Source organism: Megalops cyprinoides, chromosome 1, assembly GCF_013368585.1.
Source record: "Megalops cyprinoides isolate fMegCyp1 chromosome 1, fMegCyp1.pri, whole genome shotgun sequence".
NCBI classification, from domain to species: domain Eukaryota; kingdom Metazoa; phylum Chordata; class Actinopteri; order Elopiformes; family Megalopidae; genus Megalops; species Megalops cyprinoides.
In genome coordinates, this window is record NC_050583.1 from 71045142 (window position 1) to 71167037 (window position 121896).

The 121896-nt window shown below is 39.4% G+C and overlaps 1 protein-coding gene across 1 annotated transcript; it reads left to right on the forward strand.

Annotated features, from left to right (window-relative positions):
• The first annotated feature begins 23773 nt into the window (after positions 1 to 23773).
• On the forward strand, positions 23774 to 121275 carry zmp:0000001082 (integrin alpha-D). The gene is made up of 31 exons (XM_036533181.1): positions 23774 to 23855; positions 29825 to 29936; positions 39146 to 39237; positions 39842 to 39909; positions 43556 to 43670; positions 44429 to 44559; positions 46959 to 47101; positions 58705 to 58864; positions 60273 to 60408; positions 71914 to 71987; positions 72579 to 72699; positions 72797 to 72939; positions 77613 to 77753; positions 79773 to 79970; positions 80124 to 80254; positions 80405 to 80559; positions 81425 to 81591; positions 83282 to 83404; positions 85137 to 85207; positions 86703 to 86844; positions 92323 to 92421; positions 95734 to 95813; positions 95978 to 96055; positions 98418 to 98496; positions 98794 to 98901; positions 99859 to 99900; positions 102204 to 102317; positions 117416 to 117529; positions 118088 to 118123; positions 120409 to 120519; positions 120769 to 121275. Exons 1-31 carry the CDS (start codon positions 23807 to 23809, stop codon positions 120952 to 120954), a joined length of 3519 nt encoding a protein of 1172 aa, XP_036389074.1. The 5' UTR covers positions 23774 to 23806; the 3' UTR covers positions 120955 to 121275.
• The last annotated feature ends 621 nt before the right edge of the window (positions 121276 to 121896 follow it).

Genomic DNA, 121896 nt, shown 5'->3' on the forward strand with positions numbered 1-121896 from the left:
GCGAAGTCTTTCTTCTTTATTGACCCCCATTATAAGGAACTGACCGTCATGAATTTAAGATTGAGATCCATAAGAATCAACAACCTACACATTAGGGTACATAAAGTGGTTAAAATGGGCAAATTTTGCAAGACTGCAAATACATTTTCATTGGTTCCACTTAGGTTTCATTCTGTGAACACACTGAAAACATCAGATATAGATTATACAAAACTCCATTGGATAACTGTAAAATAAATAGAAATAATGTGGTTGCAATGTATTAGGCCTACCACAAATTGCAGTTCCTTCAGCACATTCATTTAACAACCTGTGCAAAATTGAGAGATCGGTTGTCTATTATCAAAGACATCCAAATACACCCTTTCTTTCTGACCATTTTAGACCATAATCAACTCCACAAGTGCTGATGCTCCAGATACTCAAGTAGCCCAAAGAAGGCTGGTTTTATTGCTTCCTTAAACAGTACAACATCCTTCTGTCATACAAACTTAATTGTAAAAGGGTATCCTAGTGATGAATTAGGCTTTTAAACATGATAATTTAGGATTAGCTAACATAATGTGCCATTGAAACACAGGAGTGATGGTGTCAGAAATTGGGCCTTTTACACCTACATAGATATTCCATTCAAAATCAGCCATTTTAGGATGTAATAGTCATTTACAACATTAACAATGTCTGCACTATATTTCTGATAAATTTAGGTTAATTGAATAGAAAAAAGTGTGGTTTTCTTTCAAAAACAAGGAAATTTCTCAGTGACTCTAAACATTTGAATGGAGAGTGAGAGTATGAACGCTGTGTTTAAGCATGCACAGTATAACACTCCACATATGATCAAGGCAAATATATCAGTGTTATCAATGACATGCAAATTGAATATTAGCTATTTCTTCGCAATACAAAGAAATTTAATGCTGACAGATATGTTACTTAAGATAAGACAGAACTTTATTGATCCCACAGCGGGGAAATTCACATGTCACAGCAGCATTAAGACAGAGGTAGAAAAGAAGTCAAGAATCAATAAAAATACCGAACTTAAATGAAGTAAGTAAATGAAGTGAGTAAATATGAACTTAAATCGGTAATGAATTAATAATTAATAGTTGCTGATAAATTCTGATAAATTGAGAATCAGCAGCACCTGAGGTAAAACAGTTCACGTTCTTCAAAAGAAAGGGGCGTGAGATATGCGGTTTTGATGGAAACTTCTGACACCCAATTGGATACTGCTAGTGACCAAATTAAGCATCTTTCCATTGGTCTTCTGGATGGAAAATTCTTACAGTAGACACAGCTGATTAGGAGCGTTCAATGTACGGAGGGATACAAGTCTCGCAATTTCTTTGGCACATTTCTCTTAATTATCAGAATAAAAATCTCTACACCACCTTGTCACTTGTGCAACAGTGACAGCAAATTCTCACTGGTTTGAACAGATTACAAATGATTTGTCAAATTCATGCAAATATACAACCCTATGATCAAAATATAGGCCTGCTGATGAAGTAGCCTATAACTCAAGTGATGCTGTAGGCTAATATGCTTTTCCCCCCGAATGTAAACCCATTTTTAACCACTTTATGTAATCTAATGTGCAGGTTGTTGATTCTTATGGAGAAAGTTCAGTGTAAATTTTCAATCTCAATATTAAATTAATGACAGTCAGTTCCTTATAATGGGGGTCAATGAAGAAGAAAGACTTCACGTAAGATAGTTACCCCTTTCATTGGATTTCGGTTTTGATTTTTTGATATGTGATGGTGTTTATGACAAGAGACGTGTGAGAGAAATTTGGTCTTCTTTTATCGATGTTTAGTTACATTAAGCCACGTTAAGCGTTTTTCACATTAAGCATTTTAGAATGTCCTTCTGCCTTAGTGCGGTATCACCGTGAATGTATCATCTAGATCATGTTGATGTGAGGCACCAAAATCCTAAAGCTAACCTAACACATCTGATTTAACTGTGAAGAAGGTACTAAAAAGGCGTGAACCTAATTAAAATTTGGCAAATGGTTGATTCAATTATTTTCTCTTTTCAAAGGGCTGTTGGGAGAGTGAGGACAGAGGAGTGAGGAGGTGCACTGCACTTTTCTTAATAAAGTAACGCATGAACGATACTACTGGCCTCTCTTCATTGAAGCAATACATTTTACATTTTAGTGTAGTTTTAAATGTAGTAGGTTAAATGTACAATTGTATTTAGGGGTTTACTGTAAAATAAGGTAACCCAAACATACAAATATGGTAGCCCATATATATGTACCCGTTGTGGCCCATAAGAGCACTAGATAAGACCTAGCTGGGTCCCATCATCAACCCATGTAGGCAGACTCCTGTAGGAAAAGTGGTTTTCTCCAAATGGGAGAAACCTGGGTTACCCATATGGGCCATATATGGAGCCCATCAAGGGCCCATCATCAACCCATCTGGGCTAACCTATGTGGGGCCTCCATGGAAACCGAGGACAAAATTGGCTGGGTAGCCCAGATGCAACCCACTTGGGCCCCACATGGGTGTGCTGGCTGGGACCTGTCATTTCCCATAACAACCACCAAAAATGGAGAAGGTGGCGGTGGAGAAGTTAATTGTGCTAGTTTCTGAGCACAGTGAACTGTACAACACGACAGTTAAACTGTATCATAACGTTTATCATAAAGAGGCCGTTTGGAGTCAAATTGGACGGATCCTAGGAGTTTCTGGTGTTTGTGTTTACTGCTTGTCGTTAGCAAAACTAGCCTGTTAGCTAATGTTAGCCCTGCAACAATGTATAGCCAGCTAGATCGCCAGATGATGCAACAGCTGTTGTTATGGCAACAAAAGACATTCTCAACTGCTTTTTGGAGCAAATGCTGCCAGCGTTTTTTTCTACCTGAAAAAATGCTCAGGCCAGTGTTTTTCATCAAAAAACATGCTACGTGTGAACACAGCCTTAGCCTAAATAAGCCTGACAACATTCATGTCAGCCATGACTGGTTTTGCTGCTGTAACGTGTAACCTGCTACCTTCAGTCAAACATCCAAATTACGTTTAGCGTAACGGTAGTTGAGTGGTGTAAGCTAAGCTGTTGACAAACTTGATTGCAGGTTTATTTATGAAACAGTGTGGCAGTTCTGGCGAGTAAACAAGCAACGGTTCTATTATTTCTCCCACTTGTAAAAATTCTCTGGCGACATCGCTTACAGCAGCTTATAACGCTGTACATTGCTAAATTAGATTACCCACAAAGCCAGCTAATGCCATGTTTATTAGTGGAAGACCGCTAACGTTGATGAGCAGTTGAACTATAGAGTTAATATATTCTGCCTAAATGAAGAAATGGTAATATACAGTACGTATCCGTGACTCGCATGTCTGTAGTTACAGTTGGTGCATTGGAAATTATTAACCCTTTCGCGCATACAGTCACACCAGTGTGATTAGCTGTTTAGCACATATGCTAAAACTAGTGCGATTAGAACACTAGATTGGAGAAATTACAGCTAAATTTAGCTTTGAGGAAACAGCGATTTAACTCTAAAAATATAGCAATGCTAACTGAAAACTATGAGAAGCTAATGAAAACATGACGAACCATGTATCACGTGCGCTACATAGCATAAAAAATAACTTATGTGCAAAAAGGTTAAACCAGAGGGGACACGTAAAAAAACGTAAGCTGAACAAGTATCTAAAATGGCTTCTTAGCCAAAGTTATACCGCGATACATTGTGCGCACCTAAAAATATAAATATAAAATAATATTGCAAGTAGATGAGCAAAATAATAGGCTATTTAATATTGTTTTTAATTCCTGTAATAATGTCACAGAAGCGATCTGATTCCTTTTGCATCGTCACAGTCAATGGCGGATGTAGTCCAAGCCTGCTATACTGAGAACTAGCGATTCTGGAAACACGTAGTCACCAGGTCTTCATAGTCAGTGAATCTTTGGAGTCCGAACGAACTGGTGAACTGAGGACTCACAGTGTTCATTTGAGTCCGAACGAACTGGTGAACTGAGGAACTTAATGTCAAGTTCATCAGGTCAGTAGGTGGAGTTTAGAGTCTTCGTAGTCACCGGATCTTTTGCGTTGTCCCACATCGTCAGCTGTGCCGAGATGGCCAGTGGGAGGTGCTTCAAGAGTTTTAGCATTTCAGCCATTGGCTAGTTGTTGTCATGAATGTACTGCTGATACAGTTTTGTGATAGGCTGCTTCGTGGACAGACCGCATATCTAATATCCACTGGAGGGAGAATTATAGCTACTATGCTAGCTAATCAGCGCGCATGTTTGCAAAGAGGAAGGAACAAATCTTTTAGACTAGTGATTCAGTTCAGTACACTCAGTTCACCTCAAAGATTCGTTCAAAAGGATTTGTTCATTCACGAACTGCACATCACTAGTTGCAACACTTTTTGCATTCCCTTCAGTTTCTCAGAGACTGTTTGTATCGGAAAGACAAAATGTTAATACATTAAACCCACATCTCTCAGCTACCCACCCACACTGCTGTAACATGTGTACATATGATAATATACGTACAATTTATACTTGAATAGACAAAGTCAAATGTTGCATTTGACCCCATAACAGGGGTCGGTAGCAACAGTGCACAGGGGCAGTTGCAACATTCATTAAAATGTAATAAAATCATTATTTAACATCATTTTGCAGTTTCTTTATTTTATTTGTGAACAGACAGGGTCTTTACTAAGTTAAATTGGCTGTATAAAGACAGTGCCTAGTAAAAGGGGAAAAAACAACATATTTTCATGTAACAGGTAACAACCATGTTTTGGTTAATTATTACAATACATTTCAACTACAATTTTTTTAATCAAAATCAAGACACTAAAATTTAATAATACTTCTGTGAACTTCTGTGCAAACTTACTGAACTGAACTGAACCGTGTGTGTGTGTGTGTCTACATGCATGTGATGTATGTGTATGTGACAGAGAGAGGGTAACAGAGAAGAAATCCACATCAAATGAAAGCTTACTGAAGTGACAAGTTAGACTGGCTGTATAAAGAAAAAGACTATAAGGAAAAAACATTTTCAAGTAACAAGTAACAACCACATTTTGTTTAATTATTACAATACATTTGAACTACAAAATATTTCTTAAAACCAAGACACTTAAATGTAATAATACTTTTGTGAACTTCTGTGAAAGCTTACTGAACTGTGTGAGTGTGTGTGTTTAAGTGAATGTTGGAATATATTCTTAAGTGTGCATCTGGATATGCAGGTAAGTGTGTGTGTGTGCGTGTGTGTGTGTGTGTGTGTGTGCATGTGATGTAGCTTATGTGTGTGTGACAGGGAGAGGGTAAGAGAGGAGGAAATTAGTCCACGTCAGACTCGCAGTTGTGGCAAGTATAAATGGCTCCTCCATCAGTGCAGGCCTGGTGAGCCCATGCCTTGCACTGCCAGCACTGTACCTCTCTTGGTTTTGAGTAACTCTCCAAACAAACAATGCAGAAATCCTCTTCTTTCTCTGAGTCAGTGTCATTGTCTGTGTGTTTTGTCTTTCTTTTTTTTCCCCTCCTTGTTTGGTTGTATTTTCATTCAACTTTCTCCTAACTCTCTGGGGCCTCTTTTCCAATTCCAGTGCCTCTTTCTCTGGGGTGTCTGTAAGAATTGCAGTCTTCCACTTTCTCTTCCCTTTTGCGACTTTTCTTGGTCTTGCTTTTGGGTGAGGTCGTAGGGTCTCAGGTGAGAACTCTATTTTGGAAGGTGGCACTGGTACAGTTATGGCAGGTGCGGGCAGCACAGGTGGCAGTAGTTGAGCTGTGGCTGGTGGAGACAGGACAGGTGTGGGCAGCACAGGTGGCAGTGGTTGAGCTGTGGCAGGTGGAGACAGGACAGGTGTGGGCAGCATAGGTGGCAGTGGTTGAGCAGTGGCAGGTGGAGGAGGACGGTCTGTCACCAAAGATGGTGCAAAATCAACATCCTGGGAGACCTCCCGATTAAATGGCCAAGTGCCAGTGCACCTAAAACCTGACTGCACATTGCTAGTGTTGCTGCCAAAGGGAGGGCCAATCTAGCAATGCCAGGAATGTCATATATTGACATTGTAAGGCCTGGGTGGCTCTTCATCCAAGAGTCACAGAAAGAGTTCACAGCCCATTTTAGAGGACTGTAAACACTCCAATCCAATGGCTGTAGCTTGTGAGAGCAGTGGGGTGGGAAAGAAAGCAGGACAATGCCATTGTCTCTGCAGAAATTTATTCCTCTCAAAGACAGATGGGATGAGTGGTTGTCCAGTATAAGCACGACTTTAGCATCCACTGAGGACTTAGTGTGATGTTGGAAGTGTTTTAGGAACACGATAAAGTCCTCCTCCACCATCCACCCAGATGCAGGCTGTTCTAATGCATCCGCATTCATGATGGGCCATCATGAATAAAATGGTCTTTGGTCTTTGAAATGGACACAAGGGAAAACAAAGAGGGGTGGAATCATATTCCCCAGTCCATTAACTGCACAAGCAAGTGTCCCTGTCTCTGCTGATGTGGATGCCCCAACCTGTCTATCACCGCACATGGCAACAATATTTCCTGGGTTTTGGACAGTTGTAACCCGTCTCGTCCATGTTCCACACGTCTTTTGCTTGAAATATGTGCTTATGTAGCACCTTGCCGAGACTGTCAAAAAACTGGGAAACATTATGTCTATTAAAACTTGTGGCTCTTGACAAACTGGTAGATTGTGGGCGTCGTATAGAAAGATAGGGCTCTTCATAAAAGCCATGAAGCAATCACGACTGGCCATGGAGTTCTCATTCCAAGTTTCGGGGTAATTACAGTCATAATGCACAGCCAGCTGGAAAGCAAATTGACGAACCTGAAAAAATAGACAGAAAATGAAAACTTAAACTGGAGTTTTTAATTGCTCTCAATTTCTTTTTACTTCACTCTGTCTCATTCTCCCTACCAGTCTTCTTTCTGCTGTTTTACTTTAATACACACACTTTCTTGTATACCTACACTCTTTGTTTGGTGATGTACCTTCCTCTTGCTTACCTCTTTGGTGCTCAGACCATAGAGAAGATCGGCTGCAGTTTTTAGATATTCTGTGGGGCTCTTTTCTTGTGGTTCAGAAAAGACCCTCCTGGGAGTCCAGTACCCTGCTTTTACCTCCTCTCCTGGATCTAGCTTCTCTCTCCTTTTAATAAATCGGTAGAGGGTTGTGTGACAAATGGCAAAGTCCTTTGCCACAGACCTCACTGTCCTGCCTTCATCCTTTACTACATTTGCTGCTAATGTCAGAACAGGTAGAAGGACACCCCTATCTGTTGTGCGCTTCCTCTCTCGTGGCATACTGAAAAAATACAGAACAGACAAAATGTAGGCTACATTGTGGCCTAGTCTGACTTTTAAAAAGCGATTTACTTGTAAATAAAAAAGGGAGATACCTGACTATTGAAAGGTGTTCTTTATTAATCCATAAAATTGCAATTTTGTTATGTTATGACAAGCTTTTACGTTAATGTTGTGATAAGGGACAGTTGCAACAGCATGCTGGGATGGCTGCAACAACATGTCGCAACTGTCCCTACACTGACAGCCATGATGAAACTTGCTATGCTAGCTTGACGCAATAGCTTTGACACATGCTAGCTATGCCTGTTAGAAGCTAAGAAAACACTGATTAAAATGATATGACTTTACAATTCTTCACGCTAACAGTTTAGACAGTATAACAAAAACTGATGAAAAGTATTTCTTGCAGAGGAAATGGTCACATGTCGCTGCTGTCTTCCAGGAAGGAGGAGGGGCTAACTCAGCATGTGCAGTATGAATATAATCACTGTAGCTCATTTGTTATTGGAGGAATAAGCAATGTTGCAACAGCCCCATGCTGCAACCGTCCCCACTCTCCCCTATGATATTTTTTAAAACTTTTTTTGTATTTTCATACATTTGACTCTTATTTATCAAAACTTTAATATATTTTGTAATTTTGTTCTATTACTATATACTATACTATATACTATCTCGTGCTATTTAAAGCAGGTTTATTTCTAAACTGTATTATGTCATGTTATCTTGGTGAGGACTCAACTACACGTAACAAATGTTACGTGTAGTAACAAATGTTATCTTTGTTTATGTTATGTGTTTCTGAAAAAAAAGAATATCAGTCGATATATCATTATTGGATTTTTCAAAACTCGATTTGAAAAAATTTATCAAAAATTTATCGATTTATCAAAATCGATATTGGTCTTCAAAATCCTATATCGGTCGGGCTCTAGAATGTACAGTAGTGTGGTTAGCAGAACACCACAGAAATCTCTAGGACCATATGTTCTTTTTTCCACATTTTTTCACAGTGAAAAGTTCGGTCCATATGAGAGCTTAAAATAAAATGTAGCACTAAAGTGTAATGCCAGTGCCAAGCTGCATCATTACACACCCCACCCCTTAAGACAGTCACTCCTCTGATTAACAGGATAGAAAATCTGCAATCACATTTTCACTCCCCATCCAGTACTGTACCACAAAATGAAACGGTTGCAGTGGCTTACACTGTGCTTAAATACAAACAATCAACTTTTTATGATGGCACAGCATTTCAATTGCAGTACCTGGCCAAGACATGAAAAAATATGGAAATAATAAACAGGCCTATAATATAATATAATAATGTGTCTCTGAAAAGCTTCTGATATGGTTGGCTGTGTATGTGTTTGTTGACTTTGCTGCTGCCTCTCCTGGTCGACATCCTCCTCTGGTTGATACTGTGAAAGGAAAATTATGAGATTTCAGTTATCAGGTATAGCTCAAAGGCTGCACACAAAATATACTAACACACACACACCTCTATATACTCAGAGTGCAAAGCAGTAGTTTAAATTTACTGACATGGTGACAGATTATTAGTCCAGAAATATTTTTTTAAAACGCTAACGTTATATTTTGATAGCAGATGACACAGACTGAACGGTAAGGACGGTAGCCTACTACTAGCTATGGTTACATTACGTTAGCCTAAACTCGGTAGCCTTTGGCGCTTAGCCATTGCAAACGTCGTATGGAACATAATTGGCTACACAGCAATATGCCATCTGTCTCAAACAAAAATAATGGTAACGTGTATTTCAGAATAAGGATTACAAGTATAACACTTTGGATACGTTGTTAATGTAACGTTAACATGAATTGAAACTCACCTTGACTTCTTTGAGATTGAACATACATCAACGATGCCATTATACATCCATTTCTAATGGATGTAGCCTTTAGCCTGGGGGAGGGGTCATCAGGTGGTTCCCAACCATCATCGGGTGTTTCGACCCAACCACGACATCCTCCAGTTGGTGGGTCGGCAGTGGTGGCCAAGTCACTGCCCCCTTCCTCCAGGCCTCCAGCTAGTGTCCTCCCTCTTATGCCAGAGCTAGCAGGAGGCTCTCTCTGCCGCTTCTCCCAACCTTCAAACAGCCGCTTTTCTCTTCAGTCCTCTTATTCCAACTTTTATCATCAGATTCCATACTGACTGTGCGGGGAATCCTCGACATCCCACTTCGACAGTGAACAGCCATGTTGTCCAGCCTTTGTCCCGGCAGTCTTGAACCAGCTGCTGGTACTTAGCTTTCTTTCTCTCTGCTTCTTCCTCGCAGCCTTCCTCCCACAGGACTGTCAGTTCCACCAACATGGCTTTCTTTCCCTCCTTAGACCACATCACAATATCTGGAGGCAGGGTTGTGGATAGGATCTCCTCTGGGAAGTGGAGTTTTCTGCCAAGGTCTGCCCTCAGTTCCCATCCCTGAGTGGTCTGCAGAAGCTTTTGTTTTGCTCCGCCCAAGACGACTGGCTGCTGCCCCTCCTTGACAAAGTTGATGGTACTCAGCTGTGGCTTTGTCTTGGCTGGCTGGGTGGCCGGATGCTTCCTTCTTCTTTCCTGCTCCAAGATGTCAGCAAGTGTTGACAACACCTTGGCGTCATGGCGCCACCTAAATCTCCCCTGGGTAAGCGCCACCTTGCACCCTGCTAGAATGTGGGCCATGGTTCCCCTCTCTTCACAGAGCCTACACAGGGGGTCTTCCCTCATGCCCCACCTGTGTAGGTTCATCGGGGTTGGGAGAGTGTCATACACCGCTCTAAGCAAGAAGGAAATCCGGAAGGGCTCCAGCCGCCACAGTTCAGGTCATGTGATTTTCCTCTTGGGAAGCTCCCACCTTGTCCAGGAGCCTTGTGTCCCAAGCTCGATGGCTTTAGCTCTTCTGCTCTCCTCCTCAAGGTTTCAGACTTCCCCCTGGATCAGGGTTCTCTTTTCCGCAGGGGTGGACTTTGACCACTCCTTGAAGCGTGATGTTCCTATTTCCTGCCTTCCGACACAGAAGTTGCCAATGATGTCTTTAGTTTTGAGGGAACATTCTGCCTGACTGATCGCAGAGCTGGCAGCCCACTTCCTGCCAGACCTCATCCTTATCCCTGCTTCATGGATGAGCTGGTCTCTAGAGTCCCAGAATGTTAAGGAAAGTCTGCATTTGGCCACCTTAAATTCCTCTACAACAGAGGACAGGGGGAGCTGGAGCTGTCCAGACCTTATGTAGAGCCCGACAGATGTAAAGCTCGGGGGTATTCCCAACCATCTAAGAAGGTGCTTGCTGAATTTCCTTTCCAGTCCTTCAACAGTTGTTATCGGCACTTCATACACAGTGAGAAGCCACATCAGCCTTTGCAGCAGACCATGTTCGTATATCCAGCATTTATATTTCCCAGGCAGACCAGACCTCTCGATTTTCTTCAGCCACTCTTCAGCTTGGTGTACTGTGTTGGAGGTGTTGTTTTTATCCGTCAGGGTGTTGTCATACCATTTTCCGAGGCACTTGATTGGGTTTCCTTTGATGCTTGAGATCACTTCCCCCTGAACGAGGAGCTTGAACCTTTCGGTTAGTTTACCTTTTTGGATCACCAGACACCTTGATTTCTTGGGCTTAAAGGACATTCTCATCCAGGTTGCCATCCTGTCCAGTTCCTCTAACACCCATCTTGCTTGCACGTGGGTTGGTGTTGTTACACGACAAAAAAACACTCCTTTTAAGTTTAACGACAACAAACTTTAATCGCGATCGCCATGTTCTCTTTTCCACGAAAACCCCCACCACTCCCCATACGCTCCTTCACAATAAGAGCCCCCTTTTGCCCTTCAGTACAGGGTGATAAGTGCGATCATATACATATATAGCCTTTGTCCACCTGAATATAACACAACCAGTAATACAGTACAAGGCATACATATGTAATAATGTACTTTTAACATCAGAAAATTAACAGGTGTTGTCACAGTAAGATTGTCCATGAATCCTCTGATCACCGGCTATTGACTTCCTGCTGCAGTCTCTGGTCCTCTCGCCTTTTTGCTGGCAGCTGAAATGATCAGGTTCATCCCCATGATGAAAAGGATGGGGGAAATCGTGCACCCAGTGACAATTCCTTTCTCAACAGGCTGAAACTTTGTTGTGAACCTGGAGGATTGGAATCGTAGTTTGATGTCTGTAAAGTAGTTGGTGATCAGGCCCTGGATGTGCACTGGGATGTAGTAGTGGTGCATAGTAGCTTTGATCAAGTTATGGGGGATGGATCCGTATGCATTTGCGCAGTCAAGCCAGACAACTGTGAGGTTGCCTTTCTTCTCCTTTGCTTGTTGCACCAGATCGCTGAGGGCCCCCGTGTGCTCCAAACATCCAGAAAAACCCTCAATGCCTCCCTTCTGGATGGAGGTATCGATATACCCATTCTGGGTCATATATGCAGTCATCCTTTTAGCCAGTGTGGAGAAAAATATTCTCCCTTCCACACTAAGCAGGGAGATGGTTCGGAATTGACCAATATGTGGCGAATCTTGCTCTTTGGGCACAAAATAACCATCAGCTCTCTGCCAGCTTGTTGGAACAGTGCCCTTGAACTAGATTCCTCTGAAAAGCTTCCACAGCCTTCTGAGGAGCTTCAGACATTTTTCGTATACTTTATAAGGTATACCGCTGGGGCCCGCAGCAGAAGATGATCTGGCATGCTTTACAATCTCCTGAACCTCTCTCCATGAAGGAGGTTCCAAGCTTAGTGTTGTTGTTGGTGGGACTGCATTGCAAAAGTCTTGGTTTTCTGCTAAGGCCACATTCCTCAATGGATCGCTGAGGGTTTCCTTCACAAACTCCTCCACTTCTTCCTTGGAGCTTGTTAGGGTTCCCGACTTAGCCTCTCCCAGCAGGGACTTGGTAATACAGTATTAATTAACAGCAGACACTTTGACCCTACAAGTCTATGATGTGATTGCAGACTGTAATTTATAAAAGTCTTTCCAAACAAGTGTTCTACATCAGCTTCATCTTGTATTTAGAACCGGGAATACTCATGAAATAGTCTGTAAAAATTCCACTTAGATTTTGAGAAATGGAAAAAAACAAAAAAAAGACAGAAAAGTATGATAAAGTCACAAATCAGCAGAGGTAGAAACCCCTGGCTTCAGAAAGTAAAAGTCCTGTCATGTATTTGTCCCACCCATGCACTACACCAGCTGAATTTAGTTAGCACAACTCTTCAGCCAGATAGAGGAGCTAATTAGCAGTGTTGTGCAAGTTCACACTTCACAAGAGCTAGCTCAAAGTTCAGTTCACACAGATTAAAATGAACAAGTTCATGTTCGTAGTTCACAATTTTGAATTTTGAACAAGTTCAGAGTCCCAGTTCATTTCTTCCATTTTTTAAATGAGTTGCTCTGAGCTTATCTTTTTCAGTAGAACCTCCTCCTACCTATCCATCCCCAGCCTCCAATCATTGCCACCCCCCAATGGTTGTGTATACTTGTACATTCATAAGTTATGTATTTTACCAGTGGAAGTGCAAAATCAAATAAAGTAATAAAAAGTTCAAATCATGGAGTAAATTTCTTTGTTACCCTCCCCCACTTGCACTAGCCATTTTGCAAATATTGATTAAGCTAGCCAGTGTTTACAGTACACCATGTACCCTGTCATATAAGGGTATTGTCCCCATACGCTCCTTCACAATAAGAGCCCCCTTTTGCCCTTCAGTACAGGGTGATAAATGCGATCATATACATATATAGCCTTTGTCCACCTGAATATAACACAACCAGTAATACAGTACAAGGCATACATATGTAATAATGTACTTTTAACATCAGAAAATTAACAGGTGTTGTCACGGTAAGATCCATGAATCCTCTGATCACCGGCTATTGACTTCCTGCTGCAGTCTTTGGTCCTCTCGCCTTTTTGCTGGCAGCTGAAATGATCAGGTTCATCCCCATGATGAAAAGGATGGGGGAAATCGTGCACCCAGTGACAATTCCTTTCTCAACAGGCTGAAACTTTGTTGTGAACCTGGAGGATTGGAATCGTAGTTTGATGTCTGTAAAGTAGTTGGTGATCAGGCCCTGGATGTGCACTGGGATGTAGTAGTGGTGCATAGTAGCTTTGATCAAGTTATGGGGGACGGATCCGTATGCATTTGCGCAGTCAAGCCAGACAACTGTGAGGTTGCCTTTCTTCTCCTTTGCTTCTAGCACCAGATGGCTGAGGGCCCCCGTGTGCTCCAAACATCCAGAAAAACACTCAATGGATATAATTCACACTCTGGATATAACCTCCCCAACATAATGATGCCAATCTCCATTAAAAAAAAATAAGCCCCAGGCAATCTTGACTTAGCCCCTGCTCTTTTCAATAGCTAGAAATGCCCCTGTCCTTCGCAGAAATTCTCTCCATTCCATGGTTGAGCAAAGCAGTGGCTTTCAGCCAACAAAAAGGCATCAGGCAATCAGTCCAGAGGACCACGAAAGGATTGCAGCAGAGGTGAGTTTATGTTGTAGAAATCAGCCACAGTCCATGTTACACTGGAGTGTAGTATTTTTTTTTTAATCTTTGTGGAAGGATGTTTGCCAGCTTTTTACCTACTTTGCATAGATGAAATATGTTTATTGGGAACTAAATCGAAAAGCTTGAAATGTAACTACAAGTAGCTGAACAAAAAGTTGAACAGTTGCTTTTTTATCATGCACAAAAAGGCTAGCTAGTTACTTTCTGTTATCATATACGTAAAGGGTAGCTTATCATATAGCTTAGCTATATGATAGGCAAGCAAGCCACTTTTAATCATAACTCACTACAGGCTAGCGAGCTACATTTTAGCATACATGGACAGGTTAGATATACGGTAGGCTTGCTAGCTAGCTATTGTTTTTCATACCCAACTGCAGGCTAGCTAGGTTCTTTTTTTATCATACACGGAAACGTATCCACATTTGTGCTGTCAGTAAATGCAAATTAAGTTTGCATAGGTGTAATCAACAATCGCATTGGTAAAGCCGAGTGATGCATGTATTGTTAAAAGTCCCAGCGCTGTTATACTCAGTATACTGTACTGTATAACAGCACTCATGGAATGCCTCTTGTCCAGTCAAATTACTTGGTCGAACTAACCGTTGTATAATTGGTGTTAACGTCGCTGGCTATAGGTTATTGCGTGTCAGCACATCTGGCGCTTAATTTGGCAGTGTTGGATTTAGCTGTATTTAACTTGTGTAAGCAGTCAAATAAATTGTGTAAAATGAGCAAAAGAAAACAATTAAACATATTCCAGGTATTTGAAATTAAAAAGCAATGTTTTCTAAGCAGTGAAGATTCTGCGGTGAGCACCAGCACCGAGTCTGCTAACGTTAGTGCCACAGAAGCTAGCAGTCAGGTACATGATCCTCCCGCTTTGCAAAGTGACGAGCCCCACCAGGCGGAATCTAACATTGCAGCAGCTACCCCTATCAGTGACTGTTGTCCAAGCCCAGAAGACTCGGATGTTTTGTCACAGCAGTAAATATCCACAGTATGTGGTACCTCAGCCTCTCAAGGTGACATTGGCAGTGTTAAGGCAGATGAACTCAAAAGGGCATCTGACTCTGTCAAACTAAAAGCATTACAGTCTAGATTCAAGCTTCCTAGAGAGTGGATAGCCCCATCTAAGGACATCTGTGGGAAGCAATGCCAAATTCCGGAGGAATTTTTTGATGAGAATCTTTACCCTACTCTGCGTTACAGCAAAAGCGTTGATTGCATTTTTTGTGTAGTTTGCATGATTTTCTCTTTAGGAGACATGATTCTGAGAACGAAGGCACTTAGTGACTGGAGTGATGCAAAGAAAATAGTTGCGAGACACATTGCTCACAGTAGTGTGCAACTGCGCGCTGCTGAATTTCTTAATGTTGCCTTGGGAAAGAGTCAGTCTATCTACTCCAAGTTGGATCGCTCACACCAGAAAGCAATAGAGTGCAATAAACATGGACTCAAAGCAGTCATCGATCTGATTGCTGTTTGCGGACAGCAAAACATACCCATTTGCGGCCACATTGATGAGCATGGTAATTTTCAGGCGCTTCTGAAATATCATGCTCAGGGAGATGAGTTGCTGAAACAGTATGTTGAAAACGCACCAGCTAACGCAAAATACTGTAGTCATCAAATTCCAAACAAGCTGATTGAGATGTGAAAAACAGATTCAAGGCAAAATTCTCCGCAAATGCAGGGATGCCAAGTGGTTTTCCCTATTGGCTGATGAGACGGCTGATATTAGTAACGTTGAGCAAGTGGTCCTTGTAGTTCAGTACATGGACTGTTCTGGCAGCTACTTAGTGCGAGAAGATTTTTGGGATTTCTTTATTCAGCTGACACTACAGGCGAGACGTTAACCCAACTTTTGTTGAACCGATTAAGACAACTGGATCCTGCTCATATGGTTGGACAGGGATATGATGGTGCTGGGAATGTCAGTGGAAAAGTACGAGGTGTTCAGGCGCACATCACAGCACAGTACCCTGCTGCAGTCTACGTGCACTGTAGAAATCATGCGTTAAACCTAGCCATTGTGCATTCCACTAAGATCCCTGTCGTTCGCAACATCCTAAACACTGTTCAAGAAATAGGGAGCTTCATTACAGCCTCCCCAAAGCGCTTAGAGTGCTTATTGAGCAACAGTAGCAGCAAGAAATGCCTCCAAAAGTTCTCTGATGCCCACTGGTCTCAGCATAATATGTGCCTGTCTACTGTTATTGAAAACGATGATGACGTGTTAACGACCTTGGTTGAGCTGAAAACAGACGGAGACACCAAATGCAGTCCCACAGCATCCTCACTCACTCGAGCTATGGAGTCGTTTGAATTCATTGTCTGTTTAGTTATTACTCAGGAGCTGCTTCACTGTCTAACGCCATTGAACCCGAACTGTGAATTACTGATAGCCGCTCAGATGGCTGCAGATGTCGTGACAGTGCTTGAGATAATTATGAGGTAATTCTACATACAGTGAAATGTGGGAGAAAGCATGCTCTGTGGCTGCGAGTGTTGAAATCACCCCAATCATTGCCTCGCATAGCCAAAATACAAACCCAGATGGCTAACACACCTGCTGCAAACCCACAAGAGTACTGGAAAAGAAACATTTTCTTGCCGTTCATTGACCACCTGATCACAGAGGTGAGGGACAGAGGATGGATTGCACTGCCACGTCTTAAAGCCCAGTACCTTCTACCCGACAGATAAAGGAGGAGTATGGGGCGTTGATGCCCAATGCTGACACTGCAGATGTGAAGCTTGAACTATGGAGGCAGCACAATATGCATACACCTGCCATTAGTGACATCTGCCAGGTTTTGAGAATGACTGCAGACTTCTACCCAAACATAAACACTGTCATGAAGATTCTCCTAACGATGCCTGTATCCACTGCCAGTGTTGAGCGCTCCTCCAGCTGTTTATGTCGCTTAAAGACATATAATACGATGACTGACAAACGACTGAGTGGACTTGCACTGATGAACATCCATCATGATATTCGAATTGATGCGGAGGCCATTCTGCAGGAGTTTGATGCAACGGGGAGACGCAGACTGAACTTCAAATAGGTAGGAATACTGTATCATTTTATTGTCTTTTTTATTGGCTTTTTGATTGTTTATTGTAGAAGCTTGGTTTGGTCTTGCAGTTGCATATTGTTGTTACTATCTTTATGCCTAACTGTTCTTATGATGATGCTGCTAAATGAGGGCCGACTTTTAATGCATGTTTGACTGTCCCGACATGTCCCGACTTTTAATGCATGTTACTCTGGGCTATATTATATATATATATATATATATATATATATATATATATATATATATATATATATATAAAATTAGATATATAATTAGATATATAATATATTCATAATAATGAAATAATGTTGCTTCTCTTGGTGCATGTGCAAATCTTCACCTGACCTTCACTTCTCCTGATATCTTGTGTTAGGGATACTCTTAACTTCTCTGCGCAGAGACACACCACTGCATCTCTATTGAGCTGTTTGGATTGTGTTGTAAAATAAAGCCTCATTTAGAAATCAGTTTGGTTCCTTAGTATGAGTTATTCAGAGCTATTGGGCATTAGGAATCTGAAATACATCATCACCCACAAACCTGAAAGGAGAATTTCCTCCACATTTTCTATGAAGATGTGCTCAGACACTTGTATTTAGCATTAGGTAGAGATTTGTTACTTACATCAGATGCATGATGAACTGAGGGAATTTAATTTCAAGATATTTTTAACTTCAGGATTCTTTGCTACAAGACTTAAGCAATACATTTACATTTACATTTATTTATTTAGCAGACGCTTTTATCCAAAGCGACTTACAAAAGTGCATACAGTAAGTACAGCGACAGTACGGGGACAGGATGTGTACAGTTCCACAATGAGACAGTTCTCAGCTGAGTGTAAGGTCTGTTTGAGGACGCAGTACTATCAATAATCTTCAGCATTCACATATTCACATTTTGTCTAGCCCACACCCATGACCATTGCTGAAGCTGAGAGGTGCTTCTCAACCTTAAAAAGAATTAAAATTTTTCTTAGAAACACCATGACCCAGGAGAAGCTGAATGCATTGATCATGCTGTCAATGGAAAAGAGACTGGTGACTGAGATGACTCACCTTAACCAGAAAGTCATTGAGAAATTTGCAGGCCAGAAGGAAGGAGGGCAAAATTTATGTTCAAGTAGTGCTACTGGCCAGAGTTTAGGCAACATTACAGTGTGTTGTGTTGTTTTTAGATTTTTTTTTTTTTTTTTTGCTGAGCTATGAAGTGCTGCTTCAGTTTGTTTGTCCCCCCCTCCCCCCCGCAAAAAAACTGTGCCACCCCAAAAATTTTTATCACCAGCCACCACTGGTACAAACAGGTATTCGGTGTTATTGCAAAGTACATAGCTCTGGAATATGTATACATTGTTAGGGTCCTATGATTTCCGCGATGCGGAAAACACGGATGGAATCACGGAATCGAGGCGTGAACACGGTATTTACTTATAAACGCGGAATTTGCAGATACTGTGTTGACATTTTAAACCTATGAATTTCAAAACGAATAGCCTCTGGTAAGCCAACCAAAAGTTAAGAAACACACAGTTACCTGCAAAATACCTGGTTGATCAATACCCCAACGACTACTATGAGTCTGGCCAACAGCTATTCTATAAGTTTTGTCAACACACAACTGACCATTTAAAATCAAGAGTCCATCTCAAGAACAAGACAAAATCAACAGCGGGCACCTCCCTCCAGGTTTCAGTTGAAGCAAGACATCATCAGCAGATGTAAGACGTGAGTTTGTTGAAGATTTTGTCACAATGTGTGCGGAGACGGACATACCCCTTGAGAAAATGAGGAAGATACGTCCCTTTCTTGTAAAACATTGCAAACAGGGAGGCACACTCCCAGAAAACAAAAGCAGCCTGAGGCAGACTCACCTGCCGCGGGTATTTGACCAACACATGCAAAAAGTGCTGCAAGAGATCCATGGCAAGAAAATCTTTGTTAGTCTCTATTTTGGGAGCAACAATAAAATATGTGTGTATGTAAACTTCTTTTATTCTTTATTTTCTATCATTAATTCAGCAGGTACTGAAGGGAAATACTTTCTGACCGATGCCATCTTCATGGAGAGCTGCAACTTCTCAACATTTTCACAGGCAGTACTGCTGTCTCTTCACACCAATCAGCTGAACTTGAATGACATTCTGGCAGTGGTGACTGATAATGCATTGTACTGCCTTAAAGCCTACAAAGAAGTACTGAAGGGGCTTTAAGGCAGGGGCTTTATGACAGTACGATACATTATCAGTCACCACTAACAGTGCATGCAACCTGCTTGTGTCTTGTCATCAATTTGATGGGAGAGACCTGGCAACACCTAGTGATATCTAGTGATATGGGGTTAAGTCTGCCAAAAAGCCTGCAAGGAAGAGAAGATGGTTGTGCTTCTTGAAAATGAAGGAGGCTGTGCAGCCCAAGGTACCCCCTGAGCCAGGAAATACCAGGTGGAATAGCTGGTTTGAATCAGTTCAGTACCATGCTGAACATGTTCACCTCTACAAAGAGTTCTCAGCTGAGAAATCCTCTGCTCAGGCAGTAAGAAACATCCTTGAGCTGGTTGAAACAGATGACAAACAAGAGGCCCTCCAGGTGAAGCTGACATTCATCTCTTGCCCCTTTTCCACCAACACATTTTGAGGGCTGGATCGGAGCCAGTGCCTAATCTCGAACCAGTTCTCCGCATTTTGACAGCCAAAGAACCAGCTTTTGGCCAGGAAAACTGGCTCGAGAGCGGCACCAACACTTTGCTGGTCTAGAACAAAGAACCACTACATCAGGGGCTGGGGGCGGGATTATCGTGACCAACAAGTCCGACTAAAACTTTGTGACCGCCATTTTTAAAAAACCAGAGAGCTAGTGTAGCGTCTAGTCTGCCTAAAAAGAAGAAAAAGAAGAAAACCCAGTTTTATTTTTCAAACGTTTCGCCTTGTTGCCAGCCAGCTATGTATTTCTTAGCTGTTTAGCGAGCTAAACACATTTCTCACATCAGGCTTGCTAGCTGGCAGTCACCTTACAATACGTTTGACGTTCGTATCATTGATGTTACAAATTAGTAGCTATGCTTGCTTGGATAATGTTAGCTGACCAACAGCTAGCTAGCCAGCTACTGTAACCTTGGTAACAGTAGCTAACGTTAGCATGCTACTTTCTAACATTGCCATTGACTCACCTACCAATGTCACTTAACATTTGGATTCACAAAAGGCTAATATTGTGTAGTGGACAAGTTTGTTTTTTAAAGCACTGTTCTCTTGTTTTTATTGTTGTTGTTTGTTCCTGCTAGCTTGCAGTGGTGGCTGCAAGCTAGCAAAACACTATGCTCGTGAAACACCGCAGATTGTCTGAAATTTGTGTGCTATTGCGAAAGCTACAGCATGAGATTGTTTAATTATAATAATTAAGTGGCAATTAATCCCAAATCTTTCTCTTAAATGTGTCATATTTTAGCTTTCTTGTGTTAAAAAATTCAAATTACTGAACAGAGCTAAATTTAGTCAAATCGATTTAAATTACTGAGAATAAACTTTCAGGTTAAGTTGAGTGCAATGAACAATAACATTTATAGAACACAGACCTCACAAGTGTGTCACATGTGTCATAAGCATTTAATGTAATTTAAATCGATAAATGCCATCCTTGTTAATTAATTTCACATTGTAGCTTTCGCAAGCACACAAACTACAGACAATCTGCAGTGTTCCGCAAGCATAATCATTTACTCCAGCATTTCTCAAACTTCTCCTGGCAGCCCACTGTCCTGCGTATCTTCTATCTATCCTTGCTGCTTGATTAAATCAGGTGTGCTCAGCTAATCAAAAGTGCCACTGATGAGTCAGTCAGGTAGGTAGAGCAAGGATAGACAGAAGATATGCAGGACAGTGGGCCGCCAGGAGTAGGATTGAGAAACACTGATTTACTCTATTCACGCGATTGGTGTTGACTATTCTGTTATTTGTTTTATTGTTAATCAAGGAGGATAAAGGGGAACAGGTTGAAAGTAATGATAGATTTAAAGGTAGTGTTTGGGCTTCCCCTGTTTCCAGCTCATCAGCCACCACTGCTAGCTTGGCACTAGCCTGAAAGCAGAGAAGTATACAGATGTATACAGTAACGTAACGACGTGGCTCTATGGTGGCTCTCTAGCCCGTGGAAAAGCAAACCCATTCTTAGAAGGTTTGCAAATTGAAGCAACTCCGAACTGGCACTAGCATGTAGTTCGCATTGGTGGAAAAGGGGTATCTGAGGGGTGTGGCAAACTGGTCACAGCTCTGACAGTGCTGGAAGGCACCCACTCTCCCCCAGCAGTCTCTGCATATAACATCATGGAGGATCTTGGTTCCTACTTAGTTAATGGAACAGGCAAAACCCATGGGTTTGGGGCCAAAACTGATGGGCTGCTGAACCAAATGAGCATGTGACAGAATAGAAATGTGCTTGATCAACTTCATGAGGGATTTCACATTTGAAAAATTTGCAAAGCACTGGGATGTCCATCCTGCCAAAGAAACTTACAAGATGATCAGTGTTTGATTCCAGACAGGCTCCTGCTATGGAAAGGCAGGTTGAAGCCTATGGCACACTGTGGGCACTGAGGAGCCCATCTCCAGAGCTCAGTGAGGAGTGGGCCGCATGTCAACATTGTGTCAGAAATGAAGGCCTCTCAACTTACCTGGACCTTGCTGACTACTGGAAAGGTACAAGCCAATGATTTCCAGGGGTTGCAGAGATTGCAATGTCCTAAATATATTTCCGAGTCAGTTCAGTTGACTGTGAGAGGAGCTTCAGCAAATATAAGACACTTCTCAACTGAGGAGAGAGAGTCTCTTACTGAGCTCAAAACCAAGTGCCTTATCATCGTGTACTTCAATGGAGATGTATGAAAAAGATGGTAAATGCCCAAGAAAGCAGCACATTTTTAAAAGCAAATTGCACTAACTGAGGGCATTAAGTTACCAGAAAAGACTTTTTTTGTGGTTGTGGTCAATTCTATTTTAAGTTACAATGTGCACTTTTAGTTAGGCCTACAGGCTAGATATGGCTACTTCATTTCCTTTATTCTCTGGTATAAATTTTATTTTTGCCCCAAGGACTTTTGAGAGTGCTGAATGTTTACACTATGCTGAATGTGTCGGCAGTTTAAATAAAAAAGATTAAGTGGCATTTTGCAATTGTTTGTGTCTGTAGTTGACTTTTTTAAGGTAAAAATTGGTTAAAAATAAAAAAAAATCCAAAACAGAACGGAATTAATCCGAAAAAATGGAATTTGGAAAAAAATAAAATGGAATTTGAGAAAAAATAAAACTGATTTCATAGGCCCCTACATTGTATCCAATTACCGCTGTAAGGACTGTAACTGCGTTAATGCATATGGCAATGAGAACACCTACACGCAAAGGACAAACACAACTTGACAAAAACAACAGCCTGTGTCCTGCTATGTGTTCACTCATTTCCCCTGCATGCAGTTGATATGCTACTCTCCAGTCTGCAGTGCAGCGCTTCTCTCACAGCCACGGTATACACAATCTGGCTGTGAGCTAGTACTGGCTAGGTTGCTAATGCTTAAGGGGCTGCCACCTTACACTACTGCGCATGCGCGAGAGGGCTAACAATAGGACGAGGTTCTGTTTACGACCATGGGAGGTCCTAGACGTGTTGCGCTTTCAGTATATTTCACTGCATGCATGCAGAGGAATTGCTGATGCTAGCTAGCTGAACTGACAGTAGCATAATAGATTTGTCTGCCATTTGCTCTGCAACAGTGTAGTCTACTGTAAAACTAATGCACGATGCTAACGCTTTGTCTTACGCAAACACTTAATTTCAGTACAAATTGCAGACAAACACGATCATAACTACAGTGCACACACAATTTACATTGAATAACAATGTACATCACCCCTCTCTCTCTACAGACAATTGTAGTGCAACCAGTTGAACTCAGGCATAGTACTTATGTAGGCACAAACACACACAACAACATAATACTCTGTCCCCAAGAGTTTTGTCTCCCAGTTCTTTACCCCACAGGTATTGGTGCAGTACTGAGGTGGGGGAGATCACCACTACTTCTATATTGTCCCAAATCCTTGGCCTTGTTGGGGTTCTCATTGGTGGCCAATGGATATGGACAGGTCAGAGGGCAAATGGTGACCTGGGGGGTGTCCTTGAGGGTGTGCCTGTGCCTCGGATTACCTGTGGGGGTCCTGCTGATAAGGGGAGCAGCAGGACCCATTTGGGCAGGTTTGAGTTGTAAGTTGTAAACAAAATAAACAAAATAAGGGTCTGTGAGAAGTAGGGGTGGTGTGCACAAAGACAAAGAAATGTGGCCCTTTTCTACAACATCAAAACTATGAAACAACACAAATAGAATTATGCAGTGACCAAAAAAGTGCTGTAAATGAGTCAAAAATATCTTATATTTTAGATTTGTCAAAATAGCCCAAAAAAAATTAAATTAAATTGTTTGGAAAGAAATTCATACAAAGGCCTCAACTTCACGATTTATATTTATCTAAGGAAAAATTCAAGCATTTACTCATAAGTCTTTAGATCAAAATGTCTTTGAATTCACGTTTCCCATTATCTTAATCAGGTATGTTCAAACTTACTGTAGTTAAACAGATTAAAAGTTTTACCCTTATATATGTGCACACATTTCACTTTTCACACAAACCCTCATTTCGGGAGTATGGGAAATGCAAGAGCTGTAACAGAAAAAGGGAAATACCGCACACAAAAACAGCCTCAGCTTTTTCATCTGGAGAAAACGCCCTGTTACGAGAATTATACAGGAAACCTTACACAGGAAGAGTAGCAGGTTTCATACAAACGGTCTGCATGCACCATTGCATTCTGTCATCAAGTCACAGAACTGAAGACAGCTATGTCTCTGATGCCACCATGTTCACTACTTACCATCCTTGCAGCAATGGGTAAGACAGATGCATTCTTGTGCTATCCTCAGGAATTTAAATGTCTGGTCCAGTTTTAGTCTAAATCTTTCAATCAACCCTTGACGCACTCAATACAAACAAACCAGATCCATCGGTATCGGTAAATTTATACACTTCAAAATTCACATTATGTGATCAAGGTAGCTGTTTGCATGTTGTGCATTTCTGTTAAAGTAATTTTAACTGCACAAAATGAGTTTGTGGAAAAATTGTGGCAAAAGAATCTCCTTATTAGGTAATAAGATGGCAACACATCAACTATGTCACATCGATGGCCTTTTCATAAAAATATGGCCCATGATATTTTTTCAGTCTTGCCAGTTTAAATTTAAATTTAAATAATTAGACTAGATTAATGATAAAATTCCAACAAAAAAATATTAATGACCAACTCATTCAATTGTCATTAAGGACCACAAAGAGAATGCAATTTACCTATAAAGGCACCAAACATACATGCTCTGTTTCTCTGCTGTGTTTACTTTTAAAATATGTTCTCATTGATGTTTTCAAACAATACTGCCCTGAACATGTGAAAAACCTAAGCAAGTCTGTAACTAATGAAAGATCCTTACAGTACTCATAGCTTAAGACTGAACAGTGGTATTGAAGTGCTTCAATGGTAGCAATACTGGGACTTAAACTGGCAAAACACGGTCTTTCTCCAAGTAGAACTATAAATGCTCCAATAGCATTTGTATTATATATTATATATGTGTATTGCAGACAGATGTCTGATTGCCATTTTTGTTGGTTATTTTGCCGTTTACTCTTCAACCCATAACATTAACCTTGAGAGCTGAAGGTGGCACGCAATGAAAATTGTACAGTGATTGTATTTGGGTGGCTTTGGTATATCCAAGTAACTACACTACAAGGTTGGTTTTCATTTATGTTCAGGTTTAAATTAATGGCTGTCATGGGGCAGCTGAAACAAGATGTCACACATCACACTTGTGCTGTCTCTCACTGTCCGCCATTTGCTTGCTTATTCTGCTTTTACTTTTGTCTCTGCTGTCAGGTGTCGAGACATTTTTGTAATACGGTTTTTGGAAGCAGAAAATGCAGTATTCACATCTTAACTGATAACTATATTAATCGTTAATTGAAATTTTGCTTTTACACTTCATAGCCCACCTATAATATTATGATTTACTGTTAATGCTGTTTATTTTGTAGCTGTAATTCTTGAGTTATGCTATTTACATCTAGATGATAAATATATGTGTAACATGAAATAATTTTGCTCTGACATTGTAAAAATATTCATATTAATTATTCAAGTTTCACCCTGACTTTTGGAATGTACACATAAAGTTAGACTCACTGCAACATCTTCTGTACACAAAAGCATAGAAGCATGGCAAGTGCACTCCTCCACTTCACTTGGATGCAGCCAATGCTATTTTTCAGAAGTCTCAATGCACCACTGGAGGGCAAGTGCCTAACAGAGGATAGGTGCATCACCTACTTTTGTTATCTGACTGAGCTAAAGATGTCTGCTGAGTCAGTAGATTTTGCTGTTGTGTAATGTGATGAGGGCACTCTGGCTAATGTAACCCAGCCTGCCCTCACACAAACTAATTTGTTTATACAGTTGTATGGTTATATAGTTTTCTTTGTAAATACTGAATTTTATTAATGAGGTACCACATATTGATTAGTAGCATACAACATTGTGGTTAGTCCAGAAGGCTCTCCAAAGCCTGCAAGCAAATAGTCACTGACCTGCACAAGTTGAGTGGGCTGTGAAAGGATTAACTAAAAGCTGCATCTTCGACTGTTCAGTGTAGTGTCTGTTACTCAGAAATTTCAGGCTAGTGGTATAATGCTAAGAAGATGCCGTAGCCCTGGAAAACCACACCTCCCTGCCAAGAATCTGGTAGCTGATGGATTCCCTCAATTTATCAGTCCTTATTGTAGAACAGTTACAGTACATTTGCAACTTTATTAAAGCTGAGCAGATACTTCAAAGAATGTAAAGCAGCTCCCTGAAGCTTATTCAAAACCTCTTCTTGAAATAGTAAAACACAGTAAATAGTTTGAATAGAATATTTTTATTTTAAAAAGGAAAAACACCAGTGTATTCTCTGCAAAATTCTCTCTAACATTAGTGATTAGATCAAAAAAATGACCTTGAAATCTTTTAAGTATGTCTTGATGCCATCTTCATCTGAGGAGTAATTCATGATGTTAAGGTACACTGTCAGCAAGGATGACTTTCAAATTGAGAGCGGAATGGATTTTCTTTGCAGAATAAAAAAAACATAAAACATAATGGTCTATTCCATCATTTTATTCATAAGTGATGATAGAATACAGTCAGATAATCAGTTCTTTACATTGTTTTTATGGAAGACAGTTGTCCTTAGAAAATAATTCTGATAAAGTTGACTGGTTGAAGCTGAACTGCCCTGTCAGTTATTACATGCTTTTCTCCATAAATGCATGCGATTTGGAATTATCCCCCTTTTACAAACACATCTGCCAAATTATGAATGACATCCAGTGTCAACCTTAGATTTAAATTTTGTGCGTTTTTGTAAATTTAAATGTGGGGTTATTGTCTTTCGCATGTGGTTGATTGATAAATTGCAAGTTGTGCAAAAGTAACAAATCTGTATGTGCACAGTACCCAGATACTGTTGTACCCTTTCACTCAAAGGCTGTTCTTGATGTTCCTTCCACGGCTTCCTTTCCTCATCCCCCTCAGCCAAATTATTCTTAAAGGACATTTCACCACCAATTGTATAATTAGTCAGGTAACTGTTCCAATTGTTTAAACACTACTGATAATTGAATGTCTACAGCAACACCTGGAGGTTAGCAATTGAAATACAGGTCTACCATTACTGTGAGGAAAATAGAATTCAAACTGAAATATGGGGTGCCGTTTAGGAAAAGAATAATACATTTAGTTTGTATATATATATTGGTTTAGTTTGCATATATATCGGTTTGATGTGTACATGTATTGGTTTGTCATTTTTGTTTGTATTGGTTTGTCATTCACGCATATATTGGTGTGTTGTTGACCAGTGGCGGCTGTTGAGCTGGAAACAGGGGAGGCTGAAACATTACCTTTAAATCTATCATTACTTTCAACCCGTTCCCCTTTATCCTCCTTGATTAACAATAAAACAAATAATTCAGAGAATAATTGACACCAGTCGTGTAAATGGAGTAAATGATACTCGTGAAACAGCGCAGATTGTCTGAAGTTTGTGTGCTTGCGAAAGCTACAACGTGAGATTGTTTAATTAACAAGGATGGCATTTATCGATTTAAATTACATTAAATGCTCATGACACATCACAGCTTTTGTGAGGTCTGTGTTCTAAACGTTATTGTTCATTGCAATCAACCTAACCTAAAAGTTTATTCTCAGTCATTTTAAATCGACCTAACTAAATTTAGCTCCGTTTTGTAATTTGAATTTTGTAACACAAGAAAGCTATAATGTGAAACATTTAAGAGAAAGCTTTGGGATTACTTGCCACTTAATTGTTCAAATTGCCATCCTTGTTAATTAAACAACCTCATGCTGTAGCTTTCGCAATAGCGCACAAACTACAGACCTGCGCTGTTTCGCGAGCATAATCATTTACTCTATTTACGCATTGGTATCAATTATTCTGTGAATTATATGTTTTATTGTTAATTAAGGAGGATAAAGGGGAACAGGTTGGAAGTAATGATAGATTTAAAGGTAATGTTTCAGCCTCCCCTGTTTCCAGCTCACCAGCCGCCACTGTCGTCGACACATCTATCGGTTTGTCATTTACGCACCTATTGGTTTGAGTGTGATATACTGTATATAGATTTGCTATTTACGCATCCATCGGTTTGACTGTATCTTATATTGGTTTCATTCACTCGTGTATCGGTTTGATGTGCTGACATATTGGTTTCTCATTTTCGTTTGTTTTGGTTTGTCATTCGCGCATATGTTGGTTTGTTGTTTACCCACCTATTGGTTTGAGTATCTCATATATTGGTTTTCCATTTACACAAAATATTAAAAATATTATTTTTCACATTATATAATTGTCATAACTGCATTGTCCCGTACTTAAGAATTTTTTCTTTTTCAAATAATTATCAGACATATGGTTTTCACCGCGTAAGCCTGGACCCCACATTGGCGTCCGTACAGATCATAGGTTTGCTATATGACGTGCGTCTGCGTGGTCGCCATATTGGAGCAATCAAGATCCGCTAGTAAACAAATACTGTGCTTATTGAGAGATGCAGACTTCTCTACAAAATCGACTGTAACTCGCTTAATTCTGAACCGATTTTCATGAAATTTGGTTTGTTATAATCGCGAGAAATTGAATATGATACTGGTTACTTATTGGACTTAAATTCAATTACTGGGGGCGGCTCTAATCAGCTCACGCCAATGTAGGGTCCTGGCTTACACGGTGAGAGCCATATGCCTGATAATTATTTGAAAAAGAAAAAATTCTTAAGCACGGGACAATGTAGTTATGAAAATTATATAATGTGACATTATAGACATTTCTTTAAATGTGTGTACGTATATGAAATAAAACTTTCAGTGAAATTAAGCTGCCTTCATCGTGCCTGACTGTAATGGCAAACCGATATATGCGTGAACAAACCAATACATGCGAACACAAACCGATAGGTGCGTCACTGACAAACCAATGCAGTCATAAATGACAAACCAATACATATGCACATCCATCCAATGTAAATGACACTAAAATCAACAGGTGTGTAAGTAGCAAACCAATACGAACGTAAATGACAAACCAATACATAAGCATGTCAAACCAATACATGAGTGAATGAAACCAATGTAAGAGACAATCAAACCAATAGATGCGTAAATGGCAAACCAATATATGAGACACTCAAACCAATAGGTGGGTAAACAACAGACCAACATATGCACGAATGGCAAACGAATATAAATGTAAATGACAAACCAAAACAAACAAAAATGAGAAACCAATACATCAGCACATCAAAATGATACATGAGTGAAGGAAACCAATATAAGATACTGTACAATCAAACCAATGGATGCGTAAATAGCAAACCTATATACAGTATATCACACTCAAACCAATAGGTGCGTAAATGAGAAATCAATAGATGTGTCAATGACACACAAATATATGCGTGAATGACAAACCAATACAAACAAAAATGACAAACCAATATATGCGTGCATGACAAAACAATACATGTACACATCAAACTGATATATATGCAAACCAAACCAATATATATACACACTAAATGTATTATTTTTTTCCTAAACGGCACCCCATACTGAAATCACAAGTCAAGTGAGCTTATATTGGTGCTGTTGATATTGGTATTGCATTACATTATAATGGAAGACTATGTTTGTGGAGAAACTTGATAGTTGTATTATTTACCATGCCATGTCATACCTGCACCTTTGACATTGTAAAAATGTTGATAAAGGAAATGCTTAGCCAATGGCAGCCAGCCCACTACCTGGCTGAAAATACTAACACTAAGCATTCATCATGCTATGTATATAAGTGAAACACATTTTACTTCTAATTATGTGATTAATCAATAGGCCAGATTTTAGCATGTTAATAATAAATTTCTACCAATCATGATTGAATAACCAACCTAAAATAATACAATCTATATTGTTTCTTTTTAATGGCACTAAATTCTACAAATGGCTAAACGTAACTATAATAAGTGGCTCAGGTGGCAAGGTGTTTGCTTTGACTACCCACTCCACTGTAGTACGCTGTTTGAGTAGTGCAAAAAATATCTGTTGCCATAAAGTGCCATTTCATTTCAGCACTCCTGAAGGAATACAGATACACCTGATCATTCCCAAACAGAGTTGCATGTATGGGGAAAAATAAAAAAAAAGATTTTGACCACTCTTCTACCACTTTCTTCCCTGCCCTGTGTGTAAGTAGTGTTGCTTTCCATGGCTTTCAACATTGATGACATCAATACCAAAATCTACTCAGGGGATGATAAGGGCTTTTTTGGATACAGAGCTCTTCAATACAAATCTGAGAAGAAATGGTGAGTGTCACTCTGCTTTTTCCTTACAACTAATCAATTAGAAAATGATTCTTTACTGCAAAAAGTGTCTCAACTAGATAAGGCATCCAAGTAATACATATGCTTTCATTTTGGTGTGAAGAACTGTTGCTATGTCTCTAATGTTGTTGTTAAAGAGGATAGCAAGTTGCATGTTGTCACAACATTTATTCATTCCCTATTGATGTCTGCAACAGGCCTTTTAATGTCAGCATATTTGCAATGCACTGATACTCTTTTACATTAATGTTTTTTTAGTTGACATCACTTATTTTGATATAAACATCTACATTTTGGCATGACATTTTCATCTTCTTGATATTTAGAATGATATTACATGTAATGTTGTAAATGATCCAATATCAGTTTTATGATTAGATCACTTGATTCTCACAAATGGAGTTTTCAAAGAAACGATTTTGTTCCACTGTTTTTGATCATTATATCCAATACATTGTTATATCAGTACTTCTTATAAGTGAACCACACACTGACCTTTAAAAAGAGGCAATTACAGTACCATTTGTATAAGATGTGCTTGTACTGCTTTCATTGCTTGTGCATCCTTTCTTGGTAACAGAAATAACAGTGGAAATAATACTAAATGAAAGTGGATAAATGATTGGGGTTCACCTGAACATGATTTTCTTTAGCCAGTAAATTTACACTAAATCAGTTTTGTTCTCTCAAAGAGTTTTTTTGTGTGGAGTATCAATTTGGTTGAAACGAACAGCTCACTAGCTTGTTAAATATGTTCTGTAGAGCCTGTGCAAAATTAATGCCTGCTAAGGAATTTAATTCTAAAAATACACTGGTTTCTAGCTACTTAAATTATGGGTATGTAGGGGATATAGACAAATATCTACAACCAAAACCAAGTTATTTACAATGCTTACTACTAGCATCTACGGAATGTATATGGCCCTGGCCATGTGATAAGGAGAGGATTGGGCTCTGTATGACCCCTCACCCTTATCAGGCCATAAAAGAACACCAAGCCATTTATTGATGGGCTTTGTGACACTGCTCTTGGTTTAAGATAAACACAAACATCCTGGCATAGCCATGCATGCAATACCTCTGAGATACTTGGCACCTGAGATCGCCTAGGATCACACACAGCCACTATGGGATCACTGGAGATTCTCAGGTCTTTGTCACGTCCCATCTACATGGGCTCCTATCGTCCAATCAGATCAACTTTTACTGGATTTTATTTGTCAGTTCATTACTTGCACAATTAAAATATACCTATGTGTCAAAAAGTAAGAATTTACTGTCTGAATCAATCAGTGAACTGCATAGTATGTCTGTCATTTGAATGTTTGAATCATATCCTACCATGACTTTGCGCATGTTTCCAAATGACTACCGAATGACTAGTACTTGAAATTAAATCCTCAAAAATAGTTGTTTGACCATTTAAATCCTCAGAAATTTTCTGATCTGCTCAGTGATAAAGTTCCACCGCTTCAGACTGCATCTCGGTTCTACCTCAAATACCTCCCCCTAATGCCTGCTACTTGTATTATTTGCTGTTTATTTTAAGTGTAGTATCGATGTGTTTTGGATTCTGTGATCTAGTGACTGATGTATGGTAGTATGCTTGGCTGGTCTAGTCATGTTGTAAAAGTTAACTGGTGGTAGGGCTTGAATTCTGTTATGCTCATACTCAGTGGTCTGGGAGTGTTGTTAGCCTCGTCTGACGGGCCTGGTAAACTTGGATGGATACACTACTGTTCTTTTGTTTTGGAAGTCACTCTGAATAAGAAGGTTTGCTCAATGAATATAATGTAATGAAAGGGCTACCTATGCATATGTATAAGCTGTTTTTGTTTTACACTTGTAAACTTAAAATGTTTTCATGCACAGGGTCTTCAGATAGATAATGGAAATATTACCATACCACATCATTTATGTTCTTCAGGACTTTTGACATTGCACATTTCTGTCATGCAGGCATTGAATTCAATGTAATACTTAAGCAGCAAATGTCACAGATACAAACCAATGGGGGTTGTTGCTTAAACTTCCTCTTCTTACCCACCCACTGTTTGCTAAAAATAATGTGAAATATTTCACAACAGAAAACGTCCTTTGATAGTTTGTGCTAAAATAAGTTATTCCCCCAAAACATCATACAGTTTTACTATATGTATTTACTATTACTGTGTCATCTTCACTCACTTTCATGTAAACAAAAGTATATTAGATAATTCAGTTGTTAAAGACAGTTTGTTCATGGTGGTGCAATCTGGTGCAATATTTCAGAATTGTGTATCACCTTGCAGACACTAATTTCTTTCAAACTATTGAAGTTTTTGTTTTAGTTCATGGACACCAGTTTAGAGCTTTAGGATATAAATACCATTATTCTACTGCCCTTTTTGCTCCACAGTGCTGCATATTTTGAGAAATCTTCTTTGAGAATGCATCAGTAGGGTGAAGACATTTGTCATTTTCACACCTCAGATATGAACTCAGCACTACTGACTTCCTCAGGAAGTGAATCAGTAGTTCCTCTGACTGAAAATATGCAATCCAAAAATCTACTTCAGGTTATAATGTCTGCAAGCTTTGTGGCTTTAAAGTGTCCTTTTTATGATTTAAACATGTTAGGGATAGGGCCACACACATTCCTCATGCATGCACACACTTTTTGTTAGGTTTTTCTCCACACACCAAGCCTGAATGGAACCCATCTGTAACAGAGTGCATGTCCATTACATGGGCCTTGGCAAATTAAGCAGGTATATTTGGGGCAAACATACCATCTCCCAGGTTGGAGGAAAAGACATTTTAATTCACCGGCTCCTTTGTTTGCCTCTTCCCAAACACACCTAAACCACTGACTCTACAAACCAACAAGGATACAGGTGGAATGTATTAACATGCAGGGTAGCCGACCTGATGATTAAGGATTTCTAAGTCTTGGACAATTTTTTATCAATTGCACCTCTTTTACACCTAGAGTGTAATGTTTGTGGTTTGGGTGGGAACAGGGCCTACCTGCTCATCCAAGGGTCCCAGCAGGATGGACTCCATCAGCTGGACCCAAGGGCTGGGGGCTGATGGGACTTTGGTTGGGAGAGTACAGGCAAATGGGGCTGACCAACATGGGAGGTGACTGTGGGGGAGTTTTCGGTGGTTGCTTTTCAATATTTTATAATTGAGTTGTATTGTGTTGTAAAGAGCAAAAATAGCTATGAAACATTTTAGATGTGGTAGGGTGATGTCAGTCTGCCAGTATCTATTGGGTTATGGCCTTTGTTGAGTTGATTGATTTATTTTATTCTGCTTAGTTTAGTCCAAAATGGCTGATTTCATTTATAGGAGCAACATTTAGTCAGTAGGAGACAGGCTGGCTAAGAGTGCAGTGGTTTTGACAGCAGTGGTTAATTGATGTGTTCTCTTGTTGCCTGCTCAGGTGATTATTGTTTGCATTTTGTTTCTTTGTGTTTTTTCTTTTTTTTTCTTCATTGTTAGTTTATTAGTATTATTTTGTTACTTTCACCAGTCACAGGCTTGGGAAAAATAAACCACCATCACGTCATCCTCAAATTTTTTTCCCTCATAAGTTTTTTTTTTCCCAATTAAGCCCATTCAGCAGGCTCCCTTTAAGCAGTTCAGAGGTTAAGTAGACTACAACAACCTTCTGCTTCCACACCAGGTACGCATAAAAAAGTGAACTGCTGACCGGAAGAGGAGGGTTAGAAAACTAAGTCTGAATATGACAGAGACATTGGTGCCTGGTTTTAATGCAGTCTGGATGAGGAGACCAGTATAGCATACAGCACATCCTTACACTATTTTCAGTCTTTTGTTAAACAGTGTTTGTTTTCGCTGAGATGTCAGTATACAGTGGTTTGTCTGCAGCCCACCATGACCTGAGACTCGCAAGACGCTGGCTTTGTGAAGGTGGGGTTTTGACTATTACCACTGTGCCATCAATTTTAAATAAAAATAAAATAAACAAACCACAGCTGAGGCTTCAATGGCTGTTGAAGTCCAGAAGACAGAGCTGGCCTGCAAAGAGATCCCCAGAGTCTGAAAATTCACCTGTGCTGCCTTGGACTGGAAGGTCTGCCTTGTACCACTTTTGGATTTGTTTGTTTATTTTCCTATACACACACATTGTAGCGGAGCAAGTGGGGGGGAAGAGGGTGCAGCTGCCCCAGGCCCACGGTTCTTCCAGTTACAAAGGGGCCCACCGTGGGCCCAATCTGCATAACTGAACATGCATTTTTGTTGTTTAGTTGAATATTTTGAATAAAGTTTATGTGTCTTGATTGCAGCAAAAAAATAAAAAGTCAGACTGAAGGTGTAATGGTTTCGACCGACCCTTAGCTAAGTTTCTCGCCGCAATATTTATTTTGAATCAGCAGAGACACAATAGAGTTACAGAAAACTTTATTCGCTGTCCAGTATCCTTGTGTAAGTGTACAAACAGAAAAATTACGCCATCTGTTTGAGTCCCAAAGTAGGAACTGGGCGATCGCCGGCTGTCTTGTTTTATTTCCCACCGCCGTCACTGCTGACGGAGCCGCGGTATTTAAAAATGGTCTCACGCAATGAGGTGTGCTGAAATAGCACACCTCATTGTAATCCGCATTTCTCTCTGTTCCGCCCTTCCATCTCCCCTTGTTTCCCCTTGGATCTGTCTATAATAGGCTGTATAAGGGCCCACTACAAGTCCTCGCCCCCTCTGCAATGAGCCATCGGTTCCACCCCTGCACACACGGCACACAATTATATTACTCTAGCCACTTCCTTTCAGTCATTTTCATCTTTTTCGTCAAGCCAGAGAAAGTAGTCACAACACATGTTATGAATAGTGTCTCTATCTTGTACAACTATTCTAACTTTAGATGACAGAAATTTTGAGGTTCTAAACCCCTTGGTCAGTCAGTAATGTTTTCAATAAAATATGGTCTCCTGTGTTGAAAAAAGCTTCTGGATCATCAGAATGTGAGATGCTAACTGTGTAAATGCACTTTTCAAGAGTGACATGTAGAAGTCTAAAAGATGTCTGTCAGTATGCAGGAACCCTGATAGGAAACTACAAGATATATTAAGCTGCCAATAAGCTCTTAATCCAGATCACGTGATGACTAGGTACTGGATATAGTTAAATGTTGTGAAAATTTTGTCAATATACTGTTCAGAAACAGGATCCTGATCAAATACTCCTGAAGAATACCATCCTGATAAATATACTTTGTGGAAAAAAGATCCTTTTTTGGTTGTCTGAGCAGGGACATCTTGCTGTGTGTGTAGAATTATTATAGTGGTGCTGCTTCTGATGATAACTATTATTATTCATTTAGTAAAAGTAATCAATTTTACACAAACAACTCAAATTCTTTTAAAATGTGTATTCTTGTATGTATTATGTATTATTTGCTAAGCATTACTAGTTAGCCATGAACAAGTAACAAAGTACTGATTACTCGTTAATATTCTTATTGTAATTACATAGAACAGATTCTTATATACACACTGAGCTCCGCTGCACCAGGCATCAAAATTTTCATTTTGTTGTGGTTTATCTATTAGAAGGGAGGCTTACTGTATGTGAAATAGTTGCCCTTGCTATTGTAAGAAGAATCCTAATCCCATGTAAACAGTTGTAAAGCACAAACAAGTTGCTATTCATGCTGCAAAAAAAAAACAGTTCAGTGAACAAATGTATACCTTGTGCCAAGTTGGCCAGTTCCATTTACAAAGTCATAACACTTGCAGTCGCAATCAAGTCAGTGGCAGCAAGTGTACTTACCAAGATCCACTGTCCTCAATCTGTCACCTTAAACTCTCAGCCTAAAAGCCTAATGGTCATGGATGGTGTCTGTTGTCCAGTGGTGTTAGATTTGGAAGCTGTTGGTCCTTGTTTTTTTCATTCCAGAGTCCTGAACTCTCACTCTTCCTTTACACAAATTTTGAACCAAACTGTCACTGAGAGATCTGTTTGGAAAGGGACCTGAAGTTAGCTTGTTGGTTCGCTATCTACCTAGCTATCAATTACCATTCTGATCTGACTGAGCTTTGAGCAGCCTGCGTGATCTTGCATAACTGTGACAACTAGTGTACCAATGTCTGTGATGCTGTTAAAATAGACGGTTATGAATGTGCACTGAGGTCATGTTTGTGTATGTTAGCTATTTAAATGACCACCTAGCTAGTTAACGTTAGCTTCTTTACTAGCTGTGTACATGCTTGGAAAGGCAAACTGGGGGACAGATTGTAGCTAGAAAGGGGACCTGGGACTCTGTTGTACCTTGTTTATTTGGGGTAATCCACATTATGCAGAACTATCTGTGGTGGTTGTATTTCATGGCACATGTAAACGTCTTATTTAGAATATGGCCATAACCAGGATAAAGAACATGACCTGGTACTACTGTAGTGAAGTTTGTGAACAAATGAATGTTCACTAGTGAAGTGTTTTCGCATATGTGCAGTCAGTTCTCAGAGACTTATGGAGGAAATTTATTTAAATGATGCAGAAGTACTAGATAAACTTCAAAAACTTAAAACAAATAAGGCAGCAGGCCCTGATGGAATATATCCAAGAGTTCTCAGAGAACTAGCAGAGGTGGTTTACAAGCTTCTGACAGTTATTTTTAAGCAATCCCTTAAAACTGGAGAAATACCAGATGACTGGAAACATGGCAGTGTAGTACCTATCTACAAGAAAGGAGACCGGACTGAACCAGGAAATTATAGGCCTGTCAGCTTAACTTGTATAGCATGCAAAATACTGGAATCCATCATTAGGGATAATTTGGAATTATTTCTGGAACGAAATTGTTTTCTAAATGATAGCCAGCACGGTTTTCGCAGAGGGAGGTTGTGTTTAACAAACCTCCTGGACTTCTTTGAGGAAGCTACAGCATGTCTGGACTCAAACCAAGTTTATGATATTATCTATTTGGACTTTCAAAAGGCATTTGACAAAGTTCCGCACGAGAGACTCATATTGAAAATGACATCTGCGGGAATTACAGGAGCTGTCACCCAGTGGGTTCGAAGTTGGTTGTCTAATAGAAAGCAGACTGTAACTGTGGGAGGAATTGTATCAGAGCAGGGTCCTGTACGAAGTGGAGTCCCGCAGGGATCGGTGTTGGGGCCTTTGCTATTTCTTATATACATAAATGATCTTGATGCAGAGGTTAGTAGTAAAATAGTAAAATTTGCAGATGATACAAAACTAGGGGGTCTAGCCAACAGTCAACTAAGGTAATACAGGAAGACCTAAACAGCATCCAAAAGTGGGCAGATACCTGGCAGATGACATTCAATTTAGATAAATGTAAAGTCTTGCATGTGGGAAATAAGAACCTTAGACAAGACTACTTTATGGGTGGAAAAAACTAGAATGTGCTCAATTTGAAAAGGACTTGGGAGTAATGGTTGACCCAAGCTTAACAGGATCTAGGCAGTGTGTTGTAGCAGTAAAAAAGGCCAACAGGATGCTGGGATATATAGCCAAAAGTATTGAGTATAAATCTAAAGAGGTTATATTGAAATTATACAATGTCTTAGTCAGACCGCACCTGGAATACTGTGTGCAGTTCTGGGCACCACACTATAAAAAAGATATTGAAGTTCTTGAAAAGGTTCAAAGAAGGGCAACTAAATTAGTTCCTGGCATGAAATATAACACCTACCAGGACAAACTCAAGTTACTTACCCTGTTTAGACTAAGCGAGAGGAGGCTTTGGGATGATTTAACAGAGGTTTTTAAATGTATAAAAGGACTCAATAAGGTTAACTGTAATAGATTTTTTAGGGTGAGTTCAGTCTGTAAAACAAGAGGACATAAATGGAAACTAGTTAAGAGTAAGTTCCACACTGATATAAGGAAATATTATTTTACACAAAGAGTTATCAATACATGGAATAGGTTGCCAGGCCATGTAGTTGAGGCAGAGACCCTTGCTGTGTTCAAGTCTAGACTTGATGCAGTTTTGGATACTCTTTAAGTAAGAAATGGCAAGCTTAGTTGGGCCGAATGGTCTGTTCTCGTCTAATGTTCTTATGTTCTTATGTTTAGAACAAATCTTTTTAGTGTACTGTATGTACTGGTTCACCATTCTACAAGATTTGTTCATTTGACACAGGAGTCAGGCAACCGTTGCAATACGCTTTGAGCAACAACTACATCAGCCTGTAGAAATCTAAAAAGGCAAAACAGTGATTGAAGAAGTTTCATTAGGGTTGTCTGATATCCAGGCAGTTTATCAGAACTAACAGACTAATTGAACATAAATGCCCTCGATCACAAAATGAAATGGCACAATGGTACAATGATTTTTTTTCAGTGCCTGCAATTCGTTCATTCATCCAGTTATTTCAGTTCACAGAGTTACTACTGATTCATTCAACTCTTCCAGTTCATTCAATTTTTCAGTACATCTTGTTCAGAGAATCTTGTTCAGTTCTTTCAGTACATATAATTCAGTTAGTTTTCCCTTTCTGACTCCCATCTGTCATCATGCTGTGAAACTTGATACATAGCCTACAAAATCACTTTATTATGGAAAAGTCTAATACTTGAGATTGCAGCATGTAATAAAAACAAGTCTACCCTATAATTTAAAGCTAATTACTAATGAAGCCAGTTTCTTAGTTTATGGTATTATAGAATTAATAGCCTGCTTTATTTTTAGTAGTATACTGTAATTACTAAGATATACTGTATGCTGTAACTACATTTAGGAATTTTACTAAGGAATATATAGTATGTCACTCATTTCATGGTGCCATCTTAGCCTATTTTAAAATGCGAACAATCTAAAGTAAGATTATAGCACTTTGTAGCGGTGAAGCTATTTTTTAAATTAGTCTGTTTATCTTGTTTTATCACGTGGTCAGTGTGTGAGTTTTGTAATAAACTGGCATTGCATATTTGTCAGCTGCTAGGTAGAGAACATTGTCATTATTCCCAATTGTGACGATACCTTCACCACAACCACAAGTACCTAATAATTACATGTGACCCAACTCGGCTTTGCACAGGGAAAATAGCTCTATAAAAACTGTGCCTGCTTGCACATAACACTTAGTCTTTGCATTACATTTGTCTTAATTAGGGCCCGATATCTTGAATTGGCAACTTTTGCAACTTTACAGTTCTGTAAATATTTCTGTCTGGTTTTAATGAAAAGTGTTTCAACTTCTTTAACATATAGGATCATTGTCAGTGCACCATTGGAGGGAAATGGAACTGGAGGGATCTACAAATGCAGTCAGGCCAAAGACTGTGAGCTTTTTCATCTGCAAGGTACCCATAGCTTTGTGTAACTGATTAACAGATGACTGTTCAACTGATTTGGAATTGTAATTTTTTTTCATATGAAAAAATATGAACAAAGTGAACAAGCTTTTTGCTCAGTAGTTACATAAATGCAACTGAATGACAAAAAGGAATACAGAAATATCAAGGACAGGGGCAAATGAATTGAAATTTAAGACTTAGTTTAACACACCTTATTAAAAAACTACTCCATATCAATATCATTCTCTAATAATGGGTAATAATACAGTGTTTTATGTAACTCATGACTAAGCATAGCATGAAACAATAACTTATCTTATTCATGGGTAATTACACCCCTTCAGTGGGGTATGACATATTGATATATAGATAGGCATATACTGAAATACATACAATAGGCTTTATCACGTTACATTAATAATAAAATACTAAAACATTTTCAACACCTGGAGTCATGAGAATGGCTGGAGCTGGAGCCATGAGTATTTTTGCCAAAAATTTCTTCATTGTCTTGCTTTTCTGATTTAGGGTAAGTTGAATTTTAAAAAAGAAAAAGTTAAAAAGTTTGAAATAGAAGGTGATCATAGTAATCTACCTGTTTTTCTTACAGACACATACTCTGCCATGTCAACTGGAATAGCAATGGCAGTCAAGTCGACTTCCACTGCCCAGTTCACTGTAAGATATTCTCTTTTTATTTTTTATTGTTGCACATGCATTATACACATGTCCAATTACATTTTATATAATAATTATAATTATAAACTTAATTATAAACATTTACAGGAAATCAGCAGCATTTTCATGTCACCATACAGTCTCAGTTCTAATATGAAGCCACATCTATTTGACAGCCAAGAAGTGTCTCAAAAGTGTCAAAATCACCAGAGAAACTATACTGAATGTGCATCCAGATCTACAGTGTTGAGGAATTGATGTCCATGTATTTACTGTTAACTGAAATTATTCTTCCAAAAGTACTGCATAAGTACCAAAAGTACTGCATAGTATTCAAGAAGATATACCTATAATGCTACTGTACAAATTAAATTTGCACATTTTGGCTAGGACTAAGTGGAAATTTTATAGGCCTGTGCAAACTGAAAATCACAACAGAACCACAGTATCATGGGCCCTGCAAACAAAAAATGTCTCCCTGACATTCTCAAAACATTCAGAAAATATATTGGACCAACTGGTGATTGATTGCCAGTCTAAGTGGTCCATGGTGGTCTAGACTACTAGCCTGAGCCAGTATCTATATTTAGTATTGTTTTTCCAACTATTATTTAGAAACAACCAATTCTCTCATTGTAATATTTCATCAACAGATGCCTCTCCCCTCTCCCTCATAGTTTACCAATATCTCTGTTGAAACTCTATCTGTTGTATTGTTGAAGCAGACACTTCACCAGGCTTGCCATCCTGTTTCAGGTGGCAGAAAAGCACTACTGCAATGAGGAAAAAGTTGCAAACCGGTACAGCTGTATTTATAAACTCTACAGTAACGTCCTGATACTATCTGCTACAATAGATGCCCCACTTACCATTCAGGACCTCAAACATGCAATGAAATCTCATGTCAAATGGGAAATCACTGGGATTAAACGATCCCCAGATTTTTTTATGAACATTTCTGCCAAATTCTATCACTTCTAAATTTCAGAATGATTAACAATGTTAGAGAAATGTCTAAGTTCCTCCATCCCATGAACACCACATCTATGAAAGTAATATTAAAAATTAAAAAGGGCAAATCATTCTGCTCAAGCTATAGAAACACTGACTTTAAGATCACATGTAAAGCATTAGCTCAGATTTACAGTTATTCCCAAAGTAATCAATCCTACGTAAAAACTTTTTTTCAATCTCAGTTCCATTTTCTCAGATTTTTAAATATTTCAGCTATCAGTACACATGCTTTGAAGAAGCTCAGGCTTCTGTACCTGCGTGGCTTTTGCCACTTTAGCATTTCTAAAGTGATTTTTATAGTGTTCCATTCTAAATCAACAGGTTACAGTAGGTGCCTCCATCTAAATTCTTTTTAAATGTTTCATTTATAATGGTTTGTTTGTTATATTTTTTCTATTTCTTAAATTATTCTTTCTAAATATTTTTTTAAAATTATTGCTATATGCAGATAATTAGCAGATATGATGTCTATTGTATGTAATGTATATTGGAAATAACTTGAATGAATACAACACTAAGATAAGTTTAACTCTTGCACAAATAGTGACATTATTTATTTGGAGGAGACGTATAAGATTATTTCAGATGTAAAAAAATGATTTTCAGGACATCAACGTGATAGTGCCTAGTTTTACTAAAGAATTCCATGCAACAACTCATTTTCAGCTTCCAATGGTGGCATAAACATTACTACATGTGAAACAAGAGAGTCACAGAACACAGAGGGTATCTCTTCAGATTGCAATTACAGAAGCACTGTGTGCCCACTTGATGAAAACAAAATCAGGAGCTACAGTCTGCCAAGGCCTCAACACCCCTTCAAGTTAACCAATCAAATTACTTCTTGGCATCTTACACATCCTATATAATGAGAAACCTTGAGGTGGGCGTTTGGAATATAAACCAGTACAAGGTATTGTCTTACTTTTGATGATCCCCATTTAATACCTTGGTGTTATCTCATCTGATGTAAAGGGGTGAGACAGCATGCCAAACTAATTATGAAAGCAGGGTACAGGCATGGTGGTCATGCCACCTCTCTGGTCATCACAATCCCAAATTATGACAGCTAACTAAAAAAAAACACAAGTTGAAGGGAAAATCTCCCAGGGCCAAAGTATATGCAGGCTTGATGATTATGATTATATGATGATGATGAAATGATTTTAAAATCAAATTCAATAATGGGTTCGGGCATGTAAATTCTGAGGACTGAGGGTGACACAAATTATGACAACTTGTGAAATGCACTAAAGACAAAGACAAAAAAAAAAATCACATTTTGCAGGTAACCGCTTTGAACCTCTCAGTTCACAAAATTCCATTAACTAAAGCAGTCAGCAGGATGGAAATAGCCATAGGCTTTTCATACAGTGTTAACTGCAGATTGTTACCAGCTTTAAGGTGTATAGCTTCACCTACTGTAGTGGAGTTTGGAGCGGGACACACGAGAAAGTCAGAATCTTCCACAGCTGTGTTGAAGAAATACGTTTAATAGGTATTTATGGATTTCTGTATGCCCTAAGAATAATCTAGTCAATAAAATCTGATCCCATATATAACTTTTTATTTTTTATTCCTTTTTTTTCTTTTTTAGAAACTTTATAAAAGTTACTTGCTTGGAAGCTTGCTAGTATCTGAAGTTTATAATCTAACTGCAGACTTCACACAGCAGATCAGAACTATGAATTACGGTACAAACTCACTAGATTAAGTAGTTACGACAAGGATTTTGCATATGGGGTATATATGAAATATTACAATACATATTGTTGGGTTTTATGGTCCCGTACTGTTTCTAAAACTAGCTATAAAACGTGTTATAAATCCATGTTGCTTCATTTTTCAATGGTGTTCTATGCTTGATAGCCATTTTAGTTTTAACTGGAGCGAAGATTTCCAGAGCCATTTTAACACAGCTGCTGAAATCACCCACAAACTCACCTATTGTTAAGCAATTTGGAAGACATACAAAGAATTCAGGCCTAGACATATAACCTGAAAACAAAGCTGCAAAGGCTTTTAGGGTGGTGATCCTGTCAAGCACCCTGGAGTCCTCCCTCAACAGCATTAGGCTTTTCTCTAAGCTGACAAATCATCACTTACAATTGTGACTTAAAATGCATTTATTGCATTGAAACTCAGAGAATGCCACTGATTCTGTCACAAAGATGTACATCTGGTATGAGTCACGCTTGATCATGATTGCTATGCAGGGACCTCATTGTGCCTGGTGGTTCCAGCCCAGAACAAATAGAAACAGTGGGCCTAGCAGCAAAGGCTATTTGCATCCAGTGCTGTGTAGGTAGGCAGGAGAGGGAAAATTTGTTGGGGCTTACACAGGCCAACCAGACCTTTGAAGTACTAAAGTAATAAACTGGTTACTGAGACAGTGATTAAAACAAAAGAAATAAGAAGAAACAAGAAGCAATAAAATATCAGAGATGTGTTCTTCAGAATCAGTGTCCTACTGTGAAGTAATCTTCAAATTTCACTACTTTCTCACTTAAATTACCCTTTGGACAGTACAGATTAGATATTTGTAAAAGTCTAGATGCTGCTGTTTTGGTTATGGTTATGACTGTATGTGACAGAGTGCTGACTGTATCTTGTCCTTCTCATTTGTTTTCAGGCTTGCAGTCCACGGTTGGCTCATGAATGTGACAGCAACTCATACCTAAATGGGATCTGCTATCAGTTCAATAACCAGCTGCAACTGATTGGAAATATCACACCAGCCTTTCAAGGTACTGTAAGACCGATCCAGAAATTAACTCATGTAGTTCATCAGAGTTTAAATAATTTTTCTAGCTCAATCGGTTTTCTTTCATTTTCAGTTCAGCTCAGCTGAATACAATTCATGGGCAAATAGCTAATGTAAAATTGTAATAAAGAGCAGGGTGAATCCAAGTGCAGAGATGACTCAAGACATAAAAGGCTTGGTTCAAAGAAAATAAAGTTTTCTTTAGGCAGGACTCAAAAACAAAACAGGCTTGGTACAAGAGTTCACACACAACAACCATGGCAACACAAGACTGAGCAAATAAGTGGAGAACAAAACACAGTTGGAAGACATTAACTATATGAGACATATAATACAGGAAGTTATGAGGCCATCTGGTGGCCATCTCAGGAAGCAGCAGCCAAATACCTGATAAAAATACTTGCCATTGCAATCATGACTCAACAGCCTGGAAACAGTGTAATGAGTAAATATCTTAATTTGGGCAGTTGGACATTGAGCTGTGATCTCCCACTGCACTCTAAACAATGTAGAATTATTCATTTGAACACAGGACCTATGAGGCTGCAATGCAGTACTACAAATTACCATTACAAGTGATGTCACCACATATAGATGATTACCACAGTGTTTATCATGCTTTCTAAGTATGAATTAAACTCCAAACAGTATGTATCTTTCTACCTTATCTGAAGATGGGAATTCTTTCACAAGTGCCTGTCTTTAAATCCAGAAATAGAAATGGACTTTTTCCCTACCCAGAATGCACCAAGAGAAAAGTTGACCTTGTCTTCCTGTTTGATGGATCAGAAAGTCTGAAAATAGAAGATTTTAAAAAGAACAAAGAATTTATTGCTGACATCATGAAGACGCTTTCAAACACCTCCATACAGGTAAATAACTACACTAAACTATATACATGTGTCATATGTGTGCACTGTAATTAAAATTTTGAATGGCTTCACTCTGAAATTACATCAACGTTGCAAAATGAAATTTAAAAAGTGACTTTCATAGGTTGCTCACCAGTATGAAAGCTATTTGTGCACACATGCCTTTCCGGCAGCCATCTGATGGAAACCCATGTACAGCACCATACCATTTAATGTGCTGCACAGCCCTGTCCATATTTTGCAATACTTAGTTAATATACAAGTAAATACAGTTTTAACTTCACTTATTCCATTACTTCAGTGGCCAATGCTGACAGCCAAATATCACACATGGTTGTGTCATTTTCATTCGTTCATTTGTGGAACTGAGATTTAAACAAATCAGAGTGCTATGGAGACATTCTGTAAAACAAATATAGCAATATCTATTTAAATTGCATTCACAGTTCAGCTGCATTTATTCCAGCTGCAGCCCTGCTTAAATGGTTGTAAATGCCATTTAGGCACTTTTTTAGAGAATATGAGTTGACTCATTGTCCATTGATATTCATTGGTCATCCAGTAAGTAACAAACAAAGGGTACAAGCAGGTAAACATTTTGGTAAAGACATCAAATACCCCAAATATACTTCAGTTTCAAAGTTTTTCTCGCCATGGACAAAAGAGCCACAGAGCTAGTCAGATTAGTCAGAGCAAAGTTTAGAAACTGCTAATTAATCAGAGCAGCCTACAAACAATACACAGCCGCTCCAGTTTCCCCATGATCAAGCAATGTCATACTATCTTCCTAGCTATCCACAGCTGTGATAGCAGTTTAAAGTAGTCACTTGCTGTAAGTACTTTTATCGTCCTTTACCACATTGTAAACTACTATGAGAGTGTTTTCACTATATAGATCATACTTTTGTAGACACTACTGTGATTTAAGGAAGTTAATAAAATAATTAAGATAATAATGTGTAGTTTTAAGAGTAATTAGCATTAGTTTTTGTCATTTAAATATATTTTTTGTCCACCGGGTTGTGACCTTGGTGGCAGGTTACCTTGCTGGCAATATAACTTAGCTTTTTTTGTCAGATGGTTGTTTGTCTTAGAAGGCAAGGGTTTTTGAGTACTTTGTTAATGAAAAATGTGTGAATTAGCCAAAAACAAATCCTTAATATCTGCAGTATTACAATATGAAATATTTCTGTTGAATATCAGTTTTTTCATGAAAAATGCAATTGCTTCCAAATACCACCCCTTCAAAGAAAACAAGCAAAATTTGCTGTACACATGACTGAATTAACTAAGTGAAAAATTGCATGTCACAGACCTTGCTGATGTTTATGCTGACAACATGACCATATGCATTCTGTGATGATCAAGAGCCGTTTCTTTATTTCTCTAAAATTCACAAATTTCACAAAAATCATGAGCAAAACAAAGTTTACAGAAGAAACTAGAAAACTAGTTTTCACCCAAATCATCTTGTTGTTTTCATAATATCATCAGGTTTTTCTCCTCTTGTTTTCTTGCATGTGTTTCAATCTTCAAATGCCAAGAGGTCAACGTAGCCCCATTTTCAAGTCACATATTTCACAGTTCTTGAACTGCAGTACCTCTGTCACCTCAGTTTTTTAGCTTGTTTCCCCTTTATGCAAACCTATTTTGGAACTGCCAATGTGTACTAGATTCCTATGTCCAGGATGTTCTCTGTACTTGTGTAGAAGCGCTTAAAGTAAGACAAATACAGTTCTCATTTCAAGCACATACAGTAGTTACACAGCACACTACAGTGCAGTGGGTGCTCATTGGAGGATGGATGCTACTCCATTGATGTTATCCAAGCAACTCACAAGTTCACAAATCTTATGGTGCCTGACAGAAGTGAGACCAGGAAGCCCTGGCTGACCTACCCACCCCATCCTGGGATTTGATGTATGTAAATATATATGATATATAAAATATGAATGTCAACTGAACTCCTCAGGGCTCAGTTGCACATTTGTATTGAATGGCAGTGGCACCAAGAAACTTGAAATCTTACATTTCAAACTTTTCAGGTTTTTATTTTGTTTAGATTTCTCATTCAGATTTCTCTGCGCTGATGCCTGATTGTTGTTTGATTTAAAGTGTTGAAAAGAATAAGGAAGATGCAGAAAAACAGTCCCACTCCAAAAATCCTGCCCAACCTATTTGTTAACATCGCATGACATTGTTGTCCAAAGTGTAGCACTCAGGCCTTCATTTATTTAAAGAAGGTACAATGCTAAAAATGCAGGTCCAGTATATTAGTATGCATAGAATCAAACACCAATTTATTAAGACTAGGTACGCAGGGGAGGTACTTATCAGTCTAGAGTAAAACATGATGTTGACCAGTTATTTAATAGTAAACTTTTCATTTATTTTTTCAGTTTGCAGCAGTACAGTTTTCGAAGACTTTCCACACAGTTTTCACCTTTACAGACTATCAAAACAACAGGGCATGGGACCTTCTAGACAAAGAACAACACATGAAGAGTCTCACCAACACTCATGGAGCAATTGACCATGTTCTGTGAGTCACTTTTGATGATTCTGAGTTTGATGCTTTTTTGATGATTAACCTACCACATCCCAGTGTCAAACCAATGTACTTTGTAGTTTTTCTGTTGAGTAGGTTGACAGTGGTGTCCATGGAAAATGTATTGGGCAAATGTGTTTCTAATATGTTTTGTGAGTTTAGATAAAATCTGTAAAATGTGGGAAAGGTATGTTAATAGAGGTCACAAACAGTGACTGCATCTTCAAAATGTTTAATGGATTAATCAGTTCACAAACATATTTTTGGGGTAAATCAGTGGGGAAAAAGTAAGGCATGAAGGCTGTGGTATATGATGAATATAGTCAGACATATTAGCTAATATTGTGCTCAATGTTATTTATCCTAAGGTAAGAAAGTTCAGTTGTTGTATACCATAATTACACACATGGCTGGAACATTGAATTTCCAGCCGGGAACTGTTGTTTCTCTTGAGAGGAAAGAGAAGACAAGTGAATTTGATAAGTAATAGGCCTGAGAGTCTAGCTGTTCATTTTGTCTGTTAGTGAGAAAAAAGTAGACGAGCAAAGGTTTCAGACAGGCATGAGCTAGGACAGCTAAGGGGAGGTAGACTTGATAGGAAAGCACGTAATTCCGCCGGAAATAGCGCTAGTTTGAAGTCAGATATGCTGTTATGGTCAGTTAGACAGCATGTAGCACATTTTATAGAACTGATAGTGTCATGGGAGAACTCAGTGGATGAAGCTTATGAAAGGAAAATATGATATGTAGATTTAGCAGCAGAGGTTGAGCGGTGAGGATGGATAGCAAGAGTGCCTCCCATAGAGGTCGATTGTAGAGGTTTTGTAGCACAATCAAGTGCATTTTTTTCCATTTTGATGGTAGGATAAGTGTAAGGACACTAGTGTTTGTGTATTGGTGTGAAGTTAGCATGATTTATTATCAATGAATATCTGGTAGGGATAAGTGTAAGGATCACAGTAAGGATGCTATCATGTGCATATGTGTGCTTCAGTAGCAGAATTGTTGGAATTTGTGCAGGTATTGCCAAAGTTAACATGCTAAATTAGCAGTGTCTATTTCAGCGTGGTCGATTAGAAATATGAAGAGCCCAGCAGGTGTGGGGTAGACAAGCCATTATTAAGAAGATGTATTTGAGTGGAGAGAGGATCAAATGGATGGGTGAGAAAGTATAGAAGAGTGGTCAGTGAGCCATAAGGAAAACCCTGAAAGAATAAGGCTATGGCAGCTTGACTAAGGGTGGGAAGCAGTGGGCCAGCACAGTCATGAGGACACCACTAGAACTGCAGAGTTATCATGCCATGATCTAATGATAGCACTGACAGGTCAGTCCACCAGAGTCTCTATGGACTGTGTCAGTTGTCCAGCCCTCATCCCTCAACTAAAGGATTTACTGAAAAGATAAGTTTTAAGCCTAGACTTGGAGAGTGTGAAAGTGACTGCATCCCTAACATGAGCATGTAGACTGTTTCAAAAGAGAGTAGCGAAATAGTAGAAGGCTCAGACACCTGCAGTACACTGCAGATACTTTTGGAATAACAAAATAGCCAACATCTTGTACATGAAGTTATAAGGGAAAACACCCACAGAGGACTTAAATCTGCCTCCTAAAACCTTTCTAGAAAAGAAAATAGTTCAGGCTCTCAGGTCCACAGCCAAACAAAGATAAATAACTAAGATAAGAAAAATAATAATCTAATTTGCATAATCCTGTTTTATAGCATTCAGGCAATTTAAATATTACATTGTTTCTAATTGGGCTATCTACATTGCAGCAAATGGCAGTCAATTGTAAATCTGGCTTTAATACAAAAAGGGTACGGATTGGTATGAAATGTCTTGGTTTTCTTGACATCTTGACAATCTCTGCTTGATAAACAAATATATATCATGGCGAGTCAGATTAGTTTGAGTCTTGAAATTCCAACAAATTTTTGTAACGTGCTTTGAATAAAGCTCTGGCCAGGCAGGTCTGACAAATGAATAAAATGCAAATACAAAGTTCAATTCAGTTTTATTTATAAAGTGGTTTTTACAACATGAGCTGTCACAAAGCAGCTTTACATCGGTATTTCAGGCCTGATACTTCCTCAGAGCAAGCCAAAGGCAACAGTGACAAGGAAAAACTCCCTGACTAATAGGATGAAACCTTGAGCAGAACCCAGGTTGGGGGGAGCCCATCTGCTTCTGGCTGGTACTAGGTGGACAAATTGAGTGGGAAAGAATTTCCTAAGAAGTTCTTAACAGTACTTAAGAATACTGAAACATGTAGGTAGTAAGACACAGCAATATACAGTGCGTAAAACATAATGAGTATTGTAAATCTTAAATCTTAAAAGTTATACAGCAGAATATGCATGGCATGTAGTCCTCGAGGGTCCAGTTCTTCGTACATGGAGGGCTCCACAGGAATGACAGCGAGGAAGCTGAGCTAGGGGTCCCGAAGTGGTGCTTGAGTCACAGCTCCAGGCAGGAGCCTGGAGCCAGGTAAGGAAAACAAAATTGAAAAATATTGATTAGTGGATGATAAGAATGGCAGGAATGTACAGCAGAGAGGCAGGAGAGGAGGGGCATGGAAAAAGATGCCACTGTGCAACAAGGAAAAACCCTAGCAGACTAACATTATGGCAGCATACCTAGGGGACGTGAGGCAAGGGACTGGTATAATCATGGGGGCAACCCTAAGGCAGTCAACACCAGATCACAGCACAGAGTCCATGCCATGATAAAGTGACAGTAATGACCACTTAGTCCACCAGAGACTCTATGATCCATGCCAGCATCAGGCTATGTCCCTCAGCTGAAGGATTTACTGTATAGATATGTTTTGAGCCTAGACTTAAAGGTCGAGAGAGAGTCTGCTCCCCGAACCTCAGTGGGTAGGCTGTTCCACAGGAGAGGGGCTCGATAGGAAAAGGCTCTACCGCCTATAGTAGTTTTGCCCACTCTTGGAACGATGAGAAGCCTCCAATTTTGGGAAAGAAGGGCTCTTTGTGGAAGGTATAGGTGAAGAAGGTCCTCAAGATAGGGAAGGGCAAGCCCATTTAAAGCCTTAAATGTGAGTAGAAGTATTTTAAAATCAATCCGGTATTTAATGGGTAGCCAAAGGAGAGAAGCTAGAACTGGGGTAATGTGCTCAAAGCATTTTGTTCTAGTTAAGATAGGAGGAGCTGCATTTTGTACCAGCTGAAGGGGCTTTAGTGAGACATTTGCACATCCCAACAAGAGGGCATTGCAGTAGTCCAATCTGGATGTTACAAAAGTGTGGATTAGCTTTTCAGCATCATTAATTGATACAATTTTCCTGATTTTGGCTATATTTCTCAAATGAAAGGAGGCTGTCCTAGAAGTGTTAGTCTTTCAAAAGAGAGTTCAGGATCAATTACGACACCAATGTCTTTGATAGCTGCACTCGAGGTAAGGGAGACACCATCAAGGTCTAGTGTAAAATGAGTGAATTTGCTCCTGATTGACCGGGCTATACTTGGGAAACAGAAACAATGAAAGATGATCTGACTGTCCCATGTGGGGGAGGGGAGTGGCTTTGTAGGCATCAGCCACATTTGTATAGATGTGATTCAAGGTTTTATGTCCCCTTGTGGTGCATGAGATATTTTGGTAAAATCTTGGAAGCACGATACGTAGGTTGCAGTGATTTAAGTCCCCAGCAACAATAAAGGCCCCGTCTGGATGCAATGTCTGCAGCTTGCTAAAAGCGGCACTTAGGTCTTTCATGGCTACTTTAGCCTTTGCATCCGGTGGTACATAAACTGTGGCAGCAATGATGCACGTAAACTCTCGTGGTAGATAAAAGGGTCTGCACTTAATAATCAGGCATTCCAGATCAGCAGAGCAATAAGTTTCAGTGGTGGGAGAGTCGGTGCACCATGATTTATTCACATACATGCATAAACCACTGCCCCTGCTTTTACCTGTCGCTGCTGCAGCTCTGTCAGCCCTGAAGACCGTGCGCCCCTCCAGTTCCACCACGTTGTTTGGGACATCATTGTTTAGCCATGTTTCCTTAAAAAACATGAAGCTGCAGTCCTTAGTTCGTCCAGCTTGTTCGCCAGAGACCATACATTGGCGAGGAAGATGCTGGGTAGCGCTGGCCAGTGCGGATTTAGCCTTAGCTTAGCCTGCAGACCTCTATGCTTCTCCTGTCTTTGTTTACGGTCTCAGCCAAGTGAAGCGCTTCTGTGACTGCGAGGAGGGCAGTCTCAGTGGAGTGGCCGGCTTTGAATCCCAACTGGTTTGGGTCCAGGAGGTTATTCTGGAGGAGATATGGAGAAAGTTGGTTATGGGACTGCTCATTCGAGGGTTTTAGAGAGAAATGGTAGAAGATATACTGGACGGTAGCTTCTGACATCAGCTGGATTTAAAGTTGGTTTCTTTAGCAGTGGCATGACCCGTGCCCTCTTCAGAACAGAGGGAACTATACCAGTAGACAGGGAGCTGTTGATTAAGGAAGAAATAAAGGAAAGAATGTCCTCAGAGATGGACTGAAAGAGAGAAGAAGGGATAGGATGAAGAGGACAGGTAGTAGGATGGTAGGATTTCATTAGTTGTAGAACATCAGAGTCAGTTAGGGGGGAGAAGGAGGAGAAGGTAGTGGGAGTGACAGTGGATGCGGGATCCGAAATGGGAGGAGACGAGGGGAAGGAGTCGCAGATGTCTTTTACTTTCTTCTCAAAGAAGGAGACAAAGTCATCAGCAGAAAGGGGTGAGGGGGGAGGAGGAGGAGTAGGGGAGAGGAGGGAGGAGAATGTAAAGAAGAGTTTGCAAGGGTTAGGGGAGGCGGACTGGATCCTGGAGTGGAAGAAGGCAGGCTTAGTGGAGGATAGGGTAGATGAGAAGGAAATGAGAAGAGAGTGGAAATGCGATAGGTCATCTGGATTTTGATTTCCGCCATCTCCTTTCAGCTGCATGAAGTTTGGCTCTGTCTGCACAAATGCAGTCAGCCAGGGACTGGGAGGGGACAGACAAGCTGGTTTGGTAACAGGGGGACAGAGGGTGTCCAGGGAGGAGGACAGCACAGAGAGAACAGTAGAGGATTTCTCCTCAACAGAAAGAAGTGAGAAGGCTTCAGCAGAAGGGAGAGAAGAGCACACAGCAGAAGAGAAGGCACTTGAGGGGAGGGTGCAAAGGTTGCATCAAGCTGACACTAACGGGGTGGGAGCAGTGAATTTAGAGGAGGATATGAGTGGGAGGGAGAAGAATAGGAAGCAGTGATCAGAGTTGTGGAAAGGTGTGACTGAGATCAGGAGCAGGGCAGCCTCTTGTGAAGACAAGGTCCAGCTGGTTGCCAGGCTTGTGTGTTGGTGGGGACTCCACTAGGGTGAAGTCAAAGGACTGGAGGAGGGGGAGGATACCAGCAGACTGAAGCCATTTCCACATATGAACTCCATACAAAGTGCGGAAAATCAGGTCCGGAAATTGGCCGGAATAGCCCTTTCACAAATGTAGCACACAACAGGAGATTGTCCATGACAGAAGTGTTCTCACCTACAGGAAATACTCCGGTTTGGTTTAGGTGAGGGGTGGCGCCTGGGTAGAGCATGCAGGAGGCAGGACATGACGCAAAAAGTATGCTGCAGAAATCGTAGTGGCTGTATTCGAAACTGCCTACTGCATACTGTGTACTGCGTACTACACAAGTATATACTGTATACTGCATGCTATTTTTTCAGTGTAGTACCCAGTATGCGACCATTAATAATTACATTTGTAGCATGTTACATTGTCGCTTGAAATCATTGCGAGTTTAGAAACGTCCAGATTTCTTTGTGGTATTTTCCAGTTAGACGCCACTTGCATTCTCATGAGTGAAAAGTATTGACGAGATCATCTAAAGTATTCGTGAGTTTAAGTATTTTCAGTTTTTTTCTTTTCAAAGTCCTACCTTTCAGTGGTACGGGTACATAATGTGGCACAGACGAGGAGCAGGCGAACATAGCTATTGTACTTTTGAGTAGCCTATAAAAAAATCAGACGTAGCCATCCAAATGGTGCTACCGGTACATAAAATTTATTATTAATTATACATTTATTATAACAAGAAGGTAAGTTTTTGTTGTTCGCTATGTAATGTTAGGTCACCAGTTCACCTACCTCACTATACCTATCACTATTACTTAGCTACAGCTTAGCTAGCTACTAATCAGATAATAAACTACTAACCAACGTTATTAATCATCGTAAGAGACAAGTTTTGGCAGTATAGCTATCTCTTTAATGACCATTGGACTCAAAATAGCATGTATTTGAACATATCCGCAATGTCAACGAAACAGTGGGTGTTTCTCAAAGTCAAGGAAGGATCCTTAACGGCTGCATTTCAAGGATGCTACGCCATCAAATCCCACCAAAGGACTGTTCCAATGTCGAGGATCCTTTGAATTCTACCAAGGACTGAGTCCCTCATTCAGACAATTTTCAAGGATGCATAGCATGTATCCTCAGCGTCCTTCAAGCACCCACAATCCTATGCTCACGTACAAGAGTCTGTGGCACAGAATTGAAGGTGGAACCTTTTCAATGACGCACACCTGTACACTCGCTAGACTGTTCCATTATCTGTAGCCTAGCCTCAGAAGGACGTGACTTGGAAGGACCCATCCTACCAAGGAAGCATCCTTGACTTTGAGAAACACTCAGTGGAAAGCAATGTATGTGAATGCAGAAAAGAGTACGAGGCAGATGTTTGTATTCTTCTGGTTTCGCGCCAGTCGCCTGATAGAAAGATAGAAACGTCATCAACACGCCCACTTGCTCACGGTGGATTCTCCGGAACGTTACCTGCTCTATTCACACATGGGCTCACTCCGACATGAGCCGGACTTGGGAGCTGGCAGAACTAGGGAGCTGGCAGAACGAAGTCCGTCACATGTCCGGTCCGACTGATTCGGACATTTGTGTTCTCACGTACAGCTCCTCCGGGTAAGGGCTGGATATGTTCCGGCGTCCAATGCATGTGTGAAAGGGGCTTGAGTAGAGTTCAGTGGAAGATTGAAGTCCCCCAGCAGCAGGATGGGAGTGCCGTCCTCAGGGAAGGAGCTGAGGAGGGTGCCCAGTTCATCTAGAAATGACTGTAGAGGGCCTGGTGGATGAGAGAGAACAGTCATATGTAGTTTACAAGGGGAAGAAACAGTAACAGCGTGAAATTCAAAAGAGGTGGGGGAGATGGAAGGGAGGGAGGCAACATGGGAACTCCACGAGGGGGAGATCAGGAAACCAGTTCCTCCACCCCTCCCTGAGGGTCTGGGGGTGTGGGAGAAGGTGAAGGCAGAGGAGAGGGCAGTGGGAGTGGCGATGTTCTCCGGTGTGATCCACGTCTCCGTGAGGGCTAGGAAGTGCAGGGACAGCATGGAAGCCTGAGCAGAGATGAAGTCGGCCTTCTGTACTGCCAACTGGCAGTTCCAGAGGCCACCGGTAATGACAGCAGTTATATTAGCAGAACAAGGTGGATGAATAAGGTTCTACGGGTTACGACTGTGAGGTTGCATAGGTTGCCACCTACGAAGATTGGGAGGGGAGATTCGGACAGGAATGATTAGTGTATGTGTGGGAGAGGGAGAAGACAATACAGAACAATAGGGGTTAGTAGCACAAACTCAGGTAGATATACAGATGGATGAATGAACCAGAAAAAACAACACAACTAGAGCAGAGAGACTGAGAGAAAAACCAACCACAGGGTAGCTAGCGAGCAGACCGCAGCAGTGCCCCTCATCGTCCTTCCTCGGTGCCACATAAGTTTAAAACTGAATCTGAATATACTTCTGAGGGACTCTGAGCTAATTCCTAACACCTCAGTGTTGTCCAAGTTTAGGAGGAGAGAGTTGTGATTCATCCATTTGTTTATATCTTTAATGCCAAGTTTATGAATATCACTGCTAAAAGGAAACATATATAGTGAGAAAAGCAGAGGTGCTTTTAATTGTGGCATACTATGTGGTATACTTTCCTTTTGAGTGTTTGGAGGAGGCATTGTCAACATAGACAAATTGATATTGATCTGATTGAGCTGAAATATGACAGAGCCTGTCCGCTGAGATCGACCAGGTTTTCAAGTCAATGGGCTGTTTCTGTACTGTGATGCGGTCTGAACCCTGACTGAAAAAATATCTAATATATTCTGATATGTTGCTGGAGTGTAGGAATGAGTGAAGGTGTTTACTAACAGCTTTCTCCAATACTTTTTAGAGGAATGGGAGGTTTGAGGTGGACCTGATAATTCATATTATTAGATAATTGCCGGATAATTCACTGAGGTTGTGGTTGATTTTCTTGAGGAGAGGCTTAATAACTGCTGCTTTGAAGAACTGAGGTACATATCCTGATATTAGGGAGACAGTGATAACATTGAATAGTGGTATGCTGATCCCTAGTAGCAGTTCCTTCAAACGCTTTCTAGGTATAGAGTCTAATAAGCAAATTGATTATTTAGAAGAAGCAATTACATTTGTACTGTAAATTGACTAAATTCACTAAAGGAGTTTAGACTCAAGGCAACTCTTGGAGATGAGCCACCATCCATTTGATCTGAGACCAGTGGAACCAGACTTATATCATGGGTTGTGGGAAAACTCTTTCTCTGTCTCTTGTCTCTAATTTTACTGAAAAAGAAATTGACAGTGTAGCATGGTGGTAAATTGACAGCAGCATTACATAGTGGCAAGGAGCAGGGCTCATAACCAAAATGTTGCTGGTTCAGTTCCCCATGGGGGCACTGCTACTGTACCCTTGTGCAAGGTATGTAACCCAGAATTGCCTCAGTAAGCATCAAGCTGTATAAATGGATAATATTTAAAAATTGTCACCTATGTAAGTTGCTCTGGATAAGAGTGTCTGCTAAATTAAACGATTAAACTAAATTTACGATAGGCTGTAAACAAAAACAAAAGCACATGTACGCAAAAAACAAACAAGACACACCCACACTGACAGACAGGATGACAGAAACACTACAAGCAAGACTTCAAGCTGAAGTACTGACATTGAGGGACCTTCATTGTTCAGAAAGGGTCATGGGAGCTCATCAATTTACAGTATGTTCTACCCTGCATGTTCTGTTTTGTTGTTTAATCATTGTTATGTAGAAAATGTAATACCACACTCAACTGCTAGGTGGTAACACATAGAAATGTATGTATTAGAATTAGCTGTAGTTCCTGTAGAAAAACAGGAAGTCACGGTGCTACAATAGTGAATTGCAACTGTTTTATCTCAATTGATTGTCCTTTCATAGCCCTCAGAAAGCAATGGTTGTTTGTTCATTTGAATGTTTAACATTCTATTTTGACGTAATTGATTGTTATTAGTGTTTTTACCGTTTATTAGCATGTTGCTAAATTTGTATTGTTTTCTGTGATGAATATGTTAACTACTGTGTGATATCCTATCAGTAGACTATTTATTTAGAAAGCTGACGTTGAGAGAATGAACCAAATGTAGTAACGTAATAATGTAAAATTTCATTAGTGTGGTTGCCCAAAGGGCAAGAACACTACTGTTCCTGTGTCCCTTATTATTAATTATTATTATTATTATTAATTCTTCATCTAGCTCTAACTGTGCCTAAACCATTCGCGCTACAGGCACCAAAGGCACTAGGCACCAATACTGGCGGCCATATTATTATTATTCTGCCCTAAAATTGTTTGCACAGCAAGAAATACAGATGCTAGAGATACCAAATTTGGTAGATAGGTTCCTATGGTCACCCACTACTCAGGTAAAAAATTACCCCAATTAGCCAGATGGTGGTGCTATAGAGAGCCACAACATGTTTTGGGCTATAACTCTTGAACTGTTTGGTCTAGATTCAGAATTCTTTCCCCCCTGATTCCCTGGCTCCAGATGAACAAAAAAGCCTCTTGGACCAAAATGATGTGCCATATTGGACCTTCCGCCATTTTAATTTTTTTGTAAAACCTTTAAAATCTATCTCCTCCTAGACGATGCGACTGATTTGAACGAAATTTGGTATCGTATAAAGAAAGTTAAAAGATGTGGCTGCAGTAAGCCCATGAAATTGGGGGGCATGGCCTCTATTGTTATAATGAGCTATAACGCCTAAATGCAATGTCCAATCATCACCAAACTTGAGATGCCTCATCTACAGGCCATCAGACTCAAGCCTAGCAAATTTGGTGTAAATCCGTCCATAGGTGGTGCTATAGCAAGCAAATGGTCATAATTCCGAAAGCACTTGCCTGATCAAGTTCAAATTTTGCATGATGCGTCTTGGTCCTAATAAAGTCTACAAGGACAAGTTGATAGCTCAAACAAGATGACCGCCATCAGCCAATCAAATATAAAAAGACCTTAAATTGACTTAAATATGACTATCATCATGAAACTTTGCAGGATTGTTTTGGATGTGTCAAATAGCAATGAGTATGAAAATTACATGGCAAACTCACTTTCCACCACTCCCCCAGTCAATAACTACACTTTGCTACATTCCAGACAGCTACACCCAGATCAACATTCATTGACCCAGACACCTAGACTCAGGTCAACTTTCACTGACCTCAGATGGCAAATATCATTTGGGTTCTTCTAATGGCAAACATTCTTGCGTATAATACATGTATTTCACAATGGTAAGAAATTGACCTGTTTAACATTACCTGCCACATTTACATGAGAACTGATATCTGTAGGACAATAGGCTTAAGGTGATCACGTTCGGTGTAAATCCATGAATGGGTGGCACTATAGCAAAGAAATTGCCATATCACCTAAACCCTAATAGTTAGAATTTTGTATACTGCATCTTGGTCAAAGGTCCTGATAAAGTCTTCAAGGACAAGTTGATGACTCAGAAACAATGGCAGCCATCGGCCATTCAATTTTTGGCTGATCTGCTTGGACCCCATAATCGCCGCTTGCAGCTATATTTCTTATTCCTGTTGTTCATTGGATTCATCTGCTTCCAATGTGTTTTGGAAACCTCATTAAAGGAGCAAGGAGGCTCACTTCCTTACTCATGAATAGAGTTTGGCTTGCTGTTTATCTACATTCAACATTAGAGACAGTTAACACATAGAGGGAACAGTACACAGATGTTAGCTATTATATCACTACATTACGTGATATAATGCCATTACACTCTTGCCCAATGATTCCAATAAAACCGCCTGGAACCTGAGCACTCGTGGTCTGCGTTTGAGTCCGTGCCTGAGCCCTGACAGTAAATTACCATTAGCTGACATTCAATTCATCCTTTTCAACTTGCTAACAGTCCGCTGATTTTGAGTGACTGAAACAACCTCAAGCAGCATGTATACATCTTTCTCTGTGTCATAGGAGGGAAGCTGGCCAGAATTTTACTGTTTTCTATATAAGACAAGCAGAGCACGCATGGGCGTTCTAAAATAGTCCTCCCTCTCATCACAACAATGTAAAATGAGAAATAAATGTGAAATTTAAATCAACAAAAATTCTACTTTGTATATAAAGCATCAAGCATCTTGCTTTCTTTTTTGAGTAATAAAATCTACTCAGAATTGGGTTGCCTAACAAATGAATTTTTTTCATTTTTATGTCTCCAATGAAATTTATAATATGAAATGTCCTTCATGTTTCAGAAATACCATTTTATACAAGAAAACTGCGGGTGCCATTCAAGATGCCACCAAAGTTCTGGTCATCATCACAGATGGATCTCCAACTGACATTGATGTGAAACATGTTGTCAAAAGGATTGATGACAACCACATCATCCGCTATATCATTGGGGTAAAATATGTGAGTAAGAACCGGCTTGTAACATGTGAAGTTATCTAAGAATGACTTACAGCCTATAGAAGTAGACTTGAAAATGAACATGCCCAAGCAAACACAGAAACAAGTGTAATACTAAATGTACATATATTGATTTTACTTTACTTACTTTTTTAAAATTAGAGGACTGCAGTTCAGAACATTTTTCATCATTATATTTTAAGGACTCACATAGTCTTAATTCATCAAAGTATTGGAAAAATTGTGCCCACTGTTAGACTCCCTGCCATACATGTATGTAATATATTTCTAGGTTTTTTGTATGCATGGATGTTGTAGCCCTTGTTACGATAGAGATACATGAACTCCAACATGTAAAGGACTGTGTAAATACTAAAGAGATAAAGAAAATGTCTTGCCAATGTCATCTGTGCAAGAGGAGGATTTACAAAATACTAATTATAGGGATGTCAATAACCCTCATGTTTTCTGGAATAGATTTCCTTTTTGATTAACAACATGACGATATAACAATTGTGAATTGGCTCTGTGCCCTGCTGTTAACATCTCATCCGCACCTGGTATTAAAATGTGTAATTGGATTGTCACCAGATCTGGTGTGATTTAATATTTCTTGCCAGGTATAAACACAGAAAAAAGGCACAGTTATTACATTGTGATCAATTTCACTGATGACCTCTGGAGGTGGACAAGGATACAGCTGGTCTGTGTTATAGCCAAGAATACATGCATCTAGCTAATAAAATTGCATTCTATTGAACAATGTCATCAACAATGTTGTCACTCCACCCAGATATTTAAGTGCATAAATGCTTATCTTTCTATATGAGGTAAGGTTTGCAGCTGTTGAAAAATGTGTTCAAAGGTGTGCATTGAAAGTTCATACAAAAGTTGATACAAAAGTCAAGACAGTCCTGATTATTGAATGACAGTACAATATTTTTCCACCACTGCTGGCTTTTCCCCAGGTCCACGCAGCACTGTGCACTGTGCCGCATCACCACCAGCTGCAGTGGTCATTGCTGCAAACATATGTCTACACTGTTGACTACATTGCCATACATGTCTAAAATGTTTTTGTTTTTTTTTTTCTCTGGATCACATAAACCACATCAGACCACAGTGTACATACAGGGGAGAGATACAGTATATTACACATGTTAACACCAGGTATAGACATGCTTGGTCATGATCGCATGATGATCCAAGTTGCCTGGGTGGATCTGAGAAGAAGAAGAAAAAAAAACGAACTAAATTTTAATTTAACTAGATTTTAATGCCAGGTGTTGAGTATAACCTTTAAGTATAACCTTTATATATTTATACATAAAAAGATCCAATATGTGCATATACTTTTTCTGTTAATTAATGTTTTTGTTCCTATTTAAAAAGCTTGTCTGTTATTTGACAGGATGGCAAGCTTGATCTGAATCGACTTAAATCACTAGCATCAGACCCCAAAGACAACAATACTTTCTACATTGATAACTACAGTGGGCTGAAGGGAATCCTGGATAACCTACAAAAAAAAATCTACAACATTGAAGGTACCTCACTTTATGTGCCTGTCTGTGATGACTGTGATAATTTAGTGCTTCACATCAACTTTCATACAACGATTCCGAGGGATTCAAACAATAAGTTTGAGTATAAATTTCAAATTTCATTTGTTATAGCGCATTTTTACAATTGTGTTGTCACAAAGTGCTGTAAATATAACATAGTTCATTTTCAGAGGGGCTTAAAAAAAGAAAACCCAGACCAATTGGGGAAAAAAAAACTGGAATTATTGCCTGACAGGAAAAAGTGGTCAAGAGAATCTTGGACAATAATGTAAAATATAACATTCGTGAAACACATAAGCGGTATCAGTTCATCACAATGGTTCATCAGAACAGTTCCATTCCATAGCCAATTAGGTAGACAGGGGATCAAAATGTTGGACTCAGGCAGGTTATGATTGGGGACCCTCCTTCTGAGAGTGGATGGTGCAGCAATGGTCCAGGCACCGTCTTTGTTGTAGCTGGATAATATAGCAGTGAGTCGTGCTGTAGAAGTGCCTGTTGCTCAAATGGGAAGAGAGAGAGGGAGGGAGAGAGAGAATGTAATGGTGATGACCAGGGAATTTAGGTGCAGTAAGTCATGATGCAGTGCAACATTAATTATGGCAGCACACAAAGAGGGAAAGAGCATAACATTTAGGACCCATGACAACAAAGGTGATCTAAGATTGTTCTGCCTCATTTAGAGCAGGTGTCAGATAAAAGCAAGGGACTGTCCAACTGTAAATGAGGCAACAGCATAAACAGTTCATAGTACCATAGGTTTCCATTAGCTTCCCCTCAGCATTAAATATGACTGAAAGATGTATTGTAACCGTAAGTTTTCATTCTAGTCTTCTAAATTCATATTGTGCCAAATTCCCAAATATAACTGGTTAGGCTATTTGGCCTATTTAGAGCTCTGTTTGGCAATATGTGAATACCAATGAAGGAAGGTGCTCACTTGACAATCCCAATGATATACTGGCATCTACACACCTCATTGTTTTCTTGTAGCACAATAGTGCATGTTTCCCTGTAGATGTTACAGTGGTAATGGGATCGGTTGTCTCAATTGAATGCTTACCCTGTTTTTAAGGCACTTTGGGTTATAAGCATCATAACTTCATTCCTTGCCTAACTAGTGACTGCTGTGAATACAGCATCTGAGAATTAGGGAAAGACCATGTGACAGCTTGGAAAGAGAGCGCTGAGATGAAGGAATAGACCCCTCTGGGCTGTAAACAGTCTCACTGCACCCAAAAAAGCTACGTCAGATAAAAGAAAGATAGCCCTAGAGTCTGCGAGAGGGGGGGCATAAGAAGACTCACAGGCAGATTACCCGGTTACAGACCACGGAATGGATGAGACTATGAGATGGATTAGTGCATCAGTGGTAGACTCAGTGGTAGAAGGAAAGAAGATTCAGGTCTGTTCTTGTGGCAGGTAGAAACTTAACAACAGCAAAGGGCCTCAGAATACATCAGGAAAGGAGGAAGTGCTTGATAGAGGGAGTGCAGGGACATCGCATTGAGCTGTATTTTTTGCGAGGTCGGTCAAGTCAGTCAACTGAAGTCCAGAGTTTGCAGGATATCACTACCCCTGTTACTGGTGAGGATGGAACAAGCAATTTAAAGGGAGATGGAGGCAGTAGTGAGATCAGACTGCCAGGCAGGGAGAAGAGCATAGAGCTAAGTGGCTGAGGGCAAATGAGAGGAAGGAACGGGAGACAGAGAAGATGAGTGATAGCAATTATCAGTATGGTGCAGATAGATTTGGTGTTACGGAGAGGGGGAGGGTGTAGGTTCGACAGCCAGTTAAATTTAGATGGCGGAGAGTAATAGAGAAATTAGAGAAGGAGAGAAGACAGTTGAGAAAGCGGTGGAGAAAGGTGATGGATGAGGAGAGGGAGTGAATTAGTGTGTTGCAGGAAGAGCTTGGAAGTCGGTTAATAATACTAATGAGAGCAGAACACCTTAGGAGGAATAGAAGGAGCGAACTAGCACTGCATGAAAAACCGGGTTTTCAGCCCCGTGAACACCCGAAGATATCACTAATTCCCGGCAGTTAACGGCTGTTTACAGCCTGTGAAGTTCGCGTTAGCCTGTCTCAGAAATTGTCGAGAACGAATCACTGGAGGGGGGTGCGGTGGTGTGGAGGGCAGCGGCGGAGGTGCGAATAGCTCTAATCAGCATATGAATCGCTGTGAAACCTCCTGGCTAGAGAACTTGCCTCACTCCAGCATTGGATGAAACCACCATTTTGGAAAAAGAAAAATCACTCGGGATTAGTTGGTAGATCTGTCGCTATTGGTCACCCTGGGCTATAATACAGGCTTGGGTAAACCCCTCCCTTACAAAAAATATTATAATAATAATTTAATTTTAAGTTATGTGTATAATTAATAAGCCTATATCAAAAATTCTGCAGTTACTGAAGACGATATATATATATATATATATATATATGCTTTACGTTGTATATATAACATAGATTCATGTTATTGTTATCCTATGGGCTACACTATAATCAAGGACATGAATGAATTTATTGGGGAAAGAAAAAAAAACATTTGCGAGGAACATATTGATTAAAAGTAAGAGTTTTATTGATACATAGGAAAAATAGCAAATGCACAAACACAACTGTGAGAAAACAAACTAGACTAAAGTAGCTTTCAAAGTATCCAGCCACTAGAACAACCTGGGGCATCAGATGCGCCTTAAAATGTCTTTTTTGCCGCCTCAGATTCGTATTTGTCGGCATTCTGTCCGAATGTGGTCCAGTGTGCCGACGTCTGTGATGTGTAGCCATATACTTCCGATTAGCTGTCAGTCTGGTCGTGAGGCGAGCTCAGTCTGTGAGAACAAAATGTAAATGCGTCAGAGAACGTATTTATTTACTTCTATACAGAGTGCATGTAGGCTTTTTTTTTTTTATCTTACCCTTGTTCCGGTTCGTAGCGCCTGCGATTTGCTTCCGAGTTGTGAAGACGACGGACCGCGTCCTATAAAATACAGCAAGACAAAAAGTCATTTTGTGAACAAAATGTACTGGTTCTGCTCAAGCACTCATAGCTTTAGCGACTTTCTCGCTCCGCTGTTTACACGTTATTCTGATCTGCTAGTTACTTTTATCTTAGCAGTCACCGAATATATTCTTAATTTTGGGATTGTGCGCCCATCTTTCCCTCGTAGTCTGCTCCACACTTGGGCAGCAGTTGGATTCCAAAGCAGCCATCCTCCTCTATGGATAGCAATATGGTGTTCACTGCGGTGAATTGCTGATTCACATCCGCAGCAAACTGAGTCAGCAAGTTATTTTTGTGTCTTTTAATGCTTGCAAAAATTACAAAATTCTAGAGCTAATTCGGCTCTAGCCGACGAGAGGTTTTTTTGTGGTTTTTCGGCCCTCTCAGGAGCAAATCTCTAAATAATTAAGCATCCGCGTAGTTTAGCTAGCTAGCCGGGTCGCTTTTTTACCTTTTTCTACTATTTTTCAGCGTATACTACTACTGTAAACGTAGTTTTATTGTATTAGGCTAAGTGGCATTTCTTGCGCTTGATTTCTGCCTTTTGATTGTTGTGAGCCACCTCGGTGCTTTTAGCACTTTTTTAGCTGGTAATTCTGTCTCGGCAGTAAATCTTTATTTCGGGAAAGCGTCTTCAGTTAGGGGAAAAAATGTGGCCAAAACTGTGCAAGAGTTGCCAGATGATCGGATTTCTGGAGGGAGACCTCCAGAATGAGTTCATCTGCGACCGTTGCCGACTTGTTGAGCGCTTGGAGAACAAGATTCTTGATCTCGAGGCCCAACTAGCTGGACTCCACAGTAATCCTGAATTGTTAGAGTTCGTTAGAGGGGTAAATGTAAATATGGATTAAAATATTGGGGGGAAGGGTAAAGGGTTTAAAATGTCGCAGTGTGTTATAGGCCACCAGTCTCAGACAGCAGTGTTAACAGTATGCTCTTTGATAACATTAAACTAGCATGTCAGGAGGGTGAGACAATAGTAATGGGGGACTTCAATTACCCTTCAATTAATTGGGAAGCTGTGTCAGGTCAAGGTAAATGTGAGGAAGAGTTTTTGGATGTTGTAAATGACTGTTTTCTGATACAGTCTGTTACTCAACCCACGGGAGAGAACACAATCCTAGATCTGGTTCTGTGTAATAATCCTGATAGAATCGACAGTATTGAGGTAGGGGAACCACTCGGTACAAGTGACCATAGTTCAATTACATTTGAAGTTTTTTGGCAAGTTAAGTCTGCATTCTCCAATGCTAGAGTATTCAACTTTAGGCAAGCTGACTTTATTAAGATGCGTGGTTATACAAGGAATATAAACTGGGTACCTCTTCTAGGTGTCAAAGAAATGTGGTGCATATTTAAAACGATTATTCTGGATGTACAGCGTAATTTCATTCTGCAAGTGAGAAAAGGAAAGCTGAAAAAGAAGCATCCACAGTGGATGAGTAAATCGCTACGGAACAGTTTGAAACAAAAAAGGAAATTATTTAGAAAATACAAGTTGGAGAGCTCAGATAGTAATAAGATTGAATACAGTAATATGCGAGCTCAAGTTAAGAACAAAAAAAAGGAAGCCAAAAGGTGTTATGAAAGACAAATTGCACTAGATGCAAAGAGCAACTCTAAATGTTTTTTTTTTTTCAATATTATGGTCAAAAAAGGATAGTTAAGGATGAAATAAGAGGTATAAAAAATAAGGATGGGGTTATGGTTTACGATAACAAAGCTATTGCTGATACACTAAACAGTTACTTTGTGGAGAGTTTCACTAGTGAAGTGTTTTTGCATATGCCTTCAGGTGCAGTCAGTTCTCAGAGACTTATAGAGGAAATTGATTTAAATGATGCAGAAGTACTAGATAAACTTCAATACTTAAAACAAATAAGGCAGCAGGCCCTGATGGAATATATCCAAGAGTTCTCAGAAAACTAGCAGAGGTGGTTTACAAGCCTCTGAGAGTTATTTTTAAGTAATCCCTTAAAACTGGAGAAATGCCAGATGACTGGAAACATGGCAGTGTAGTACCTATCTACAAGAAAGGAGACCGGACTGAACCAGGAAATTATAGGCCTGTCAGCTTAACTTGTATAGCATGCAAAATACTGGAATCCATCATTAGGGATAATTTGGAATTATTCTGGTGTTGGTGGGAAATGGTGTTCTAAATGATAGCCAACACGGTTTTCGCAGAGGGAGGTCGTGCTTAACAAACCTGGACTTCTTTGAGGAAGCTATAGCATGTCTGGACTCAAACCAAGCTTATGATATTATCTATTTGGACTTTCAAAAGGCATTTGACAAAGTTCTGCACGAGAGACTCATATTGAAAATGACATCTGCGGGAATTACAGGAGGTTAAGTTGGTTGTCTAATAGAAAGCAGACTGTAACTGTGGGAGGAATTGTATCAGAGCAGGGTCCTGTACGAAGTGGAGTCCCGCAGGGATCGGTGTTGGGGCCTTTGCTATTTCTTATATACATAAATGATCTTGATGCAGAGGTTAGTAGTAAAATAGTAAAATTTGCAGATGATACAAAACTAGGGGGTCTAGCCAACAGTATAGAATCAACTAAGGTAATACGGGAAGACCTAAACAGCATCCAAAAGTGGGCAGATACCTGGCAGATGACATTCAATTTAGATAAATGTAAAGTCTTGCATGTGGGAAATAAGAACCTTAGACAAGACTACTTCATGGATGGAAAAAAACTAGAATGTGCTCAATTTGAAAAGGACTTGGGAGTAATGGTTGACCCAAGCTTAACAGGATCTAGGCAGTGTGCTGTAGCAGTAAAAAAGGCCAACAGGATGCTGGGATATATAGCCAAAACTATTGAGTATAAATCTAAAGAGGTTATATTGAAATTATACAATGCCTTAGTCAGACCGCACCTGGAATACTGTGTGCAGTTCTGGGCACTGCACTATAAAAAAGATACCGAAGCTCTAGTAAAGGTTCAAAGAAGGGCAACTAAATTAGTTCCTGGCATGAAATATAAAAGCTATGAGGAAAGACTCAAGTTACTTAACCTATTTAGACTAAGCGAGAGGAGGCTTAGGGGTGATTTAATTGAGGTATTTAAATTTATAAAAGGAATCAATAAGGTCAACTATTATAGACTCTTTAGGGTGAGTTCAGTCTGTAAAACAAGAGGACATAAATGGAAACTAGTTAAGAGTAAGTTCCGCACTGATATAAGTAAATATTATTTTACACAAAGAGTTATCAATACATGGAATAGGTTTCCAGGTCATGTAGTTGAGGCAGAGACCCTTGCTGTGTTCAAGTCAAGACTTGATGCAGTTTTGGATACTCTTTAATTAAGAAATGGCGAGCTTAGTTGGGCCGAATGGCCTGTTCTCGTCATCATATGTTCTTATGTTCTTAAGCATTAAAAACAATTTTTAGAGCAAATTTCTCGTACTGCAATCAAAAATCAAGTTTGTCTCTTTTGCGCAAAAAGATTTGATTGCAAATCAGTCCTCTTTGTTTGGGTCAAAAAGTTTTACGAGTCGTAAAGCAAGTTGAACTGGAGGTAATGGGCGAGATCTACGCTGATGGATGAGAGAAGAGTTTATATTTGTGGGTTTGAGTTGGATCGACAGCATGGCTACACCCATAGATATAGAAACGTAGATACCTCATTGGCCGCTGCTGTATGTCGCCGCTACGCATCTGCGTGGTCGCCATATTGGAGCGGTCAAGATGCAGCCTGAAGGTGAAGGCATGTTAAGTATTTAGCATAGGCTGACAAAGGACAGGAGAGTTTTATTAGTTTGGTTGGAATTGGATCAAGTGACAAGGTAGATGATTTTGATGACATAATTAATCTCTCCAGTATGGTGTGTTCAATAGGAGAAAAAGACTGCATAGCTTTAGGTGAGATGTCAGGCACTTGCAAAGGTCCCAGGATAAGTGATGGAGATGGTGAATATCTCATCTCTCATTTGTTCAGTGTTTTTATTTAAAACGTTTTCACTGAAATTGTTTCCAGTATAAAGTGTTAGACAAGGTGCAGACTGGGCAATAGTTAATTTAGCAACAACATTAAAGAGAGATCTAGGATTTTATTTCCCTTAATTAAGTCTGAGAAGTATGACGATTGAGCTGAAAAAAAGCATATATTTATGCTGTAAACGTGCTTTTCCATGCCAGAAAGCAAACAATGACAGTAGTCCTTCATGTTATCTGCGGTCAGAAACACAAATAGAAAGAGCATGGGAATTAGCCGTATCGAACATATTGCATGCAACATTTGGGCTTGTGTAGGTAGTACATTATACAAAGGAAGCATTATTTTTGGTTGACTTAAAACAAAGACATTGAATACAAAAAAGACAATGAATATAAGAAAGAAAAACTTTGGTAACTTATGTATAAACAAATTATATTTCTTTCTGATGCTTGGTGGTTAGCTAGGTTTGACTATCTGTAGCATTTGTGTATTTGCAACATTTGTGAGTTCACCATACAACGTTGATTCACACGAGTAAATTAGTATCAAACAGATTTTGTGTGCTACAGTTTGTCTCCTGACATTTTGTAGACTGTACTTGCAGAAATTGTTAACAAGTAACTGGCATTTAAATTGCAAAAAGAAAACAAATTATTGCTTTATTGGTCTTATTTGTAAAGATCAATCATTGTGTGAATGTAGTGGTAAGCAATAAAAAAGCAACAAACAAATGAAAACGGCACAAGACAGACCCCTAACCCCTGGCACTGGAATACACCTAGTTCATTGTTTCTCCTCATTCAGTTTTAGGTTAGTTTTTAATGATTATTATTTTATTCAAACTGTGTTGCAGTCCAGACACTGTTCCTGTGATCCCTGGTGTTGAATGTGACGCAGTGGATAGGTGCCGTGGAATGGTGGTAGAGTCCAATCATGTGTGTGACTCCAGCCAGCAATCCTATACATGTTTTCCTCATCAAAAATTTTAAAGTTTTAATTTTTTTCTTTTTTTTACGCATGAGGTCACCAACTAAGAACCATGTCATTCCACATTCTGAATGGATTTTCAAAAAGAAAACAGTATAGTCATAGTAACTTGAGCAGATGTAAATGTTCATGGGCTGGGATAAACTCTTTAATGAGAAGAATGTATAACAAAGGTGTTCCCTCTTTGCTGGCCAGTCAGAACATTATCTTTGAAAGATTTTTGCCCCAGCTTGAGGATGTACCATTATTTACACACCTCTCACTGTGCAGAACTCATACAGGTTCACCATGTTTGGTGTGTTACAGCAGAGATGTGTGAAATACATACTTTAAATTAATTAAAAAAAAATTTTTTGCAATGAAATTCCCAAATGCCATTTCACAAACTGAAAAACTAACGAGAAATATTCAGACAATTTAGCCAGTGAATACATTGTTGTCATCTAGTAGCATACATGCGATAATGCTGAACTTGTTCATGCCCAGATGTGTAAAAATACTCATGCTACAAGACAGAGCAAAGGAAAGGCTTGTTCTGAAGAGGTAGGAGTATTGGTTTCATTTACATTTTAGAAAAAATGACAAAAACAACATTACACTATATAATTCCAGTAGACTTTAAAGTTAAAACACCCACTGGCACAAGAAGCTAAGCAGGAGTTTTGGTAGTGGTGTCTTAAGTACTCTTTACCTGCATTGTTCTTGTGCCCCTTATTATAATTATAGCTCTAACTGTGCCTAAACCATTCACTCTACAGACACCAAACCAATGTCAAATCAATCAGTTCATTCACCATTGGTGTGCTACTACTTTTATAAATTAATAGTTTCGTAGTTTTAATGATATTTAAAAAAAAGCTCTAATTTTTCCCCGTTCAAAAAGATAGGATTTTAGAGTAAGTAACAGAGTTTTAGAGTTAGTAACAGAAGAGTGCAGGCTGAAGGCTGAATTTACAAAGTTCTCTCTACACTCTAAGTTAAATGATGACGTTCCCGCTCGCATTTACATATCGTCAACGCTGCCAATCAGACACAGATATTGTGAAGCTTCTCCTGCTGCAATGGAGAGATGTGCTGTGAACTTGCTCCTCTGTGCACTTTCAGCGGTTACGTCACTCTGTGAGTCTTCAATAGATACTAGTGGTGTTCAAAACGATTCTTTTTAGTGATTCAGTTCCTTTTGTTCAGTACAGTAAAATTATTCAAATCTTTGACTCACTGATTCATTCATTTCCATATCCTGTCGGGCGGCATACATGAATCTGTAAATAGTTTTATTGCATTTTACCCTACATTGTTCCAAACATCATGTCCATTATTAGCCTGCTCTGTGGCAAAATAGCATGTGTGAAACCAAATGTCAATGAAATTAATAATTAAATCGTAATATCCATTAGGCCTACGTGAAACTGCACCATGTTATTCAAACAATCATGCAGCTGCAAAGTATACTTCATCTTTAGGAAGGTAATAGAACCCCACATTTTAACGCATACTGTATAATAAGTAGGCCTACATGTCATTTGCTAAAACTAAAAAAATGCACTGAAGAAAAAAGAGCCACGAAAGCGAAAAACTTCTTTTAACAAGTTTTGAACTAACCGAGTCCAAACATTTTAATATAGGCTACTTGGAATCACCGCTCAAATCGTAATGTGACAGTGCTGTGCAGAAATTTGGTGACTGGTTGGTTGGACATTTTGCTCTGACTGCCATACCAACGAGCCTGGCTCTATGGCGTTGCAGTCAAAGTCACATGGTTGGTACCCCGTAGACCCTGGTACGAGGCCGGGTGGGGTGATTGCTCTCGCCTTTTGCTACAGACGTATTTCCAAAAAAGTAAATAAAGACCTGAAAGTTAGTGTTTGTAAAGCCACTCCTTTTTATGATTAAATAGCCCTCGGGTCAGTAACCAAACATCCAAGGAAAAAACCTATCTGTGCATTTTTGTATTTGAATCATTTTTTTTTTATTATTTAATATTGTGAATGTCGTATTTTTATTTGTTGTTAATGTAGACATAGTACACTACAAATGTGATGCATATTTTGTAGCCTACTATGTTGATTTGTCAGTAGGCCTATTTATTAATAAGGACTTAAAAGTAAATGTGATGTCAACGTTAAATAAATCGTATGCCAAATTGCAGTTGTGATAAACAAGAACTGCAATACATTGTGCACACCACAAAATATGCTACTGTTAAAAATTTAAATATAAAATAATATTCCAGGTAGATAAGGAAAATAAAATTTAATATTTTTAATTCCTATAATAATGTCTCAGAAGCGCTCTGATACCTTTTGCATCATCACAGTGAATGGTGGAGGTAGCTGAAGCCTGCTGTAGTGAAAACTAGCGATTCTGGCAACACGTAGTCACCAGATCTTCATAGTCAGTGACTCTTTTGAGGGGAATGGAACCGATGTACTGGGAACTTGTCAGCATAGTCAGTGAAACCCCTCACAAATGTCTGTAATTTGAGGCCAGCCCTGAGAAGCTTTTCAGCTGCACTGTGTCAGTGGAGATCGGTCAGTCTCTTATGGCCAGTATTTTGTCCTCGAGCGTGCTCATGCCCTCAGCCCCAGCTTATGACCCAGGAACTCAACCTCCCGCCGCATGAAATGACATTTCTCCTAGGCACACAGGCATGCTCAGTGCAGTGTGGGTGGCTAAGGGGCTATGCTGTGGGGGCTCTGGGGAGAGGTTCAGCAACGAGAGGGCAGCAGAGCGTTCATTGCAACAACAGGGCATGCAGAGAGCACAGCACTGGGGGGCTAGGGTGCGGGGGGGGGGGGGGGGGTGTTGGAACAGCACCCACAAGGTGGGTCATAGGCATAGCATACTCCTCCCCAAGTCCAGTACACATCCAGTGCTTCTCAGTTGTATGCAATGGTAGGCACGTTGCACAGCTGCAACCTCTGAGAGTGTTGAGAGGAGTATCCTGTTGCATACAACTCAGTATTCCAAAATATGATAGTATAAAGGCAAATTCATTAAAAAATAAAAAATATGGAGTTAGACAATGTCTTTGATCTTGTCAAAAGAGATTTGGCTGAGGTTTTCAAAATTTCAAAAGGCTGATATACTGAAGTTGTTAAGATTAGCTCTGTCAGCACAACAAGAAGACATAGAATAGGATGAAATTAGTTAATGGAAAATTCATGCCAATTACAGGATGTATAGTTTTCACTCCCAGTTCTGTTTAGTAAAAGCATGGAATCACTTGCTAGTATTTGTAGGGGAAACAGAGACTAAGCTTGACACAGTCATAGATATTGTAGACAGTAAAGCTTTTCAAGGTCATGAGCCACCACTAATGATGTTGAATATTTAATTTATGTTATTACTCATGTCTGTTAATTCTAACCCCAAAACCTAACCCTTTGTGAAATCACACAAGTTAGTTGAAAATGTATACCTGTACATCAGTTTCACGGAACTTAAGTCTAGTTTCCTTGTTACTTTACCATAAATGTTTTTGGTATGTCACTTGTCCTTCCATTCTTATTAAAATGTTCATTTAATTTTTTTCACAAGGTACTCAAAGTGCATATGGCAGGAAATTCAAAAATGAGATGTCTCAGAGTGGGTTCAGCGCTGTCTACATGGAGGTGAGATGATACAAGCAAAAAGCATAAGGTTCACACACACACACACATATATATATGCACTTTCGACTTATGATATTTTCAACTTACAATGGGTTTATCGGGACATGACCCCATCATACAGATGCTCCTCGACTTTCGATGGGGTTATGTCCTGATAAACCCATCGTAGGTTGAAAATATCAGAAATCGAAAATGCATTTAATACATCTAACCTACCAAACATCATAGCTTAGACTAGCCTACCTTAAACATGCTCAGAACAATTACATTAGCCTACAGTTGGGCAAAATCATCTAACACAAAGCCTATTTTATAATAAAGTGTTGAATATCTCATGTAATTATTGAATACTGTATTGAAAGTGAACACAAAACACATTGTCTAGTATCTAATCGTACCGCGTATCACTAGCCCGGAAAAAGATCAAAATTCAAAATACGAAGTACGGTTTCTACTGAATGTGTATCACTTTCGCACCATTGTAAAGTCGAAAAATCGTAAGTTGAACCATTGTAAGTCAGGGCCCATCTGTAAAAGTGAACCTTTAACTTTATAGATACTTCACCTTTATACATATCTTTGTCTTTGCAGGACACTTTAGTTTTGGGATCAGTAGGCTCCAATGACTGGAGAGGATCTCTTATTGAAATTCCTTCAGGGGCAAACAGCAAACACGTTGAAGACCCCAAAATGGAGGAGGATTCCTATATGGGTATGCTATCAAAGGATTCTTACATTCATCCAAATTTATGCTGTATTGTGATTTCATGTGCTTCTTTTGCAGTCTAATGCAAATGCTGTCTACACAGGTTATTCTGTGGCAGTGGGAAGGAAAGGAAAAGAGATTTTATATTTTTCTGGAGCACCCAGATTTAACCATACAGGACAAGTTCTTGTTTTTCACAAAGTCAACCAAAATTGGGAAATGATACAGGGGAAACACGGGACACAGGTAGGTACTCATACATTGTTTGAAGTATAACCATAATGTGGTTGAGCTGGCAGCTATGCCATCTACAAAAACAGCTGTTAGTGGGGCATGCCACATACCTATACAGCATACTTATATGAGCCCTTTTTGGAGTTTCCCACAGATATAACCACAGCGATCCTGAAGTCTAATTCACAAAGATCTCATGGCTACAACCCAGAGTTTTCATTTAATGCATGTATTTGACTTGTGGGGCAAAAGCCAAGTGTGATGACGTAACATCATCATCAGTAACCGATTTCATGTAAAACAAAGATTGTATGTCGTTATAGCAGACTCACTAAAAATGAGGTGACACTCAGGTCAGTTCTTAACACCAGAAATTTTCCATAACCACAGTCCACACTCCACCTATATGATATACTGTAAAGGTTTTTAATCAAGATTTAGAAAGAGGACAAAGTTTAGAATTCAATAATAGAGGCCCTGTGTGTGAGAGGGCAACTGCCATTGTTTTTTTTATATTTTTGTGTAGCACTCCCATGGATAACCTGGCTCGCTAGTCCCTCTACATATAGGGGAAAAATGCAAGTGGGATGCGCATCTCAACCATTTAGGCAACCAGTGAGAATAACCCTTAAGAGTTTCTGGGTGCAGTAAACTCCTTAATACACACACACATTGACTGTTATTATTATTATTATTGGGAAATACCCTTATCTAAGGCTTTCCAAACACTTTGAATATTAGGTTTGATTACCTGTAATAATATAACTGACTCAGAACATAAACAGCACAAGCAGAATTAAATGTGAAACCAAAACATGGAATTTTATTAACAAATGACCTCACTAGCTGAGGCTAACACTTAGCAGAGTTCACCGATAACCCCACAATTTGATTGAAAAGGGTGAAAACAAAATACTATTACCCAGCCGGGGTTTGACCAGTCACAGTTCGAGGGAGGAAAACGTTGGCGCGCTTAGTTGGAGCTAGGGATGTAACCATACACTCAGCTCATGGTTCCATTCAATTCACGATACAATGTATTCGGTTCGATTCTTCCACAACATTTTTAAGAAAATCAATTGAACTGACACTGGAATGAAAACAATGGATTTATTTTTGATGCATTAACAATGCTGAACTATTGTTGTCTTTTTGTACCATTAAAGTCATGACAGCTTGACCCTAGGAGTCTTCAAACATAAAATATTATGAAATTGAATGGGTCTGTCTGTATTACATTAATATGAAATTATGAAAATTGCACCTCAACACTTAATGCTCAAATTTAGACACAAGTTAATGAGCTATGATACTGACAGTCAGAGAGAGTCATCCTGGTTGGGTACCATGCTCTGCTCAATCATGTATTTCTAGGGTACAATAAGTGACAATGTGGCACTCTTTTCATCAGACAACACAGTGGTAGAGGTTTCAGAAACTTCACTGTGTCCATGGCATCACTGATGTCAGAGCTATCCAAAGTATCAAGTTCACGAGCATTTTTAGGCACCTCAGTGCTTACCAGGGCAGCAGTTACAGCTGCTTGTTGCTCGAGATAGCGTTCCAGCGTGTGATGTGACAACGTCCATACTTAGCTTATATTGTGCAATCTCAAGCATCTTTTGCTTTGCAGTGAGCACAGTTGTTACTGTGGCACTTCGGTGAAAGAAGGCCACAACCCGTCTCAATCGCTCGAGCAAACGACTGACGCGGGTTATCTTTAATCCCATATGGGTAGCTAGATTCCGTGTGTGCGCAAAACACTTGATATGCGGTGATAGCCTGTCTTCTCTCGCTGCCACCTCCATGTTGCGTGCATTGTCGGTAACGACAGCGATACTGTGATTTGGTCTTGCAAGTTCCCACTCCAAAACGGCTGATTTTAAAACTTCAGTTAAGTTTGATCCTGTGTGCGTCTCAAAAAGCGAACGAGTCTGGAGCACAAAATTTTTCAGTACCCACTCTCTGTTGATAACATGCGCTGTTACTGTAATGCAGTGGCGTTATGTCATCCTGGGGTGGGCAACTATATCCAATACGAAAAGAGCCACAACTCAAAAACCTCTCTTTCTGCCTGTAAAACGCAGGTTACTTTTCATTCAAAAATAATCCGATACGTCAATTCAATTCAATTAATTTGTATTTGTATAGTGCTTTTTACAACACAAGTTGTAAGGCCTGAGCCCCCCTGAGAGCAAGCCGAAGGCAACAGTGGCAAGGAAAAACTCCCTATCAGGAAGAAACCTTGAGCAAAACCCGGCTCAGAGGGGGAGCCCATCTGCTTCTGGCCGGCACTGGGCAGATAGAGTTAAAGACAAGTTATACAATGTACTTTAAGACATTTAAGATTGATAGACAATAGTAATTAACAGCAGAGTGATTATAAGAATGTCTCCTAGGATGTCCGGTTCTTGGAAATAAAAAAAGCTGTAGGCCCACATATACAATAGTAAATGCAACTACGGTTGTGCTATTCTTACCTGACAAAAATTATTACAATTGATTATTTCCATTTATACTGTAATTGCAGTTATTAATGTAGTGTGATAGACACGAAATTTACAGAAATGAAGGATCAGAGTGCAGTACTAGCAAACTTAAAGCAGAATTACAGGCTGTCATTTTCAAGCCTATTAAGACAAGAATATCAGATGTAAGACAGCCTTGTGTTTTCTTTTGGAGCACCGAAAAAAAAATCGACCTGATTTTGTCCTAACAGATGTGCGACACTTTCACCAGTATACTGTCTATGCTGATATTCTTGCCAAGCAGACATAGCCCGCCCATGACAGACACTGGACCAGTGGCGTCGTTAGGTCCGATCATTCGGGGCTATAGCCCCGAATATTTTAAGCCTAGCCCCGAATATTTTCGCCCTGAAAAAGGAGGTGTTTATAGCAAATCAACAGACTGTGTAACAGAGCGGAACTTGACTTGCAGCGTCGAAGGCTTGATAATATTTATTTATTATAAAGGTAGATACAACCTCCCCAACCTAGCGATGCCGATCCCCCTTCTTGACTTGACTTAGCAACCTTGACTTAGCCCCTGTCTCAGTCAAGGGCACGTTTCCTATTTGTGAAGCCAAACCTGCAACACTGAAAACAGAAAACTGCATCACGCTGTGCTGAATACTCCATCCACGGTGGAGACTGGTACCTGCTCACGCTAATCATCTCGTATTCTGGCCAAACATACGATTAGGGTAACTTGCCAAAATTGGCTGGGAAGGTTTATCATTATTCAAGTCCCAGTCTTTGATAGCAGAAGCATTCACTGGTGGCAGGTCGTGTATGTTTAAGGTCGGGTGCCGCCGACACTGAAGCAGGGCTAGATCGGCAGAAACAGCAATGGTATTGTTTGTGGTCTTTGGTAGACCGTTTTTAAATAAGCCATCTATGCGTTCTTAAAACTCAAGAAACTTAACCAGGGGTGTCTTCAGAAAGTAAAAGTCCCACCATGTGTTTGTTCTAGCCATTCACTAAACAAGGTGATTTCACTAATTAGCTCCTCTACCTGGCTAAAGAGTTGTGCTAATTAAATTCACCTGGTGTAGTGCATGGGTGGAACAAATGCGTGGCAGGAATTTTACTTTCTGAAGCCCGGGTTTTCCATCTCTGAACTTAACTGCCCAAGTGAGCTTGATAGGGTAGCCTACTTTAGAAGAAACCAGCAATGAACTAGCGACTAACCAACTAACGTTGACACTGGTCAAGAAAGTGTTAGCTGTAGCTATAGGCTATAAAATGACACTAAAGACAAGTCAACACTACAAATGAGGGAAAAAATGGATAACAAAACAAAAGTTTTATGAATCATTCAAAAGCTTTCTTTCGGGCAAAAGTATGCAAAACGTTGGTGACTCGCACAAGAACTGGCCGGTAACGTTTGCTCGTTTGCATGAAAGCGCTCTGACACTTGGTTATGCTGATGACTGTTGAAAGTTCTCGACCACTCCTCTTCCATTAAGTCACACATTTGAAATAACCAATGATTTATTAGAGAAATGTAAAAGCGAAAATAAGCTATAGTCTACATAAATTAAGCTAAACCTTTAATTTAACCGATTTTTCATAGGGTGGGCAAACGACCCTTTTGGGTGGGAAATGGCCACCCCAGCCCACCCGTAGACACGCCCCTGTTGTAATGTAGCTCTGAACACCCCTGGACGTCCACCCGTGATCGGTCGTCATCGCCACACTCTCGCACTTTTCAGAATTTCTGTCACTTTGGTTTTTGCTTCGTTGTACAAGCCTGGTATTACAGCCTTTTTAAAAAAAAAAAAAAAAAAATTACTATATTAATATATGACTAATTTATTTTCCCATGCGTCTAGAATGAATCTGCTCTGCAAGTTGCACAAATGCACCTACTTTTATTATAAATCAGACACCCCCTCATTACAGGAAAATCCCACCCCACAAGGAACACTTACATTCCAATGTCAGAATATGTGTAGTAGGGATACAGCCATGGAACTCCTCTGGGAGGGTAAAAAGGGTTTCCATCTGTATATCCCAAGTCTGAATCACTCCCTGTATGAATACTTATGTATATTAAATATGTATATATTATATTTCTCCAAAATTGTACACCCAGAGAACTGTATTGTAGCCATTTCTTTCAGTGATCTTAGGTTCTAATATGATTTCAGGTGATAATATAATTCTACATTTTTTTTCCAGATTGGTGCATATTTTGGGGCAGAGTTGTGTGCTGTTGACATAGACTCAGATGGTGAAACTGATTTTCTCCTTGTGGGTGCACCACTATATTATGACTCTCAGAGAGAAGGCAGGATGTTTGTTTACAACCTTACTACAGAGGTAATGTTCATTTTCTGTTGCTATGACTTCTTGCAGCCACACTCAATTTTCTCAGTTATTTCTTTAGCAACCTGTGTGGTTTTGCTCTGTTCTTGACACAATACTTATGTCAAATGGAAAATTTGATGTGTGAAAAAGTAGAAACTTTGTAAATTTTGCAAATGCAAATGTGAGAGTTTATCTATCCATCATCAGCAAGACGATGACTTTATGTAAAACATAATAATGAAATTACTGAGACTAAATAGCTGCACATATTCTTAATCAATATTTATGTCAGGGCACAGGCAAGGACTCAGGCGCGGACCACGAGAACTCCAGATTCCAAGTGCCTTTAGAAGGGCGCCGGGCAGAAATCATGACCAAAAAACAGGCAGGGTAGAGACCAGGCAGGCAGTCCAAACACAGTCAGGAATCAAAGCCGGGGACAGGCAGGGTCAAACCAGGTAGTCAGGAAGATCAGGTGAACAAGGCAGGAACAGCAGGCAGGAGCAAGGTCGAAAAGCAGGCAAGGTCGATTCGGGGAACAGCAATCAGGCAGAAAACACGGGGGGACCGAGACAGGTACAAACACACTGCAACGAACTAGCAACAAGACAGAGACAAGCAGGGTAGATATAGGGCTGGGCTGATGAGAAGATGGGAAGCAGGTGTGTAAGCAGGCAGGAGGAGATGATCGGGTGGGCAGAGACAGGGCGGAGAGTGGGGCAGGGCTAGAACACAAGGAAAACAAAAGCACATGGACAGGGAAAAACAAAAACACAATAGCTAGGGGGCGGGAGCACTGACAATTTAATCATGGCAAACTGAAATATTTTCTTATTAGAAAGGCTAAATACACTATATGGACAAAATTACTTCATACTCAGATACACTATATGGACAAAAGTATTTGGCCACACCTGTTTTTCAGGGTTTGGGCTAGGCCCCTTATCTCCAGTGAAGGGCAATCTTAATGCTTCAGCATACCAAGACATTTTGGATAATGCTATGCTTCCAACTTTGTGGCAACAGTTTGGGGAAGTCCCTTTTCTATTCCAACATGACTGTGCCCCAGTGCACAAAGCAAGGACTATAAAACATGGTTTGATGAGTTCGGTGAGGAAGAACTTGACTGGCCCGCATAGAGCCCTGACCTCAACCCCATCGAGCACCTTTGGAATGAACTGGAACGGAGATTGCGAGCCAGGTCTTCTTGTCCAACATCAGTGCCTGACCTCATAAATGCTCTACAGAATGAATGGGCACAAATTCCCACAGAAACACTCCAAAATCTTGTGGAAAGCCTTCCAAGAAGAGTGGAAGCTGTTATAGCTGCAAAAGGGGGACCAACTCCATATTAAAGTATATGTATTTGAATACAATGTCATTACAGTGTAATGGTCAGGCATCTGAATACTTTTGTCCATATAATGTATTAAATATGAAATCAAGCTTAATGGTTTAAAACGGAACCAAACTGAATTTTTATTTCTTAGTACTTATTGTAATAAAGAAACAGCTAGGAAATAGCCTGCTATAACTTAGTAGTATACATGTACTGGGTAACTAATTCAGTATAGTCACAATTGAAGAATAACAGTGTTTCCAAATCTTTATTGAAATGCTAAAAATGTAAGAATCATCTGTGCACAGAACATACACAGCACAGTGTTTAATATTTGAAAATATCGAATAATAACAATGATTACATTTTGAAAATGCCAACTCCTGAATAAAATGGCACAAAAATGGTGCCAACTACCAACTGTGTATGCATACAACGAATTTTTAGTATGAACGATTTCTGTACTTACAGGGTAAGATATTTGCTTTCTCTTGATATTCATACATTGAAATGAACTTTTAATATTAACGACTGTTTTGTCTATAATATTGTTTTCAAAAATGATCAACATGATTATTTTTTCATTAAAACATAGAGAGACCTAGCTATTTAAATGTTAGTGTTTCTAACAGTGTCTAGTGTTTAAATCTGTGTGAATGGTTTTTTTTTCTCCATTCTCCTTTCTTCCTCAGCTGGTAATGTGGGAAAAACTAAATGTTACAGGATCATCTCTGGGCCGATTTGCTTCTTCTATATCCTCTCTTGAAGACCTGAATGGTGATGGACTCAGGGATGTGGCTGTGGGTGCACCACTGGAGGATGGTCAGAAGGGAGCAGTATATATTTACTTGGGAGACAGGCTGAGGGGCATCCGACCTGAGTCCTGCCAGGTAGGGTAGAAAGAGGAGGAAAAGATATAACAATGGTGTGAACAAGTTATAGAAAAGAAGAATTCAGTACATTTTCTTGTAGCACTGCAGTATAGCGTAACAATTTTATTCAGCATTCTCTGTGTATTTCTGACTTGGTTTCCCTATATCCAGCGAATTGCAGCCCAGATAGTGCTGTCTACACTGCAGTTCTTTGGGCAGGCAATTGACGGGAAGATGGATATGGAGGAGGATGGACTGACAGACATCATAGTCGGAGCATATGGGAAGGTTGTGCTATTTAGGTGAGGCAGAGAAATAATGGTGCAGTAAGAATATTGGATTTTTGGAAGGGGACCCAAAATTATCATTTTCTTTTGAATACTGTTGAATGATTAAATCAATTCATGCTTAAATTCCCCTACCCTGATCTTTCTATTTTTGGACCCTTGCAGGTCCAGGCCAGTTCTCAATGTTTCTGCCCAACTTCACTTCACTCCAGCACAGATAAGCACTGATAAATTTCACTGTCTGGAAATGAAGGAAATCTTTCCTGTTGTCACATTAACAGCCTGCTTCATGGTGAATCATACTACTTCTGTTTCTGCAGGTGAATTGCTTACATTTTGAACCACAAATGAAAACACTTCCTATTTTCAAATACTTCATATGTTTGTAAAAAAAAAATTGAACAAAAAAAAAAGTTAAATCTGAGTTTGTGTTTATCAAGTGTCTCAGAGTAGGAAGCTATGTGCTAAAAATTCTGAGTGTGAATTTTGTTCCTCCTAAGAGTAAAAGCTATTTACCACAATTTTTATCTTTTGGGGTATACAAAATGTATTGAAAAGAATTGAGTAAGATAGCATACTGTAAAATACATGCCAATGTTAAAAAATAAATAGCAAAATTGTGACTTGTGAAGGATGCAAAAAGTAATATGCACTTTTCTCAGTGGCATTATAGAAAAAGGAAACTTAAAGAGGTGGTTAGGATATCAGAAAAGGGAAGGTTTATATATTTGTCTTATCTCAATAAAGATTTTGCAGATGCACTGCATGCGCGTGCCACACGCACGCACACGCACGCACAAAAGTTTCACTGGATAATTTGCATGATGTCTGTCCTGCTGGTGTAACTGCTTCCTAATGACCACAGTAAGATTATGCCTTTTAAAAAGGAGACTCTACTTATGCAAAGTCATTTCATTTTTTCTTTAAAGAAAATTTTTACAATTGAATCTTTTAATTAAAATATTTTGCATGAACTGAGTTTTGAATGTTTTTCAATTTAATTAAATTTTTTTGATGCATTATGTGAAATAAATGTATTTTTTGCATATAATTGTGCAGAAGGGTATCCACAGGGCGTAAGAATACTCAAATTCCTAATGTAGGATGTTCAGTAGGCAGTTAATAATATTCTTCCCCTTTGCGAGTGCGAGTTAATGCAATGTTTGTTTTCTGCTTCTTTTTCAGGGTCTGTCAAGCTAGGGCTGATTGTTTCCTACCAGCTTGATCTGGACAGCGTGAGACAGAAAAGCAGAGCCTTTCTCAATGCCACTGATAAAGGTGCTAGGAGACACCGCTCTTCCCTGGAGCTGAGCCTTGGAGAAACCTGTCTAAACCACACCATTTACATGCCAGTACGGTAACAAAAGAATGTTAAACGGGTACACAGCAAGAAAGGAATGGGGTGCAGAACAAAGGAGAGAAAAGAATTTTTTTTTGAAAAGAAAAGATGAATGAAGGAACAGTTCAATTAAATTTCCTATCACAAATTTGCTTCAAATTTTCTTGGGTTATTTAAAGCCTTGGGTAACAGGTTAAATAATAAATAATTGCTATTCATTGTTCATCAAGTTTCTCTCATTAATTGAGAGGTCTGCTTTAAAGTTTTATAGTGGCAGTGTAGCATACTAGCATAGTGGTTAAGGAGCAGGACTCGTAACCAAAAGGTTGCTGGATCGATTCTCCGGGGGGGTACCTGAAAGGTTGCCAATTCAATTCCCCATGGGGGCACTGCTGCTATACCTGTGGGCACAATACTTAACCCACAATTGCCTCAGTAAATATCCAGCTGTATAAATGGATAACATTGTAAAACTCTGCAATTGATGTAAGTCGCTCTGGAGAAGAGCATCTGCTAAATCCCACTAATGTAATGTAGTAATGACTTGCACTTCATCTCATCTGAGAAAACTCTTGATTCCTTGATACCTGCAGAACTGTTTTTTTCCCTCTTTCCATCCAAAGTTTTCAGATGAGTTACCTTCCACCAACAGTTTCAACAGTGTTGTTTTTCTTTCTGGTCCTGGATCCAATTCCTCTCACTAATGGAAATTCATGATAGATTTTGAAAGCAAGTTTTGAAGTTTTGACATCATTTTTTTATCATCATCTATGATTATTGAGATGGTGTCACAAAAAATGGCTGCTTGCACATTTCTTGTGACATTAAGACATAGTATTTATACTATGCCTTCCATACTTAGACCCCTCATTAAATAGGAACAAAAACAGAAAAATGAACATATATATTGCTTAAAACATTTTTAAAATACTATTCTTCAAATTTAATGACACTACAGAGAGCAAATTCATATTGTTCAAAAATTATTTTATTTTAAAAAAACCTGCATGTCACATTTATTCATTCATTTAAGTAAACAACAGAAACTAATCTAGACTTGCACTTTGCTTTATGGAAGTTCATCGGAAGCTTCTGAAAATATATAGTGATATCCAAGGGCTCTATCATGCATTAGAGGTAAGGTCAGAGTCTTTAGAACTGACAGACACATTAATGGTCATTGACCTCCCCATCTGGTGATGACTGTAAAATAATTGAAAAAGATGAATCACTGCAATATCCTTACTCAGAAATTTAAGGCTAGGGGTACAGTGTCAACCTTTCCAAAAAGGCGATGCAAGTGTTTCTTGCTTTAGAAAAAACCTATGCCTGTTGTGAAATATGAGAGGGGGTCTGTTATGTTTTGGAATTCATTTGCTTCTTCAGGTTCTGGAATCTTGTAGAAGGTGTCATGAACGCCAGAATCAAGTATGACATTTAGAAGAAAAATCATTCAATATGTAAATTTTTCTGTCATATATTGTTTTTTGTTCCTGTTTTATGTGGTGTATAAATAAATATGGAGGGCACTGTATATACAACAAAAAATCTTAACAAGCTGCTCATAACTACGTAATAGCACTTTATTAGGATCTGTAAATTTGTGCTTTTATATATAAACTAACCATTACTTATTCAATAACAAGGGGGACAAGTATAAATATGCACATGAAATTAATGTCAATTAAACTTTTCTTTTGCAGAACTGTGTGAAAGACACTCTGTCACCCATGATGATTAAACTCAACTTTTCACAATCTGAGAGCCCACAGCACAATTCCACTGCTGTTCTCAACACTGATGTCAATACTGTAGCTCTGGTGGAGGTACAAATATCTGTTTGTCTTTCTGTCGAAGGGAATGTACACAATTTTATGATATTGACATTTATGGCAGTTCATGTAAGAAGTGTATGTTGAGAACAGTATGTTTATGACATCTTGCCATGTCATTTACCTATATTCTAGTATCATTTTTCACTTGAATTATCCCATTGTTAGACAAACCTATTGTTTTTCATGCATTTAAAACTTGTGAGAAAGTATGTTTTAGTGGAATCAAAAAGATTGTACACCTGCTCATTGATGCAAATATCTAATCAGCCAATCATCTGGCAGCAACTCAATGCATAAAATCACAAACACAAGGTCCAGAGGTTCAGTTGCTGTTCAGACCAAACATCAGAATGGGTAGGAAATCTGATTTAAGTGACTTTGACTGTGGGATGATTTTTGGTGAAAGATTTGGTGGTTTGAGTATCTCAGAAACTGCTGATCTCCTGGGATTTTCACGCAGAACAGTCTCTAGAGTGTGTAGAGAATGGTGCGAAAAACAAAAAACGAGCGAGCGGCAGTTCTGTGGGTGAAAACGCCTTGTTAAAATTAATGACAGAAGTCAAAGCAGAATGGCCAGACTGGTCCAAGCTGATGGGAAGGCGACAGTAACCCAAATAATCACATATTACAACAGTGCTACACAGAAAAGCATTTCTGAACATACAACATGTCAAACATTGAGGTGGATGGCCTACAGCAGCAGAAGACCCCTCCGGGTACCACTCCTGTCAGCTAAGAACAGGAAACTGAGGCTACAGTGGGCACAGGCTCACCAAAACTGGATGGTAGACGATTGGAAAAACATTGCCTGGTCTGACGAATCTCGGTTTCTGCTGTGACATGCAGATGGTAGGGTCAGAATTTGGTGTAAACAACATGAATCCATGGATCCATCCTGCCTTGTGTCAACGGTTCAGGCTGGAGGTGGTGGTGGAATGGTGTGGGGAACATTTTCTTGGCACACATTAGGCACCTTAATACCAATTGAGCATCGTTTAAATACCACAGCCTACCTGGGCATTGTTGCTGACCATGTGCATTTCTTTATGACCACGGTCTACCCATCTTCTAATGGCTACTGCCAGCAGGACAACGCGCCATGCCACAAAGCACAAGTAATCTCAAACTGGTTCCAGGAACATGACATGACATGACCTCCATGTTAAAAATTAGGGTTAGGGTTAAATATTATTATTTAATAATTTAAACAAACAAATACAAAATACAATGCAGACCCAGGGCTGTCTGCATTTTGACCATAGCTGGCAGAATTGGGCATGTTGCAAAAAGTGTCTTCTCCTATTGTACACAAACCTGTACAGCAAGTAGTAGTGGCAGCTCATTGCATGTGAACTTGATTTGAGACGTTTTCTCCTCATAAGTATAGATGTCTTTACCACAGACAATTTAAACTTCAACACATTTGTTAGAGTACACAGTCATGAGTAGTGAAAATGGGCCAAAATGAATAGTGTAGCTGTTCTCATCATTATACTTAATTTCCTTATTTTTGATCTTTAAAATAGAACTGTTGGTGTTTACATAACTTGTGTATCTTTCTCTCCACTTATAATGTATATCATAACATATTTACATATGTTTTTCTGTGTTTGTTCATTAAACAACCTTCTCAGTCAGCCCTTTCTAACCTCTCATTTTATCCACAGGGTGTTCTGAAGGTAATTCTACAAACCTTTGACCATTTGGCTTCTCTCCACTACAGGTTCCATTTCAGAAGAACTGTAAAAGGAAGGAGACTTGTGTCTCTGACCTGGAACTGGATTTTAATTTCATGTAGGTGTCTACAAAACATAAACAAGTAAAATGTACTTTTGTTTTCTTGGATTCCCACTTATTTTAAAATGCAAAGGAAATAAGGCCATGAAATCAAAGGTTTTGCCACCATGTGTTCTGTTGAATTAAGTGTTGATGAAGTCTCCACAGTTGAAATAATTGGCCTAGGAATGGCATTAGAATGTTAGAAATACTGCTGAAGGTCTTCTAAACAATTGATGGTAATATGCCAGAGGCCATGCATTGCTATCAAGCCTTTTTTTCCCCTTTATGCAGAAGTATTTTTAGAATGCCGAGATATATGTTGAGCTTGTCTCACCATGACGCCATCTATATTCATGCAGAAGCACTAAGGCAAGATGAATGCTATCCTCCAATACACTTGCAAGCAGCCAATGGCTACTTTTTTCCACAGAGCACCACAGTGGAGTGAGCGCTCACTTGAGGATAGGTGCTACTCCATTTTTGTCATCTGAGCAAAATGCGCAGGGTTTGCTTTGGACTGGTGCTTTAAAGTCACCCAAAATGTTTAGCATAACTCAGCTTCATTTTGATATCAATTCTTTTAATAATGAACTTTTTAATGTGTCTGATACATGCTTCTGTATGTCCAGATAACATTAACTGACAACATCTGGTGAATGATAATGTTGATCATTGCCTTATTCTGAAGTGGAGAAGTGGAACACAAAATAGATTATTATTGATGCTGCATATGTTTTTGGACTGGAATTACAATGCGCGCTATTTCACAAATGCATTTTGTGCAATTACTTTTGCATTGAAATGTTGTGGTTGTGCTAAGAAGTGGTGGTTGAGTATGTTATTAAATGCAGAACTGTCAAGAAAATACTGCTTTTCACTAGAACTAACAAATTCACGCAAGGCATTTCATGCTAGGCATTTCTTGCACAGCATGCAAATTTAGCAACTCATTTCTGCACTTTTTGTTTTTCCTTTGTATTTTCTTGTATTTTTTCCATCATATTCTGTCCTTCTTTTTTCACTTTATTTTACATCAGTGTATGCATGTGTAGCAGAGCTGAAGTGATTAGCTCGTGTGAGTCCTGCGTAACGCCTTAGGTAGCAGGTAGCCAAGCGGTTGCAGCGGCTACGTCACTCCCCCGAGACCTGGTTAAGTAGCGTTGTTGCCGACAGGCTAAGGGCAATTTGCCTTTAGCTCAACTGGCAACGACGCTGGCCGTAAGGGGTTGGCAGCAAGCAGTGAGAACCTTGGTTCGAAACTCGCTCGCTCGCCGACCCCCACCCGTTACACATGTCCAAGAAACATCAAATTAAATTGTTTAGCTTCCTTGAGCAGCTCTGTATTAAGTTGTAAATCACTAAAATGCAAGAAAATTGCCACAGGTTTCAGTGTAGAACAGAACGTATGCAGTGATCAGAACAGTGCATGAGATAAATAATAATAATCTCATCTCATTTTTATACATGAATCTTTTCGGACTCTAAACACTGTTTTGTCTCTTTCCCTTAGGACCACCACTCTCTTAGTGGTTGACCAGGAATATTTTAATGTGACAGTGACATTGTCCAATCATGGAGATGACTCCTATAACACCAGCATCACCTTCCACTACCCACATGGATTGTCATTTTCCAAGATGCAGGTTTTGAAGGTAATCTGTACTACACTGCAAAAGTAATGTGAAATAGGCCTTTGAAATGTATACATCTTCGCCATGCATCAGCTATCAGATATAATATGATTATTATTTCATTACATCTAATATAGGTAATTAAATTAATAAGAAAACCTCTTTCTAAAATGCAGACAGCACTTTCTTCACATAATTTGACTATTCTGCTTCAAGTTACACACACAGTATTGCACCACATTTGCTCTAAACAGGACTCAATAACTGGCTGCTTGGATTCATCCATTCAATGTTAAGATTTTATTTATGATCTTAAACTGTTGTCTTAGAATGACCATGCCAAAAGCAATGAAAAATCAGATAGAATCAGTAGAATAATCATCACTGCACTAACATGAATAAGCCATGGGCAAAATGACCTCCATGATGATAGAAGAATTTCTCCAAAGTACCTGGCCTGCTGGGGTAGTTACACAGGACTTAATGATGACTGATTGATTTTATCCAAGTCCATACACTTATAGACAGTCATACATTTTGATGAATACTACCCCATCAGCTAATTCTTGGTATAAGTCTTGTCTTGTACATGCAAAGTGAAAAAATAACTGGATATATAGGTATGTGAGAATAATTGCTCTGTAGAGCTGAGTTTAAATGTTTGTTTTATTCTTGTGAAATTGGAAAAAAATCAACAAATATAGTGTTTGTTACTTAGAGTTTTTTTTTGTTTGTTTGTTTTTTACAGTTAGTTTTATTTAACTATCTAACTGCTAGCTTTGCTTACTACTAGCAAGCCATTTTGGCTATCAGGCTAATGATAGTTAAATTGCCTATGCTGCTACAGTGGCGAACATTGTGGACTTGGTTTTACATGACTTCATTCATTTGTCCATTTGTTACAAGTGTTGAAAAAATTGCATTAACTCAGAGCCTAGACCACTGCTTCCGGAACCACGACAGGAGACCGTGGACATTTGTATCGCAGTTTCGGTTTCAGAACCGTTACACCCCTGCTTTATGAGCTCCAAAATTTCTTACTGGTTGCAGATCCACAGGTTATTGCAGTCATTGGGTGCCTTATAGCGGTAGGTTTTCTTGCCAAATTCATTATTAACCATTGGAACTGTACGGTAAGTATAATCTGATTTTAGAGGAGTCCAAATGTGAGTATTCACTGAGATCACTTCAAAAGAGCTAGGTGTTGTAGTGACAACAAAAACAAATCTGCAGAGGTTATTAGTAGGGCTGGGTATTGGCACAGACGCCCTCGATTCGATTCCGATTCACAAGCTAACGATTCGATTCGATATCGATTGGAATGAGATATGAAATACTATATAGCAGCTTTCCATATTTGGAGAGATGTTTAATGTCATGTCTCGTGGAAATAAAGCGATTGCGCTGCCAGGCGTATAATGGTACAGTACATAGTATACCATATAATACATATGTCTTGATAATCATAATAAACGCCTATGCTAATGTCTTATGTATGTACCGTAATGTATTTTCTATCGTTGTTTTAATGTGAACTTTGCATACTTACGCTGTTATACGGCAAACTTTTTAAATTGTATCCTATGCTTCGACTCGTAAACAGCAGCATCCAATCTCGTGTCTATTCCACATAAGTTTGCTAAGTATATAGTATGGTGTTTGCACAACATCCAAATCACATAACGTCCTATTTCACAGAACGTATCGTGGACGTTAAACGACGCGTGGCTGTATACCAAAATCCTTCTATTTGAGGAACACATGGACATAGTTCCTTAAAAACAAAAATAACCTGTATCATTGCCTACTTATTAATGACACGAAGCAGCAATGCGTTTGCATCAGTTAGCTCAGGGAAAGCTGGTCTGTAAGGTAGCTACAATGACTGGCAAAACGTAGCTGACTACCAGTAGCAACTTTGCAATTGTGAACGTTTTCTAGCTAGCCTAATATGAACAACTACTGTAGCTAGCTAGCTAGCTACCTAGCAAACGAACATGAACAACTGCGTTTCTCTTGAATTGCGCTAAATTACATTGCATTCGTGAGCAAGTGTTGCTGTTCAGTCTAGCTAGGTAGCGAGGTAGTGGTTGGGCACTGTATTAAAGGTAAAGCTAAAAAGCTGTGACTGCAGTGCACATATTTATGAATATGTATACCAGGCATCTCCACAATTTCGGAAAACCTTCTTCATACATCTTTTTTTTTATTTATATCTCTGTACGTATCAAGAGACAAATTATAGAGTATGGGGAAACCCGACACTGCCACGATAAGCTGCTTCTCCATGTTTGACTGGAACCAAAATGTTGGATCATTTGTTTCAACAACGTGTGTCATGCTGCCTTCGCGGTGTCGCATCGCTCAGTATTTGCATAAAACAGACCTCGAGTCTAGTCTATTTTAGCCCCACCTAGTTGGCTTTGCAGCGGCCACTTGTCTCTTGTCGCTGTAAATCGCCAACTCTCACTGAAAATGAATGGAAATGAACCTAGAAAACCGGGAAAAATGCATATGAGCCTAAAAGATCGATCCATAAATTTTACAGATCGATATCTGAAACCCATACTGACCCCACACTCGTCTTTTACTCGTCTGTTCATCCTTACATCCTCCCATCGACTTCAATTCATTTTTAAAAGTCTTACCGCTCGGTCACCTTTGGCCTGACAGCCACCGTACCACATATGCTGCCTCAGGTGAAATCACCCAACGCTCATTGAAAGCCATACTGACCCACACTCATCTTTTTGTCATTCACTCATCCCTCCATCCTCCCACTGACTTCAATTCATTTTTCAAAGTCTTACCGCTCGGTCACCTTTGGCCTGACAGCCACCGTACCACATATGCTGCCTCAGGTGAAATCACCCAACGCTCATTGAAAGCCATACTGACCCACACTCATCTTTTTGTCATTCACTCATCCCTCCATTCTCCCACTGACTTCAATTCATTTTTCAAAGTCTTACCGCATGGTCACCTTTTGTCCTACGGTGGCAGTACCTCATATGCTGGCTCAGGTCATGCCACCCAACACTCATTGACAGCCATACTGACCTGCACTTTTCTTTTAGTTGTTTATTCATCCCTCCATCCACCCATTCACTTCAGTTCCTTTTTCACAGTCTTATCATTTGGTCACCATTTGACCAGTAACCACAGGACTTAATATGCTGCTTTGGGTCATGTGACCCAAACTCACCACAGGTGGGTGTGTCCCTAGCAACCATATTGTTTACCCTAGCAAGCACCTAGCAACCACTTAGCACCAGGTTAGCAACTGCCCAGCAACGCCCTAGCAACGCCCAGCAACCATATTGTCTACCCTGGCAACCACCTAGCAACACCCTGGCAGCCACCCAGCAACGCCCTAGCAATGACCCAATGACCATATTGCTTACCCTAGCAACAACTTAACAACATCTTAGCAACCAGCTAGGAACCACTTAGCAACACCCTGGCAACCACCCAACAATGCCCTAGCAACCACCTGGCAACACCCCACCAATTACAGTATATACGTTAGCAACCACCTAGCAACTGCCTAGCAACCACTTAGCAACACCCTAACAACCATCTACCAACACCCTAGCAACCACTTAGCAACACTTTGGCAACCACCCAACAATGCCCTAGCAACCAATTCATATACCTTAGTAACGATCGAACAACGCCCTAGCAACCACCTTATATACCTTAGCAACCACCTAGCAACACCCTAGCAACCACTTAGCCACATCCTAGCGATCACCTCATATACGTTATCATGTTTTCGCTGCCGGGTCACAATCACACTCTGCATTTTCTTCAAAAAATGCACTTTTCTAGTTACATATATTCAGTGCATGCGAGGAGGGTACTGATGCATTCTGGTATATGATCTCACCATAGTAAAATACAGACGTAAGTAGCTGGGTTATCAACCTCTTTCCTGTTGTCAGTATACAACAGGTCTTGGATCTTTACAACATCCCAACCTTCCAGTTGACCTTATTCACCAGTTTGTATGACGTATGATGTATGACGTTCAACATTTTCAAGCACTTTGCTGTCTACTGTACAGATAGCAAATTTCACAGCTGCAAACTTTATCCTTTTTCTTGTATCAAATAGCATGGTAAAAGACTTCTTTATTCAGCATCAAATTACTTGTAACAAAGCACCATTGTAATATACTGAACTCAGACTGAAAAGCCTAACTGTGGTATGCTGCTGCTTACTGCATATAACACTGTGTCATCAGCATTTAGATGACTGTTGTGTCCTGTTTAGACTGTACCACTTTGCACTTAGTAAGTCACATCACCTAAGGTTGTATAAATAATAGCCAGTGAATAATTATACTTTATATATTACTATACTATTTACATTACTATTTACATTTACGTTGAAATGCATTTCTCAATTTGTTATTCAATTATACTTAATAACTTCAGCATTTTGCCACTATGCAATTTAACATTCATATTTCTGTTTAGTGTTAAGTACAGTATAAAATACTTTGTTAACTGACTGCATGCATCTGAAAGAATTACTGACATTCAATTCAATTCAATTCAGTTTATTTATATAGCCCTTTGTGACATGAGTTGTCATGTCACATGTTAGCTCATATATATGTGACATGTTATCACATGTCACATATATAGCATGCAATATATGGTGCATAAAACATAATGAGTCTTGTAAATCTTAAATCTTAAAAGTTATACAGCAGAATATGCATGGTATGTAGTCCTCGAGGGTCCAGTTCTTCGTACATGGAGGGCTCCACAGGAATGACAGCGAGGAAGCTGAGCTAGGGGTCCCGAAGTGGTGCTTGGGTTACAGCTCCAGGCGGGAGCCCGGAGCTGGATGAGGAAAACAAAATTGAAAAATATTCATTTCTGAATGATAAGATTGGCAGGAATGTACTGCAGAGAGGCAGGAGAGGAGGGGCATGGAAAAAGATGCCAGTGTGCAACAAGGAAAAAACGATGCCAGACTAACATTATGGCAGCATACCTAGAGGACAGGAGGCAAGGCTGCCGTAATCATGAGGGCGACCCTAAGGCAGTCAACACCAGATCACAGCACAGAGTCCGTGCCATGATAAAATGACAGCAATGACCACTTAGTCCACCAGAGACTCCGTGATCCATGCCAGCACCAGGCCATGTCCCATATTCAAAGCAAGATGAATTTGTATTAATACTCCATGACAAACAACATCACAAAAATTCGGTATGACCTCTAACTGTAACTGATGTGTGGGTTTATGACTTCTGTGAGTGGGCTCTATAACTGAAGAACATCCAATATATTATTTATGAGTGACAAAATGCTCTAAATGTAAACTATTTAGCTTATCCCCTAGACCACCTATTCCAGAAAATGTACACTCTAATTCAAAATACTACAACAGAGTTTAACATACAAATCCGATCTATAAATTACTGTGCATTTCATGGCATGTTTTATATTATTCATACAACACCTATTGGTTTCCTGTGTTAGGCTACCAGGAGGATGCTGACCAGTTGTTCAGGCCTGGAAGACATAAAGGACAGAACTGTCTGCAGCGTAAGCCTTCCTGTGTATCCCAGCGAAACTACTGTAAGTAACTGTGTGCAACATGTTTGTAAAAAATTATATATACAGTACATATACAGTGGGGTCCAAAAGTCTGAGACCACATTGAAAATCTCTAATATTTTCATGTAAACCTGGAAATAATCAAAAAGTTTGAAGATTCAGAAACATTTAAAAACACAAGTTATGTCATGAAAAATGAAGAAGAAATATTTAAGATTCTGCACTATTTCTATATCAGTAATCAAATTTAAGCAAATTTGGGGCATTGACCAACTTAACTCCTTTGTACAAAAGGTCAGATTTCCTTGAGTTGTATCCTTTCCATTGAAGCATGCGTTCACATGAAACTCAAGTGGATTTGATGTACTCATCAGAGGCTTGTTCAAGTAACTCAACTTGCAGCCAGTGTTCACCTGTTATAAGTATGGCTGTGCCTCAAGATTCCAGCAGATCATTGCTTACTAAGTAGCATTGTGATAGTGAGAAAATGGCATCAGAACTAAGTGAAAGTGTCAAAAGTCAAATTGTTATTCTAAGCAAAGAGGGGCTCAGCGTCAAATCATGGCTGGACTAAAGGTTTCTAAGGGTGCAGTGCATGGAACTCTGAAAGGCTTTGCAGAAACTGGATCAGTTGTATCCAAAGCATGATCAGGCAGGCCAGAAGATCAATACATCAAGCTTAGTTCCCTGAGAGATAGAAGAGCAACTTCATCACAGATACAGAATTTGTTAAATAAAGAATGCAAGACTCCAATCAGCAAAAGTATTGTCAAAAGAAAGCTGTCTTGTAGTGGTCTCAGAGGACAAGTAGCAGTTTCTGAACCACTTCTCAGGAGGGGAAACAAGGCCAAACGCTTGGGATGGGCTAAGAAATGCCAGCATTTCACAGTGGATGACTGGAAAAAGTCCTATTTACTGATGAATCCAAATTTGAGATTTTTGGCAGTAACAGAAGGGTGTATGTAAGGAGACAAACAGGAGAGAGAATGATTCCGCAGTGTACCAAACTGATAGTGAAACATGGCGGTGGGAATATTCAAGTCTGGGGGTGTTTTGCCTACTCTGGAGTTGGACACTTGCACCGAATTGACTACACCCTGGACCAAGGAGAAGTACCACTCCATTCTTCAGAGACATGCTATACCCTCTGGTTTGCATCTTTGTGGAGAAGGATTCATACTGCAGCAGGATAATGACCCCAAACACACCTCAAAGCTTTGTAAGAACTACTTGAAGACCAAAGAAGACCAAGAAGTCCTGACTGTCATGGACTTTCCTCCACAGTCACCTGACCTCAATCCCATTGAACACTTATGGGGGCACTTGAAGACTGAGAAAGCCAAGTGTAGTGGGTGGTATCTTGCTGTGCTGTGTATTAGATGCTACGTGGATCGGCAAGCGAGCAAGTTTCGAACCAAGGTTCTCACTGCTCGCTGCTGACCCCTTACGGCCAGCGTCTTTACCAGTTGAGCTAAAGGCAAATTGCCCTTAGCCTGTTGGCAGCAACGCTACTTAACCAGGTCTCGGGGGAGTGACGTAGCCGCTGCAACCACTCAGCTACCTGCTACCCACTACCTAAGGCGTTACGCAGGACTCACACGAGCTAATCACTTCAGCTCTGCTACACAAGCATTCTGTGACATCATCAGAAGCTCTTTGGAACATTGTCAAATCATGCTGGGATAACATGGATCATCAGGTTTTGCACAAACTTGAGGAGTCCATGCCAGCTCAAGTGCATGCTGTCATTAAAGCAAAAGGGGGACACACCAAATACTAAGATATTCTGAAATTCATGTACATTTTTCAAAGATTCAACTTTTCACTCAAATTGTTAAGCTGATATTATCATTTGTAATGAAAAAATTAGTATTACATTTGAAACAAATGCAAAATAGAAGTATTTTGACAAGTGGTCTCAGACTTTCAGACCCCACTGTATATATAATACTGATAAACGTATATGTATATATGTTATATGTATACAAGTATACAACTATTTTCGGGAGTTTACTATATGTGTGTTTTGTGGACCAAAGAGGTTGAAATGTGGTGTTTATTTTAGGGGTACTCGGATTTATTTGGTGAAATAGCATATTTGGTGAAAAGCAACTGGCTAGTTTTTGTGTTTTTGAACTCCAAAAAAAAAAAAACATTTTAAATGGAGTTAAAATTGACCCAAATTCAAAAAAGATGGGGAATTCAAATAAGAATGTTGTGGCGCTGGTAGCATGGCATTGTCTGTTATGTAAATGACTGTAAATTTATCCCTCAAAAAACAAATATTGTTAGCCAACCTTTCCAGTGATGAATAATGGTAACCAGGGTGTTTCTACCTTGGTCTTAATGAACACTGGTTTTTATTCCAGTTGTAGTCTAAACCAGTGCAGGACATTTTCCCATCTACAATGTACAGGTGAAGAGGATAAATCACAAACTGGATTAAATCTATCAGCAAAGCAATTTATTCACATTGGTAGAGTATTGGATCACATTTAGCAAAGTCAATTTGCAGCTAACTCTTCCAGATTAATACTTGCCCAATGGAAAGAAAAATCATCACACTCAGTGCAATGATGCTGATACGTCTCTGCTCCATAGATTCCACTCCACAACTGAGGCCACTCCACTAATATACCCTTTCTGTAATTTGTACATTATCTTCCATTGTTGCAGCCTTTAGGAAAAATTATGGTTGTCTTTCCCCATGGTTGTTCAAAGAATCCCCCAAGAGATCCAGCAACAATGAGGACAAAACAATTAAGGAATAAACTCTCTTTAGCAGCTTTCCACAGCTGGTGAAAAACTGTGAGACAGCCTGAAAATCCAAAAGAACATGCACCCTATTTGTTACAAGGACATCTCTAGTGGTTGTATGTTGTTATGTAGATACCAAAAAACTGGATTCTGGGAAGGTTAAAACTTTCTGAGTGCTACAGGAATGAAGCAAACGTGCTATTGTTAAAGATCTTTGGTTGATTTAATGCTATGACTGTACTGCACCAAATTAAAAAATTCTATCCTGTAAGGAGGGCAAGTAAGGGTGTACATAGCAGCATCATTAACGGAAGAGAATGAATACAAAATGACATTAAAACTTATTCCCGATTTTCAGGCCGGCCTTAAATACAATACAAATACAAACTGATTTTTATGAGTGGGCTGCTGGATTGCTACAAGTAGAGTTTTGTTGGTATAGCAGTGGTTCTGTCCCAATGTTTTTGATCACTGTATGCAGATGATTTTATGTCAGTATTATAGTCAGTATCAATATTTTATATATATAAATATATTTATATATATTTAGATTTCTTCCTGTTTTATGTTTTACAGGCAAGTTTTTACAGTTTGTTCCGTATATCTAACAAGTATAATTGGAGTAACACCATGGAAATGACCATCACAGCTCACAGGTACACTTTTGAACAAACTGGATGTATTAAAATTGTGTATATCTTTAAAATTGTGTATATCTAAAGTTCAGACATTTAAGGCAGTTTTATTTAAAATACAAAAGTTATAGCCCTAAATTAACTATCTTCATACATTAAATATTCAATGTATCTTTGTTTTACAGTGACAATGGGAATACCACCAACATAAAAGTCTCTCGTGCTCTCCCAGTGCAGTTTGCTGTTGACCTTGCTGTCGTAGCGTAAGCTGTTCTTATTCCTTTGTATACCTGTATACCACTATTTATGTAAGTATTCTCTGTGCTTAATCACACCCTGTATTAAATAGGACCAAAAATGACATAACAGAAAGCATGCACATATTAGGTAAGTTTTTCTGCTTAAAAGGTGTTGAAATGTGGGAGCTCTGAAGTCAGTCAGTCACTTTAGCTAAAGCACTAGTTAGCAGTTGCAGCGCTAAGTGTAGGCTGAGTCATAACAGCCTGAGCTCTTGAATAGCTCAGAAGGTCATCCTGACTGCAAGTGAGCTATGTGGGCTGGGTTAGATGAGGAGCAAATTAGAACAAATTGGCTTTGTTCCACCAAGGATATGGATGCATATATTGCCAGAAGTTGCTCATCTCTCCACTCTCAGTTGCTTACCGGTTGCTTAGATGATGTCAGAGGAGTAACGCTTGTCCTCCAATGAGTGCCCACTTCACTATAGTGTGCTGTAAGACTTGTAGCATGAAACATTGCCTTTAGCGGTGTGTATCAGTGGATGGCATTTGTCTCGCCTTGATACTTCTGTGCAAGTGTGGTTGTCATGGTAAGTCCAGAATAGGGTTGTATTTAGGGGGAAAAGCATGAAATGTAGGTTTAATGGGGACAGGACTTGTAACCTAAATGTAAATTCAATTCCCAAGTGGACTTTGCTGTGGTACCCTGGGTACATAACCTGAATAACCTCATTATATATCTAGCTGTCTAGCTGTATATGGATAATTTCCCAACCATGCAAGTCACTCTGAGTAAGAATGCTTTCCAAGCAAATGTAATTTAAAGTAATGAATCAGAATTAAATCCTGTTTGTGATAACAGTGATTGGAGTTGGGTTTATACAGTGGATATAAAAAGTCTACTCACCCTTATGAAATTGCAGGTTTTTGAAATGTAAAGACAGATATTACAACAATGTAAATTTCAGACTTTCCATCTGTAATGTAATCTTCCAACAAACAAAAATCCAGCAAAAGAAAGTCTTTGTGAATAAGTCTCTATTAACTTTGCACATCTAGACTTTGGAATTTTATTCCACTATTCTTTGCAAAAAATTTCAAGTTCCTTCAAATTGCGAGGGGATGTCCTGTGTACAACTCTCTTTAGGTCATTCCACAGGTTTTTGATGGGACTGAGGTCTGGGCTCTGACTGGGCCATTCCAAGACTTTGATTTTCCTTTTATGAAGCCATGCCTTGGTTGACTTGGATATGTGCTTTGGGTCATTGTCATGTTGGAATGTGAAATTCCTCTTCATCTTTAGCTTTCTGACAGAGGCCAGCAGGTTTTATGCCAAAATATCTTGATATTTGGAGCTGTTCATTATCCCATCTATCTTGACAAGAGCCCCTGACCCGGCTGAAGAGAAGCAGCCCCAAAGCATGATGCTACCAACGCTACCGCCACCATGCTTCAAAGTCGGTATGATGTTCCTTGGATGATGAGCTTTATTGGCTTTGTGCCAAACATATCTTTTACAATTTAGGCCGAAAAGTTCAACATTTGTCTCATCAGACCATAGCACATTTTCCCACATGGTTTGGGGTGACTGAATGAATCTTTTGGCATAATTTAGATGGGCTTGGATATTCCTTTTTGTAAGAAAGGGTTTCCATCTTGCCACCCTACCCAATAGCCCAGGCATGTGCAGAATATGACAGATGGTGGTCACATGCAAGGAATAACCGGTACCTGCCAGAAATTCCTGTAATTTCTTCAGTGTTGCTGTTGGCCTCTTAGTAGCCTCCCTGATAATTTTTCTCCTCATTCTCTCGTCAACTTTGGAGGGTCATCCTGATCTTTGTAACGTCTCTGTGGTGCCACATTTTCTCCACTTATTAATGATGGTTTTGACTGTGCTCCATGGTACATCCAGTGCCTTCAATATTCTTTTATATCCTTCTCCTGATTGGTACTTTTCAACAATTATCTCTTGCGGTTTCAGCAACAGCTGACTTTAATCTGGGTTTAATCAGAATCACTTTCATTGATGGCAGGTGTAAGCTATTTACCTACAGGCATGATTTTAAATGTGATTGGTTAACTTTGAACACAGCTAGAGCCCCCATCATGAAAGGGTGTGCAGATTTATGCAATCAAGGTGTTGAAGTTTTTTTATTTAAAATGTTTCTAATAATTAACTATTTGTTTTTTCTCTGGATTTTTGTTTGTTGGAAGATCACATTACAGATGGAAAAGTCTGACATTTACATTGCTGTTATTTCTGTCTTTATATTTCAAAACTCTGCAGTTTCATAAGGGTGTGTAGACTTTTTATATTCACTGTATGTGTCTTGGTTATTGTGAGTGTAATAATTTGTGTTGCTTCTGTTTGCTTCATCCAAAGCCATGATGGAGACTCTATCACATATGTCAATTTCTCATTGGAAGATACACAGCCTAAAATGGTGGAACATGTCTTTGAGGTAACATTTAAAATTTTTGTATCATATGGACACTGCTCAAATTGTCATTAATACAAATTTTCCTTACCTTGAATGACCCAGAAATGTGGAATGCATCTTGAAGATCTTGATATCATTGTTTGGTGTGAAAATAATCAATGACTAAGTATATGCTCTATACAGATGATGTTTATTTCATCTGCTCAAATTTGAAATTATGGAGGCAAGTTAGAAAGTAGGAAGTTCATTTTCAGTCATCATCTTAAGTGCTATTCAGGACTGCATTGCTAATGTTTTTCTTTCCCATTGTATCCTCAGGTGAAGAATCTGGGTTTCAAAGACTTACCTGTGAAAGTCACCATAACCTTTCAAACACAACCTGAGCACAACTTCGTGATGAAAGACCATTATATATTAGTGTCAGAGGTAAGATTCTTAATATTGTCACAAATGAACTTGACTTCAATGTCCTCACTGGTCAATGTAATGTAAACAGATGCTTTCCCACATAGCAAAGATTGTATGTCACAAACATTTTTAATTTTTCTGGAAAGCCCAGTGCTTTTTTACTTTTTCTCCCAATGTGGAATGCCCAATGCTCTATGTCACAGAGATGCAATAATTGCCACAAAACTCACAGGCAAGCACGTTTTAAAAACACATGATGTTAGGCATTGCTTCTTTTCATACTAGAGTCCTAAAGCTTGCACAGACATGAGCTGGAGGAAGAGAAATCAAGCATACTATGGGCACCCAATTTATTAACAGCAGTAGCCGGAGTGCAGTGAGGCAGGCAAACTGCTAACTGGCATACACACCTCTATCCCCGGTGAAACAAAGCCAATTTGTTTCCCTGCTGTGGGCTCCCGGCCTTAATCAGCTTAGGGCCATAGCCTTGAACACTGTACTCCTCCCCCCAACACAAAAATAAATAAAGATATATACATACATATATATATATTTTTTTTAGCAAAACATATATCATGCAAAACACATTTAATAATGAGCATCACTAACATTCTTTTTAAAATAATGATCATTTACAAAGTACAACTGCTAACAATTTCTTGGGGACCTTTATTAGACAATTTGACATTTAAGATTCCTATAAGTATGACATTTTTGGATCATTAATAGGCTTTCCAGGATTTGATTTTTATTTATTATTCTTGGTAAACCATGATTTCACATGAGTGAGTACTCTTTTGTGAACATACAATGGGGCATGTACTGATACTTGCTTCATATTGCAAGCAATGTTTGCTACCAATATTCACATGAACCACAGAGATTAGTATTTTGCCATCTGGTGAAGGCAGACAGTCATACTAGCTTTTAGTTTCCAGATATATTGATCCCTTTCTCTGCATTCTCTTTGTCAAGGAGCGAATAAAATGTGGAAACAAATCTGATGAAAACACACAGGTGAGTATGCACATTTAAACACACACACACACACACTCATATGGGTCAAAGCCTTTCAAAATAATGAAAAAGGTAATAAGAAATTTTATTCTCTTGCTACCTGTGAACCTGTATTTGTTTTATTCAAGAATAATGCCAATAATGTTTTTTGTGTACATGGTTAATAATCACAACTGGTCCATAGCTAAACTGGCAAATCTACAGGGGTTAGACAAAATAATGAAAACACTAAACAATAAACAAAAACGTATGAGTATCTATTAACTAATTTTATAGCTAAGATGCCATTTGCCTTCAGAAAGCCTTTACTCTTTCTTAGAATGTCAACAGCCAAGTTGTTAACATTTTCTAGTGAGATATGTGCTTAATGTGAACAATGGACATTGCTCTGGATGAGAGCACGTATTAGTGACAATGAAAATGTAAATGTGATGTTGGATCATTCTTCAATGAGGAAAGCCTCCATCTTCAAGAGATGAAAGAGAGGGAAATCTAATCAACACCCTACATTCTATTTGCTTTGATAGGTTCCCAGTTTTATGTAGCACCATGTGTATATCTAACATGTAGTGTATTGTGTCTCCCTTTCACCCATTACTATGTCTGTGATTTGTCTGTATAACACCTCTGTAGTGTCTGCAGCAAGGATGTCACACATCCTTGCTGAATGGGTCTGCCAGGGTTCCCCAGGGCACCAGACCATTTGTCTCCGGCCTGCCACTTAACTCAATCCTTTGATATGTATGACCATGGACTGTATATCAACACACCACACAACCTGATTCTTTAGAGATTCTTCGGTACAGACAGCCCGTATGTCCTGAGTTTGTCTCTCCCTTGTGCAGTGAATTAAACATCAATTCTCTTAAGAGAAGTCGTCAGCGTGTTCTTCATCGTCCTGCATTGAGCTCCACGGAGACGGGCAAAATATCCTAACAGCATGTATCAGTAGAAAGTGTACAAATTCACAAACAGAGCTAAATGTATGCACAGTACTATACAAATAAAAGATTTATTTATTGTTATTACAGTTGTTGACACCCACACAATGTAATGTGTAGATCAAGAGTTATAAAAAACAAAACCATTTACAACATGTGTTAACATAATCATCCTAGTACTTGATTGATTATTTCTTCCAGATTGATTTATCTACTATCTCTCCTTTTCAATCAGTGCAGAATCAGAGTGGGAGGGGATATAATTTAAAAACACCCCTCTGTCTGCAAACTGTATTTGTATTGTGTTTGCACTCCTTCATTCACTCACTTTCACTCACTCAACATTCTCATCTCCTTTGCAGAAAATGGGTATTTATTCTTGCTTTTGGAAAAGAGAACTGCAGTGAATATTCATTAGCTCATCTGCATACCACCATGGCAGCAGTGGCAACAGACATGACAAATTAAAATGCTGCATCTGGCAATGTGACATTAAACGTATTCCAATTGTTACATTGCTTTGAATAACAGCATCCAACTACGTGAAACCTGCTATGAACAGAAATGTTTTATTTTACCAGTTCTTTTACCTGATTTCATTAAATGATGTCATTGAAAAAAAGAGTTTAATTCTGATATAATTTATATGCTCAAGTATTTGACTTTTCAAACAGTGTCATAATTGTTGATGTAAAAGGCCTCCAATTTTTTTACCAGTAAAAATGCCTTGTAAGATTCTTGGGTTTCTTGAACAGAAAGAGGATCCGGGTCAAACCTTTTTATTGACTGGATCTTTGTAAATACCCTGAACAGGCAGTGATACCTGTCAGTATGCTGTAGTCAGGCAGAACAGTTTTCTGTGCATTTACAAGATCTTCATGCTGCATTATGTTAAAAATGTAGCAACTAAGTAAGTTAAACTCAGAGAGCAGGACTACACCAATAATACAGGAAGTAGTGAATTGAATGGTAAAATTGAAGGCTGAAACATGCCTGAAATACTGCTGTAGGAAGACGCAATTTCATTTTGAAAAGAAGAGGAAGAACTAGGCTTCATGTCAGTTTTTGCATACAAGCTTTGAAATTGACACATTTCACTGTATGACAGTTTTTGTTTGATGTTGTTGGGGTTTGTTACTTTAGACTTGATAACTGCAGATTTTAAGAATTTGAGGTTGTGTTAGGTATCTTTCTAAAGTTATATGGGTGATATTAAGAATAGGGAAGCATAGAACAGGAGGGAGTTATGTAACAGGTTTGCAAGAAAGAATCAAACAAAGCAGAAGACATCTTTGATGTGATAATTATCATGCGATGACAGTAGTTAAACCTTTAAATCAATCTCTGTGCTGTGTCTTACAGGACTGCTCAGGACAACACTGCAAGTCAGTGGAATGTGAGAGCTTCACTTTAAACCAGCATTCATCTGTTTTTTTCACCTTGCATGGGAATGCATTCTTTCAGCCATATGGAATGGTAAGCACCGAAGAATGCATCCAAGTCTAAAAAGAAATGGCTACCTTAGCAAAAAGGCTGTCAACAAGGCATTTTAGACAGGAAAGAAGGTACACTATATGGACAAAAGTATTCGGACGCCTGACCATTACAAATACTTTTGTCCATATAGTGTATACTGTTCAGTAGCTCTCAACTGTAGAGTGGCCCACGGTTAGAAGGGTGAAACTCTGGCCTGCTTATATTTACTTTGGATGCAACAAGTGACCAGGGAGGTGATGCATGGCAGAGGAGCAGGAGCAAAGTAAAGGTGAGTGGGCAAGTAGTCGGTAATTTCAATTTAAATTTATTTATTTGTAGAGCGCCTTTTACAATACAAGATGTCACAAAGCAGCTTTACATTGTTACCCCCTGAGAGCAAGCCTGAGGCAACAGTGGCAAGGAAACACTCTCTAAATAACCAGAAGAAACCTTGAGCAGAACCGGGCTCAGAGGGGGAGCCCATCTGCTTCTGGCCAGCACTGAGCAGATAGAATTACAGAGAATACTGAAGTTGTATAATGTACTTAAAACAACTGAATTATATAGACAATTACACAACAGAGTAATTATAAAATGTAATCCTGGAAAGTCAGGTTCTTGGCACACAGTTGGCTTGACAGGTAGGACAACGAGGTAGCTGAACTGGAAGTCGGGCACTTGAGCTACAGCTCCAGGAAGGAGCCCGGAGCAGGGACAGGAAACAAATAGAAAACAGTGGTTAATAGACGTTAAAGAGTGGCAGGAATTAAGAACATGAAGGCAAGGGGGGAGCAGAGGGGGGAAAGGGATGCCTGTGTGTAATAAGGAAAGCAGATAAGCACTATGGCAGCATACTTAGGGGACGACGGGCAAGGGGCCTGTACAATTATGAGGGCGACCCTAAGGCAGTCAACACCAGACCACAGCCGGATCAGCTAACCAGGCCATGATGTAGTGACAGCAATGACCACTTAGTCCACCAGAGACTCTATGATCAATGCCAGCACCGTGCCGTGTCCATCAACTAAAAGATTTGATGTAAAGGTGGAGAGAAAGTTTGCTCCCCGACCCACAGTGTTCCACAAATGGCTCCCTACAAAAAGGCTCTATCACCTATACCACCCCCTTCTACCCACTCTAGCTTCAGCACTTCTTCACCCATATAGTAGAAAATATGGGTGAAGAAGGCCCTTAAGATAGGGGAGGGGCAAGCCCATTTAAAGATTTAAATGTAAGGAGAAGTATTTTGAAATCAATGCAGTATTTGATAGGTAGGTAATGGAGAGAGGCTAGTACTGGGGTAATGTGCTCACAGCATTTTGTTCGAGTTAGAATATGAGCAGCTGCATTTTGGACCAACTGAAGGAGCTTTAGGGAGGCATTTGCACATCCTGACAACAGAGCATTGCACCGTTGTGTATTGACAGAATTTTCCTGATTTTGGCTATATTCCTCAAATGATAGAAAGCAGTCCTAGTGTAACAGGTGTAAACTGCATTGTATATTTAACTAGATGTTACGTGGGTCAGCGAGCGAGTTTCGAACCTGGGGTCTCACTGCTCACTGCCAACCCCTTGCGGCCAGCGTCATTGTCAGTTGAGCTAAAGGCTAATTAGCCCTTGCCTGTCGGCAACAACGCTAGTTAACTAGGTCTCAGGGAGTGACGTCACCGCTGCAACCGCTCGGCTACCTGCTGCAGGAGCTATTCACTTCAGCTCTGCCACACTGGAAGTGTTTTTTATATGTGTTTCAAAAGAGAGCTCAGGATCAATTGTGACACCAAGGTCTTTGATGGTTGCACTTGATGGAGACACCATCAAGATTTAATGTAATATTACTGAGTTTGCTCCTTTGGGCTGACAACCAATATTTGTGTTTTTTTCTGAATTTAGAAGGAGGACATTTTTGGGCCATCAATGTCTTTGAGGCAGGCTTCCATGTTTGATATTTGAAAGGAGACATCAGGTTTGGCCGATATGTATAACTGGGTATCATTTGCGTAGCAGTGGAAATTAATGCCATGTTTACGGATGATATTGCCAAGAGGCACCATGTATAAAGAAAAGAGCAAAGGTCCAAGCACAGATCCTTGTGGTATTTAATAAAGACAAAGTGATGTTGCTCTGACAAATGAGACCTGAACCAAGATAGAGCCTTTCCACTTATGCCAATCAGGTTTTCAAGTCGGTCTAAGAGAACAATATGATTGATAGTATCGACGGCTGCACTTACGTCTAGGAGCACAAGTAGGGAGATACTTCCCTTGACAATGACTGTAACTCATTAAGCACTTTTAGGAGAACGGTTTCCGTGCTGTGATGCGGTCTAAATCCAGATGAAAAACTTCCAGAATATTATTGGACTGTAAAAAGGAACAAAGTTGCTTTGTTACCACTTTTTCTAAGATTTTTGAAAGGAACGGGAGATTTGAGATGGGCCTATAGTTCAACAGGTCATTCGGGTCTAGATTGGGCCTTCAGAATATGATGACTGCTAATTTGAAGGACTGAGGTACATGTCCAGACATAAAAGAGGCATTGATAAGATTTAATAACGGTATGCCATTTTCAGATAGCAGCTGTTTTAAGAATCTTGTTGGAATAGGGCAGCAGTGTAGCATAGTAGTTAAGGAGCAGGACTCGTAACCGAAAGGTTGCTGGTTCGACCTCAGTAAATATCCAGCCGTATAAATGGATAACATTGTAAAGAACTGTAACCTATGTAAGTCGCTTTGGATAAAAGTGTCTGCCAAATGAATAAATGTAAATGTAAATGAATAGGGTCTAACAGGCATTAATTAACAGGAATTAATTAGGGAGGAGAAGTCACTAAATTCAATGGGTGTGAAAGAGTCTAGGGCATGTGGCTGGCCTAGTAGACATCTCTTCGTTATCTGAGACTGGACAGGCCAGGCTGGAGGCAGAAGTAGAGGAGAGTTTTTGAATTGTGTCGCGTGTCTTTATGATTTTGCTGTCAAAAAAGTTTATGAAGTCATCGCTACTATGAATACTACTATCTACAATGCAGGGGTTGACTGATGCAGGGCTCTTAGTCTGGCAACAGAACTGAACAAATACCTGGGATTGTCCATATTTTTCTCTATTAGGGTAGAAAAATACGCAGATCTGGCAGCTGTGAGTGCATACTTGTAGCTTAAAAGACTTTCTTTCCAAGCCAGGAGAAGGACCTGCAATTTGGTGGAACGCCATTTTCTTTCAAGTTCTGCACAGCTTGTTTAATAGCAGGGGTCTCGTCGTTATACCAAGGTGTAAGATTTTTGTTTGGGATTTTCTTCTTTTTAAGAGGTGCAACGGCATCCAGGGTATTACGGAGTGTGGATTGAATGTTTTCCAGGAGCTGGTTTATTTTAGCCAAACTAGGGTTCAAGCATAAGTTTAAACAGTCTTCATTGTGTAGACTGTATGATGCAGGGAGCTCATCAATAAAGGCATTAGTGGTAGCAGAAGGAATGGTGTGGCTAAGAGAAAAATGGACTCTGAGTTCATATAACAAGCTAATGGAGCGTTGAAGGTCACAAGATAATGGTCAGACAGTACAGGATTGTGTGGCATAGTTACTACATGGTAGGGCTGGGCGTTATTGACAAAATTCAATATCATGGTATTTTTTTTATTTTTACCGTATGACTGTATTGACAGTATTTTGTTTTTCAATAATAAAAATAATCAAATACACTATATGGACAAAAGTATTCGGACACCTGACCATTACACCAACAGGGACTGTAATGACATTTTATTCAAATATATATACTTTAATATGGAGTTGGTCCCCCTTTTGCAGCTATAGCAGCTTCCACTCTTCTTAGAAGGCTTTCCACAAGATTTTGGAGTGTTTCTGTGGGAACTTATGCCCATTCAATCTGTAGAGCATTTATGAGGTCAGGCACTGATGTTGGACGAGAAGGCCTGGCTCGCAATCTCTGTTCCAGTTCATCCCAAAGGTGCTTGATGGGGTTGAGGTCAGGGCTCTGTGCGGGCCAGTCAAGTTCTTCCACACTGAACTCACCAAACCATGTCCTTATAGTCCTTGCTTTGTGCACTGGGGTACAGTCATGTTGGAATAGAAAAGGGCCTTCCCCACTCTGTTGCCACAAAGTTGGAAGCATACCATTGTCCAAAATGTCTTGGTATGCTGAAGCATTAAGATTGCCCTTCCCTGGAGATAAGGGGCCTAGCCCAAACCCTGAAAAACAGCCCCATACCATTATCCCTCCTCCACCAAACTTCACAGTTGGCACAATGCAGTCAGGCAGATAACGTTCTCCCGGCATCCGCCAAACCCAGACTTGCCCATCTGACTGCCAAACAGAGAAGCGCGATTCGTCACTCCACAGAACACATTTCCACTGCTCCACAGTCCAGTGTCTGTGTGCTTTACACTACTCCATCCGACGCTTGGCATTGGACTTGGTGATGTGAGGCTTGCATGCAGCTGCTCGGCCATGGAAACCATTCCCTGAAGCTCCCGTCGCACAGTTTTTGTGCTTACATTAATGCCAGGGGAAGTTCGGAACTCTTCAGCTATGGAATCAGCAGAGCGTTGGCGACTTTTACACACTGTGCGCCTTAGCAGTCGTTGACCCCGCTCTGTGATTTTACGTGGTCTTCTGCTTTGTGGCTGAGTTGCTGTTGTTCCTAAACGCTTCTACTTTCTAATAATATCACTTACAGTTGACCGTGGAATATCCAGCAGGGATGAAATTTCAAGAACTGTCTTATAGAAGAGGTGGCATCCTCTCACAGTACCACGCTTGAAGTCACTGAGCTCTTCAGAACGACCCATTTTGTATCACAAATGTTTGCAAATGGAGACTGCATGGCTAGGTGCTTGATTTTATACACCTGTGGCAACGGGTCTGATTGAAACACCTGAATTCAATAATTAACAGGTGTGGCCAAATACTTTTGTCCATATAGTGTATAGGCTTCCTGAGTAGTGTATGACTCCAAGATATGCCAGCAAGTGAATTTTAGGTGGTTTAATGAGCTTTCGCCTCTATCCTTACAGTTTTATTACAATTAAACCAAACTCAAAATTTGGAAACTGAAACAGACCTAGCTGGCCACCGACGTCATTAGATGTAAGTATTTGGTTGGATTTAAGTGGTGACGTCAGTGACCAAAATCCGACGTCTACCCAATGTTAAAATTCCAATATCAAACCGACGCCTAATGCTGACATCCTATTCACGTCGGCTTTTGGGTATAATTAAGACACGACCAATTCCAATGTCTCACTGACTGTAACTACACTGGTCATAAAAGAGTTCACGCTTCTTACTGATGTCCACATTCACATTTATTCTTCCCTGAAGTATCAAGGAACACCGAGGAAACTAGAAGACAAAATAGTTTCGAGCACAAAGCTCAACAACAGCAAAGAAGCAAATACTCTGTGTTTCTCATTTCCTTATAAAACCAAGTATAACAGTACTTAATAAGGTAACTTAATCAATTATTACCATGTTCGCCTGGTAGACCAGGGGCCTCATTTATAAAACGTTCTTACACACAGATTTGATCTTAGAATATGCGTACGCTCAAATCCACGCCAAAGGTCAGATTTATAAAAACGGTCTTTGACGTGGAAAAGTACTTAGCTCCATGTCAGGTTCCAACTTGGCATATGCACTTTTCCTTTGGCAATGTTGGAGTACTGCAGGTATTCGGAAATCTAAGAGCACCAACCAGGGTTCCACTAAGATTTTTTTCTTGCCGCTCTGGTGTCTGGAAAGAATTTATTTTACCGGACAAATTTGAAACTTACCGGTAGTCATGTTTCAATAACAGTCTGTGTTACAAACGCAAATATAATGTACACCTGGGTTGACTAAAGAATGACAACGACCTCAAATCAGTTTGACCATTTTATGAACAGTATCGATTAAGCAAAACGAACAGTAACGATTTGTATGAGCATTATTACCGGACATATTGACCAGCAAGTTTTTAATTATAAATTCTCCGGTAATTACCGGCTAACGGAAACCATAGCACCAACATGTCGTCTGCTGCCTAATTGTTTCCCCATTATTATTATTATTAGGGGCCAAGCACCGAAGGTAATAATCCGTAATAATTCTGTTGAAGAAACACTTGGACTTTCCATATTGGCCTGAATGTTAGCCAGCAGTTTTTTTTCTACTTCAGAAATGACATCTGAAAAGTGGGGTTGTCTTACATGGGAGGACTACACTTTTTAATGTCATTATACATTAAGAACAGCAGATGGCACCATTTATCTGAGATTGTTGAGTGGTATTAGAAATCCCAGTAGACTAGTTTATTTTTATTTAAATGTGGTAATTTCATCTAACAGATGTAGAAAATATATCAGAGTATCTTGTTTTATTGATTGTATTTTATTAAATTGATTTCAGATTGAGATTTCCTTTATTGTCATTTTATCATGCACTTGTGTACAATCAAGAATGAAATGCGGTTTCTCCTATATCAACAGTGTACATAAATTAAAAAGAGAATTAAAACAACATATATCCATAAACAATACATTCAGTTTTGTAAACATTTGGAGGGGGATAGCAGCATGACTCTATGGCGGCATGTCTTTATGGTATAGTTGGATGGAAGTAGCAGTATGTACTGTCAATAAATTTGTTTTGTCTGTATAAAAAGTGCCAGGTGCAGCATGAAATGGATTGCACTAGTGGAGAATAGTGTCTATCTGTTCCTATGGGGGGATTAATGGTTTAGTGTGGGGGGGGGGGGGGGGGGGGGCAAGAGTGTTCATGATCTTCACAGCCTGGGGTATGAAGCTATTTAGAAGCCTGGTGCTATCAAATGAAATGATTTCTTTAAATACATAAGATTTGATCTTCAAAAAGTCTTTTGCCAAAAAGGTGTTAAGAAATGAGGGGTCATCATGGACATTTTATTATATTCAGCTAATATGGTATGTTCTCTGCCATTTTTCCCATGATTTTGGATTTTTTTCAAATACCCAAAAATTACACTCCTCCAACAGCGCTGGCACTTCTCATTGCAATGTCCCAAGAAGGCACACTGCATTTTATGGTACTGCTTATGTTTAAGCTTGATGTAAGATTGATATGTAGTGGGGGGCAGTGCAGTGGTGCAAATGGGTAGCAGTACTGCCTAACATTATGGAGGTTTCAAGTTCGGGGTGCGTCTGCATTCAGTTTGTACCTTGTCCCTGTGTTCATGTGGCTTTCCTCTGGCTATTCTGGTTTTTCTACCACAGTGCAGACACATTCAAGTAATGTCAATTGGATGCTATATTGCCCATAGGTGTGAGTGTAAGAGTGGGTGTCGATGTGTCTGTTCAGCCTGTGATGGATTGGTGTCTTGGTCAGGGTTTGTTCTCATTAGTTGTCTACCTGGTGGCCATAGGCGGAGTTTGACATTTGCGCTGGGGGGGGGGGGGGCAAACATTTTTTAACTGATGTCAGTACACAGTCCAAATGTTGCGTGGCATGTTACGCATAAACATACAGTAACAGAAGACAATAGTGCCAAGCTTGCCATAAAGCCAAACAACACAGCGCATCAAATCAGTTTCTGACAACTTTGTACTATACCACACATAGGTTTACGTAAGGTATTTGTCTTTCACACATGAGCACGCACAAATGAAGCACACTAACCATAACGTTAAAGTCTGTTAAAAGTGAAATATCAATTTGTTTATATTATACTGTTATGCTTTCATTTCCCATGTACCCTTTTAAAACATTTAGTGTAGACATGAAGTAATTTCGTGTTAAATTGAAAACTATGAAATATGCATACTCACTCCTATGCAACTTATTGTGTGCACACATGCACACAATTAGAAAATGCTCAGCAACAGTGTCGCCTGTTGTTACAGTAGGCTTCTAAATATATATATGAAATAGCCAGTGTCCTACCTAGTGTAGAAGTAAACGCCTTTTTTTGCGTCCTGTGTATATATCAACTATCTTCTCAGGTGATAGGTTTGCTTTGCTATTATGTCGTCCTCAATGTGAAGGCTCAGAAATGAATTTATTACAAAACCAAACATAATAGAATTCGGATTTATTTCTTACAATCATTTTATTTTATTGCATCACTGTAGGGTTGTCAAAATAACGCATTAATTTAGATTAATTAATTATAGAAAAAATAACACGTCAAAAAAAATTAACGCAGATTAATCGCACTCCATGATGCCCCTTGACCCCATATGTCACTGTGCATTTAAGCAATATCACGTGAGAGGTGATTGCTGTTATACTGAATATCAGCATGGCTGTGATTCGGTTGTAGGTATGAGGCTGCAAGCCGAGTGCGGAAGATAATCACAGCCATGCTGATATTCAGTATAGCAGCACGACTTCGAGTGTGATATTGCTTTTATACAACAGTTCTACAAACAAGGCTGTTTATCAAGCAACAATAATTTGAGACAACAAATTGTGTTTTTTTGTCGTTTATTCAGCTCCGCCGACAAAAATACTTCCTTCACGATTACATTTACACATGTTGTCAAGTAAATAAACAGTAAAGCAATAAACAAGCAATAAACAGTTTCTTGACTGCAGGTTAGTTAGCTAGCTAGCTTCCTGCTTTTTATCATACACGAAAAGGCTAGCTAGTGTTGGATTTTGTTCTAATTTAAAAGTAAACGAACCGGACCAAAAGCGCGCTTGGAGAAAAAGCTTTATTCGGCGATGGAATCTGGCAGCATCTCTGCCTGCGAAGCTTTAACTCAGGGAACTGTTACCGTGATCGGCCTTTTATACCATGAAACAAATGGCAACAAACAATAGGTTTTACACTGTTGCAGCATCAACCTATGTTCCCAATGCAAAGCGGGATCCTTTGATGCTGACCGCGTCTTTGTGTGGTGATGGTTGCCAATTGCCCACTCCCGGTTGTATGCTAGACTTGATGGCTGCTGCCTGCCTTAATCAATTGCTCTTGGCTCCAACTGTAGCGTGGCACCAAGGTGTGGAGCTTCCTTTGTAACTATGATAATAAGGCCATCAGGTTAACAGTTCTCTGATTCTGAACCACGTCTGGTCAGAAGTTAGAAGCACTATAATCTTACATTCCCCCCTTTGATCATAAAAAAATATGATCACAAAAATAAAGAAACAGTTGTAAGAAAATATAGGAATGGAAGGAGGGGAAAAAAAAGAAAAGAAACCGTAACATGTTGATATTAATCATGTACACAGTCTAATACTGAGCACAGGCACCTCTGCTTACAGTATAAAATAAAAGAATATCATTTTATGATGATACACGGATACATTGAAAGATGTACAGAGAAATGACATTGGTGGCATGGTGGATGATCGCATTCCACACATGCTGCTGGATTGTGCTGGTGAATGAGGTCTCCTGACGCAGTCTGTGATATTGTGGGCTTGGTTGATGGAGATGTGTCCCGTGGTTTTTCAGCAGATGTCAGCCAGGTGTCAGGTACAGTCCAGCGCAGGTGTCCGATGACAGCCAGGGCACCCTTCTCTCTCAGCTGTTTGGAACCCTGCTCTTCACTGGAACATCTGCAATGACACACAAGAGAGAAGGCGGGAACGCATCTTGCCAAAGTACATAAACATTTTTAAAAAATGGATCGTTATTCCTAAAAATGCCTAAACTGTCCCTATGTAGTTTCGGCGGGACGCTACAGTATTTATCAGTGGTGGTATGATGACCTCTTCATCCTCAGACGACAAGATAGAGCCTAGACAACTCTAGTCCCGCCATGTCTGGACTCTGATAAATACTACCGCCATTCTATCCCTCATCTCTAGGCGGATTTGTAGCTGTTTGGAGATTAAGTCTAGAAATTTTTGATTTTCAGCTAATAGTCTCTCTTTTTCCTTTTTCTCTTCCTGTAATTGAGAAGCTAATGCTTTAACTTTTGCATTTTCTGCAGTGATTTCACGTTTAAGATTATAGTGCTTCTAACTTCTGACCAGACGTGGTTCAGAATCAGAGAACTGTTAATCTTACACTAGCTACTTTCATACCCGACAGCAGACTCACCAGCTACTTTTTATCATACGCGTAAAGGCTAGCTATACGGTAGGCAAGCAAGCCACTTTTAATCATAGCCCACTACAGGCTACCGAGATAGTTTTTAGCATACATGGACGGGCTGCTAGTAAGCTATTGTTTATCATACCCAACTGCAGGCTAGCTAGGGTATTTTAAAATATTTTAAAATGCTTCTCATGGCAAATATTATATATGCGATTAATTTAGATTAATTAATCATAAAGCATGTAATTAATTATATTGCAATGCCCTCCTAGCTGGCCTCCCAGCATGTGTGGTGAAACCACTACAAATGGTTCAGAACGCGGCGGCGTGTCTGGTTTTCGATCAGCCCAAGAGGGCCCATGTCACCCCATTGCTCACTGAGCTCCATTGGCTACCCGTGGCTGCTCGTATCAAATTCAAGTCTCTCATGCTTGCCTACACAGTGACCTCTGGGTCTGCTCCGACATACCTGAGCTCAATCATACAGGCTTACTCTCCTTCTCGGCTGTTACGTTCCTCCCAGGAATATCGTCTAGCATTGCCATCCCTGCACACAAGGCAATCTCAGTCCAGATTATTCTCATATGTAGTCCCCCGCTGGTGGAACAAGCTACCTTACACTATGAGAGCAGGGGCGTCCCTCTCTATCTTCAAGAACCCCTTGAAGACCCAGCTCTTCCGAGAGCACTTCCTCTCCTAACAGCTTCTAACAACTCTAACACAATTCCATCTCTTCGTACTTTCTCTTGCTTACTCCAAGGTCTCCTACACTACCGTAGCTTGCTTGCTGTTCACACTTGTAAGTCGCTTTGGATAAAAGCGTCTGCCAAATGGCCTAAATGTAAATGTAAATGTAATTAGATTAATTTTGGACCTATTTTAGACTAAATGTAGTGACATATTACAGTGACTAGGGGGCAATGCCCCCCCTGCCTCCCCGCAAACTCCGCCTATGCTGGTGGCCCTGAGGTGCTTGGCCCCTTCATTGCTGCTTGCAGCTATATTTATTATTATTATTAGTAGTAGTAGTAGTAGTAGTAATAGTAGTAGTAGTAGATGATGCTGTAGTTGTATTGCCGGATTGAACACATTGCTTAGGTTATACGTAACAAGCTAAGCTATGCTACTTCTGGAAAACAAAACAAAAACACACATTGGTTTTCCAAAACTAGTTCCAATAGCATAATTGACACATCCTTGAAGGAAATTTATTTAATATACATATTATGGTTCCACACCTGTAAAACATTTCGGTCAATCTATAGGCTATAAAATGTCCAATAATGCAGTGGTTTGCAAGAGGAAGAATGGCAGCATTGGCACTTCTCGAGGAATAGGAAGGGAACGAGTTTTTACAGGTCGGGCAGACGTCTTTGCGCATGATGACGAATGGCTGATAAGCAGGTACCGTTTGCGGAGAGCTACGCTGTCAGAGCTTTGTGCCCAGGTGGGCCCGACTTTACAGACACGCACCAACTACAACCAGGCCATACCCGTTGAGGTGCAGTTGTTATCTGTCCTTGGGTTCCTGGCTACAGGAACATTCCAAAGAGAAATTAGTGACTGGTCAGGCATATCCCAGCCATCGGTTAGTAGAATTGTGCCAGCGGTACTTCGAGGCATCATTCATTTGTCCCCTCAGTACATAAAGTTCCCTTACACTTCCGAGGAGCTGCAGAATGTGAAAGAGGATTTTGTGCACACAACAGGATTCCCCAACGTCATAGGTACAATAGATTGCACTCACGTTGCCATACTGGCACCCCATGCAAATGAGTATGTATATGTTAACAGGAACAATTACCACTCAATTAATGTACAACTCATTTGAAATGCCTGTATGGCAATTCTAAACGCTGTTGCAAGATGGCCAGGGTTGACGCACGACTCCTTCATTGTGCGAAATTGCAGCGTGGGGAATCGTCTCTAGACTAGAGGCTGGAGTAGGCGGAGATGGTTGGCTTCTAGGTAGATCACTGTTTTCTTTGTAGTTTACTGCTTTTTTGCTTTTTTATTGTGCATAAAACAATTACCTCTACACAATCAGATGACAGAGGTTATCCTCTGAAGCCATAGCTTCTTACCAGTGGCGGCGGTTGAGCTGGAAACGGGGAAGCCCGAACATTACCTTTAAATCTATCATTACTTTCAACCTGTTCCCCTTTATCCTCCTTGATTAACAATAAAACAAATAATTCACAGAATAATTGACACCAATCGCGTGAATAGAATAAATGATTAGGCTCGCGAAACAGCGCATCAGACCACTTTTTCTTTACATCCTTTAGGGACCATTGCTGCCTCTCCACCTCGTTCACAGCCTGGGCTACAGACTGCCAGGCCACGTACTTGTTTTTCATGGTAACGCCACTGGAAAGGCTGCCAGACAGTGTCCCTGCGTGCATCTGCACCTCCGCCAACAGGACCTTGAGTTCGTCCTCACTAAAATTCTTTTTCTTGCCGCTCGCCATTATCAAGTGGAGGATTGGGGTTTTGATTCAAGCTCCTTTATATGCTAATGAAATTAATTAGGGGGCATTTACAAGGCGGAGATCTAAAACCATTCAGCTGCGCACAATTTCAAGATCTTTTGTGATTTATAGATTTCACATCTGGGAGAGTGGCGTACGCATGTTTTTTTGTGTTTATGTTCATTTTCTCTGAATCACACATATGCACATTTCAGAAATGATCTTAGATCGAATGTGGAATCGTTTTACATAGGCAACTTTTTTTTTAAATGAGGCCCCAGCAGTAGAATAACAGACGAGCGGTTTCGCCTGCTATTTCTCTCGCCTTTCTGACCTTCACTCAGGCTTCCGGGTCATATGGTCATGTGACTCACAATAAAAAAAAAAAAAAAGAAAAAACTTATTCATCATCATGAATACAACAAGATGTAAACAAGATGTATTATAATTGGATAAAAAAACTACTTGACAATCATAAAAAGTCTCGCTTACGTAGGGTATTTGTGTTGTCATAGCAATGTGTATATACACACATATTATCAGCGTCAGCTACACTACACACAACATCTGGTACCGACATTACGTTGACGTTGGTATTTAGTTGGGCATTCACTCATGACCAAGGCATTACCGTATTTGTTTACAGGTCAGAGTGTATAATTTCCAGCATGCTTTGAGTGAGAACATTACGGGCTACTAATCGTTCATTTTAAAGAATAATTATAACACTTAAAAGAGATAATGTGTTGATTATACTCTGTAACCATACCCACTTCCACTCGCACAAATTAAAGGTGATTTCTTTTTTTTTTTTTGTTAGCGATTTCTTTGTGGTAACCGCGACTGAGAAGCATAGCTACGGAGATAGGCTGCCTGGGATTTTATCTAGTTAATGAAATGCTGATTTTTGTACCACACCGTCTCTGGTCATGGAAAAAAAATTCTATCTATCTATACATATATATACAGATACATATATATATATGTATCTATATATATATATATATATAAATAAAATCTCACTGGACCATGTTTGTCTTTTTCCCCCAAATTGTTTATCAGTTTGGCTTAGCCTATTCTGAAAATTATTTTCTTACACTATTAAATCATAAACAGCTATGAAAATGTAATTATTATTAACAAATTAAACAATAAAATACCACTGTAGAAGGTATAGTAAAAATCCACACCGCGTGTGTGAATCCATAATGGTATACCAAAAAGTAAGGTCTACCGCCCAGCCCTACTACATGGTTAATTTCAGTGCCATAAGTGAAGGCCAGATCCAGCGTATGGTTGCAGCAATGTGTGGGTTTATCCACAAATTGAGAGAATCCAATGGCAATGATAATGGCAAAAAAATGCTGTTCTGAAGGGATCATGTTCATTGTCCATATGAATGTTGAAATCGCCTACTATCACAACCTTTTCTATGTTGACACCCAGGTTGGATAGAAAGTCTGCAAATTCGGATAAGAAAACAGTATAAGAGCCAGGTGGCCTGTAAACTATTGCAAGGGTAAACAGCTGAAATGCAATCTTGTCAGAATGTGCAAAGCTAAATACTAGCAATTCAAATGAATTAAAGTTATTGCTAGATTTAGAGCTATTAGAGCAGTTTAGAGCAATGTACAGCAGCAACACCACCACTTCTACCAGTTGATTGAGGGACCTGGTAGTTACTGTAACTGGGAGGGGTTGATTCATTTAAAGCAATAAATTTGGTTTAAGGCAGGTCTCAGTCAAACATAGGTTGTCAAACTGATGATTAGTAGTCAATTCATTCACTAGCATTGCTTTAGGTGTTAACGACCTTATATTTATTAACCCAATCCTAAGGACCATTTGTTTGCAGGTATTAATTTCAGGTTTACCGCAGCATGTCCATGTACTTCTATGCAGTGTCCAATACATGCACCATGCAGGCACCACACCTTCAAAACTAAACTTTCATTTTGCACAATATTCTGTTTATGTGATGAAAGAATTATTAACTCCAATGGATATGGTCTCTTGGATGGCTGGGACTCATGAATCCTATTGTTGTACTCAAAATAATCAGACTCTAGTTTAATAAATATTTAGACCCAATCCTACTCTTTTCTCACTCTCAAAAAAAGGTCTCTAAAAGGCACATTAATAAATTCTTCATATCCTCTAAATCTTTGATACAATTGAGGCTTTCTAGTTGGTCTAAGTTGATGAAAATAAATAAAAGAGAACAATTTTATTTACCTTTCACATTTCAGAGTATATATTTGTCTGGTACTCAACCAACAGTTTTTTATTTTACAAAGTAAATCTATCAGTCTATGTAGAGATAACAGCTAATACATTTGGTTTTGGAGCACCATTCAAGTGAACATATTTTTTTCAAGAAGTGAAAATGGTTTTATGTCATATAAAAGAGCTTACCAGATTCCACATGTGATGGTCAGAGCTCCTGATGGCATTGAGCACTAGACAAATTAGTTAAAAATGATTTATGGCTTGTGTAAATAGCTACTACAGATCCCAAGTAATCTGCCAAACCACATGAAGTCCAGCACATCAAAAAAAATATGTATATAATTTAAACATAATTTATACATTCCCTGTCTCCCTTTAGACTCCTCCTCCATGTAAATATTTCTGTGGGAATAGATTGGAAGGGCAGTTTTCAAGCACTGTAGAACTCAACTATGACAAGCAACGATATGTTCAGACTGCAGACATCTCAGAGGTGAGTTTTTTCTGTTAAAATATGCTTGGGTATATATGTTTGAGTTTTTTTGTTATGGACAAAAGAAATAAAGATTTGCATCAAAACCAAATTTTTTATGAAGAAGTTCACAACCAAGTAGATTGCTGAAATAATGTTATAATGGATTTCCTTAATTTTTCAAAAAAACTGATCATGACAACTGATCAAGGCCTTATCACATAAAACAGATGTTTACACTGTTGCACTGAATGCTTGCACCAAAGATCACATTTTTCAGGACTTCCATAAGCCATTTATTATTGCAATTTTTATTAAGTAGACCCATATCATTAATTGCTATCTGAGGGAAAGTTGACCAAATTATATTATATTGCAGTGTTATGAATTAGACTAACGACACCTAGAAATAGTCTTACGTATTAAAAAAACTGGGATATATTCAGATAATTTTTAACAAAAAAATATGTGAGAAGAAAATTGTTGGTGAACACCAGTTAAAATATGCTTGCTCTAATGAGAAAGAAGATGAGAATGTGTTTTTAATTATTAATGCTGTTTCTTTTTTCTTTTTGACAGGATCAAGATGATCCACTAACATTCCACAGAGCAAAGGTACTGTAAAGTCAGCATGTCTGAAACAATGAGTCAATAATTTATTTTAATTTTCAATTATACTGATTAACATGTGGCTTTTAATAATAATTGTCATTTATTTTGATTAATATGCATGTTGCACACAGTATTGATATTACAGTCCACTATGAAGGAAATAGTATTGTTAAACATTGCAGACCAGAGAGCCCCACGAATCAGTAAGGTCTGATAGTCTGCCTATATAAAGCTGCTCATGAACTGTGTTCTGATTTATGTCTGTGCAAGCATGGTATGGGGACTGCTGTGTGAAAAGCAGTGGTGCTTTGCATGATGTGTTTTGAAGGATAGCATGTGTTTGTCTGCACTCCTCCAGAATGTTAGTGACGGGTGGGGGGGTTGTAGCAATAAGCAGGATTTCTATGATACAACTGGACAGAATTTGTAGGAAGAAGGGGAAAAAAACACTAGGGGCCATATGTATCAATTTTTGTGTACAACTTGTCGTAGGAGCATGTGTATGCACAATCCCACAATTTGTGTATGGAGGTTATTCGTCAGAGTTATCAAACACCATGTACGCCTAATTTTCTTCATGTACACATAATCTCACGCTAATTTGATATACGCTCACATTTATGAACACGCTTAACGTCCACTCCCACAATTGTTCTTATATGGACCGAGACATGCCTTTAATTAGTCAAATTAGCACATTAAAGATCCCAGGTAAATCTGAGTGAAATGCAGAGATTGATGTTGAGGACCAATGGCAGGTTGTAAGAAAAGAAATTATTCAGACACGGAGATAGAGGTGATGGTTGATGAGGTGGAGAAGAGAAAAATGTCCTGTTTGGAGGCCAGACTAGCAGCATTTCAAATCGACGGAAAAATGCGGAGTGGCGCAAAGTGGTGACTGCAATGAATGCAGTTTCACGAGAGGTGCGTACGGTGGAGGAGGTGAAGAAGAAGTGGTCAGATTTTAAAAGAGAGGCCAAAAAACAAATAAGTGCACACAGAACCAGTGTGTCCGCACCCGGCGCCACAAAGGGGCAAGAGGGGGCTTTGCCCTCTCAGCTGTATTTTCAGGAATTTAAGAATTTTTAAGAATATTTAAGAATGCAGTAAGTACCTTTTCAAAATGAGGGCTGGACTAGACTACAAGTAAAAAATGTCAGTATAAAATATTTTTACTTAAAAAGGAAAAAAGTGTTTTTTCTAACATTATTCATCTGGTGATGTTAGGTCAATAATATAGCAAAATCAAACCATCTATTAAAGGATTATAATATCTAAACATATTATTGAATTCTTTGTATGAAGTAGTCTATTCAAAGTTAAATATGGAGGAATTTCATGTGTCTGTGTGCCTAGCATTCCACACTGGAAGTGATTGAGACACAACTGAAAGACACATTGACAGACAGGAGATATCACTAGCTAACCAGCTTACTAGGATACTTGTATCAGCTTTATCATGGCACTTTACTTCCTAGTTAGTTAGTTACTGTATTTTCACATAAAATGAGCTCACTGTATTCACAGAAGAGTAAATCCTTCTCCGTCCCAGCTATGCCACGGGACCATATTGTGAGGACTTGAAAAAAAGGAACAGATGATATAATGCTTGCAGGTCATGGCGTAGCTCATACAGCATAGAGAGACAACTGACACACAGTCATAATTTTCCCCTTATTGCAGTCAAAAGTTCTGGAAATGCTGTTTTTTATTTAATATATAGTCAGTATATCATCTGTCAGTGTATTGTCATATCATCATATGCAAATTCAGTCAAAAACTATTAGGCCTGTCAATTAGCTACAAATATACTTTATCATGTTTCCAAGGTTTATGAAAAATGTTAAGAAACGTGAATGACCATGGGCCAATAAATTTGAACTGTTTGGAGAATATTAACATTTTTAATGTAACATGTCATAAATAAAATCTCTATAGAAGGCCTCTATATTATCTATATCATAACATCTCTACATTCAAAATTACATTGCTAAATCTAAACCTACATCAAACAACAAAATAGTATCACTGCCATATTGGATTATGTAGTAATTTTTGTACAAGCATTTGTAAGTTACTTAAAATCTCCTGTGTGAAAGAATGTGTCTGTCATGAGCAGTCAAATTCTAAAATTCTGCATTTGCTTTAAAATTTTAATGTTTTGAGATCAAGCTATGAAACTTTACAGACCTGTAGGCAGTTGTGCGTGCCGATTACATGTTACTTTTTAGCACCTATTACTGTTCAACAGAGTGATCTGATGGTGTGGGTCTCTTTATATTTTTCAGATTGACAGCCGAGCTGAACTCATTATTCCCCCAAATCAACTTGCAATTTGTATGACAGGGATTGGTTTAGGACTGGTTCTTCTGGCCATCATTGTATGCAGCTTGTATAAGGTGAGGGTTCAGTTTATTTCTGATGCAGGTAATGTCCTAGTTAGTGCCTGTCAAAGTGAATTAATTTGCATGACTGCATATAGCTGTGCTTTGTAGCTTTGTAGTGCTTTCATGTTTCTTTACTTATTTATTTTACTTGATTTAAAAATCAGTATGCAGTTTTGTCTTTGTAAAACTCAAGTGGTCATATTGATCATCAAACAGTTATTGTTTCGAACAATGTGTGTGATAGTGTTCCTTTACCCACAGCTGGGATTCTTCAAGAGGAAGTATACAGAACAAATTGTAAACGAACAAAAGCAATGTCAAGAGATGTCACTTCTTCCTCCCACTGGTATGCCGGATAATCACAATGACAGTATGTTAGAGAATCAGTCTAGCAGTCAATCACATTTCCAGAACCAGCTGTCTAAAAGGGAAGAGGAAGGTGAATAAGAAATAAAACCACTCATATGTGCTCATAAGGAAAAGGGAGAAATCTCATCACAGGATGTATCCAGAGTTAGTGGGAGAGTTGATATGTGTACTCAGTCAAACATGCATTGTACGAAATAGCAAATTTTCACAGGAAGGTGAAAGCTTGTCAAGCATAACCTCCTTGTCATACTCCACATATAACTGGAGAATATAGAAAAAATGGTCATGTGGAAAAGAATATAATGTTAATGATTATGTTTAAGTACAAATTAGTTATATCATCAAATAATGGCTGATAGACTAAGGTACAAGGTACATGATACAGTTGCATCAAATTAAAAGGCCTTTTTAATTTTTTTTTTTAATTTGGCCATTTATTTTGGGTGGCAATGTGAATAGCATTTACAGTAAAATTTACATTTTTGACTGGTTCCCTTTTGAGTGGTTTGTTTTCATACATGCATCTGGGTTGTTGCACTTAAATTAATTTAAAATTAGCCTGAGTTAAAGTATGTCTAAGCCGCTTATTTCTGCAATAATTTTAGATACTCTAATATATCTGAGCTTTGGTGTCATTGTAAATTAGGAGCATAGAAAACATAATATGGCAGTGACTGAATTATGTTAAAGCTTTGGCAATATGGAATGGATATTAAATCAATAAATGAGGGCATCTGGTATACAAAAATATGTAGAACAACAATATAAACACCACGACCACTGAAACAAATGCAATGGCTACTTTTAGTAAAAATAACTATTTCTGAAATGTTTTTTCTCAAGTAATATCATCAGCATGGAAGTCTAATTATGTTGCTGTTCATTTGTCATGCCTTGGTGGATTTATTGATGAATGATTTGTCTGTAATTGCCTATGTTCATGCAAATGTTCATCTGTTGTTTTATGAATTTATTACATTTTTCCATTGAATTGTGACAATTTTAAAAATCTTTTCTGAT

Bases quoted from the DNA above. Each gene is read 5' to 3' on its own strand.
- zmp:0000001082 (XM_036533181.1), top strand. From the start codon at position 23,807: ATGTCTCTGATGCCACCATGTTCACTACTTACCATCCTTGCAGCAATG. The intron at 81,592-83,281 runs GTACGGTAACAA...TTTCTTTTGCAG, and splicing joins ACCACACCATTTACATGCCA to AACTGTGTGAAAGACACTCT. The intron at 95,814-95,977 runs GTACACTTTTGA...TTTGTTTTACAG, and splicing joins ATGACCATCACAGCTCACAG to TGACAATGGGAATACCACCA.